The sequence below is a fragment of the Amphiprion ocellaris genome, chromosome 11 (genome assembly GCF_022539595.1).
Source record: "Amphiprion ocellaris isolate individual 3 ecotype Okinawa chromosome 11, ASM2253959v1, whole genome shotgun sequence".
Classification (NCBI taxonomy): Eukaryota; Metazoa; Chordata; class Actinopteri; family Pomacentridae; genus Amphiprion; species Amphiprion ocellaris.
This window is the reverse complement of record NC_072776.1, coordinates 26,129,191-26,251,086: the sequence shown is the minus strand read 5'-3', so window position 1 is coordinate 26,251,086 and position 121,896 is coordinate 26,129,191. Positions and strand designations below refer to the sequence as shown.

General features: G+C 40.2%; 2 protein-coding genes across 2 annotated transcripts; one reads left to right on the top strand and one right to left on the bottom strand.

Annotated features, from left to right (window-relative positions):
- The first annotated feature begins 740 nt into the window (after positions 1-740).
- gli2a (GLI family zinc finger 2a) lies at positions 741-94,100 on the top strand. Its single transcript, XM_035943224.2, has 14 exons — positions 741-1,222; positions 21,938-22,077; positions 57,610-57,715; positions 66,118-66,323; positions 71,103-71,306; positions 79,948-80,149; positions 80,397-80,592; positions 82,968-83,078; positions 83,575-83,715; positions 86,101-86,250; positions 87,486-87,650; positions 88,039-88,320; positions 89,381-89,747; positions 89,982-94,100. The coding sequence occupies exons 2-14, from the start codon at positions 21,963-21,965 to the stop codon at positions 92,300-92,302; spliced, it is 4,566 nt and encodes a 1,521-aa protein (XP_035799117.1). The 5' UTR covers positions 741-1,222; positions 21,938-21,962; the 3' UTR covers positions 92,303-94,100.
- A 15,097-nt stretch (positions 94,101-109,197) lies between these two features.
- On the bottom strand, positions 109,198-118,805 carry LOC111588657 (sterile alpha motif domain-containing protein 9-like). Its single transcript, XM_055015556.1, has 4 exons — positions 118,687-118,805; positions 114,515-114,576; positions 114,354-114,418; positions 109,198-114,107 (listed from the first exon to the last, which is right to left on the bottom strand). Exons 3-4 carry the CDS (start codon positions 114,375-114,377, stop codon positions 109,593-109,595), a joined length of 4,539 nt encoding a protein of 1,512 aa, XP_054871531.1. The 5' UTR covers positions 114,378-114,418; positions 114,515-114,576; positions 118,687-118,805; the 3' UTR covers positions 109,198-109,592.
- Between the last annotated feature and the right edge of the window lie 3,091 nt (positions 118,806-121,896).

Sequence of the window (121,896 nt, the reverse complement as noted above, 5' to 3'; positions counted from 1 at the left end):
CACCTTCACTTTTCTTTAAAAAAAATCTTATAAATGAAATCCCTCAAAATGATCCTTTACATTCTCTAGCATGTACAGGGTTATCTGAGGTGAAATCAACTGTACAGGCATCACATAATAAATGCTGTTTGTCCGCAAAGTATCACTGCTGCCCCCCGCTGCACCGCTGAATAAAAGGTTCCAGATGAAAAAGCCTGAACGGGAATAAACAAAGCATGAATTATGAAGATGGCTGTCTATTTTTTAAATCAACAAGCTCTGGCTTTAACTACAGGGTGTGGATGTGTTTGTTGTTGAATGTGCGTTTAGTTTGTTCAAGATAACAGAGTTCTTTGATTATTCTTCCACCCACTCAGAGAATCACGGCTCCTAAACAGAAAAAAGCCACTGGAACTCCAAGTGCTCTTTTCCCATCTGCAAGAAACCTGATGAAATAATGTCAACAAAAGCACCGACTTCTTTGTTGCAACTGCAACTGATGCGAATTTGTGTTTTTCAAGTGCGATGACTCGTGTGACTTGTAAATCCCGAGCAAAACTGGCTCCAGTGAAGATACTTAATCGTAAAGCCCGTGAAAAATTGAACAATAAATGAAACTTCACCTAACTTTTCTCCCGTCTACAACTTCTGGATTGAGTTAGCCCGGCCCATCTGGTGAAGCAAATGGCCCAACTCACCAGGGAGCAAGGGGAGTGAGAGAGGAGGAGATGGTGAAGGGGGAAAGAGAGAGAAGGGGGGTCGGATTGAAAACAGATCAGCAGCCTGAAGATCTCAACACCCACCGCTTGTCTCTGCAACTGCCGAGAGAGGCCGAACCGCTTTTACTTCCAAACTTTTACGCGCACTAGAGAGAAAAAACCAAGACCATTACGCATCATGTTAGTTTGTTGAAAAGCGCGCAAAGCACGCACAGCAGAGCGCACCTCTCGGAGAAGATGGATTGTAAGAAAAAGTTAGACACGACTTCTGCTCCGCACTGAATCGCTCTCCGGGACAGAGGGGTTGTAATGCCGTTCAAACTTTGCGTGTTTCCAAACTTTTCTTAACTCATTTCATGGAGTTTCGCGTAAAGTCCGGAGAGGCTTGTTTGCGCGTCTTGCGTTTAATGTCGATGCCAGCTCAGTTCTAGTTTACGGGAATCAGACTCCTGGCAAAGTTTTCCTCGGACAAAAAGACGGAGTGGAAGAGTCTCGGCTTCGAGGAGAAAAGAGACGCAGTGAAGGTAGGGAAACTTTGTGGGGATGCTGACAGTAACGGCTTCGGGAAACGTCGCGTTAATTTTGCCTTGATGTTGTGTTTGTATTTTTATCTGTTAATATCCGAACTGCAGGGTTGTTAAAAAGTGTTTTACTAGCGAGCTTCTCCTCCTCCTCTCCTCTTTTTCTGCTGCCTTGCGAGTCAGCGGCAGATGAAGCTTAGGGCAGCTTCACATCTCATTTGCACTTTGAACTTATTTGACACAGGAATCCAAAAAATTTTTGTCTTGCAACTTGATCCATATGGAATGAGATGTGATCAAAATACTCGGCGCCAATCCTTCTACATACCTTTTAATAGCTGAGCAAAAATAATCAAGGTGTTTTCTTACGTCTCCAAAGTGTGAAATGAAGTGATTTAAAAAAAAATTAAAACAAGCAAAAAAAGCCTTCAAATTTAACATTAAATGCATTATCCAACACCAAGAAATCACTTTTAATTGCTGTTTTCACACTGTTTCAGGTTTGTATGCCTACAATGAAAAACGCTCTCAATAAGTCCATTGTAATAACACACATTGCACTACAGCAGTCACCCCTATGCACTGTTTTCACTTTCGAGCACATCACTTTTTAAATCTTTTAGTACAACAAAGAAAAGAAACAAACATCTGGCGCAAAGTGTCAGGAATGCTGTAGCAGCATGGTCACATTAATGCCTGTGACAGGGCTGTGGAAGATGTGTACTTATTGTTGAAAGATTCAAAGTTTACTGTTTGCTCTCCAGACAGAGCAGTCAACAAACACTTCACGCCTTTGTGGGGCCCTTTAGCAGCTATATTTGCTGTTGGCTTTTACCCCTATCTAACAGGCACTGCTAATGATCTCCAAACTCATATGTGGACTTATGAGTCCCACTTTTTTGTTAGTTGTTTTGGCCTACATATTAGTGAAAAAGTAGCTGCATCTTTGGTTTTTGTAAAGCTTTTTTTTCCCCATATAAGTCCCATTTGAAAATCAAATGGGTGCTCGGATGGTTTTTTTGCATGTTAATGAGATACAGACCCAGAAAAGTTGGAAATTTGTTGGGCTTTAAAACCAAAATGAGATGCTTTCAAAAGGAAGATTTAAGGAATAATTCAAGGGAAGAAAGACTGAATGTGTAAAAGCTTCAGATAATAACAATATTTGTGAGCCTTTTTAAAATCTAGTATGTGCATGTGTGTTTTCCGCTTCGCATGATGACAACGCCAGCGAGGGCTGAAGTGATTTGCATGAGAAAAAAAGAAAAAGTTTTAGTGCATTTGCCTATTGTGAAGAATGAAGAGTTCCAACAGTTAGGGCCTACGGAGAGTGAAAGGAGTGAAGAATGGATGAGCCTATTCAGCTCATTCAGCTTCAGTTCGGGGGCTCCGCTCTGCAGCGTTCGGAGACCCTATAGTGGTCATGTCACTTTCATCTCCACAGCCCCAGCCCCTGTGTGCTGTTGTATGTATGCTGCTGTAGCCCCCGTTTTCACACATTTCCTCTGTGCACAGGCCCCACTTTATTGATCTGGGTCTCTTATTTGGGGCCTTTTTTTCTGGAGGTCCGCAGAAAATTTAATGAACCAAAAGGAGTGTCTCAGTTGTGTGTGTGTGTGTGTGTGTGTGTGTGTGTGTGTGTGTGTGTGTGTGTGTGTGTGTGTGTGTGTCAGGGGTATAGGCCAAGGAAAAGGAGGAGGGGGTACGACTTTTTTTTTAAAAGCAAATACCGATGAAGTCTAGCGTACAGGGACAGAGAGGAGGGTTGGAGGAGAGGGTGAAGAGGGTGAAGTCTGAGTGACTCCGAGGAGGGGGGGAGGAGCACCTCACCACCACCAACACCACACTCCTCCGCCTCCACCATAACCACCCACTCCTGCTGAGTAAACTCAAAAGTTGAGAGAAAGGAGAAAGAGAGAGAGAATGCCTTCACCCCAGCCCATCCCGCTCCCACCCTCATTTCACCGAGCTCAGACACTTCACTGTACCAATGAAGCCATTCAGCAGCCTGTCACTTCATGATGGCAGCCATAAGAAAATGCGGCCTGCGTGGTGATGCGGTCGCTGGGGTGTGTGTGGAGGAGAGGGGGGCTTCTGAGGCCTCGCTGAAAAATGTTTGCACTGGAATTTAGTGGCTGTGGATGAGGGGTAGCTGCTGCTCTTTCCTTTAAGCACTGTGTAAACCTCTGACCTGCTGCAGAACATACTGTAGTCACGAGCAGCAGTAAGCAACTCCTCTGCATTAGAAATGTTACTACACATAAGCATTTAGTGTTCTTCAATGTGCTTCTGGAGTTGTTTTTGTAATCTTTTTTTTATGTATGTAAACTTTCTTTTCATTTTCCTTCTAACTAACTTCTTACATTTTCTGTAACACAACAATGGACGTTTGGTTGTTTGGCTGTTGCTGATGGAGCAGCATGGTCACAGCAAGAGGTTCGCTGTAATGTGTCCTGAGGCTGCATTGCATTTTGGTCTCTTGAGAATGTAAAAATTAGTAATATATTGTGTTGACTAACTGATGAAAAAAAATATGTGCAGATAGATAGATAGATAGATAGATTTCAAATGGTAGTGCAGGGTTGCAAGCAATGATTAAATATATTGCCAATTTTTCTAATTTGTAAATTAATTATTGAAATATTTTAGAATGAACTCTTTGCACATAAAAAAAAAAATCCCTGAACCCATAGTAATGAATCTGAATTAGAAAAATAGTACCGGTAAATTAGAAATGATTAAATGCGTTCTCCAGATTTGAAGAGCTTAAAGCAGAGAATTAATGAATTCTCAAAAGTGGCTATTTTTGCAGCGGTTATATACAAAGGGATTTTTAAATTAGTTAATTTTGTCTGCCTAATAATCAACTATCCACATGGTATTGAGATTAGATTTTATATGATATTATTTGAAAAGTCACACACAAGTCACAAGTGTAAGCAGTAAATGTTAAGTTTGTTTACTTGATCATTTACTCAAGCAGTTAGTTTCAAATAAAGGTAATGAAAGTGATCTGAGCAGCGTGGCTCCGCTGTACTGGTGTCTGCATTGCTCAGGACTGAGGCCTGGAGCTCACAGAGGAGGGGTGTGTTGTGGACTGAACCTTACTCATGTGCAGGAATGAATTGATTAGACTTTAATGGCCATTTAAGGGGGCTGCAAAAGGCAGCTATGTGTTGAGCGATGCCACCACGATCTTTCACAGTCAGCCTGCACTTCAGATAGAGGGAAAAGTGGGAGAGCGAGAGAGAGATGGCCTGTTACATTCATCTATAGAGCCCTTCACTGAATCCCGTCTCCTTTGCTTTTGGCATGAGGGATGGCGCAGGACAATTCCCGCTTGTTTTAACGCCTGTTGTTCCATTCCCCTCGAGGCATCCTGTTCATTCTCCCTCAAGTGTGTGAGGTTAAGGAGGCTCACATCATATCCGGGTTGATGGTGGTGGTGGATTTGGGAGGTGGGGGTGTAGCACATTTCACCCTCTCCTGCCTCCCCCTCTTTACACTAGAGCAGCTATGAGTGGGCACTCGAATCCCGGCACAGAAACAGAGGTCACGCTTGATTGTAGCGCCGCCGTTAAAAGCACACACATGGTCTCCAAAAACACATGTTGAATGGAAAACATAACAAAGGCTGATGTACATTTAACAAGCCGTTTTAAGGGCTGTATGGTAAAATAACTGACATGCTCATTACATGCAATTAATCTCATTGATCACTGCACATATTCCCTTCATCTTAAGTAGGCAACAGCAACAGAAGTAAGTTGTCTCAGGGAAACAGTATTTCTATGCCAACAAGGTCTGTCGATCCGCTTCCTACGCATGTGCCTTGGTGCTGTAATTGTACTCTAGCCAGCTCCAGTATCTCCAAAAAGGGAGGAAAACAGATTTAGTCTTGTATACTGTGTGCTTCATGTGATGCATGATGTGTCATCACCGGCGGAGTATACAAAGATCTTCCCATCACGTTCTGGCCGAACTCTCCGCACACTCCTTAACTGACTCATCGGAAACCCAGTTTCCCAAAAGCATTTAAGCAGTAACATCATCATTGTCTATCGGCTTACAAAGGAACAATAGTGGTGGTAGCTCTGGGGTCTTGTGGAGAAACCCTGCCCAGGTCACAGAGGGTCAGTTCATTTGTAGGAGGGGGATGGTGAGACTGATTTCATTATCTCAACACAAGATAAACTCTGTGGACAATGGAAAGTGACAGGTTGGCTTTTTTTCACCCCAACAACTTTTTTGTCCCTACACTTTGAATATTTGTATTTGTCCTCATGTTTCACAGCAAAGTTCGTCTTGAGGAGTTGAGGGTTTTTTCATTTTTACTTTAAAGACGTTTGTATTAAATTTCTTGAAAATCGTGCAAAAATCAAAGTTTTAGGAAAAGCAAACAGAAAGATGTGATGCAAAACAAGTCCTTTTCCTACAGTATTGCAAGGCTTGACTTTACCCCAAGCACAATTTATTCACTGGCTTGTACAACCCAAATAAAACCAGTAATTTAAGAAGAAAGAGAAACATGAAAAAATAGATGTATTACACTGCATCGAAACAAAAACTAATTAGTGTTGAAGCAATTCATTAATTGACTTGTTAATCAATAGAAAAGTATGAGATGAGTTTTTGGTGTTTTTATCAAAGGGGAACCCCACTGACTGTATGCATCAAAGTCTGTTTCCAGGCTTCGTGGAATACTGCTGTATATGAGAAAAAATAGCTGTATGAAGCCTCTTGTGGTTCCAGAGGGAGCTATGTGAAGTCCCTTCTCTCAGTTGTGGCTGAACAGTACAGTGTTGAAAGTGAGGAGTTAGAATGAAATGAGCTTATGAGACCTCTGCAGCCCTCTGCTCATGAGGCTCGCAGCTCACGGCTGCACTAACAAATACTAGCTTGCCATCTACTCTCTGGACAAATTGTAGACATCCGAGTTATACTGTAGGTCAAGTAGGCAACCGGTTGTGTCGAATATAAAAGACATTGTCTTTGGTCCACAATGAGTCCAACAGTAGGTGGCTGTTGATTGCAGGTTTCGCCAAGGTGGTGCAAACATTTACACGAAAGGCCTTCAAATTAGCCTTTTCAACCTTTCTGTTTCTATTGGAGTGTAGGATTTAACAACTGCAACCACGACGTTAACTCTTTGAGTGGACCAAAAAGACAAATTTAAAAAAAAAAAAAAAAAGACAAATCTGAGTTACTCGACATAACTCCAGCTCTGTATCCAATAGAACAATGGATGTTTGTTATGTTGTAGGGAGGAGAAGACATTAATACTGAGAGAGCAAAACTTTGGTGTTTCTTGTTTTGTGTGAATTTAACCAGTGTTTATTGTCGCAGAGTTTTACCAATCAGCTTTGTACCTGGCATAGCAGTTTTTTAGGGCAGTTTAAAAGTACGTACCTTTGAGTAGGTAGGTTTCTCTGAAAAAGGTTCCACAGGGGCAGCTTGCAGATAGAATACAAACAAAGGTTAGTCTAAAACAGCCTGCAAGTGTAGTATTATAGGAGCCCAATGCAAAATCAGGATCTTTACTTATCACTGGACATCTCTCAGATCTTCACCATAGCAGACACTGTACAACCTATCACATGAGGGTTGTTGAAAATGCAAACTATATAGATACAAACATCGCTCTTCATTGTGACTTGCAGGAGACAAACAATCTGAGGCAGATATAAAATAAAATTAAGCGGAAACTACCCTGACCTAGAATGATGTGCTTTAATAACGTCAAAACAAACTCAACTCAAAATCAACTCAAAGACGGCACAAGATTTAGTCTTTGTTCACCTGTTGGAGATACACAGATAGCTGTCTTTAATTTTACATTGTAGTCACTTAAATGAAAGAACACTTAAAGTTGTCACAATTTGCATATTTTGCAGTTACTTAATTTACCTTGAATGTCCAATTGCCTAACTTTGTGTGACTTTATTCTCTTCCTTCTCAGAATAAATTTCTCACTCACGGAGTAAAATATAGGTTTCATGATATGGCCTTTCATCCTGGAGAAATATTGGTTGACAAAATAAGCAATTTTAAGTAACAAGTAGTAGTGAGAAAGTATTTTAAAAATATGGTAACTACTAAAGGTGTTGTAGATATGTGAGAGCTCACGCTTTCCTTTCTCAATGTTTCCTTGTGGCAGGCAGAGGAAAGAAAAAAGATGAACAGCTGTTGGTGCCATCAGAGAGAGGGATTATGATTTCTACTGTATCATTATCACTTCCTCATCAAACACCCGACAAGCTTTTCTGTGTGACTGCAAGCTGTTAAGATAGACTGACACAGGCTGACTGACAATGGTGTATTGTCTGCTCTGTTTGCTGCTGGCCTTAATCTGATACAGAGGCAGAGATTGGGGTCCAACAGAGGCCACTGACAACAAAATGCAGTCATCACAGAGAAAAAGAAAGAGGAGGGGGAGCAGGATCTGTTTGTGCTTCTAACTCTGGGGTTTGTGTTTGGAAGGGGAGAGGGCAAGGAGTCTGTAAGTTGTGATTTACACAAGGCCCTCCCGTAGCTACAAAGTTGACACAGCCTTAAGAGCAGGGTGGCTGGGCTCTTTTTCTTGCATTTCCATATGATGAGAGATATTAGATTCCAAATCGTGCTGATTTCGTGCCAGGCCACAGTCTCCTCTCAGATAGAAGCAGGAGACAAGAGACAGAGAGACAGAGTCAGAGCTGAGCTTGGATATAGAGACATGTGGTTGTCTTTAGCAACTTGCTCTGAAACCTTCCCCTCCTCCCTCACAACATGTCTGTTACTGCCATCATCTCCCCTCTCTTCTCTCTCTATCTCCCACTGTGGCTTTAGGCCAAAATGAGGTTTGCTCATGTTTTGTAATCAGCTCATTAGAGAGAAAGTAGGATGAAAACCGCACTGGTTATGTGCAGGGCCCATCTTTGTGTTCAGTTTGTTCACAAGACTTTGTAATGTCGTTCTGCTCTCGGGGTGAACTCAGTGATGTCAACAGGTGGTCAGAGTCTAGCAGCACATTCCAGGACAAAAAAAAAAGCTTGCGAAGACAGCAAAAAATCTTCATCATGTCAAGTTTTCTTAGCAGCAGAGTACACATTACTGTTGGTACAGAGTTGACGTTTAAAGGTTGTGTTGCATGCTAAAGATTGCAACAAATTTAAATAGACATAATCGGGTCCTTCTGACTAGACAGTCATAATGTGGCTCTTGATTTTCTGAATGTCATATTGAGCTGCATAATTCGCATTGTTATCCAAACTATAGCCAACCAAATCAAAACACACAATAAAGGAACACGCCACCAGTTTTATTTATAATGGTTAATGTTACTTAATAGGAAGAACAGCTCAGCTTGTAAGAACAGTGTAATTCCTTGTATGGCTCTATAAAGGAGCTTAGACATCGGACACAGTAACTCTGATAATGTCAGGAAGCCCTCAGTACAAACAGGGAGTGTGGAGTTTCAAAGATTCAAGCCTTTATTATTAGAATGTGTTTGCTAGTTTCATATGGGGATGTAGATTTCAGTTTTTTTTTTTTTCATCACATCCCTGGAACTAAATATAGGGATGTCTATGTCTCTGTTGCTTCAGTTGTTTTAGTCTTTTTTCAATCTTCCTCTTTTGAGACACAGCAGCATAGAAGTGCGATGTTAACCATCTTCAATGTGCAAAAATTATGTTTTCTAAAAGATCTTTTTTTCTGAGTTCTCTTTCAGTCTCAGCTTGTTGTGCACAGGTTGTTGTGTAAATACACCCAAATTCAGGATTTAGTTGCCTTCCTTTACAACTGAATTAGCATATTATAGCTATCTAGCTGCAGCTCACTAACTGCAGCCTGTTAACCAGACTAAGATGATTTACTATGCTGCTGCAGTGAGATCAAGTCCTTGTTTTATGCTGTCTGTCAAAATGATGATGATAGTATTTGGGTAGTGTAATCAATAATGTGTTTAAAATGAGTTATTGTGAGCAGGTTAAAGCTGGTGTTGGAGATGGGGGCAACAGAAAGCTAGTCCTAGTGGGATAGAGAGACAGGAACTTGTCTTTGTAGCTTTACCAACACATAGACCTTGATCTGTTTGACCAAGCTTATGACATTATCTTTCAATTCAGTTCAGTTCAATTCAAATAACTTTATTTGTCTCCAAGGGGCAATTTAAAAGGGCATACAAGCAGCTTAAAGAGGACAACCCAGCAAGACACATAATTACACATAAAAAGACAAAACAGCATTAAAAAGAACATTGTAATTTTAAAGTGCATTTTGTTCCTGATGTCTGGGACAGTAAGGTGCTCTTAATTACTATGTTAAAAGAATGTGTTTGTTAAAATACATTTTAAAAAGTCTACTGAGCTGCTAATATTGATCTGTTCAGGGTAAAAAAAAAAAGCTTAAGTTTTTGTATTAATAGAACTTGTTGGTATTGCAGACGGTGGCACTGACACATTTTGGACAGAGGGACATCTTTAGGATGAAAATTTAGCATTTTAGCTGCTAATAATTGCAGGTAATTCAGCAGTTGGTAATAGTTACAATTAACACAAGATCTCACCTAGTGATGTGCTTTGACAACTGCTATGAGTCGGTCCCCAGCCAACACAAACACACATACACTGAACCCCCGCCTGACTTCAAGGGGAGCCCCCTCCTGTCACTAATGGCCCGAGATCTGACTAGGAAGTAGTAGCAGTTGGCATGACTGTGCCAGAAATGCACGGTCACAGACTAAAACAGCAGTCCTATCACAAGCACTTCTACTGCAGTGCTGACTTCACCGCAACAATGTGGAATCTGCACCACAGTGAAACCTGAGTGCAGAAAATTCCAACAATGATTTGACCAATTCCTTATTCACTGGCTTGTAGGCTTATCCACTGTGGTTGTGCAAGGGAACACACACAGAGATCAACACACAAGCTAGTTTTACTTAAGTAGTTGCCGAGGTTATTGACAGCTGAAGTAGTCGAGAGTGAGTGCTAACAACACATTTAGGATGAATGACCCAGGCCAAATGCTTCAGAGAGGAAGCCAGCTCAACACAGCAGTGTGCAATGTGGCACCAGTGACAGCTGGGACTTTAACACATATACACACACGCCTCCATTACATTGTCAGTGGGCCAACATAGTATTAGCTGTGACGTGTAAGTACTGAAAACATTTTGCAGACAGTTATGTTTTTGTATTGATTGGTCAACATATAAAATATTTGGATGTAAAAAAAATTCACGTCTGAATTTATCGGAATTCAAGCTGACATCTGCACTATAAAAATCTTTTTGAGGTATGTGAGTTATGGCAACTTCTAAAGAAAATATGTTCAACCAACAAACAACATTGGGTGAAGGGAATTAGCTTTTCATCTACAATCAGAGGTATTTTTCATGAGCAGTTTTAATGTCTGAAATTGTCCAGGCATGTTAAGTTTGGGGTGGAGACTCGAAAACCTGAACTTACGATGAAGGAAAATTAGGCTATCAAGCAAATCTTATTAAATCCCTTTTACTTAAATTTTCAAGTACAGTCAGTTGATTTTTCATTCCACAGTTAAATAATTCAGAGAAACAGAGCAAATTCTCACATGCAGCATTTTAGCCAATTAGTTTTGGAGACAGTAATATTGGACAGAGTCCTGGATGAAATCTTCTGAAAACTATTTCATGTATCACCTTGAAATTTGATGTTCCCCTTAGGATGAACTGTTATAGTTTTGGCGATTCCCTGACTTTTCCTCAAAACACAATGATCAGGTGAATGTTTAACAGAATAGGTTCATGACAAGATCTTGCAAATCTAATAGTATCTCCTAATATCTAGTCTTTCCTTTGTGTTACAAGGTTGCAAGGAAGAAGAATGTGTGGAAATGATGTATCTTAGACTTTTTTTTTTTAAACTGCTCATTGTGCGAGTAACACAGTCATACGAGTTAAATCTACTATTCTTTACTCTTTGTTAATGTTGAAACAAGACGAAAACCCACATTGCATCCATGTAGATTCCTCCCTGCTGGGGACTGTGTACTGTATAGACCAAAAGCTCCACATCTGTTTTCTGTTGGTCGAGGGAGACAAAGAGATCAACCACAGGATATTGCCTTTACTAGCAGGAAAGGTCAGGTTCAGGGGTGGGGTAAGAACTCATCCACAGGGCTTTTCTCTGCTGTTTTAGATGCCTTTTATATTACATCAGTTGTTAGCTTCTCATTATTCTGTATCATCTGCAATCCACTGGATGGTTAGGGATTTGAGTCCCCAAGTGACTGTATCTGCAGATTGTAACGGTCTGGAACGGATAGGAGATTAATAAAAATGTGGACTGTGATTGAGAATACATTCTGAAAATACATATGAACAATCTTGCTGTATGCCAGTATAATGTATCGTTCAGAAATAGAATTTAAATCAGTTGCATGTTGATTTTACCTTAAAGCAAGATTTGGAGTAAGTGAGTCAAGTTTAAAGCCTAAGCACCCACCTATAGAAAATGTGCTCCCTGGTATGAGAACACATATTGTGGTAATACTCTCCTTTCCACTTGACTGATCTGAATCAATACATGTGTGACAGCCTGTAGTGATGTTTCAGCCTCTGAATCAGACTAATGGATAATGTGCTGCTGTCAGGCACCTCACTATCTACTTCATGACCTTTCAGACCCAAGTTTCAAATCCTCACAGGGAGACTTTTCTCCATAGACAAGTGATTCACCCACAGAGAATGCACCCTGTCCTAGTCTAAACTTGTCTTCTCTCTGAGGTCTCTGTAGCTCACCGTCCATTTCAGTGTAACATTTGTCAACAAAAGCATTCTTTTTCTGATACGGATTGCTTTGTACTGATAATGTAAGGATTTTACCAGAGCACAATAAAGCCACACTTGGTAATTTTGTGAACTTTTGGTTTTTGAAAGGTGCAAAGTAGAAATTACCAAGACATCTGCTGTATGCATACCACTGAATACTGCTGGTCTATACAGTTTTGCATTCTTAATTTTGGGGTTTTACAACTTAAAAGTATTGCCTTAAAATAGACGGTGCTAGATCATGACTGTCGCTATCCAGAGTATTGTAACCACTCCACAAATCAAGAAATTAGCTACTTTCCCAGGAGCTAAGGCTATGCTAATTGCTAGCAGCTAAGTTAGGAGCGAAATCACAGATTACCTCAAAACGGTGTCTGTAAAGCAAAAACAAATAGTGCTTTAAGATATGGGCAGTAAAAGAGATAGGACAAAAAAAAAGATTAACAGAAGAACAGGTCAAGTGCCTTCAGTGACTAGAGTCACAAAAACTGCCTGCTACTCAACGCCTCAAAGACAAAGGAAATGATCATAGATTTCCACAGATCCAAACCCCCTTTTCAGCCAGCGAACATTTGTGGTGTGGACATCGAGGTGGTGACATCGTATAAATATTTAGGTGTCCACCTTGATAATAAGTTGGAATGGTCTAAAAACATACACTTAATCTACAACAAGGGCCAGAGCCACCTTTTTTGCCTCAGAAGACTTCGATCGTTAGACATCTACAGTAAGATGCTGCAGATGTTTTATCAGTCTGTGGTAGCAAGTGTTGTGTTTTATTCTGCAGTCTGCTGGGGAGGCAGTATAAAAAACAAGGATGCAAGGCATCTGAATAAACTGATTAAAAAAGCTGGCTCTGTGGATGGAATCAAATTGAACTCATTGGAGGATGAGGTGGAGAGACGTGCACTGAACAAGACGGAGGCCATTCTGACGAACATGGATCATCCACTTCATATCTGCCTCAATGAGCAACGAAACGTCGGTGGTGGACGGCTCCTATCCCTGCGCTGCAGGACAGAAAGATTCACAAAATCTTTCTTACTATCAGCAATTAGACTATTTAATTCTAAAGTAACAGACTATTTAATTCTAAAGTAAACAGATGAGACCCCAGACAATTGAATTTCCCTTCGGGAATTAATAAAATTATTGTATTTCTCCATTTTCCAAAACTGATTTCGTCATCAGTCCTGGAGAAAACATATTGATCGATCCCTAATCAAGGTCTTCAACAAGTAAATGCATTAGGCCTTTTGGAAATTTCTCACTGAGAACAAGTGTCAACTGGTGGATGAAAACCATACTGAAGTGGACAGACTGAGCCAAAATGCTAAAGTTGTTTGATGTGAATAAGTAAAAGCTGAAAAACACCTAAACATTTTATAATGTTGGGTGATAACTAGCTGTCTGTCACTACAAATGATGCATTTCATGTTACACATAGGCACTTAAGAAAAAAATATTGATTGTTGCTGATTTAAACAGGTTCCACATTGATAAATTGTATTTCTTGGCCAAAGTCCAAAGATTTGGCATTTCTGCTCAGTTTGGGCAATTATATGGGAAAAAGCCCTGTGTATGGTACCTTTAAATTGCATGCACCTTATGAATGTGTTAAGAGCACAACACCATCATTTTCTGTTATTTTTGTTTGTTTTTTTTTGTTATATTTCTTTTCCTATCCATGCCCCAAAAAGTTCAAGCATTTTAATGATGGGTAATAGTCTCAAATGTGGTAAACCAAAGGTGAAAGTTTTAGAATGTGGTTTAAAAATGATTACTATTTGAATGTTAGGTGCTGTAGGAGCCAAGACTAAAACTGAGCTGAGTAGTCTAAGGAAGTAAGTGAAAAAGGCTGTCATGAAGAGAACATTTGGTAAGTTAAATTAAAGGTTCCTCTTGAAACTGTCGCAGAGCAGTGGAGAAAGTCCGGGCAAGGCGGTTAGGGCTGGCCATGCAAGGGGAAAAACATATGTTTTTTGTCTGAATTATGTGAGAAGCTCTCTGAATCCGGATATAGTGGCTGTACAAGTGAAGCACAGTGAAAGAAGAAGCCTGTGTGGAAGCCCTGACCTCCACCTCCACTGCTCATACACCTGTCCACCTGTAAAATAGATCTGACCATTTCAGCATTCCTCCTCAATGTTTAGCCTTTCACCAACTGGAGTGCAATGAGCAGAAGTTTTCTGTACATATCACAATTATTCCTACAATAAAGAGTTTTAAAGAATGTTACTTCACAACATAGTATGACAGATCATTTAAAACCTAGTACTACTCTCATTGTTGTACATGTCATAGTTAGGCAAGAGCCTATTTTTTAACCGTAATCTTTCCAGATGTCACCCAGAAGTCATCCTACACGTCTAAAACCACAGTGTTGAGATCATATATAAGCAGGAAGACATTGATGACTAATAATAATAATAAGACATTGCTTTTCCCATTTCTTTATATATTCAAACAGTCCATAGAAATTCAAGTAGCAGTGCTGAATGAAGCATTGGTATCGTTTATTAATTTGTTCAAATTTATTCATAATAGTCCTGCTTTTAAACTGTATCATAAGTAAAGCTAACTTCAATTTAAATTGTCCATACCAGACAATTGACAACATTGCTCTATACTGTAAACCTACATTCTATAATAAATGACTTCTTGTAACAATTTTTGACAGTCTTTTGTTAGAAAATATAACCTAAAGCACTAGTAGCACAATGTTTGATTTTGCAGCCCTGTCTCCCAAACATGAGCTGTATTCTCAATTTTGGATGGAGACTCACTTTTGCCAGATTACATTTGTTTGTGACATATCACAAATGCATTTCAAATTACATATGTGTGTGTATATATATATGTATGTATATATATATATATATATATATATATATATATATATATATATATATATATATATATATATATATATATATATATATTAGGGCCGGGACTTTGACGCATTAATTTCGATTAATTAATCAGCGAAAATAACATGTTAAAAATAATAATGCAATTAATTGCACCCTCCTCAGTTCCCTCATTTCTGGCACACCGGTAACTCTGATGAACACTCCAGCCCAGTAGGTGGCGGTAATGAACCTAAAGTCTGTTTGCAGCCATGAAGAAGAAGCACAGGAAGCACTGAGTGAAGTCAGGCACTGGTGAACAGTGAAGGAAGACGAGATTGAGCTTGTTGGGCAGAAAGTTTTCTTTTAAAAATCTTCCTGATGGCAGCTTGAATAAAAGCCTGGTTGTGTGCAAATTGTACAACAAATACTTTTCTGATCTCTGCTTCACTTCAAGCCGACGGTATCACCTCAATGTAAAACATGTTGCTGTTAGCACCAGAGCTAACGTTAGCTACGAGTCATGCTAACGGATAACGGTGTAGCCATCCCATAATAGACCATTTTTCTAGATAGTGCTTGAGTTTACAGAAAGTCTTAAAATGTTGAATAAAATCGCTATAATTGCACTTAGATTTGCAGTAATCTGTGAATGCAGCAGACAGACGAAAAATGAAGATAAATAGAAATGAAACATTTTTGTGGTTTAAGTTTTTACTCCATTGAGGCTCTGCCTTCTTGGAGGAAGAATAACCTAAACAACAAAAATATATCTTTTAATAACTTAATTATAAACTTTTTGTTTATTAAAAAAATTACATAAATAAAAATTGATATTTCTATAAAAAGAACCATCAAAATTACACCATTTATCAGACCCAGAAAAGATGAAAACAGAATGAATCTCTGGATTTTCGACTTTCTGAAGCTCCTTGAACTACTTATGCTGATTTTATGTGCCATACAGGGGAAAAAACAACTAAATTCAGGCTTTAAGTCATCAAAATCACTTTTTTCTATATGTCCCATTTTCCTTTTTTTAAAATAAATTTTAAATTATAAATGCGTATATGTCTATTCATTGATTCAACTGTCAACCACAATTTTATTTGAATTGAAAAACTTCACTTATTGTGTCAAATATTGCTATTTGGCAAAACTGCAATTAATTGTGATTAATTAATTACAAAGCCTGTAATTAATTAGATTAATTTTTTAAATCGCGTCCTGCCAATATATATATATATATATATATATATATATATATATACACACACACACACACACACACACACACACACACACACACACACACACACACACACACTGCCGTTCAAAAGTTTGGGGTCACCCAGGCAATTTAGGGTCACTCAGGCAATTTCACGTTTTCCATGAAAAGTCAGACTTTTATGCATGTGATAACATAATTGCACAAGCGTTTTCTAATCATCAATTACAGTTTCAACATGATTTAGCTAAAGCAATGTACTATTAGAACACAGGAGTGATGGTTGCTGAAAATGGTCCTCTGTACCTCTATGTAGATATTCCATTAAAAAGCAGCTGTTTCCAGCTAGAATAGTCATTTACCACATTAACAATGTCTAGATTGGATTTGTAATTCATTTAATGTTATCTTCATTTCTTTTTGACCCCAAACATTTTAGTGTTTTCCTATTGCTCCTTTTCAGCAAACCAATCATATATTAGATATGGTAGGACTCATCATTCTAATATTATAAAATAATGATAAAAATCTAGTATTAAATGTAAGAATAAAGCTCCCACATGGAACATAAACCCAGGCTTATGAGTGAAAGTCCTGTTATGCCTCTAACCACGTTTGTTTCAAAATGAAATAACTTTTATTTTAAAACGTAAATGAGAACACAGTTATATAGTATTGTAATTTTTGGGAGACAGGAATGGTTTTGCTTCCAGTGACCAACGTTTTTATCTTGTTGCATATATACAATTTATGCTTATCTTTCTAAAAGGTCACACCTGCTGTCACAATTTTTTTTTTTACCTCTTTGCTTACACCCAAACCAAGCAGTAGAGACAACACTGACTTGGAAGCTCTTCTTGTTGCTCTGTTATGGTCTCTACCGCCAAGTCCAGAGAAAAAAGCCCAGAAACTTTGCTGCTAAACTCTCCATCTTGCTCAGCACCTAACTGTCTAACTGCCGTTTTGGTTTTTGTTGCTGGGCAGTGGCCGTATAGAGTGCTTAGAGCTTTTTCACCACTCAGTTTTTCCATCTGTAACATAGTTGAGTTGAAGAGCATGAGAGCACTTCACTTAACAGTATGAGAGCACCAAGTAAGCCGATCTTATTTTTGTGACTACCTTACAACACAGCAAGACATCACCTACAGCAAACTGGCGAAATGCAAAACAAAAGACCTCGTTGCACGATCTTAACCAGGTCTCCAAAGAAATTTCACATCTGTGATGAGGATGCAAAAATATGTAAAACAAAACCATATTTTGGCTTTCGCTGGTTGTTATGTTAACCTACATGAATCTCGCCATCAGAAACCTGAGTAGAGGTCTGCAGGTGGCATAGGGGCAGGAGACCTCACTTATCCATCTCCCTTGCATTTGCCAAGTGAGCAGAGTGTGGGACAGCAGTTGGTGAGCCTCTCATTGAGTGTGTGCGAGCTGACTGTGTGCATCTGCGTGGGTGTGTGTGTGTGTGTGTGTGTGTGTGTTTGTGTGTGTGTTGCCAGGAAAGAGAGCCTACCAGCATACGGATCGCATTCACTGAAAGATAGGAAGGAAGAAAGTAAGAAGAGCAAAGCCTGGAAATCTTCAAAATGAGAGGGCCTCTTTTGATGTGTGTTTGCATTCCTTTCAGTGTTGGTGAAAGGGGAGCTGTTGAACGGTAGTGGAGAAGAGGAACACTTGAAACTGAACGAGGCGCTAAGAAAAACACACCAGGTCTCATAACAAAAATCCTGCAAATCTGAGATGAAGGGGGTAGAAGGTAAATTAACAGAGACAGGAAGACAACTTCAGAGAAAAGAAGACAAGATCTGAAAAAAAAATTCAATGGAGCAAGATAATTATTGATCTAAAAGTGTAAATTCATTACTGAAGTAATTTTTCTGACTTTCTCTTTTAAAGATAACTGCAGCATTTCTTGAAGATTTCTAAAAACAAGTGATTTTAGCTTGGGAAAGACATGGTTAGTAGTCTAATAGTTGATCTTCTGATGATTTTAAGACTGACCTTAGTAGCAGAAAACATGACAGTGCCTCTTGCCGTTACCTCAGTCTTTTTCCGGTGCCTCGTGTGGTCAAATGGTTTGTCTGGACAGTCCATCATCACAAGAGCTGGCGAAGGGAACTCAAAATGTACAATTTCTTCTATAAACTGTACTCTGTTAATGGCTGCCATCCTGCACATTAACCCAGCTTAAGGTTTTTTTCTGCTAACTCTTGTAATTTTGAATCCTCAAATATAGCAATTTGATATTTTACCAGAACTTGATCAAATTCTTTCGGGTGTGGGCGAACTGTTATTAGAAATAGTCCTGAAGAATTTGTTGCCTGTGTTAAAAACAAGATGTATTTTTAGCATCTGTGTTCACTTCTACCACAGTTAAGCCAGCAGTCTTGCACATTGCAGATTCTTCACCCAGAATGTTTTTAAGATAATTCACTAAAGGCAAAGACATTTCTCGGTGGAAAAAACATCCTGTTTTGTGGTTGGAAGGAACAAGAACAAAGCACCCTCAATGTAGAACTTTAAGGGTGAAAGTTTCGGATATGGTTAGTCCAGCCTTACCCACGAAAAAGCAGCTCTGCATTCAAATGAACTAAATAAATCATTTAAAGCAGTAATCTGCACAATTCTCATTTATGGATTTTTTGCTGCTGTACTGTCATTGCTGTGGTGTGTTTGCTCTGCTCTTCCCAGAAATCACTTGATAATCTAAAACCAATATAGGGCACCCATAGAATTTTTCTTCTCATGACAGGTCTTTAACATATCAGGTGTAAAGGTTTTCATGATATAGCTCATGTCAAGGTAAAAAAAAACAAAGTCATATCAGGTTTAACACAACACACAATTTAATCATATAACATTGATTTTTTAAATGACAACGCATCATTTGATTTGTCAGGAGTTAGGTGTTTGTTGTAAGTAGCAGTAATCCTGCTCTACTCTCTGAAGTCTCACAGCCTGTGGTCACATGGCACCAGAGGGTGGGGTAAGGAGACCCTTATCCTGTTCGTGCCGCAACGGGCTGCCCAGCCAACCAGAAGATGAGAAAAGAAGTGCACCCTTGTTGTTTGTTCGCCTTTGGCCCCTGCCATCTGTCCGCTTGGTTCCTGACACCTGTACTAGCCCGTCAGAGCTGGGCTTCCCTGTCAATGGGGGCAACACGGGTCTAGCCTGTAGGGAGACACTGGGTAAGGAGGAGGGGAGTAATGTAACAGCTCCACTGAATTAGGGAAGGAGGTGGGTAGGGGGTTGAGGGTGAAGTTGGGGCCACTTTTGAGAGAAATGTACTCAAATCTAGCTTTTAGCTATACTGTTTTTAGATCCGAGTCCACTGAACTGCACCTGCTATTCTTTTTCATTCTTATTCTGAGCTAAATGACCTTTACAGGTGCTTGTACCCAAAGCTCTCTTCATCAGAAAATTGGCTCAAGGTTCAAAGGCAAATGGAAAACAAATAGTTGGCATGCTGTAAAAGCATGGAAACAGCTATTAATGCAATGCCAGATGTTCATCAGATGGGGATGTTAAGGGGAGAAATTTTAAGGGGCAGGCTGCTTGAAAGGCAAACACTGTTGCTGTGAACACTGCTGTGTTCATGGGCACATCTTATCTCAGCCAAGAGGGTTTGCCACCAAAAAGAGCCGGCTTCCTGGCCAAGTCTGAATACGATAAAGGCTCTTGAAAGAGCAAATTAAATTCTATCACTAAGGTGATGTCAGAGTTCTTCAAGACAAGACAGCTCACTGGCTAGCTCTGGTACGTTTTGGCAGCAGAAAAAAAAGAAACAGATGCAGCCTAAACCTGTTAGTCGCCCACCTCTAATCGGCTTACATTGGCTTGGTGACAGGCGACTGGCACCTCCAAAGGGTCACAGACATGGTTGCTAGTATACACACCTCGCAATAAAGGATGACATGTTGGAAATCCACATGAAACCACAAACAGCACTTCACACATTCAGCTAGCAGTAACCACTGAACAATTACCTTTTCCTTTACTGACAGTATCGTTCTCAGCATTCCTGATAATGTATTTCTTCTCACACCATTCACTTTTGCAGTGTTTTTAATATGTTCTTTTGATCCTTTACCATTTTTTCCTCATCTTTGTTGCAGCCAAAAATCACATTTGTTTTCATGACTCAAGTCAAAAATTAATTTCCTGATTGCTGTTTCAAAATGTTATGTGCGTCCTTTGGGTACAAGTCAAGTCATAAACACATTTGGTTTATAAGACTAGAGCAAAATTATTTCTTTGCCACATTCATACAAAGTATCAGTCAAGTGGCTTCCCATAGCCGCAAACAGGTGTGAGGAGAGTACCCCTCAAAGCACTCACTGCTGTCGTAAAAAATAGTAATTTCTACATGGAAAGATTTACTTTTCCTTGCATCTGTGAAATATGAAGCCACCCTCTCTGAATTACTTCCATTTGTTCGGTCTTGCAGTATTGTCATCTCAGCATTCTGTCAAAGCACACACGTTTTCTCACCCGTGTCTGAAAGCAGGTGGAAAAGCAATGACCACAAGTTAACCAGAGAGTGTGGAATGACTTATTTGCTCACAGCAGAGGATGATCTTGTAGGTTCCACCAAGTCAAACAAGTGGCATGTTGCCAAGTCATCGAGCCTTTCACACAGACATGAGGAGGTATTGACACAGTGTGTGTGGCTAAAACCTCAGCGCTAAGGGCCACTCGCATTTACAATTGGAACAGACGGGGGACTATGAACTCATTACATCAAACTGAGAAACCTATGTCTTAAGGCCAGACCAGACATTAGTTACACTGACAGAATAAAAACATGCACACCTATGGAGAAACTGCAATACAAATATTGTAATTTGACTCAGTTTTTTTGTTAGTACATTTGCTTCTTAGATCTGTCAAGGTCTGTTATTTGACAAGAAAATATACTATTTAAAATTAGATTAACATATTTACATTTAATTAAAAGATTAGTGAGAAATGTATGAAGACAAACTTTGTATAATGCTAATACTACTACTAACTACTAATAATAATAATAATAATAACAATTCCTACCACAATGTTGGGGTTAGATTTAAATTGTTAAAGGCATGTATGCAGTTTTGTGTTAGTGTTTTTTTGTTTGTTTGTTTTCTCCATTTGTCTTTTGTAATTTTTTTCCAGAAAGAGCTTTAATTTCAATAATAGCTACAGTTCCACTTCTGTAAGGTCAAACATGCTTTGAGGGTTCACAATTCAAATTCTAAGATAAGTGACTACATACCACAGCACTTGTAAGTGGATGATTAAGCCTTCCTGAAATTAACAAGGGATTAACAGTTATTCTGGTGAACAAAAAACACGATATGGAGTTTTGTTGGCAAATTAGTGTACTTCTGCGTGCCACTGTAACATGATTTATTCCATACCCATAATAACCACTTAGGCTATGATTGCATTTTGTCACAAATCTCAACACTAACTAACATTGTGAATTAGCAACTGTACTAGGTTGTTATTATACAATTTTACCGTTGTAAGTGGTGTAAACTGCACAACACATTATTGACAAAGGTCATGTTTCAAGGCTGCTATTTCAGGAGTTTTGTTATTGCTAATCTCATTATTATTTTTGAATCAATATTTTTTGGCTTCTGGCAGAGAAGCACTTTGGCTCTCCATAAGTGCTGTTTCTTGTTAATTTATGTGATATTCATGTCATATCTCAGTTTTCTCAGTGCTTTCTCTGCTTGCTCCCAACAACCACTATTATTGCTGCTGTAAATGTAGTGTGATGTATTACATCCTTTACCATATGAGGTTTTCCTGCATCAGATATTGGACTCATATTAAGCTATCTTTTGCCTCCTCAGGTTGTGACAGAAATTGAAGGGCAGCATGGAAACTTCAGCTCCGACAGCCACTGACAAGAAGGAGTGTAAGGGTGCTGGTCTGGATGGAAGTAGCTTCTCAGAACTCCCGAAGAAGCCCTCACCCACCACACTGACCAGAGGTACAGCTGATTTCTTTGTGCTTTTTTCTCATTTGCTTTTTACACTAGACATTTAACTGATACATAATAGCAGAAGTATAACAGTTAACACAGTAATTTGATGAGAAACTCGCAGTACTTTAACTCTGTTCTTTTCACACATTAATATAATATAGCACACTTGTATCCTGATGTTTTTCTGTAGGACTGTGTACCCTGCAGTGCAACGAACTGAAACATTATGGCAACTCACATAAGTAGTTGGGTGGCGTATGAAAAAAGTTAGACCCAGAGATGGGGGCCACACGTTTCAGAGATGTCAGAGAATGGGTGATGAAAAAATGTTATAATGAGGTCGAAAGACCTTGTTCTCACCTCCCGAGTGTAAATTTCATGAATTACTAAAAACGGCTGGCATTACAGTGGACGACATGGTGAATCAGAGGCCTCAGATAAAGGCTGGGAGGAGGAAAGCACCTTTGAAATGCAAACAAGATGTCGTATGACATTGTGGCGTTAGCGCTATTTCTGCTTAATGATGGGCTTGGTGGCCTGCCACGAGAGGAGCCATGAGCATTAATTGTTTAGGGATGCGTGGTGAGAAACTAGGACGATTCAGTGTGCCCTCCCTGGCACCTCCACAAAGAGGGCCACAAGTTTTTCAAACCAGCTAAAGAAAATATTATGTTTGCTGTTGCATGAATTATTCAGTCATTTACACAGTTATGACCATTGTGTATCATGTAGGCTGTAAGGCTTGAATTCTCATAACCTTGCCACTCTGACAGTTGTCTGCACCTATCAGAGGTTATTTGTGCCTGTGAGGTAACACCAAGGGTGCAGGTGCACAAGAGTCCCTCAATAAAGGGGTCATAATTAAAAGATGAGAGCTCATGTTTTCATTAGTGAATGTGTGATGAAAACTCCTCACAACGAGGTTGGAGGACCATGGTGGGGTTTCTGAGGTACCGGTGTTATAAATTACTAACGCCTGCTGGTGGAGTCAGCTGGTGGACACTGAAACCCCTCAGGAAGACATACTGGCATCGAGTGAGGGGCCACTGCAGGAACATATCATTCAAGTTGTTTTACAGTTTAATGAAGGGCCTGGTGGCCTGCCATCACAAAGCTCACTTTGTCTCGCAAGGGACCAGTAAAAGTAGGACATTAGTATGTCATTAGATAATTTTACTGTTTTAATTCTTTTTATTTCTTAAATTAGTATGCATGTGTGAACCAAAATGTGGGGCAAATTTTAATAAAAGAAGTAGCTCTGTAAGATCTCACACACTTGTTTACTGAAAGGTCCTCATTTACTCTGCGTACTTGTATTTGAAATAGAATTGTAAAGTAATCTAAGCCGTCCAGACTACATTATGGGGTTTTAAGCTTGGAAAGATAACTGCACAATACAATAGTGTAACTTGAGTAGAAACATCATGAGAACATCTTGTTCACCATAATCCATTGTGTCAGCTGGTCACGAATCTCATAACTCGTTTCAGGAGAGTTCACTTTGCTTGTGTTTCATGGAGACATGCCTTGCCCTGTTGAACTTGTCTGTGTCTGTGAATGGAAACATAATGGAAGTGTGTCTGGTTTCTAATGAAGAGTGTGTGTCTGGGTCCAAGAGAGAAGAAGAGAACTGAGGATACAAGCAGGGATGCTGGCACAAAAGCCCAAGTCGGGTTCAGTCCATATGACAAGAATCAGGCTTGTTTCTCAAGGTCTTTTAAATGGTTTTAAATGGGCACCCACATTTAGTGTGACAGCCTGCATCTGTCTTGCTACAGGGCGTGCTTCCACAAGTTTGGCCCTTGCAACCTGACTCCCAGCCCCCGGGATTTACAAGTCTGTGTTGGCTTGTGCTTTACCATGTCAGAGTAACATGTGCTCAGATTAGGTGCCCGCTTCCAGGACTGTAAAACATCTCATGATTTCAAAGGAATACCTGTGATTGATGCACCCCCTCATCCCTACTTCACACCAATGACTAGTGAACAGGCGCTCAGATGTGCTGTTTTCCTGCTTTCCTCTAGCCTCAGCTCACAGATCTGCCAGATTTGTTTTACAGCCCTTATTATATTTTGCGAAAGTTTGCCAAAGAGAATTTTTCCATCATCGCTCACTTTGGTGTTGACTGTACGAGGCCAGTGGAGCAGACAAGCTCGGTAACAGTGATTATTTCTGCCTAACCAGTGTGTTATATTCATCTTTCTTGGAATTTGGTCATGGCTTGTGAAGTCTGGGCAAAGATCGATGTTCTTAAGCCTAAAAAACACATTGTCCACAGATAGTTATTTACAGCCTTGATGTATCTAAGGAGGGTGAAAAATGTCTTCACTTTTGTCAACACTTACGGTCTCTAAATAAGAATACAACATTAAATCACTTCCAGTCTTTCTTCATGAAAATAGACCATCTCTTATCAATCAGATTTGAAATGGTCATTGCAGCATAGATGGATGAAGAAGAGTAGTCTAGTATAATTAGTCTTTCTGGGAGGAGAGCACCGATTTGCGATAAGGAGCTGGATGTTAATCATGGTCATCATGGATAAGTCTGATTTGGAGCTGAAGGGTTTCCACCAGGGTCTCTCCACTGGCCACAGGGCTTTTCTCTGGAAGGTGCTCTGGTGTGGGTCACGGGCCTCACTGGCAAAGAAAAATGTCCCAAAGAAAAATAGACACCCCCCTCCCCCCATCCACCCCCATCCACAGGCCTACTCCAAAGGGACAGCCACTAATCTTCCTGAGAAAGAGATTTCTGCCTTTCTTTCTGTGCTCCTAAATGAGGCTCTTACGCTGCTGTGGTTCCACCGACCGGCTAAGAGGTGGAGGAGGGGGTGGGGGAGCTCAGTGGCTGGGGTTATGCAGGGATGACTGCATTCATGCCAGACCCCTGTGCCCCCTTTGGGTTTAACTCTTTGGCCCTCCACCTTAGTTAAAAGACTCAGAGAATTCATCTCCTGATGGCTCAAGTATTGTACTCAGCTAAAAAAGAAAAGTGGCCTTCTTTACAATGCTCCTGCTTCTATGCAACATCTGGATGAGTAAATTATTCTTTGACCAAGGCAAGTTAAGTGTGCAGAACAAAGCAACTTTATGTTATCCTCCCAATTTAAAAAAGCGTCGTAGATCAAGTTACATGACTGTACATACAAGAAACAACTCCCCTGGCTCCTAAAGCTAACATTCATTTTTACTGCACAGAGTATATATTCATATCCTCAGTGTTGAGAGAGAATCAGCTCGATCAGGTGTCATCTACAGTACCATTTTGGAAGAGCATATCAATAATGCTTTTTCTGATACTTGAGAAGACCTACAAGCAACAAGCTTACAGGAAGGCCTATTGACCAAGTCCCAATGTTGTTTATTTTCCTGTCAGGGTCTATAGCAGTGCACTATCAGGAACTCACTGCTGTCCTCAAAGAATGACTTCAAGAGAGACCGATATTGTTTCTGTCCCGGAATCACTTTCAGCTTATGGCTGTCTATTTGCCAACTTTTAGTTTCATTATCTTCAGAATCAGTTTACACCTGTTTATGTTTTGTGTTTGACATCTGCAGTATATCTCTGAAGCTAACATTGGAAACTTCAAATCCAACTTTGCATTCATTGATTTACATATTCACATCTTCCCACCAGCCAGTATTGTTTTAATGGATATCTGCATTACAGATATCGGTGCCTAAATTAATTAATGCATGTTTTTTTCATTAACAATTAACTTCCTTTCCAAATCACCTCTCTGCTTGCCTGTCCATGTTTCATCCTCACATCTCTCTTTCTTTGTCAATCTTTGTCTCTCTGTCTTATCCGGTGTTTCACTTTGGGGTACTGGCTGGCCAAGAATTTAAAGATTAGATATGCTAAGTGAAAGCAGAAGAGGGACATCTTGTTTTTCTTCAGATTTTTTTGTGCCTGCTGATTGCACAGGTTTTTGATCCTTGAGCACTTGCTGAAGTTGCTGCCTTTATCATCACTCATTACAGGCGGTTCTCATCACAACATTGCTGGCCTACATACTAGGAGGAGGAAATAGGAAGCAATGTGCCTCTCCTCTAGAGGTTGGTGGCAGTTGGTGACAAGGGTTTGCAGCTTAACATGCTATATATACATAAGTAATCATTATTTTTTACATTTTATGTAAAACTGAATTATGAATAAGTTCCCCAGATTTTTTGGGTGTACTTATAGCAGATAAGCAAAGAAAGCTCCAGCTGAATCCAACCAGAGAGTTCAGAAGAATTTTTAACAACTTGAAAGCATTACAGAGACTTGTCTTTCTTCTTTTGAAAAATATTTTAATGATTGCTTAGAAGATCATCATAAAGCCAAATAGTAAGCAGGCCAGTCTTCAAACTACGTATGTTTTCTGAGCCAGTTTCTATTGTATGTAAACTCAATGAGAACTGACAGCCTATGGCAGGTCTCTAATGTGGTTAGGAAACATAAATCAGGCTCAAATGAGAGGACAATTCTGATATTGGTTGTTTCTTTGGAATGCTCCGCCTCTGCTTCAAAGCCTCCAGAATTAAAAAAGCAACATGGTATGCTTTGGGCAATGTCTGAGAATATAAATCTCTCTGTACCAGAGGTGTCTACATGCACAGGGCCCAAAGACAACATGTTACATTCCTTGCCGTTTACAAGCAGTGGGAGAAGAGGTGGAGGCAATATATGGATGTTTTAGGGGATTAACCAACACCCCGTCAACCAGCTTTCTCTCCCTATCCCTCAAATCTCTCAGTTCTCCCTTACTTGTACTTCCCTTTTTCTTTTTGTGTTTCATCCTCTCTTAAACAGAAAGCTCTTTCCCAGCATGCAGAGTGTAATCCATGCCCCTGCCTCTGAGACACTTCCTGCCTGTTTTGTTTGTTGGACTGATAGAATAAGCCCAATAAGGTGCCTAACTCTCTCTTCTTCTCTAAGGTGTCGCCTTAGGCAACCACTTTCTTTTGACAGGAAGATGTTGAATGTTATCAAAGAACTTGTTGAAAGTCCATTTCTGTGTATTTGTATGTTGTGGATTCCTAGTCTCTTTGACCCATTGTAACCCTTGGTCTACATTAGATTAGAGCTCACAGTCTGCCACCCTCGGCTACTTTCATCTGTTAATGTAGCCCTAACACTCACAGTTCAAGTGAAGCAAAATAAACGTCCAAGAAGTTTAGACATGGTAAAACAAAAATGTGTGCTAGCTGTAAACATGGGTGGGAGGCGTTTATATAAACAGGCCCGGTTCCTATGACTGAGTTGGTCTAGAGGCGGACAGTCTGTGGTCAGGGTCTTCCGGTTTTTACCCCCTAACTCCCTCAGCCCCCTTCGCCTGCACACACAGCTGTGATCCACCCTTCTAGAAATGCTGCTGGAGAAAAGAATCTATCGCAGTGCTGCATGGAGTAAGGAAACCCACTCACCCATGATGAGACGTGTATGTCTGCATTTACTCAGGCATCGGCTGAGAATGCATAAGAGAATAATATACCTCAAAAGGGTGGCTTCAACATATCTTCAGGAAGAATGTCAGTGCATTTTAATAATGGTTCCTGACCACTGCTCTAAACACCCCTTACAGGTAGGGTGTGTGGAAGCCTGAGTAAGTCACTGGACAAAAGGTGTCCTTACAATTAATGCCTGGTATAACTGTTTTGTAGTCAGCCTGGAAAGCAAGAGGAGGAAATTGAATTCTGCCATCAGTGAAATTCCTCCTGAGGGAGTCGCTGCTTCTTGTAATTACAGATCTAAGGTTTCAGTGCTGATGCATTCCGCCTCTGGTAGCATTTAGCAATTAGCCTAATCACCCCAAGCTCGCGGCACAGTCACATAGAGCCAGGCTTATTGTACATATCACCTGCCAGCCTGTGGGTTTAAACTTTTAAATAAAAAGGTCACAGCCAGAAACAATACCGAATCATCCTGCCCAGTCAGCAGCTGGGTTTGCAGCGGAGGTGGAGGAATTCTATAAACATTTATGACAAACTAAACTTTTGCAATACTTTTTTCATGGTTACATCCCCAACAGGCTGAATTGTTTCCAGGAGGAGCGTGTGGCCATTTCACCAACCGTCCCCATTCCAGGGACAGGACACAGGCGAGCTGCAGTAAACCATGCAACCAGCAAAATAGTCAGACAAGGCTCTGAGGCAATAGTGGACACAGGTTTAACAAACAAAAGCTGTCCCTGACTCGTGCACCGACCTAGTATCAGAAAAAAAAAAAAACTGAAATGTTTCCAAACAAATGTCACATACCCAATTTCTGGAGGTTTAAACTGAAAATCTTTTTTTATCATTGTGGCTCAAATTTCAGAACAGTTAGAGGCTTATGTTAAGCCAATGACAAGGGATATTATGTGCGACAAAATGATCTCAAAATTGATTAAAATATTCATATTATTCTAATTTTTGCAGCATAAGCTATGAATTATTAGCTAAGCTTAGCATAGCACTTACAAATGGATCCATGTAAAGACAACTACCGTAGATGTGGTTTTGGCGATGCTGGTCTTGCAGAGTTCTTTATCGTTTCAATGAGATTATCAGGCACCCAGCTGGCACACTACAGAGAAGTAGACAATATAGATAGATGTAACTTCTGGGTAGCTATATGCTTTCTTTTTAAAGCCAGCAGGGGGCGACTCCTTTCATTGCATAAAGAAGTCCAATTGTTTAGAAATCTATGAGGAAATGACCCTACTTCCCCCACTTGTTACCTCAGTAAACATTTTCCTATTGAATTTATGATCTCCATTGATAGTTTAAACACTTACAACATGATGTTCATTTTGTAAATGAATGTCCCATTTAGAATAACTAAATGATAAGATGGGTTATGCCTTAGGGCATGGCTACCTTGAAATTCACAATTTGCTACTGTATAGGCATGTCCAGTGTCCCCAAGTTCTCAGTCAGAGCCACCCCTCCCTTCTCATGCCCAATTTAAAAAAAACAACAACATGACAATGGCGCAAGTGCCAAACTTGAAAATGACAGTCAAAAAAAGTAATGGGTGATGTCATAGTGGCTATGTTCATCTTTATGTACAGTCTATGTGTATAGTCTTGAAGCAATAATTGAATTACTGACCTTGGAGGTATAATTCTGGATTTTAAAACTGGGAAAAAGCTATATAGTATTTAGAATAGAATCAAAAACAGAAAAGTGGAAGAATTCCAGGCATAAGCTGCTTTTCCAACACAGTTCATTGCCTAATGTTCTTTAGTTTGGGATTTAAAAAAGCTATCATTTTGAGAGGTTTTCTGCCAGCCATGAGCATTCATTTGCCACAGTGTCATATTCTTTGTGAGAAAGTGCTTCAGGACTGCACTACTATTAGTTACACTGCTCTGTAATTATAGCAAAGGCTGTCAAAAAGCTCCTCACCCCCTCCCCCCTTTCCAAAAAAAAAAAGCATACAAAATGCTGCCATATGGTAAACTGATTTGTAATGTCATTCATCATACAGCTGCAGGAAACATGCAGGCATAAAGACAGTCGTACTGTAACAGCTGGGTAGCAACAGATGATTGAGTAGTATTTCTAGCTGGAGTGGACAGGGGAGGGTTTTCCCTCAGTTTCTAGAAACAGGATGTCTGAGATTTAAAGAGAGACTCTTAAATTCTGCTCATTTCAGAATACCCAAACATTACATTTGCCCTTTGGTCTGTTATCCAAAGTGCTCAACAGTTGTGCTGTGTGCTTACAAGGAGATTTTGCAAGATGATAAAACATAGTTAAACAAGCAGAGATGAAAGTTTTCCGGGTTTTCCCGGAAATCCGGGATTTCAAATTTTGTGAGTTCATTTCCGGGAATCTGGGAAAATTGATCGAAGTTTTCAGTGAAAATCAGAATTTGAGTGATAGTATTCTTTTTGAAAATCTTATTCTTATCGCTAATGCGTTGTTTGTTGTTTATATTAGTGTACGGAGGCAGCCATTTTGAATCTCGTTCATTGACGCGATTCCAATCTAATGCTGAGTACATTGCTGCGAGAATTTGCGAGAGCGGATGCACTGAATAGCGCCAGTTTTGAGTACAAAGGAGAGATTAATCATTGATAGCGCTCATTGAATAGACGACCTTTGCTTTTGTGTAAATGTAATGACCCGTACCTGTCAGGACAATGTTTAAACAGGTAGACAGGCACGCTGACGTGCGTGCTGTAGACGCGACAGTCAAGAACGCGTTCCGGTGGTCGTGGTTAGAAGAGAAAGATACGAACGGCGATTTCTTGTCTGAATATATCAGGAAATTAGACAAACCAGGTACGTTTTTTTAAATTTTACAAAAATAGATATCAATATATTGATAGTTTACTGTGTCTTAAGGTTCCTGTCTTAATGATATAATATAATCCTTATAATAGATTAGTGACACATCTAGACTAGAGTATGAAATGATTAATATATGAAATATGGGGTACTAAACTACTGAATAGTTTACATTACTGAACATGTTAACAGGAATGTTTCCGCATTTTTATGAACTTTTTCACAGTTTTGTGCTATTCTTTTAAGGAGGGAAGGGGGTTATGAAATTCTGGGCTTGGCCCTGAGGGGAAGTTCTGCCGAAATTTTTTTCAGGTCAGGACTTAGAATATTTTTTTCTTTTTTTTTGAATGAATATTATTTGTGCATGTTTTAGAAAAGAAAGATACGAACGACGATTTCTTGTCTGAATATATCAGGAAATTAGACAAACTAGGAACTTTTTTTTTATTTTACAAAAATAGATAGACCTCAATTTTTTCATTTTTTTTGAGTGAATAGATATCATTTGTGCATGCTTTTGATAAGATAGACTCCATTGAAGATCTATATTTGGTCATTTTTAAATTTTTATCTTCATTGAATATTGCGTGGTCATTTTAATTTTTTATATATGTTCTTATTGTTAATAAAGACTATAATGCTATGTTAATTTAATTGTAACAATGACACTATTATAATTTATTATTCGGCACTCGCATAAGGCTGCCTTCGGCAGCCTCTTGGAGCACCTTTGGCGCTCACTTGGCAAAGTTGCTTAGAAAAAAATTTTTCAGGGTTTTTTGCCAACAGCCACTTTCATCTCTAAACAAGAAAAGCACTCCGAGAGTGCAGTACTCCGCCAAAGCTGTTCATTCCTCCATATGGCATTGTCAGAAATGCAGTATATTTTTGTAGAATGCAGCATTTTATTATTATTATTATTATTATTACTGATGATGATCAGAAATCATGGCACTATAGAATGTGGCCATTAATATAGATGTACCCACAAACAAAATGACCTTGCGCTGAGCACAGGCGTGTGCATGCATACATTATGTAAGGATACTGAATCACGTGACCTACATATGTGTAAATTACTCTTACAAAGGTCTGTTGATCAGTTCATCACTTTTTGCAAGGCTTTGTTTAGCTGGAGTTAATCGTTCCCTTCATGCTTTTTATTTTGAAGGCATATTTTTTTAATGTTATGGGCTTTTATTTTTGGCACCATTCCTGCCGCACAGGAAGTGTTTATCTAAGAAGTGGTTTCTTGACATGAGGACGACTGCTGAAAAGTCCAAAAATCCATGTAAGGATGGCAGGCAAACTCAGAAACACACCCACAATTTAATCAATTGTTTCTTGTATAATTTCTGATGGATAAGTCAGTCGTAGGATTGCAATCATGTGATCATCAGTAGGCAGCTGATGTAGCGTTCACTTGTTGTCATGGTTACAGTGACGCCTTGACGCCATCTTACAATGGGAAATCCTGAACAAATCCGTGGAGCCAGACTATAAGCTGTCAAACTCTAATCACTTGGTCCTTATGTCATTTCTTACCTTCCCTGAAAATTTCATCCAGATCCTTTGGTCCGTTTTTGAGTAATGTTGCTACCAGAGGGAATAGGAATGATTTGTGTACGCCGATCGTTACATAAGTCCGGTGAGCTAAGGAGTGTGTTATGCATGTGTACATTATGTACGGATACCGAACTGCGTGACCGAAATATGTAGCAGACCAAGTGAATTTATGCAGGTAACTTATACAGCGTTCACTTATTGTCATGGATGCAGTGACGCCATGCCGGTCGCTATATCTTGCAATGGGAAATCCTTAACAAAGCCATGGATCCAGACTATAAGCCGCATCACTACCAAAAATTAATGAGGTGGTCCTTGTATCATTTATGACCTTCCCTGAAAGTTTCATCCAAATATGTTAGTCCGTTTTTGAGTAATGTTGCACACGGACAGACAGACAGATTCAAAGATTCACAGACAAATGTCACATAAGTCCGCTGCGTTCCTTGGCGGAGTAATAAAGTGTCATTATGACTGTTACTTTTTTTAATGCTCTACAAACTAATATGGGTATGCACAACATTTGCCCCTCAGGAAAAGGGTAAGGAAATCAGCGATGAACTGCAAAGTGTTGATGCTGTGATGGACTGGCGACCTGTCCAGAGTGTACTACACCTTCATTATACTGTACTTCAGCTGGAATAGGCTCCAGCCCCCCACCTTGCCCCAGAGGATAAAGCAGAGGATAAAGCAGTGTATAGGTGGTGAATGAATGAACATTGCAAAGAAAACACATGATCTGAACTAAAGATAAAAACATTTTTTACAAGAGTTGTGAACACAAGCAAGTGGAAATGAGAACCTTCATCTCCAGGCAACATAAGCCATGTGATATTTTGTTCCAGTTGCCAGATGAAAGGCGAATTAGACAAGTCCTACTTTCAAGCTTCTAGTGTTCAATGTTTCCTTCACAGATACTGCAATGATAATACACACAAATTCATTTCTAACAAATAAACATTAATAACTGCTGAATTAAAATTGTCTTATTGAAAGACATATTTACATTCCTCATTTTGTACAGGTTTAACTGCTGTGCTTTAGCTTCATTACGTAAGAGGAAGGAGGTCTAATAAACGGTCTACCAATGAAAATAGTTTGTTGAATGAAAGCCTGTGTGTGTGTGTAAGCCTGTTGTGTTTTGTTTGCCAGGTGATTTCCCCAATGTTAGCTAAGCCTGAGAATTCCTGGCTCAGGCTTCAAAGTAAAGCAGGGTCATTCCCTGACGGCAACGAATACAGACATGTTCATGGTAGACATGGATATGACGTGCATAGTACTGTGAACAAACTGTCTGCTTGACCACCTTCATCATACTACATATTTGTACAATGATTTGTAAAATTAGTTAGAGAAAGGAATTAGAATTTGAAAGGAAAACTATCCATTATTGCATACTTAGATATTATCTGGCTCTTGCTCAAATAGAAGAACTTGTTTTTTACATCATCTGTATCATTGTACGTTGAGTATGTTTTTGTTTTGTTTTAATACTGTTAGTCAGACAAAAAGCAGTATGAAAACATCTTGGCCGAATGAGGATTTTTAGGAACAGAGAACTTAATAATGAAATTCATAATTAGTTGCAGCACTATAAGATAATTCTCAGCAAGACCCTGTAGTAATACCTGCACTCTGCAGCTGCAACTGTATTCAATACAGGGGGGTAACTATGGTCCTGATTCAGATAAATGCAGAGTTTTGGTTTCAGTGCTGTTTATCTGACTGTCAGCAGGATAACACAACAACTACCAGGCCAGATTTCATGATACTTGGGGTGGATATGGAGCATGGACAGAGAAAGAAACAGAATTGGATCACTTTATTTTAAATTGTCAAACAGGGAATTGGCCTTGGTGGAGGATTGTACTCTTTGAGTGCCCTTGTGATTCATAATTAAGTGTAGAATTTTACCTGTGTTCATCTGTCATGGTTAATGGTTGTGCCGTGTTTTTGTGGCACAGAGCTTCTTCATTGGACATACTCAAGGAATTTCCTTTCCAGATGAACAGCATTCAACAAACTCCACTTTTACATGATCGTCAGTGCCATGCCATGTCTGCCTACTGTCAGTGGTGTGTGTGTGTGTGTGTAGTTGTGTGCATATATGTATATATGGAGATATGGAGGGAGGGAGGGATGGGTTCTCTTGTTTTTAATGTTTTTAAATGTTGTAAAGCACTTTGTGTTGCATTTTAATCATATGAAAAGTGCTATATAAATAAAATTTGATTTGATTTGATTTGATTTGATTTGATTTGATGAACACTTTGTAGGACCATGGCAATCATATATATTTGTAATAAATAATACCAACTTTAAGTTGTTATTAGTTGTTGCACAACTAGTTAAACTCAGATTGTCAAAAAATGGTGTACAAGCAAGAATGTGAGTATGTGTTTATGGTCTTTAGAGAGTGCAGTGAACATTCTCTGAGTGTTAGCTTTGTTAGGAAAATAGGTATGAGATGCTTAAGCAGTAAAGGTACTGTAAATCCTCTTTATTAAGCAGAGTTGTAGTCTTAGAGAGAATCTGGCCCATCTAAAATTCCCACGGAAGAAAGAGAGAGACGGGGAGGAGGTGGGGTGACAGAGAGAGAGACAGAGAGAGAGACAGAGAGTTCTCAGCTGAAGAGGGGGTATTGTTTACATATCAGGACGCTTCCTCTAACTCCCAGGAAAAGCTGTAATTTGCCTTGCAAGGTTTTACAGTTTAATTTCTCCATTGTGCTGGGAGATAACCCCTTAATTATAGAGGAGGAAGTAGCCCTAAGCCTCGGACAGAGGTTGAAGGCTCAGAAAGCTGCAGTGAGTATTGACTCCCATCTTACCTTGCTTCCAGTCTGGATTCCTCACTCTTTTTGCTGTGGCCCCTTCACTTGTTCATTTGCACTCATGGGGTATCTGGGTGTTTGCCAATTATTGCCCCATTACAGGTAATGTTTACTTCCATCAGATGAGTCCAGCTCTGCTGGTGGAGGCTTGCAGGCATCTCAGCCCAAAGAACGAGTGGTGAGAGGGGTTGGCACAGCTTACTAAACCCATGGGGAACCTTTGATCACTTACAGACTGGTAATCACCTCATAAAGTGATCCCAACTTTTGGTCATGCAAAAGCCATTTAATGACAAGCAATATAATTAACATCCAGACTGAGTAGTAATAATAATAATAATACCAATAATAATAATTTTTTTTGTAAGCGCCTTTCTTGACACCCAAGGTCGCTTTCTGAGTACTTACACAGTATGCCATAGTGACTATGAGAAAATATTGACATAAGTTACAAATGTTCCAAAAGGTGCACCGTGTAAAATATATGGATATGATAAAACTATCCATCATCACATCATTAAATTGTGTAGTTAGCTGGAAGAAATCTGTTGATGGTTTACTTTTTGCACAGATTTTAACCCCTTGATGCCTGAATTTATTTACAATTGTATAAAAAAAATTATTATTTGTGTTTTTGCTTTCCAGCCAATGCTAAATTAAGTGGGGATTGTTAATTTGTATGTTACACATAGAACAGATATATAGCGATAATAACAGATATATAATAATTTAGGTCGCACCCTGACCGGTCTTACGAGAAACCAGTGCTTGCAAAAGGTTCCTAGGTACTTATTGAATATGCACAAACCGGCATTGGGGGAATGCATACGCTATCTCGGCGGCAGTCTGAATGAAAGTAGCATGTCACGAATTTGCGACAATCGGCGTCAATGGGTTAAATGCAGCTTAACTTGAAGTGACAAGTGTAAAAGCTTTAATGGAAATTTATTAGGAGTAGAGTAGAACGGGGAATTAATCCATCAATGCACCTGTATTCTGAAGTGATCAGTACTTGCATGGTTTAGAAAACATTCTAGTCTGGTTTCATCATTATAAAGACCTGCAGTTTTCTTAGTTGTATGTGATCTTAATCTTAAACAACATTTTTTTGAGATTTCACATTATTCTTTGTCATCTTGGAGAAGATGTCACCTTTGACTCTATGACATTCTGATTACCATTTCTACTTTTGTTGACCACAGAATTAACTGACCAGCCAGGAAAGTAATTGACAGATTGGCTGATAATTGAAGTTATCTTCAGGTACAACCCTTAAACAAATATTGTTCTCGTTTAAAGCAGAGGAATTCAAAAAATTGTGGCATACTTTACATTTGCCAAGCTGCCCCTCACCCATTAAAGACATAGACACCGGTCCATCACAATTGACTTGACATTTTATGGAATCAGTGTGCCACAAAGTGAGAGGAAAATTTTTTGGAAAGCATTTCTTAGTGTATTATAAAGCATCTTGTGAGAATACACTGACTACCTCATGGAAGGAAACTGCAGTAAAGCTGTTTTTGCAGGTGTGCAGTAACTTAGCTCAATACTAGATTGCTAGTGATTTTGTGAAATGAGTCTTAAACATAAATCCATGTGTGTGTGTGTGTGTGTGTTATCCAGACTGTTTGGTTAATGTTTTACTCAGGCAGCCTGTCATAGCTGCAGTGACGGTGTAATTGCCCCAGAACTTGGCCGTGGGGCAGATCGAGTAATAGCAATAATAGAAGGCTTTCAGTTTGGGTGACTCACCTCTCTTCATACAAGGACAGGCAACAAAAAACGGCTTATAGATGTAGCTTGCTTATGAATATTTATTAATTATTTCTTGCTGTAAGTTATTTCGTTATGGTGAAGAGATGGCGAAAGAGTATGCTTGTATTCCTGCTTAACTTTTACCTTTCTTACACACTAGTAATTTAATACTTTTTACAATTTGCGTTTGCTTTGACTTGGCTCGTAAGAGTCTGTGCAAGAGGGAGCAGGGAGTTCTGTAGGCTAATGCATGACAAAATTCATCTGAAAAATATTTTTCTTCATAAAATTTTTGGTGAAAGTTAACCCCTATCGGAATTATACTGGCTTTTCAAAAATATGAATGTTTAGGTCTAAAAACCTCTGTCCTCCAATCTTAACTGTATTTTTAGATATTCGTATTCACGATATTCCAATTTTTGATAATATAAAAAATTCCTCTAAAATTTTCAAATTTTTTCTTCATAAGCTACTATTGAAAAACAACCATTTTGGTCCTATGTTCCAATTGTTGTTATTATAGACATTGCTGAAACTCTGACAAGCATTTGTGCGTCTTTTCCTTCCACTCTCTCACTTTCCTCCTCCTCCTCCCCCTTCCCTCACTCTCCTGCCACACAGTTACTAGCACCATTAGGCTGTCATAACACGGCACATATAACCTGAGGTGATCCCAGGACTGAATGAACCAAGCGTCCCTTGGGGCCAGGCGCTGCAGCAGCTAAACTGGATAGCTACCTCATGGTCTGGGGTGATGGGTACCACATGTAAGCAGAGGCAACCACTGGCTCTAATAGGAGCTGACAAGTAGCGGTCTGACAGGGGGAGATCAGATGGCTTGAGCTGGGCTGTCACTATAGAAACACGCCTCTGTTTCTATAGGCCCAGTTGCAGAGTGATTTGCTTTAAATAGTGCCTTTGTACAGTAAAACACTCAGTTCATGGTTTTCTTGGTGTTTCCATCATTCCATCATAGACCTACACATGTAGAACCCACATGGGTCCTCTACTCTTGCAACTGAAGAGTCTTTACAGTTCCAACAAAAATCTGAAGTATTTGGTTTTTCTTAAACACCATCAATTCAAGTTGTATGAATTCCTTTGAGGCTCCAGGGTGAGCTGTTTAAAATTTGAAAAACAGCCTCAAGAAATGTCACATGGCATCGGTGGTTGGGGCTGAAGACTGCAAATTTGAAAATGAAAAAAGCTGGAGTTGGAGTTGTGGAGTTTGTTTTGCCGTCTGCTCTTCATTTCTACTTTAAGCTACAGACTCAAAGCTACATTATCTGCCTCTAGCATAACACACCCAAATCTCTGAGTTGCACAGTGAGTGTTGTAGATGCCAAATTTTGATCACTGACTGCATAGAAATGATGGATATAACCTTTTCTTTCTAATAGCTAGCAGGCGGCAACTTCTTTGGTTGCAAAAAGTAGTTTCATTGTTTAAGAAGCTATGACTAAATGGCCCTACTTCAACCCTGTTCTGTCACCTCAGTAAACATTTTTTAATGTGTCTAGGGTCTCAGTCACTGGTTCAGAGACTTTTTGAATTTAGCTTGGTGTTTATTTTGTAAATTATAAAGCAAGGTATATATTAGGGTGGAGATCCCTTGTGAATGTAAGGGTGCTGCCTTATTGGTATGCAGCTTCTCAGCCATCAGATTTATAACCTGAGTCTTTAAAAATGGCAGTCTACAATCCAATCAGTGATGTCAAAGGAGCTACATTCATCCTCACATACAGTCTGTGGATTTAACAAGGAAGAAGAATGTGTGGAATGACAAAAGACAATCTGTGGCATTTCTACATTGACTGTTTTTCTTCAGCTGTCCATCACAGGTCCGACAATGTTCTAAATTTGCAGTCAAAATCAAGTGAGCACTTTACAAATTACAATTACAAAACATACCCAGACATGTGAGAGCTAAACAATGTAGTCAAAACACTACTTGTTTTACCCTAGATAGACTTGTGAGATTATTTTCTGATTTGGTTATATTGAGGTACAAAAGACTACTTGGTTAAGGCTCTGGAAAGATTGCAGTCATGGTTAAAAAGAACTAATATTGAATGTTGGAAAGAAATGGAAAACCAGTGTCTGGTGTTAAAGTAATGCTATACCAGATTCATGCTACATCTGCCTTTGTTCCAGAAAACATTCATAATTCACATGGCTTTCAGAGGTCCTTGTCTGGCAAACAGAGGTTGCACTTGTAATTTTAACCAGAGACTTTCCCTGGGAGGAGATTACACTTTTAATCTAATCTGTCTTTTAATGCTATCTCTCCTCTTTACCAGGATTTGTTTTACCATGAAAAATGATCTTTGTGTTGCTCCGTATAACTCTAATAAATGCTTCTGCTCATCCACTATGACATTTACAACACCACACAAGAAGCAGAGTGGTCACTTATCCATGGGGGAATATGAAAACTCACAGCTTTTTGAAGTGTCAAAAGGCATTGATGCTGGATGGTCATAAAAAAGACAGTAGTGTTTCGTGACATAGTACATCTCAAGAATGCATGCCTCAACGCCACTGGTGTGTTGGCTTACACTGAAAACAGCAATATGTACAGCAGTGTGTAGGGGTAGGTATGATGAATACTATGCCTCCTATGCAGCTGGGATAGTTTGCTCAACAGACCACCGACTGCAGTTTTTGCTATTAGTCTTCGGGAAGATAGTGAAAAAAATGCTATATGACGAGAAGAGCCTTTCTTGCCAACTGTATGTATGTATATGCAGGATACATAAAGTACTGCTTGATTTAGAGAGGTGGGTGTGGGCAAGTAGCTCCACACTGGTAATCCATTCTCTATAGTGAAAAAAAAAACACTGGAGTTTTTTTTATCTCCAGTGTTAGCTGCCAAAATCACCACTGTCTTTATAGCCTTCGCCAGAGTCATGATTCCTTCCCCACTCTCCCAAACCACAGCATACAGTGGAACTTCACATGGCGTTTGTTGTGAGACCTTAATGTGGTGCATGTAAAGAAAAGATTAAGAATAATACAGTGGCAACATGTGGCACCCTTTCCCCACAGAAAGAACAAGAGTTGGTTGATGAAGATCACGACTGTGCCACATGTGGATCATTATTATGTCCCAGGCAGGGATTGTTAAAACTTCAATGTGCTCTTAGATTGGGGCTTTGAAGCAGGGCAAAGAGAAAATGCTTTCTAATCAAGGCCTCGCAAAAACAAAAGCCACAATGGCCAAACTCTAGGAAGACAATCTCCAACATAAAGAGCCAGATGTTTTTTGTTTGTTCATTTCTGATGAAGAGAAAACCAAACTAAATAGTAAAAGAATTGTATAATATGTAAATCGATAGTTGTTTTGTTTGTTTGTATATAGAAGCTGAACAAGAATGCTGTAAGGTAAAAATGACAAGTTTGACTTAGTAAATGGAATTTAGATGTGGAAACAAAACTTTTTTTGTTATAATAGAGTCAAGATAAGCGTACAAGACTTTATCCTGGATTTGGTTTGGAGACTGGAGTTTGGCATGAGTCCACAATGTAATTGTTTCACCATGTCACTGCTCAGTTGCACTGTCACTAAGACTGGCATTCCATCAAAAACTCCTTTGCATTTAGGGATCTTTTGTTGCCCTTCAAAACATTGAAGTTTAATAAAATCCCACCATTTTCTCTCCAAATGTTTTGTTTTGTATGTTGCTAGAATCTCTCAGCCAGTGATTCAGTGTAGATGCTCAATGACACAGTGTGTAGATTACTGTGTAGTCCAGAAGTCTATGGTCCAAACTCCATAGTAAGAATACCGATAAGTAAGTGTGTTATTACCATGCAGTACTTATGGTATAGTTTTAAACAAAATGTTTTGGTAGAAATTTGAATGTTTTGCATTTCGGCACAGATTCAAAGTGTTTAACATTTACATTGCCATCCAAATGTTTGGGGTCACCCAGACAATTTCATGTTTTCCTTGAAAAATCACACTTTTATTCATGTGCTAACATAATTGTGCAAGGGTTTGCTAATCATCAATTCGCCTTTCAACACGATTAGCTAATACAATGTAGCATTAGAACACAGGAGTGATGGTTGCTGGAAATGTTCCTCTGTACCCCTATGGAGATATTCCATTAAAAATCAGCCATTTCCAGCTAGGATAGTCATTTACCACACAATTTTTGAAAAGTAGTGTATGTCTCAAATAATATCAGTATTGAACAGGGTATTTAGTGTTGTCTTTCCACACAGTTGAAGGACTTACAAAAAGAAAATGGTTGAATTCTAAAACATAGGATCCCACATTTCGTTAAATAAATACAGCTCAACATATTTTTAGTTACATTCACCGTGTGCATATACATGCACATGTCTTTTAATCTCTTTGTCCACAGTTGTTAACACAGAATTTTACTTGCAATTTTGTCAAGTCCAAGCCCAAGTTGAAATTACATTAAAATATAAATGTTACATTAAGTGGTTTATGCTATTATACAGGAGCTAACACTGGCTAAGTAGTTCTCACCACAACTGGAAAATACTGTTGTATCAGGAACCTTTAAGAAAAAAAAAACAGTATTGAATAGCATTTGAAACTAAGTGTATCTTTTGAATTTAGTGCTCTGTACTGAAAAGAAGACTTCAGTCATTCTGAGATGACTTCTCCATGAATGACAGCTTTGTCTCGCTTTTCTTTTTTTTTTCTTTTTTTGGGTGCTTTCAGTCATTTTACAAATGAGGCCTTTATCCCTGTAATCACAGCCTAGTCGCCTGCGTCTCTAGTAGTTTTAGGTTACATGGCAACAAGGGATATAGAGAGTTCAGGCCTTAATCAGAACCTGCATGCTTTAGCTACATTTTTAACTGCTTGACTGTATCACTGTCATCAGCGGCTCTCCCCCAAAGTAGCATTTAACTTTTTGATCGTATGCCTCAATGTGGAACTGGACTCTTATTTTAACATTTACATGGTTTGACATATTCACTCAAACATTGTAGGCTACATGTTTAGGCATACAATACAGTCCAGATGCTGGGTGAACATATACTATGAGCAAATAGGAATCCAATGGATCAATGAAAAAGGTAGGATTTTTACTTGTTCCATATGAACAGTGGAAGCTATGAAGGCAGACTTGACTTGAAGGTTTTACATTCTCATTGAGATCTTCAGAAGAGTAATGTCACCTGTCATTAATTGTTTTATCAGCAAATTAAAGTGTCTAGTGTGTCTAATGGGCCTTCCCTAGCTTTGACAGAGCCTACTGAACACTGTGAAAGACACAGGGCTCTTATGGGGCCATTCTTTTCCTGATGTGAGGCAGGAATGATCTATCTATCCTGTCAATGCCTCAATCATGTAATTATCATAAATTAGGGCATTTATAACAAAGCTCTATTGAGACACAGAAATCCACTGAGTTTTACAGTTGAATTGTGCTCTTTGAAATCTGTGCTGTCGGAAGAAAATGTAGCATCATTCAGTCAAAGACACTTGTATCAAAGAGTTTCCATTTCTAGCAAATTATTGTATGGTTGGCAAGAGAGGCTCTTCTCTTTAAGGCAAATAATTGAAGCAGCAAAATAGGAGTTCTGCTGCAAGGACCAATACCCTGTTAGCAAACACATACTTGAACACCAAATCTTTATTTTTTAGTTTACTATCCCAAAAATACACACATACTAAGACTGGTACACACCACCCCAGCATCCTCTTTAGGGCTGTTGCCACTGACATGAGCTTAGAAAAAGACAAAAGGTTATTAGTGCCATTTGTGTAAAGTTCCACATGATTAAATAAGAACTCATGAATGAACCACCAACCACAAAGCATGAATGAAGTGGCTCATGTCAGTCAAGTGATGTAAGTGCGTTGCCTGAACTAATGCAAGATCTTTTACTTAAATATAAAGTCACAAACCACAGTTTAAAACACCTCTGTACAAGTAAAATCCCTGCATTTGTAATCTTGCTGAAGTGAATGTCCAGGAAAATGTTCAGTAAAAATATCACCCAAGTACAGCTAACATTATAACACAGTATATCTTTAGACCGATTGATTTACATGTAAACATGATTTTATTGTAGTATGATCAAAACAGAAGGCTGAGTTATATTACATATCCGATTGGGTAGGTTAATCAATAAAAATACATCATATCATCATTCATCATTATAATCATGAATAATAATGAATTAATCTGCAGGACACGGGCTGCACAGTGGCTTGGTGGTTAGCACTTTTGCATTGTGTCTAGAAGATCCTCAGGTCGTGTCCCAGCCATCCCAGGCTCTTTCTGCAGCATGGAGTTTGCGTGTTCTTCCTGTGCATGTGTTGATTTTCTCTGGGTACTCCGGCTTCCTCCCACATTCCAAAAACATGTTCAGGTTTGTTGGTAACTCTAAATTGTCCGTAGGTGTGAATGTGAGTGTGATTGTTTGTCTCTGACAGAAAGCCACAGACCGAGCAGCAGGTGTACCATCACCTCCATGTCCTCCATTGTTGTGCTTCATTTGTGTCACACACAAATGATGTTAAGGGACTTTCGGGCCGCCGTGCTATGACGACTCCACCCACGATGAGGTGGTACTCAATGTAATGGAAAACCACCTAAACCGAATCAAGTCGAGTTGAGTACAGTAGAGTCGAGCCGAGTCGCACCGAGTAGGTTCTAAAGGAAAAGCACCATAAGTGTAGTCCTGTGATAGACTGGTGACCTGTCCAGGGTGTCCCCTGCCTTCACCCTAAATGAGCTGGGATAGACTCCCTGTGACCCTAATGAAGATTAAGCAGTGTGTAGATAATGGATGAATGGATAATCTGCAGGATAGTTAGCAAATATAGCTGTCAAATTAATGTAACAGGGTGACAAGTGCAGTTGTTCAGAAGTACGTAGTAACAAAACACAAAATGAGTTCCTGAGTTTGGAAAGTAGATACTTGGCTTTTTTCAAATGCAGATTACATTAAAATTCTGTGTGTGATGTGACTCAAATTTGTGTCATAACGGAGTCTTGCCAGTTCAGGAGTTCACAAAGTTGCGGAAGTTTTTTTGGTCACAAGCTTAGTTTTATTCATGGTGCTTGTCTGCCTAACTGACGAACCTGTCTTAAACCAATATTACCCTTTGCCACCATGGCAGTGGGTTTAAATGGGAGTAAAGATGCAGACACCAGAAGACCCTCCTTCGACCCGCTGACATGTTTACTATTTTGTTAAAATGCTTTGAGAATTGTTTGAACAAAACCTAGCGATGGAGTAGCTGATTCCTGGTAAGCAAGGACACTGATTGCACAGTGAGGACAGTGTGCAGTCCTATGAACTATTATAGCCGGGCTTTGGACACTGCTGCCTGCAGTACGCAGCAAACATATAACACAGTACTGGATTACACACAACAAAGGCTGCATTTTTGTATTGTAATTTTGGGAGAAATATCAATAAACATGTTTTTCTGTGCATTTATTCAATTTTTTTGGTGTTTTTTTTTCTTTGTTTGTTTGGGGGGTGGCCAATACAGATTACTAGTTTGAGTCCCCAGGCCTTCTAGGAAAATCTCCTGGAAAGTCACTTTTAATTCAGCAGCTTCTACAGAAGGGGTTTTGAGAAAGGCATCAACTGAAGATCAGTTGTTCCAGTAGGACTGCTGAGTGGTCACCTGTTGTGGTCTGTGGTTAAAACGATTCCCAGTGGAAATGTGTTGAACTACAAACTAGGAGATATGAAGGCCAGTTTTTACACACTTCAAACCGGACTAGGGGCAACACTGGTATTACAAAAATCCTGAAATGGCATGAATTGCATGAAAAGAAATTTATTAAAAAATAAGAACTAAATTTCTTTGTCATGTTTGCTATATTTTGACAATTATTTCCTCATAATATGATTTAATATTATTGATATTGAAAAATAGCATTGCAATGCCCCAGCATAAAACAAAACCCTTATGAATTAAAGCTGCGTTGCGAAATTGCAAAGCAGCTTCCTCATGATTGAGAGCCCTTCCTGACCGTATCTATAAAGTGTTTGTCAGATAAAGGAGATTCCCCCACAGACATACCCCAGGGTGACTCAACTCTTCTGGTGTCACACAAGGGAAGCAGCATGTTGGCTAATTTTATCACACAATGCATGCTGTTTGTCAGCTCGCCTCTGGTAACAAATGATTCCTTATCTTGAGGGCTGTTGTTTGTTGTTGCTGAGTAATGTCCTGGCCACTTGCTCTTGTCTCTGGAGCTTTCAGAGCCTCCATCTGCCCTGCTGTCAATTGTCAAAAACCATGTTCACATTGCAGTCACATGCACACACAAACACATGCAGCAAACTCAGTCAAAGTTGCTCAGGATTTCAAATATGGTTGTGGAGAAAAAGCAAACTTCCTTTGATTTGTACACAAACGCAAGTGCCATTTCCCTCATGGGGTAACTGTTTTCTGTCTTTGCTATTTCCTCTCTGAGTTAAGCTTTTCACGACTCTCCTCAATGGCCTTTACATTTGCCCGCATATGATGTAATGAAGACAGACATGTAGACTAACGCGGATCAGACTTCTTTTTTCAAAGTCGTAAACCCCTGTCCTTTATAAATGGTTTGACCCTACTGGCAGTAAGGGCCTGATGAAAGCGACGTGTTACTCATGGGGCCCCATGTTTGTTTGACTTCCAAGTAAACATATCATTGGCCCTCAAGGCTACAGAACAACCAGAAATATGCAAACGCTGCTTTGCTGTTTGATCACTTTCACAGCACCATCCTTACTGCCAAAGGTAGCCGCAGTGAGGAGAGAGATCTTCCTTGCAGTGAATGAGTCAAGGATTAATACCATCCAACACTGTAAATGTAAAGAATTCTGTGCATTTTCAAAATTCACGTGGACAAAAAACTTTCCAAAACACATGCAAGGCTCCACAAATGGTTATGTATAGGGGCTATTGTGCAAAAAAATGTTTTGATAAAAGCATTATTCCATTATTCATTGCATCAAGATCTAACTTGAGATGAGATCTTCAAGTATAAAGTAGCTTCTCTGGCCGCTGGTGCTTTAGTAATTCTGTCATCCCAAGGAGGAGAAGCATTCAAAACACATGTTTTGTGACCTGGCATATCCCACAGGTTGTGGCCCCAATAATTCATACCCTCCTTTACTTCCTCTTTCCTTTCCGCTTTCTCTATCACTGCATCAACCTAAACTCTTTACTCATACTCTTGTTTCTTTGCTTAACACCAGGGAGTTTTGTTTATTGTTTTTGAAATGAATCACAAGAGAAAATCAAAAATTGATTGTGGCTATATTTACTAGTAATCAGTAACACTGCCTGAGCATTCATTCAGACCTTATCTAACACAAATTTAAACTGCTCCAACAAACACATCAATTAAAGTATTTTATGTGAAAATTTTAGTTATTTTTATCTACTGCCTCTTCCCCTTTTCCACACCGCAGGGTATTCCATGCTGAGCCGTGAGACTCCGTCCTTTCATCAGTTCTGGATGAAAACTCAAGATGATTCACAGAAGAGCAATGAGCTAAAGGGAAAAGTTGCTGCTGTCTCAGGCTTTTAAATTAAGTGGGGTTGTACACCAGCCCCCTGTCCCTGTGTGTCAATGTAGGGACTGTCACTGTGACGAGTCAGGATTCGTCTATTTACTGAGCCCAGCTAGCGGATACATCCCAGATGGAAAAGAAGTCTGCAAGAATGCCTTAATTTGAAGCTCAGAAAAAAATTTGCATGGTAGACTATACACTGTAGGCTTTAACCACAAATTTCAATTACATTAATAACTAGAAAAGCACTCAGAGAGCGCAGTACTCCGCCAAGGCTGCTCAGTTGATGTATCATTTCCGACGGATGAAATCTTTAATAAAAATGACCTTGCACTGAGCACAGGCATGTGCTATGCATGTGCGTGTTATGTATGGATAGCGAATTGCACGTAAATTACTCTTATAAAGGTCTGTTAATCAGTTAATCATTTTTGGCAAGCCTTTGTTTTGCTGGTGTTAAAATCACCACTCCGTCCATGCTTTTATTTTGAATGCGTATTTTTAATGTTATGGGCTTTTATTTTGTCACCGTTCCAGCAGCACAGGAAGTGTTTATCTAAGAAGCAGTTTCTTGACATGATGAAGACGCTGCCGAAAGTTCGAAAATTCACGTTAAGATGAAGAGAAAACGGTTCCACCATGTTGCTGTCTAGCAAAGGATGTGTATAAACTTAGAAGCACCTAGCTGCAATGGGGACAAGCTCTTATGGTGAAGAAATGAGTGAAGGACAGAAAGGTGAATTTGTGTTCAAAATAAGGCTGGCGGCTGAACGTAAATAAAGGCTTTGTGAAACATCAGGAGCTTCACCATTGTCTGGCTGGGGTTTGCTACATTGCGTGACTGAAATATGTCGCGGGCGGCAGGAATTGATGGGACTCAGAAACACCCCACTGTTTAATCATAGTCATTTCCAACTGATAAATCACAGTCAATTTGTAGTAGGATTGCAATCATGTGATCGTCAGCAGGTAGCTGACACAGTGTTCACGTCATGGTTACAGCGACACCGTGCCAGCAGCTTTACCTTGCAATGGGAAATCCTTAACAAAGCCATGGATCCAGACTATAAGCTGCATCACTGTGAAAATTTAATGAGGTGGTCCTTGTGTCATTCATGACTTCCCCTGAAAATTTCATCCAAATCTTGGTTTGGTCCGTTTTTGAGTAATGTTTCACACAGACAGACATACGAATTCACAGATTCACAGACAAACGTACACCGATCGTCACATTTCATTGGCTGAGTAAAAATATATGTTATATTGATAGATGATTATATTATTAATATTCAGTTTAGTTCAGCTCAGATGATATTTTTACAAGGGAATCCCGTTCTAGTTTTCATTTTTGTTTGTTTGCCCTGATAAGTCAAAGTCATCCAAGTTGAATTTTTACTAGTTTATGAATACATCATTCAGTTCTCAGTAACTAAATGGCAAAAGAAGCATATATTTTAATCCACAACTGTCTGAATTCTAAGGCTAATTTTAAAAAGACCAAAAAAATGATGTATTTAAGAACAGATCTTTCTGTAGTGTCCATGAAGATCTTAATTTAAAGCATCTTTTGCTAATCATGCTATCTAGAATAATTTACAAATTTACAGAGAGTTAGTCAAGACCCATTTTTGGAAACTTTAGGCTTTGTAATGAAACTTTGATTAAAGAATGAAATACATGAATATATACCATATGTGACAACAATAGTCAACTTTTTTCCTTGTGAAATGTGGACCTTAAAATGAGGGTCACCTCACAAAAAGAGAAAGAGCAGGGCAGCAATATCAGACTGGAGAGGAGAAAAAAAATCACCTGAGAGCCAATCCATTTGGTTGGAGGCCCTCTGACCTGTTTCACAGCTGTTTCTTGTTAGTGCTTTAAAACCAATTCCCAGAGTTTCCAGGCTGAATCCTGCCCCGAAGAAAGAGGCCAGACAAAAAGGGGGTTTATGAGATCCTGCATGTCTCTGAATGTGTATATAAACAGCACAGTCTCGATGTTTTATCTTATCGGGATATGTGAACTGAGAGTGCAGGGGCCTGCACTTAAGAAGCTCTGCCCTGTGTTGTGAACACCACCAACCCTCGGCTGTGTTGGTCTCAGTTTCTTCAAAATCTTATTTCTTTATAATTATTTCACTCAAAGGAGTTTGAAGTTATTTAGTGGGAGTTAAGCTGTGATTTAAAGGTTGCAGAGAGTTAAGTATAGTAAAGTGTGTACTGCATACTTCCTAGTGTACATAACTTGGGGAAAAATCAATACAGTTATAAAATATAACAATAAAATGCAGTTACTGACAGATTCAAGTCTTAATGGAAAATATGTGGACACAGACTTTTAAAATACTGAGAGTTGATCAACATTGTAATGCTAGCACACATACAAAGTGTCCTACAGTTAAGGGTGAAATGGGCCACATGTTTTTAGAGCTGTTGTAAGCTTTGCTGCTGTTAATGTCACAATGAAACTAATGGATGTCAGCTGTTTATTTAATAAAGCCTGATGAGTTGAGAAGGCATAAATAGTCTTAAACCTGAATTATTTCTCCTCAAAGTTAAGCCTATGTCCATCTGTGTCTTAAACAACACTTGTGTCTTCACTGCTGAAAAGGGAAAATGTTGTGTATCACTCTGTGAGCCTCACAGACACATCTAACGGATTCAGTATGGCAGTTTGATGGAGACCAGACCAAGTCCGTCCAGGAGATACTCCCCAGTCTCTTGCTGAGGCCCAGAGAGCAGCCTCCCTGGGGGCACCTCACCTCAGGGTGACCTCCAGCTGAGACGTCTTTAGATTGATGTACTCTGCCTCCTTCTCCCACACATTGTGTGCCATTTTGGGTACTTCCTCTGCTATTCCCTTCTGTTCTTTAAAGGAAAAAAGCCCTGTTTACGACTCGGGGAGGGGGAGTGCTGAGCTTGCGCTAAGGATGCCGTCATAGGGCGCTGAGGATGCTCTTTGTGTGAACTGGCAGCTTCTCTGTCAGCTGTGCCTGAGAGGTTAAAGAGCTCACGGGAGACAGAGGAAAGCTCTGCGTTCCCGCCGTTTGAAGTGACTTTGCTTGATCAGTGCGTTTGCAGTTGCCAGAGCTGAGCAAGCACATGTTGCTCAGACCTGAGAGAAGGAGGAACAGAATGATGAAGTCATGGATGTGATTGTGACAACTCAGTACATCAAGTATCACTCCACTCAGTGGTCTACACATTTACAGCACAATGAACACTCTCCCAGCTGGACCTGTCTTGTTTTACCTTGCATCGTCTTGGCCGCCACTTTTCCTTACCACCACAAACCCGGTGCATTAATTATTCGATCAGCCTTACACCTGTGCTCTGCAGTGGCCAGGCAATAAATCAGACGTCTGCATGGGAAGCTGATTATCCTGACACCTCATCAGTCTTCACAGAGAGGCCCACTGCCTGCCACAGGGAGAGGTACACTAAGCCAAGCTACTTGCACATTAATATCACACAGGATACACCCACAACTGCTAAATGCACTCAGACCGGATGATGCACGTCAGTTGTTAGGCAGTGATTCTCCAACGTCCAGAGTGAAAACCTTGTCTAATTTTTGAGTTATTAGTTGAGTATGGGTCTCAGTGGCTGGGTGGCATAACATTTTGCTGGTGGTTTGTTTCTCAAAAGTTGAGGGTGAAAGGGTCTGACAAAAAAACAACTCTCCTTGGTGTGTTTCCCTTGGCACCTATTTTACACCAAACACCCACTAATGGCAACCCAGGTGAGATAAGGTCTCAGTACCACTCAGTCTTTAGAACAATTAGGGGAAGAAGTGCAGCACCTTGTAGCTCAGGTGATGGATCATAGCGGTGGTAGGTTTGTGGGGCTGATGCTGAGAGTAAGGAGTGATTGGCTAAGGCAAGCGGCAGATCTGACATAGACTAATCACAAAGGAGAAGAGCCAGCTGGGTCTGAGTGAATCTGTAAACATGCCGGGGCAGGAACGGAGGTAGCAGAGGCCTGGGCGGCTGCACAACTGCTCTGCAAGATGATACAACACATCTGGGGGGTAGGAGGGATGTGGGTGTCATGACAATGTGATATAAACATCAGCCCAAGGCCCTGATAGCAATTCAAAGATTTTAATCTTACAGTCACTCATATGAAAACAGCTCATTACAAACCAATGATTTCAAGCACTGCAGAAAAAGCTACACTAATCACATTTTCATATATATGTGTCTGTAGTGATCACCTGGTATTAATTTAGGACCAAACTCAACAGCTTTCCTTTTAAGCATTTTAGCATCTTACAGCTAATTGTTTTTGTTTTGACAGCACCGTAATTTTCCTGTTTTGGTTCAGTCTCTTTTGACCAAAACCTGTGATAAACCCATTACATACTAAACACAGCAGTGCAAATACAGTACCTGTAAAGTCCAGCTATATATCTCAGTAGTTGGTGGAGACAAAACAAAGCTAAAAGAGAATGAATATTGGACACAAGTCCAAAAGAATGCCAGTGTTGGTCAACGTCTGCTGGCAGTCACATTAAAAGTGTTTGTTGTTTAGCATGTTACAGAATGTTGTGTTCACCTTATTGTGAGGAGCACAAACTTCGAAAGAAGAATAAAACCTGAAAAATTACTAATGATTACAATCCTGAGTAGCATAACAGTCTGTATTTATTGGTAAAGACTAGCTAATCAAATTTTAAAAAAATATCTGCCTAAATCATTTCCTTTTTTGTTGGTACAGTTGTGGTCAAAAGTTTACATACACTTGTAAAGAACATAATGTCATGACTCTCTTGAGTTTCCAGTTATTTCTACAACTCTGTTTTTTCTTTGATAGAGTGATTGGAACAGATACTTCTTTGTCACAAAAAAAAACATTCATGAAGTTTGGTTCTTTTATGACTTTATTATGGGTTAACAGAAAAAGTGACCAAATCTGCTGGGTCAAAAATATACATACAGCAATGCTAATATTTGGTTACATATCCCTTGGCTATTTTCCCTTCAATTAGGCACTTTTGGCAGCCATCCACAAGCTTCTGGCAAGCTTCTGGTTGAATCTTTGACCACTCCTCTTGACAGAATTGGTGCAGTTCAGTTAAATTTGTTGACTTTCTGACATGGACTTGTTTCTTCAGCATTGTCCACATGTTCTCAATGGGGTTTAAATCAGGACTTTGGGAAGGCCATTCTAAAACCTTAATTGTACTCTGATTTAGCCATTCCATTACCACTTTTGATGTGTGTTTGGGGTCATTGTCCTGTTGGAACACCCAACTGCGCCCAAGACCCAACCTTCGGGCTGATGATTTTAGGTTATCTTGAAGAATTTGAAAGTAATCGTCCTTCTTCATTATCCCATTTACTCTCTGTAAAGCACCAGTAAAACAGCCCCACAGCATAATAGTACCACCACCGTGCTTGACCATAGGCATGGTGTTCTTGGGGTTAAAGGCCTCACCTTTTCTCCTCCAAACATATTGCTGGGCATTGTGGCCAAACAGCTTGATTTTTGTTTCGTCTGACCACAGAACTTTCGTCCAGAAGGTCTTATCTTTGTCCATGTGATCAGCAGCAAACTTCAGTCGAGCCTTAAGGTGCCACTTTTGGAGCAAGGGCTTCCTTCTTGCACAGCAGCCTCTCTGTCCATGGCGACACAAAACACGCTTGACTGTAGACACTGACACCTGTGTTCCAGCAGCTTCTAATTCTTGGTAGATCTGCTTTTTGGTGGTTCTCGGTTGACTCTTCACCTTCCTGACCAATTTTCTCTCAGCAGCAGGTGATAGCTTGCATTTTCTTTCTGATCGTGGCAGTGACAAAACAGTGCCATGCACTTTATACTTACAAACAATTGTTTGCACCATTGCTCTTGGGACCTGCAGCTACTTTGAAATGGCTCCAAGTGACTTTCCTGACTTGTTCAAGTCAATGATTCGCTTTTTCAGATCCGTGCTGAGCTCCTTTGACTTTCCCACTGTAGCGTTTGTGGGCATTTGTATCCAATGAGCCCTATTTAAATGGCCTCAGAGAAGTCACCAGCTGTAGTCACTCATAATCACTTGAAGAAGTTAAGAGGCCTTGCTATGAAGCTCATTTCATTGACACAACTTTCTAAGTCACCAAAATTGCTAATTCATGTTGCTGTATGTATATTTTTGACCCAGCAGATTTGGTCACTTTTTCTGTTAACCCATAATAAAGTCATAAAAGAACCAAACTTCATGAATGCTTTTTGTGACAAAGAAGTATCTGTTCCAATCACTCTATCAGAGAAAAATCGGAGTTGTAGAAATAACTGGAAACTCAAGAGAGCCATGACAGTATGTTCTTTACAAGTGTATGTAAACTTCTGACCACAACTGTATATGCTATGGACGCATCTCAGTCATTTCAGTTCAGAAATACAAACAGCTCATTCCTAATGTGCCATTAAAAAAGTTACAGGGTCTCATGTCATCTTTATAGTGCTGACTCCAACTGTTAGTCTTTCCAGGCAGTGAGTGTTTGATGTGTATATCATAACATATACAGACTTAGCAGGAGTTCACAGGGACTAATGAATTTCCGCTCAAACCATCTTGTGTCATTACGAAGACCATTGGCGTAATCCACCTTCTGCCCAAAATCCCCATATCAATAAAAAAGGTATCATTTTACCCTCCCTGAGGGCTGTTAAAAGTAAAGAGCCACCCTGTTAAGACTTCCTTTCATAGATGGCAGTGGTTCCGTGCTTTCCTGTAAGCCTCTAATCCCTCTGTCGCCATCACTCGCCCATGTACTGCCCTAGAGGAAGCAACGTCTTGCAAACTAAACCTGCAGGTTTCATGTTGTGTGTGTAGTGCAGGATTCCCGGATTAGGCTAAACACACACTTTTTATTAACCTTGGGCATAGCACTTGCTGCAGTGTGTTTTGTGTGTGTGTGTGTTTTTAAAAAAAGGCATTTCTGTTCAACCTCCAAGTAACACGTTTGTGTTTGTTTCAGTCTCAGTCTCAGATGATTGCTTACTGAGACTGAACTGTAGAACAAATCAGTGTCTGTCTGTGTAATTGTGAGTGTGAGTGTGTATGCTAGCACATGAGCATTTGTGTATAGCCGTTGGCACGGTGCTGTGTAGTTAGGACCAAGGCCAACTTTTTCTGGTGGAATTTCCTGTCTGAATCAAGCACCCCCACCTCTCCTACTCCTCTGCTCTTCGCTTCCTTCTTTCCCTCTGTGCTTCTCTCTCTCTCTCACTGCCCCTTTCTCTCAAAGCACAACAAATGCTTTTTTCCCCCTGAAAATTATTCCTGGCTCGGCCTGGCCTCTCAGGGTATTATTATTATCATTGAGTACTTCCTCAAAACCGTGAGCCCACTCCACTCTCCACTTGAGCACGGTCCTGATCTGGAGCTTCATTTGGACATAATGAGACTGTGCTTTTCCGTCTTCTTTCCCTGAGTCATGAGACTCCACAGGGCTTTTGTTAACAGCGAACACCTGGCATTGTCTTTAGTGAGAGATCAAAACAGGGCTTTAACATGCGAACTAAAAAGGAGGAGAAGATGCGGGGCTCCTCCTGTTGCTTGGCAGGACTTTTGGCAAGTTTAGAGCGTCATTATGGGGGATTGGAAGCAAAGAAATGTTCAGTCTGATAACAAACACCTTATGAGAGATTAGAGCAGATATGGTGCCTATAAACGACCAGTGGTTCAAAGCTTCTGTGAACAGGAATGATTCATGATATGAGATTCTACCAACAAAAACCTCTCAGTGCACTGCAGCACACTTACTGAAAAAGATCCAAAAGGCCTTCAGAAAACAGTACCTTCTCTCCCGTGTGTGCTGCATGCATTGGATACTGTGAGATACACTATGCTATATACACAAATCTACACTAAGACACAAAAGACATTATACTCATGATATCAAGCTCATCTTCTGGACAAATATGACTGTGCAGTCATTTTATCAGAAAAGACAATGCAATAAAATCAATGAACATGTCCTGTTTCCAGTGAACGGAATACTGTTCAGTCCCATTTGTGTATAGATCTGTGATGCTGACCAAAAAACACTGCTTAGTGGTGTGTAGTACTACAGAGTAAGGCAAGATTTTGCAACTCCAAAAAGTTGTCATGGTGACCATTTTATTCTTCGTCTCAATGGCACATTGCACTTGAAACAAGTTGTGCTAGTGTCTCCCACACTGTTTTGGATATATGAAGCCCAGGGTGGAGTGACCCCACATGCCAACACACCCAGAGGGGACAGACAGTAAATCAAGAAACTGAGGCTTGTGAATCCCAGTCTTGTATCCCAATCTTGTACCTGCCGGTAGTTGTCCCTGCAGCCCAGAAAACAATGCAGCTGTCTGGGTGATGGAAGGTGCTGCTCAGCCCTTATCACCCCACATCCAGCAGCACCAACCTGGAAGGATGCAGGGGAAGGGTTGAGTTTTTTGAGCTTCTGCTTGGTGTGCTGTCTAATTTAGGACATTTGTTTGCGTTTTACAAATGGACTGTCCATTATTCCTTTTAAAGAAAAATTTAAACCACTACCTGTGGAAAGTAAAACATTATAGAGCAGAATATAAGTAGAGTTTATTATCATCTCATCAGATTGGAAGACTTCCAGCACAACCTTGCTGTTTTTGCCATAGTGTAGTCTCCTTGTCTTGTGTCCTCCCCATCCTCTCCACCAGAGATGTGCCAGGCAGCACAAGCAGGGGGCACCTCTCAGACAAAGCCCCAACTTCTGGCTCCACTTGTGAAACAAAGCTCAAACTCCTTTTCCCAGCTCTCACTCCCTCTCACTCATTTACTGGGTGCCTCTTTTGGCTTTGTAACACACAAGTTGACTCGGAATTGGCCGTCTGTCTTGCGCATAAAAGCGAGGGAGGGTCACTGGCTGAGATCCAGCGGCATAGATCTTGATGCATACACAGAGCCCTTGGCCTTCTAAGCTCAAAGGCGAGAGGAGGCACCAGACAGCTTTTTACAACTCATTTTGTCTTCAGGGTCAATTCTCACTTCTCCTTGTGTGTCCAGTTCAATTTTGTGCTTGCTAATTGTATCTGCAGACATCCAGTGATTTTTGGTAAAATTTCCTGGTATGCATTATTTGCTATGCAAATCATTTCTGAAATGTATATTCCTACAAAAATCATTCCAGCATGTTTTAAAGAGAGCAGGCTTTTGGTAACACTAATGTTTTGAGCAAAATTTTAAAATGCAGGAATTTCATGGCTAGTGTATTCTTCTTTAACTTAACTAAACAGCAACCTTAGATGCAAAAAATGGAGGCAATATCTTCACACATTTTTGCACAAAAGTATAGCTGAACAATATCTGTTAACTTCAGCAAATGTTGTTCTGGCAGTATATCAGTAATTCCAGTCCCATCCGGAGACTGAGTTCTCAAAGGTAAAGCAATCATTGACAAGTAATGCTTGTTCTTAAACAAATTCCACACCAGTCAGATGTTTCGCAGTTCACAGCTGCCTTCAGGGAAACTCTCCCTGGAGTCGTATGTAATCCCACCAGAATTAACTTAGAACAAGATGGTACAACATCGTGATGATTGCCTCAGTCCCCGTAACAAAAGCTCAATCATGGTTAAGTAGCAGTAATGTCTGTCTTTGTTATTGGCATCACCTAAAAACAACATCCAGCAGTCTGCTGTAGCCTACAGGCACAGAGTCCTGTTACACCTTGTTTTAACATTGCTAGCTTGAGTGAATTAGGATACCTAAGGCACATCTCAAACATAAAGGTGTTTTTACCAATACAAGCATAAAAAGAAAATCCTCGTGATATTATCATTACTGTGTATTTTAATATGATGTATTGAAAGTCACACTTTCTTTTCCAAAAATGATCTTACATTCAACTGCATTTCCCCCGTCATATTTTGGCCTGATAAATTCAATATTATTTCCATTCTGCTGACAATGTACAATATTCAAAGCCAACACACTTTTGTTGTGAGTTTCCTTTTTTAACTGAAGTCATGTTTCAGCCACTATTTTTTTTGCAGTTGCTCATCAATGTCTCATCAAGATCCTTTCAATGGCCAAAAAGATATAATTAGTCCCTTTCTTGGCATGGGGGATATGGAGTTTGAAATACTCTGAAATATTTAGTGAATGAAACTAAGGAAGACGATGTTGTTGTTGCATCGAATATATTACTGTTTATACTTGAAATTATTGATGAACGTTATGTTAAATGACTGGCTAGAAGAACCCTATGGTTAAGTTTTTCACATTGTTAATGTGTCTATATTGTGGTTTTATATGCTGGAATACATATCGTGAGCAAAATGAGTAGTAAACATCATGGCTGAGTATTTCCACCTTTAAAGTGCAGTGTCCTGATGACAGTCGAAGAAACATAGATTTCAGACTTTCAGGGTTTCATACATAATTGGCCTAAAGAAACAATTTTGTCAGCTTGTGTATTCAGGTTTTCCATATCAGTATTCTTCTTATTCAGTTTCAGGCTCCAACAGCTGAGTTACTCCAATATTATAATTTGCCATTGTCCAGTGTAGGGTAGTTTTATAGTATTTTAGTATGAGTTGGTGTGCTGAGCTGCAGTGAGTGTAGATAGAGGTGAGGACTTCACAGATCTGCACATTCTAGGCAAAACAACGGTGCAGAGTCACATCTAAGACATTGTAAGGCATGATGCTATTATTTTAATTGGAAAACATATAGAAATGTACTTCTAATACACAATGGTGAGTTTGTAGGGGTTAAATCAACAACCATAGAGGGACTTAAAACCATTTCAGTATATTTGTTTATGGCACATAGGAATGAAATTGGTATAAAAACCTGCACCAATTTCCCCACACCCAAACTTAGTGTTCGTCTCAAAATAATGATCTGTCCACACTGAGCTTTGACCTTTAACCTTTGTGGTCCCAGGTTTACTGGACTATGTACAACCAGAGAATCCTAACAGAAACCATGGATTAACCCAAGGGAGCTGAACTGCTCTATCCTCTCTGTCTCTGTCCCCCTATAGTGAACACCTACACAACTGAATTTTCTATCAAGATACTTGCAAGGCCATTCTGAGTTGTGGTTTCTGGTTTAGTTTCCTGCATCAAACATCTGAAACTTAGACGTCAAACTTTTGAAGAACTAGTTAGGCCATTTCCTCACAATAAGAGCTTTCCTTTCTCAGTCAAGACAGTAATGTAGCCCACTCATCTGCTCTAATAACAGTAATTTATTAAGATCGGCTGTGTTGTTCTAATGAGACTTCCCTTAAGCCATCAGACCATTTATAGCAGGAAATGGTGGCTTTGTGCATTCCTTGTCTGACACATAAAAACAACATTCATGGTTGTGTAAATCCTGTGCAGGTCTTATTGGACAGAGTCATTAATGAACATACAGTTCTTGAGGCAAAAGCCACAGACAGTATAACAGGTTTCAATTACTGGAAGATTACAGGAACCTTAAAATGGTAGAGTTGCTTCTCATACTGGGTTGCAAGCAACTGTATTTCAGCTATGATATTTAATTGTCTGGCAACACTATTTTAGTACACTTCTCATTTGGCTAACTTCAACAAATGCTGTTCTCAATGCTACAACTTGTCTCTCTCTTTATTTACTTACAGGTGCCCACCACCTTTTTCCTACTTTCCACACACCTATCCCCATCGACGTGAGGCACCATGAGGGGAGGTACCATTATGAGCCACACCCCCTCCACACAATGCATGGGTAAGCATCCAGAGATGTCTCTAATTCTTTTGAAATAAATTATTCATGGTGACAATTTATGCTCCCCAACAAGCAGTGGCCCACCACAGATCTTCAATGTTGAGGTCAGATGAGATGCTCATGACATTTATATATATATATATATATATATATATATATATATATATATATATATATATATATATATATATATAAAAAAGGATGTACAAGACACCATGAATACAATGACATTTTTTATGTAAACTCTCAGTAACCCCCCCCCCAAAAAAAAAATAGTAAACACTGTCTAAAGCAGAAAAGCAGAAAGATGTCTCAGTGTTACTTGTCAATTGTTAATTTTCATAGTTTTATCTGAGAAACTGCTTCTGCTACATCATATTTGTCAGCACCTCAGCTGGAGAGTAGGATGTTATTTCTGAGCTTCACTGAGAAATCCAAGCTTAGGTATATTAAAGGCAGATACACAGACCAAGAGGGAGAACAAGATGAAGAGAAACAAGGGACATTGGTATGCATACAACAGACTGTCAGCATTTCTTTTCCTATCTCCTCTCCTAACATTCATGTTTTTGGACTTGGAGAGCTCTGTGGTGCTTGCATCACCCAAAAGTGAGTAACTCTGCCAAAATACTTGTCTGTAGTAGAACAGCTCTGCAGAGAGACAGCCTAGTAGAAGGCTGTGATGAAAGACGTACATAAATGATTTACTTAAGAATTAGTTGAAGCAATAAGTCTTATGGTCAAATCCTTTTATTTTCTCTATTCGGAAGGCAAAAAATACATTGACTATAAGGTTAAGAAAAATAGGTTAGAAGTCCAGTTATGTGCCTGGTTTTGCAACTTGTCTTCTAACCTGACCTAAAAAGAAACAATAATTTGTTTTCTGACTTATTATTGTAGCACTACCCTAAATGTCTGGCCTTCTTAACATTTCCAGGCCTTCCCGTGCTTATCTATAATATTAAAATCCAGGAAGGGAACACAGGAATAAGATCAATAGAGGTTTTGTGAGAACTGTGCTGTTACATTTAAATTCAGCAAGATCAGGTGATACACAGTGTGGGCAGAGCTATTCATCACCAACAAAGCGAGGGAAAGGAGGAGGGGAAAGTGTGGCTGTGCGCCTGCTTTGTTGTGATTAATGTGATGTGACTCTGACAGAGTGTTCCCACTAATTCATCAAGGCCTTGATCTAGCTGTCTTTTCCCCAGCGCGCACCAAATTCACCTAATTACCGTGTGTCATCCCGAAGAAATGGAGCAGGATGTCGGTGCAGGGCACTTGGTGGCAGCACTTCGTCAGTGGCTACTGAGTGTCGGGGTTGCACTTCCGTCTGAAGGATTGTGCTGACTCCATAGAGAGCACCATTCACTACTGTTTGCATGTAACATAATGAGGGATGCAGATCATTCTATCACATCATGCTTCCTGGCTGAAAATGCAGGGACACAGCATTTTTATGTGACATTAGTGGTGTATGTTAATGTAGCAGGAGGATCCAAAAGTTCCAAAACTGTCTGTAAAAATCGAAAAAACCGCACCTCCTTTGAATTTGGCCACTGTTGCTGTTGAAGTAGTCCTGCGGAGTGATACACCATTTTCATCACTCCTGCAATGCTTGTAATGCTCTTTGGTAGTTCCATTGAAGTACCCATGAAAGTTACTGCTCACACGTGACCAAGCAAAAACAGCATCTGAATGGTTTCATCAGCCCTCATATAGTGGAGGCTATGACTCTGTGGCTACAGTAAATAGTCAGATTACTTTAACACCATCCAAGACTCTTTTATGTATAAATCCGATACTGTCCTGGAAGGGCCACAGAAAAGCTCAGACAAGCGGCTACATGTTGCACTTTAATAGAGATGAGTGTAGTCAGATGAACATTTGGAAAATCTGGTGTTGCCCTAAATTCTAAATACACACATAGAAGAAATTGTGTAAAAAAAAAAAAAAGTTAAAAAAAAATAAAAATAAAATAAAAAAGGGATTTCAGAGAGAACTCCAATCCTGCCTTCCTTTCACACACTGGCCCATTTACAGAAATTGCCAGATGAGGCACCCGATTCCACAGTTGTAACGACAGGGAATTTCACATGCTGTTTGGTAATGGCGTTGTGAAAGGACATTCTGATGCTGATAGACAATAATCCGATGCCTTTAAAGAAGCCAAATATCTTTGGGAATGAATGATTAAGGTGAAACAATCTTTTTAGTGTGATATGTTAACTGACCACATCTACAGCATTTATACAAGTTTTTTTTGTTTGTTTTTTTTACAATCTGTTGACCGTGGAGAGGTGTGAGGGGTGAAGATTCTGCTTTAATTTCATTCAGAAGCTATGACACACACAGGTGGTTGGATGAAACAGTTTTCAGGCCAGTGTGAATCAGTTTTAAATGAATTGCTCAGGGTTGTAATGTCATAACATAGAGCAAATGTCTTTTCAGCACATTTCTAAATGCTTCATCCAGGACTTAAAAGTAGCAGCACTACTGTGGTCTCCCTGCCTTTCACAAACTTAGAATTCCACCGAGAAGAAACATGCCATATCTGAAGTGCCTCTGGAACACATTAAGAAGAGCTTCTCATGGGATGACAGTAGAACTTGGACTTAGATACAGCACTTATGTGCTGTTTGGTGCATATTGTGGAGTCGGGCATCTTCTGTGCAAACCCACAAGCCAGGAAAGCAAGCCACCGTGCCAGCATGTTTGACCGGGTAATTAGCATCCGAAATCCAGCCTTCCGTTCCCAGAACCTCAATGACAACGCAATGGATGAGAAAAACAGATCCCCCGCTCATTCCACAGCCCGTATTTATGCTTTTTGGGAAGCAGTTGGGGGGCAAATTGCAGCACTGAAAAGTTGAAATATGCCCAAGGTTTTTGTGTGGCAGAGCTGTGGCCTACGCCGCCCCTGTACACAAACAGATGTGGTCTCACTCACCAGGCAATCAGCCCGTTCAAGGCCCACAGTCCCACAGCACGGAATGTGTTGATTAAATACAGTTTACAGATCAGCCTTTTGGGTTGATGTTGTTTTTTCCCTTCATTGTTTTGGTTTGGTTAACATGGAGAGGGAATGGGCAGGGACACGAGTGGAGGCTGGGAGACAAGGGGGGGCTAATTTTCGTGTCTGCCGATTGGTTGTCGGTGGTTTTGACAGACATGTTGTTATCTTCTGTTGTTTCTTGCTGGCTCCAGCTCCTACTCATCGTCATGGCTAGTGTTTGAATTTGAAGGCTCCCCCTGAGTTACCGACAGGAATGTGCTGCTGAGAAGACAAGGGACCTATCAATCAACCAACCAGGACGTTGCAAATCAATAGCCAGAAATGTTCACGGTTTATCACATGGTCTCAATGTAATTTTCTTACACTCAAAAGAGACCAAATGGTATGTGACAGCAGCAAAGCCAAATAATGGATAATTACCCTCTGTATAATCCCATCTCATTTCAGTATATTATCACGTTGTCTGACACAGACCTCTCCTTTGTACACAGTCCCTTATTTTCAGGGAGTGCAGTATGAAATTGTGCCCAAATCCTCAGCATCCTGATGAAGGCCCCAAAAACAACTAAGGCAGGATCTTAGCATGTCCCCTGTGGAGTAGTGCGGTGATTTATCTTGATCGCCTTGGCTGCCCAGAAGTACAGAAGGGAGTGTGTCGCATCATAATTCATCCCACCTCGAGCCAGTAGGGAAAATGCCAGAGAGGCAAATACTAACTTGTTGGTCAGCTAGGAGGTGAGGCAGGCAGAAAGGGAGTTTGAAGTTGGAGCGTGGTTATGTGAGCTCGACTTGACAACATGTTAGATGGGCAGCATTTTGTGGAAAGGAAAGCGGATAACTTTCAAAGTCATCAAAAGACCTTGTAAAATGGCATTAAACCTAGGGAAAATAAAAGTATTTACAACCATATATTAAGCCAATTTCTTTTGAGAGATGCATTGGTTGAATGTTTATGCAGCAATATGTTTTTACTTTTAAGGTTCACTAAACTAGCTCATACATACAACGGCTCTGTGGAATACAGAGCACATTTTTAAACAGTTTCTTTTCAAAGAACACTCTTTTTCACTTCTGACCAATCACTACAAGATGTGCTTGTCACATATAGTCATGTTATTCTAAGCATTCTGACCCAGTTATTCTTTATAGACCAATACAATGGTCAGGTGAATATATTTGCATATTTGTGTGAGAGGTGAAACTGAACTTTGCACTCTGACGTTCAGCTTCGTTTGTCCCCGTTTTTGAAACAGCTAGTGTCAATTTCATAATTTTCACAATTTTGGTTCTTGGTTTGATATTAGATCAGCACTGCAGTCACAAGAACATAAAAAGAAACTTCAGTTTTACTCAATATCACCCAACCACTAATTGTACTGTAGTCTGCGCCACCAGCAGTCTGGTGTACATGCATTGTGGTATGCACTTACTCATAGAATTACTCAGATGCTCAACAAGCTGTGCCTTGTCCAAATCACTTTTTCTCACAACAGAGTTTTAACAATGGAACAACAGAGAGCATGTAATCACACAGTACAGAACAGAGAGACAAATAGCAATTACCTGGTTGAAAGTATGTCATCTACTGGCTCACACTGGTTTCCCATCCTTCTATCCATCATTATTTCTCCTCTAGCACCATCCTTACTAGGACAAATGGCAAGGCATCTGTATTTGTATGTCTTAGTCTATTTCCAATATTGCACCCACCCATACTGTTCAGGAATGGTGGAACTTTCTTTACATTGCAGCTACTGATTAAGAGACATGGCTCTCTCTGGGCTCTAAGCCCCTCCAAACGCTTTCTATTCCACCTCTGTGACTGGAGCCTCTGGAAAACACACAGATTTCAAGTAACATCTTGTCAGAAAAAGGGTGGACCAACAAGGTTTCAATAATGGTACCTGCCAGACAAAGCTATTATTTGCATCCTCCTGACAGGCAACGGTAATAAATTTCACCTTATTATCAAGGCTTCATATGCACTCTTGGTCGTTTGAGTGATTTACTGCAGCTAGAGCAGTGTGCATCGACTTGCTGGTTTGCTGTGGGCCAATATACAAATGATTGTTGATGGATTGAGGTTTAAAGTAAAATGTTGCAAAATGGTTTTGATAGGTGCAGCATGGAAAGAAAGATGCTTTCATTACGATTGAAATTAATACATTTCTTCTCAAAACAAGTTCACCCTTGAAGTTCTGATGACATTTTTACTTCAGTGAACATGTGAACATGGGATGCTCACAATGCTATTTGAAGTAGCTTGTATTACCTTTGGAGTACATGTAGATAACTGAATCAATATGAAAAATGTAAAAATCCTACAATCCTACTAACAGCTATTTTGTGTGACTGATAATGTATCTTACTTCTCTGTGTAACAGAGCCCAATACCTGTCAAGGAACTATTAAAAACACATCACTGAGCCACTGACTGACGCTTTGAAACACTGAAACTATATATCTTTAAAACAAATGGACTTTAGTTGGAGTGTGAAAAGCAGGAAAGCATGAAGAAATGATTGAGCTTATTGCTGGACTGGGGTCTTTAGTGGGATTTGCTGGAAATAGAATAAAATTTAACAGTAATACAAGTCCTATCCTTTTAAAACATGCCATTTTTTCTGACTCTACAAATTACTTGAGCCATATATGGTTTCTATGAAACCTACAGGCAATCTGGCACCCATTGTGATCCATTATTAAATCAGCATCAGTCTTGGATGGAGGTAATAATGAAACACGCTAGACAGATTTTTACATTAGGCAATGTCTCTTATGTTCTGTCCATCTGAGAAAACATTATAGACTGTATTGCAGTATATCTTAATGATTTAGCTACAGTAAATGCTGGGAATTCCACTGTGCAATTTCTTTGATGACTTTTGAGTCACCTAGTCTAATAAGAAGAGAGCCAGTATCGGTGCCAGCTTAACCAGGTAGTTCTTTAGTGAGGCTCCCTAGCACTAATCTGAAGAGGCAGTGCCAACCTCTCTGTATGCTGCTTTGCGGCACACTGAGCAAAGCATGTTTTTGTGTATGGAGCGTCTGTTTCTTCTCACTTCTTTCCTCCCACCCAGAACAGAGGGGTCTTTATGGTTGTTTGTAGGGGAAGAGTGGGCCTAACGGTAGAAAGTTGGCCCTCAGACAAGGTTGGTAGTCTGCATGCGCTTACTGGAAATGGAGCGAGGGTCTGGGCAGGGCTGGGCTGGGTGTAGGTTGGCGTCCGCTCAGAAACAGAGAAAGAGAGACTGAGCAGGAAAATTCTGAGGGGAGGATGGGGAGGGTGGAGGTAGGTTGGGGAATACATCTCAGCCCTGCTAGGTTTCTAGCCTACCTTTCATAGCCACAGAATCTAGCGACAACCTGGAGCTGCTACACTTAATCAAATGATTTGACCTCCCTGATTGATTTTTCTGTAGATGTATGTTACTTAATTCACAGACAGAGACAAATGTTGGGTATAAACCTGACCTTGGGAAAGTCCCATTTCCATATTTAACTAACGTAACTGTATTGTCTATATTAACCATTCTTTACACCCTTGTCTTACACACACACATGTTGTGTACCCCGCCTGCAGTTCATGCTGCCAAGAATCAAAACCACCCACTCATTTGTTCACAGCAACTATCGAGCTGCTAAGGTGCCAGCTTAAACAGTGTTTGCCTGAGTCACTCAAAAATAGAGCTTTTTATTACATTTTAGTGTAGTATAAGAATGTTGTTGATGGACAGATTGAAGTGAAGAAAACTGAGACAGAGAAAATGAATAGAACATTAAGTTCGCTGAATTGAGACAATGAGTCTCAAATCATTTAAAGATCATTTAAAGATTTTAACAAGGCAAGCATGAAGTCAGTTTGGTTTCTTAATTCAAAACATAATGTAAGAATAAATATGGAAGCAAAATGGCCAAAGAAAGGAATATTCCAAGTAAAAATGTTGAAGTGACCTGAAACTTGAATTTGATATTTAAAGGAGCTTACAGTGCCTACCATTTTAGTCATTTCTTACTCAGACTCATTGTGTGAGGCCCTCTTTTATGCGACTGACAGCGTTACAGTGAGTCATTAGTCAGGTCATCTCTTTTGAAGGGAGGCCTCCTTTGCCTTCATATAGCTGTCTCAAGGTTTATTACCCTCATCTTCCTCCTCCTCTTGTCTACCTCTACCCCTTCTTTAGAGAAAATGATTGATGACTTATGGTTAGAATACTTCATATGATTGCAGAAAATTTAAAATATATTATGTCTGTTGTCCAGTAGTCCACTTTCATGAAGACAGTGGATTGTATTGGTAGTTAATTGTTTTTTCGACATCAATTACTTCCCACTATTCACTTATAGAAATTTTTGAACCATTCCATCAGTGACAAAGTGTTGTTTTCTGGATATTTTACCTATCTCTCCAACCAGGATGCAGTTTTAAACACAAGACTGCTTAAATGTGATTCCTGTAATATTTTTATCTGACAGACTGCCATTATATTGCTAACTAATGAAATGTCATTCAACCTCCTCTCTAAGAGTCCTTACTTCTCCAGATTAGCTGTCTTTCTGAGAACTGAGTTTCTAACAGGTTTTCATACCACACACTGAGGGAATGACAGGCCGCTTATCAGAGCTAAAGCAAACTCGGTCGACATAAGTACTAGTGCCCCTTCAAAGGGTTGTGCCACTGCCAGCGGCCAGCAGACGTTTCTATCTAGAACTCAGCCCCTCAGGGCCAGCAGGACTTATAACACCCACTTGTCTGCGTTCTTGCAAGTAAAACCGTCAATTACCTGCCAGAGATGACAAATTTATTGTACAACCTGATTTGACCGGCAGGCTGACGGCAGCACTTCAGACAAACTTCTAGCCAAAGGTGGCTTTAGGCAGCTACATAAGCATCAGATTGTGTCCTCTTATCATGCAATATGTAATGCCTGATATGAGAGACCCTGTAGGTTTGCCCACCCAAATAGACAGAAAATACACTTTGTCATAGCATCACAGTTGAAAAGCCATGGTCTCGACTTGTCTGTAGCTTTAGGGATTAATAGAAAGTGAACACAAGAGTATTATTATGTATTAGCTGTGGGACTGGGGAGGGGAAAGGGAATAAGTGAACTGAGACTGCAGACACTTTAGTGTAATAACTGAAGTTAGGGATTGTCATTGAACATGCCACTGAAGATCACTCAGGATGATAATCAAGAACAATACATGTAATCAAATTAACTCAGGCTGTCTCCACTCCCTCAATCTCGTATTGTCTGTCTTCTCTTTCTCTTAATCTGTGGCCTTCCTCCTCCTCACCCTCTACTTCTCTCTCTGTCCCTTATAACTGTACAATTCAGTTCATCTCATTGAAATTTGCCTAATTCTAACCTCCTCTCCACAGACCTCCAGGACTAACAGGCAGTCCAGTCATCTCAGATATTTCTCTGATCCGTCTATCACCCCATGCGGCAGCTGGGACAGGGGAGTCACCATTCAGCCCTCCACATCCTTACGTCAGCCCTCACATGGAGCACTACCTGCGCTCAGTACACAGCAGTCCCACCCTCTCCATGATCTCAGCTGCCCGAGGACTGAGCCCTGCTGAAGGTAAGATTTTCCCCATGCAATGTCACTGCACAATCACTAAAATGTTAGCTATAGACTTAACATCTGCATATACAAATACAGCAGAAACTGAGGTGTGGACCTCAGACCATGGTGGCAGTTTTACACTTATGCTTAACTGTATATTACAGCATCCTACTGGGTTCCACTGGGGGTGATTTTTCTTACAATCTGGTGTAATCTACATATCAAGCCCATTCCATTTATCTATCTGAAGCGATAGACTTGTACAAGTTTCCTGACCATGGTGGAAAGCAATAATACTTGTAGGTGATGAAACAGACAAACTCAAAGGAAGCGAAAAGTCAGCCACCCTAGAAAGGTGAAAGACATTTTATGTAAATATGGGAGTTGTCTTTCGGGAAAACATTCCTAGTGTTGTACTTGGTAGCATAAGTGAAAGTGGCACGCATACAGTACCAGTCAAAAGTTTGGACACACCTTCTCATTCAGTGGCTTTTTATTCATTTACATTGTTTTCTACTTTACAGATAAATAGTGAAGACATCAAAACTACAAAAGAACACATATGTAGTTTAAAAAAAAGTGTTTAACAAATCTGAATATGTTTTATGTTTTAGATTCTTTAAAGTAGCCCCCTTTTGCTTTGATGATAGCTTTGCACATTCTCTCAATCAGCATCATGATGTAGTCTCCTGGAATGGTTTGGAAATAACAGGTGTTCTTTGTCAAGAGTCAGTATGTGGAATTACTTCCTTCTTAATGTGTTTGAAACCATCAGTTGTGTTGTGCAGAGGGGGGTTAGTACACAGTGGACAGCCCTGTTTGTCTACTGTTGTAATCCACAGTATGGCGAGAACCACTCAACTCAGTAAAGAGAAATGACAGTCCATCATTACTTTCAGACATGAAGATCAGTCAATCCAGAAAATTTAAAGAACTTTGAATCCTCAAGTGCATTCATGGTGGAATTGCTGCAAAGAAGCCACTACTGAAGATAAACAAGAGGAAGAAGAGAAACACCAGGAATGGACATTAGACCAGTGGAAATCTGTACTTTGGTCTGATGAGTCCAAATTTGAATATTTTGCTTCAAACCTGCCATGTCTTTGTTAGACACAGAAAAGGTGAACGGATGGTTTCTACATGCATGGTTCCCACCGTGAAGCATGAAGGAGGAGATGTGATGGTGTGAGGGATTTATTCAAAACTGAAGGCACACTGAACCAGCATGGCTACCACAGCATCCTGCAGGGACATGCCATCCCATCCTGTTTGGGCATAGTGGGACCATCATTTCTTTTTCAACTGGGCAATGAACCAAACACACCTCCAGGGCTGTGTAAGGAGTATTTTACCAAGAAGGAGAGCGATGGAGTGCTGCGTCAGATGACCTGGGCTCCACAGTCACCTGACCTAAACCTAAGTGAGATGGTTTGGGATGAGATGGACCGCAGAGTGAAGGCAAAAACAACCAACAAATACTCAGCATCTCTGGGAACTCCTTCAAGACTGTTGGATACCATTCCAGGTGACTACCTTATGCAGCTGATTGAGAGAATGCCAAGAGTGTGCAAAGCAGTAATCAAAGCAAAAGGGAGCTACTTTGGAGAATCTAAAATGTAAAACATGTTGTGGTTTAACATTTTTTTGTTTACAACATAACTCCATATGTGTTCTTTCATAGTTTTGATGTCCTCAGTATTAATATACAGGGTAGAAATTAATTATAATAGCTAAAAACCACTGAATGAGAAGGTGTGTCCAAACGTTTGACTGGTAATGTAGTTGTGTAAAAAAATGAGAAAAGAAAGCTAAAGAAAGAATTCAAATCTTCTTTCTCATCTCCACATATGGCCAATAACAGTGTGGCGGGATGTCAATGTTGTGTTGATTTTGTTAACATACAGAAATGGTTGGACACAGCCCACTAATCTGATGCCGTAAGCACTAGCCTGAAAATGTAATTTTGCTGTAGCGTGCAAATAGTTATATTCATTATTTTTTATCTATGTAAATCCCCAAAAGGTACTTTTACATGCTCATATACTGTAGATGCTTAACTTCTTAATAGATTATAATCACCGTCATGTATTCATCAAAGATGGAAACACTCAGCTTTACACTTCTTATGGTGTTTGTAATATATATAAACTGAAGAATAAACTGCCAGTGATGTGGAAAATCTTTAAAGTCGACTATTCTGCAGCTGCTGTGACCAGTTAACATTAAGGTGTGATTAGAGTTGAGTGGGTTTACAATTTGTATATCCTGCTCCCTGAAAGTCAACTATGTCCTGCCTGACTGTAGCTCACTGCATGAATATGCACTTCAGTTTGCCCAGATGATTATTTAGCCAACAGTGATAATTAGTGTTACACCTTATACATTCCCCTAAATAAGGTACTGAAGCACACATTTCATCAAGCATTTTATGGTGTTTTTGCATGTGTATATATGCTCATGATTTGCAGTTTTATTCGACATATGCTTTGCAGTGCAAGCAACTAGCCTGCTCATTTGTATATGCGTTTGGGCAGTGGGAACCATAGAAAGTAGTGCAGACACAAACACTTGGTGCGCCTTAACTATTGAGTCCACACGATGACAGACCTGTCCTCGCTACCCCTGTTCAAACAACAGGTCGGAGAAGAGAGACGAGCCACAGGCCTGCACCAGCACCAGCACCAATAAATCATCAAGCACATGCTGCTGGCACGTAATGCCTCCCCACCTTTTAAGAGAAGCAATGCGGAAGAGATGCTGTCACTGATAAAGTGGCAGGAAAGTATGGCACCAAATGGAGGGCACTCTGCTGCTCTACAGAACATAAATAAAGTCAGTGGAACCATAGTGCTCAGTGAAGCATGTGTAAACTTCAGATAGGGATACATGGGTGCCGGGCATGTGTTGAAGGCTGTTTGTGAAACCCTAACCTCTTTAGGTATACTATTTAAATTACCATAGCCTGTAGTGTAATTCCATATAGACAGTCTTTCATTTATTTCAATCACAGTTGTAACATCTGGCAGCAAGGTTGAACACAAAAGAGGCAAAAGCACAAGGAAAAGAAAGCTTTTGTTGTCAAGGCAAATAGTATTGTTAGACTGGAATCTATCCCACCAGTCACTGGGTGAGAAGTGGGGCACACTTTGGACAAATTATATCCAAGTTAGAGTCACCAGTTAACCTAACATGCATGTTTTTGAACTGGGGAAGGAGCACCCATTGAAAATACACACAGGCACAAGGAGAGAGGAGCTGTGCTTGGAAAGCATTTCTACTTTCTGCCAGTGTAACTTTATGTCTGATTGTACTGATTAATAGTCTAGCTGTTGCCTCTCCTCCCTTTGTGATCATAAGTGAGGTCACATACACAAAAATACCCAGACACAAAATTTTACTATGCAGAGGTGGAAATGTGATCTGGCAGCGATGAAGAAACCAAAGTAGTATGCCTGGGTTGCTGCTGCTGCAGCGCAGACACCCTGCCTGTGCACTTTTACAGCCATAGCGTAATAGTTTCTGATGGATCCAGACTTTTTGCTTTATGTGTGTGCGTCTATGTGTGCAGAGGGTAGAAGTGGGCTGTGGCTTTACTCCCCCACTATACCCCAGTGATCCCAACCCCCACTTCCCCCATGTTTCCATCAGCATGCATATTAATCCACCATCAGCCCACACCCCTGTCAGCTCCAAACACCCATACCCAGTGAGGGAAGGAGGGGGAGGAAGCAGGAAATGGTGAAAGGGGGACACAGGCCCAGTTAGATGTCGGAAAATCCATCTCTCACTCTTATAGTTCCTGACATTTTTAAATGTGGCTTTACTGGGTGCAGGTGTTAACACATTTTTACGTCAATATTACTTTTGCTCCCGCAGACTTTAAGGCTTCCTCAGTATTATGACTGTATGTGTGTTTGTGCATCCATGTGCACCTGCACCCTGTGTATGACTTCAACTTGTCAAACATAATGCATGCACAACACTAGAGTGTTGTAGGGATGTGGTATTCCCCATTCCTAAGTAGCCCCCCTCTGTTGCCCCTCTCAGTCTCTTGTTCTGCTTCTTTTACTCTCTAGAGAAATTTTCCCTTAACTCAGCAAGCCTCAAAGACATCAGACATCTTTTATCAAAAGCCACATGCCCTGGGGCCATGGAGGCAAGCACAAATCTTCAAACCTGTAATACAAGGCACTTGTCTCCTCTGTTGAGTCCTCCTTGTAGCCTTACTGTTCTTGCAAATGTTCTATGAATGTATTACTTAATCACAAGAAAACAAAATCAAAATGTATTTCGATCAGATCCTCTGACTTGTCAAGATTCCTTTAACATCATCCACAGGGATATAATGACCTTTCACACTGAAAGATGAGCAGGAATTGTAACAGTTTCTTGCTGTGGCTACAATATTACAATATGGCTGTCACTGACTTTTTTGTTCAGCCTGGCGTGCTGTATATGTGTACCAAATTTGGTAGCTGTAGGTAAAACATGCTGCCTGTAGGAAAATGTAGGGGGCGCTATGGAGCCATTTTGCCTCACACCTCCACAGTTCCTATAAAATATAAAAATTTTGCCAGTTCTGGTGTGTGTGCAAAATTTCATGACTTTTTGAGCATGTTTAGGCCCCCAAAAAGACCCTTGTTCCATCAGTAAACGAAAGAATAATAATTCCTTGCATTTCAATAGGGTCTTCGCACCATTCGGTGCTCGGACCCTAATTACAGGACAAGAATACCATGAGATGTGTTTTTATTTTTTACTTAAACCCATTGTCTCCTCATTTTTCTGATACAGTGACCCATGAACATTTGAAGGACCGGGCCCTCTTCAGTCTCCCCCCTCCACCACCAGGGGCCAACCCCACAGAATACTACCACCTGATGGCCAGTGCCAGCCAGAGAAGCCCATATGGTGACCTGCTGATGCAGAGCGGTGCAGCAGCAGCGGCGGCAGCCGCGGCTGCAGCTCATCTACCAGATTACATCAGCCCCGTGGATGGTGAGGAGAAGAATGCTTACTACATTTTCACCTGATAAAAATACATGTTTTCCAATGCCTAGAAATTTCTGAATGTATAGGCCGGTCAAACAGCACATTTACAATTAGAGTTTGGTATTCATAATGTGACAGTTGAAGCATCAGTAGCAAAAATTACCCTAAGACTGTGGGTTTGGGTGTCAATAGCAATTTATTCCACCTTCAGATTAATCAGAATCTGTTTAAATTGTTTATGAAACAGACTCAGGTTGATTTTTCAACACTTGTCTCCCAATAAATGCAGCATATTTAGGTTATTTTATTATTTGAACATTTAAAAGCCTACAGAACTACCAACATTAAATGTCAGTGTGATATAGACACATCATGCCACAAAGTTAAAACCACCTGCATAACATTCTACTTGTCCTCTCGTGCCAACAGCTTTGACCCACTGGGACATGGACACTCGACCTCTTGAGGTGTCCTGTCATTACTGGCACCGTGCCAGACATGACAGGAGATCCTATGAGTTCTGTGGGTTGCAGGGTGGGATCTCTGCAGATCCAGCATGGGATCTAGGGAGAAGCCGGGTTTAACACCCTGGTGTCTTAGACATGTTCCTCAAGTAATTCATGTGCAGTTTTGCAGTGTGGCAGGGTGCATAGTCCTGCTGGAGGAGGCTGCTGCTGTCTGGGAGTGTTCCTGTCATTATGAGGTGTTCTTGGTTTCCACCATTGTTGAGATGGGTGATACATCAACATGTGAACATCCACATGCATGCCAGGGCCAAAGGTTTTCCAGCAGAGCATTACATTGTAACACTTCACCTGTTAGTGGTTTTAATGTTGTGGATGATTCATGTACATGTTAAAATAATACCTACCATCATAGTAAAACAAAAGCACATACATGTCTTTCATCCCTGTTATAAGAGAAACGGGCAGACTTTACAACCACCTTGTCCTTTGTTCTCAGCACCAGGCATGTTGATGCCATCCTCTTATTCTTTCTCTTGAGGCCTTTTCATGCAAGGGTTCCCCACATCAAAGCAAGTGATTTTCAGCCTTACACGCATGGGGGCGTTAGTTGAGGGTGCATAAACACGAAAAGCCCCAAGGCCAGGAGCTCACAAAATCATGTTACGACAGTGTCTTATTCTGATGGTGTGTATGTAGTGTAAATGTTTGTATTATGGACAACGTCCTACAAAAGTTGAGAGTAATCATAAAAGTGGCGACATGGAGGGAGTTTGAGTGTTTGAGCTCTACACTCAAACTGATACTTTCATCTCTGCTCTGTATCTGCATCAGGATGTTAAGGCAGGGATTAACCTTGCGGGCTGAAGATGCTGTCCACTTAATAGCAGGGATGAGGCCAGTTAATGCTGGTACACATAACACACAGTGCCAGGCAAATTCTCACAAACTTGTACACGTGTTTGCACACAAACTCACAGAGACCAGCCTGTTCTTTCATACCAGTTAGAACCTCGGCACTATATCAAATTGACAGTCAGGCAACAGAACAGACACTTGATTTCAGCAGTGAAAAAGCATCCAAGAAACTTTAAACCTTTATGAATAGGAAATAGAAAGTGAACAGAGCGGAAAACTGTCCATGAAAGTTAGTCTTTTTGATGCCTGATAATCAAATACCCCACTTGGCACTGAGGCCTACTTCACTCCAGGAGCCCTCGCTCTTTCTTTCATCCCATCCAACCACCCAGCCAGAAAAAAAAAACTGCTTTTGCTGCTGCAATGTCACACTCTTCTAAGACACTTATGAGCACTGCTCACGCACAGGTAGGAAAACACAACAGAGAGAAAAAAGTAAATCAGATACAGGATAGCTTGGCCATTAATATTTTAAATTATATCAGTCACTTAGTAAAACACAGCAGTGCTGAAAAGGAAGGGTGAGGAATGGTTATGGACTATGCAGAAACTGTTGACCACCTCTTTTTCTTCCCTCCTTCGCCTATTTCTCTTCTACCTCCAACCACCTCAGTGACCGCCGCTGTGCTGCCTTGCCCACACTTGTTTGGGGTGGTTGTTTGCTCATGAAGCCACAACCCCCACATCCCCCACCCCCACTGCCTGCTTCAGTGCAGAGTCCACACTAGCTGCCACAATTCCAGCAGCTTTTATTTAGTCTTCTACCGTCCAAGTAGTGATGTGGTCAAGTTTGGGCCACTCTGCCAGTCTGGAGGCTCTTCCATCGCGGAATCCAGACACAGGGACCATATTGACCGAGGCGGCCAGCTAATGGTCATGGCAGGTAGCCTCAGTCTGAATCAAAGACTCTGTTTACTGCCAGAGTGAGGAGAAGGAGTCCCTCATCCGTTGTCGTTAGTTTTGGAAAGCAGCACAGATAAAATCCATATTAAAAATCAATTTATGCACTAATATTCAGCAGACCCACCGCAAGAACTGAGAGCCTTCAGTGAACCCATAGAATGTCTTCTCAACCATCTCCTCCTCCTAGCCGATTCCCTCTGGATAAGTGAATTGCACGGCTCTGGGTTGAACCATGAAACACTGAATGCTGCTGTTAAAAATGTGCTGGTAGAAAAGCTGTGAGGATTTTTGACAGGGCTACAGGTCTTTCTGGTCAACTTGAGAATTTCAGGTTTTGCTATTGGTCATACCTCAAGCCAAACACTTAAACACAGGAATTTCTCACTAGAAAATGATGATGACAACTTTTAAAGATGGTGTTGCGATCCTGGTGTCTATGGTGTCCTATTACACATCGGTCACTGCCATTATCTGGCTAGGGTAACACTGAGACTAAAAGGACCAGACTGGGCTAAAATAACAAAAACATATTTAACTCCATAAAGCTGTTGTTGAAAAACATCAATACCAACAAGTCAAGAAATCATGCTCTGTTTCTTGTTTTTCTTTAATTAGTACAACAGATCAGTGATATAAGTTCAGTATTTGCTTTCGAAAAGAAAAAGTTGTTTCTTTATTCATTTCTTTATTACAAACACATTCAGCCATGTTTTAAGCTGATTTGGGAGGTTTACTTTAAAAATATTTTCTGATTTGCCAGTTACTTGTTCAAAAATATGGCCAGCAGCCTAATTCCATAAAAATAAGAATACTCACCAAAATTTGCTGACAGTGTAGCAAAAAAAGATGTCTAAACATCTTTTTTATTATTATTTTTTATTACTTTCCTATTTCCAAAGCAACAAAAAAATCCCATATAATGATACTGTATTCATGGTACCCTAAATTGTGTTTTCATTGTTAATTTAAGTTAAGTTACCTGCAACTAGAATCTGGTGGTAACTTTAATGATTACAGAGATTGCATTCTGTATGTGAAACATCTATATGCACAATAACGTCACTACTGCAAATGTTGACATGACATAAAAATATTTCAGATTTTAGTAAACAGATCAAACTTTTACAAAAAAATAAAAAGATATCCTGACAAGGACAGAGTTAGGGTTAGGCTTAGTGGGGAGGGTTAGGGTTAGGGAGGACTCAACTTGAAGACAGGGTTAGGGTTAGGGGTTAACCGCTATGAAATAATTCACTTGCAGCTTCTATACTGTGACTGTGTGTGACAGTTCATCTGTCTGATGTGAAGAAAAGTGTACTCTGTCATTGACCTCTAAATACATTAGATTAAGTAAACAAATTACTATTGCTTCTGTGCCATGTGCAAAAATGTACACAACTTTGTCTCAGCACATATGGATTGTGCTACTTTATACTAGTATATGTATAGGGCTGTTACAATGAAGGAGTTTTGAGAGATGGAGAAAAGCTCATTCCAACATTAGTGAACAGACATTAAAATATGATGAGCATTAACACTGGTACAGCATGATTACTGTAAGTGTACATAAAGTCACACTATGGTATTTCACATTGGAAGGCATTCAGAAGACTGTGTATGAATGAACAGGTATGGAAGGGGTGGGTGGGCAGAGAAATATCAGAGTGGTTTGCGGGAAAACATTGAAGCTCCCACGACAAAAGCAGCAGCCAAAATAAATGTCTGCCATCCTGAAGAAAAAGAGACTTTAGTGTTGGTGCAGTGGTGGGACTGGGGGAGATAGATTTGTGTACTGAGTTGGTGGTGAGGAGAGAGGGGAATTTAGGAGGGACTGGTCCCCTCAGACTGCATACACAAACACTTAACTATATGTTGGTTCATGAGCACATGGGTGGAAGTGTGTGCATAAACACGCTGGCAAACACAACGGCGGCTTTGGGCTGGACACTAGGGGCTCATAGAGGATTCGGCTCAAGCCCCCTCACTAATAAAATTTACAGTGTTAGCATTAGTGAGATTTAGCAGGTAAAATAAACATTCTGGGCTGGCTGTAGATGTGGAGGCCTTGGGCCCTGTTGGCACTAACTCACTGCATAACATATATTCTAAGTTGCAGACTTAGCAATGCTAATTGAAGTCTTTTGAATTGTGATTTATATTTAAAATCAACAAAGTGTTCAGTCCTGATGTGCAAATAAACCTAAATTTACACTTGTCGACAAAATGCCCAGAAATGCACCCACCTCACAGTTCTTCTACCTCAAACAGTTATGTATTATTTTACAAAAAAGAATTACATTTCACTCTTCAAATTTAACAAATGAACATCAACAGAGCTTGAAACTGGTAAGAGAGGTCTGAGTAGCATCGATCAATGACTTGTGTCAGCTCTCAGACAGTTTTCTCATTCAGGCAAAGCTTAGAAACGTTGTTTTGTTTGCTTCAAGTTTGTAAATGTTTATACCCTGTTATGTGTTTAGTACTATTTAAAGATAGTACTTACATTGCCTGCAAATAGGCACTACCTTAAATCTTTCACCTTACCTTTTTAAATACGCCATGTGAAATAAATCAAATAACTTAGATGAAATGCTGTGATTTTAAACTTACACTACAAACAAAAGTTTGGGGCCACCCAGGCAATTTCATGTTTTCCATGAAAAGTCACACTTTTATTCATGTGTTCACATAATTGCACAAGGGTTTTCTAATCATCAATTAGCCTTTCAACACAATTAGCTAATACAATGTACCATTAGAACACAGGAGTGATGGTTGCTGAAAATGGCTCTCTGTACCCCTATGTAGATATTCCATAGAAAATCATCTGTTTCCATCTAGACTGTCATGTAGACTAGATTTCTGATGAATTTAATGTGATTTTCATTGAAAAATACTGCTTTTCTTTCAAAAATAAGGACATTTCTAAGTGACGCCAAACTTTTGAACAGAAGTGTACATTTGGTTTTCCTTACAGAATCATGTCACACATGATTAGTTTAAGTACTGTAGGAAAATTGAAAATGCAGTGATTCTAGCTGTTTGCCGTTTCTTCATTTGATAAATCACGTGATTTTGATGATTTTAAAAAAACCCACCAGTGAATTTGGATTTTAGAGTATAAGAACTGACAATACACAGCTGCAAGCAAACTTTCAAACAAACTCACAATAAAGTATCACACTATCAAATGCAGTAAGATCCAGTCAAATGTTATCCAATGCCGTGTCTTGGCTCTGCTGCCTGTGGTCAGTCAGAGCAGATGCTATTTTTTTCTGTGAGCAGAGACTACATGTTCACGCATTCAAGGATGTTGGAAAGTTTGTATTTTTCACTACATTTTTGAGAATTTTTTGGCACTGAGCTGAGCTCTTGGCACTGTTTTTGCATCCTACTCAGCTACACTCAGACAGCTCCTCACTCTGCTGTTGTATAACTCTATTAGCTTCACTGTCCCCCTTAACTTAGGAAGAGTATTCTGGAGAGATGTAGAAATTGCAATTGCTTTCATTCACAAAACAGCCATGAATACAAATTGGAACTTTCAGGTGCTCTTTTTCTTAACCCTAAAAAAGGCTTTATAAAAGGTAAATACATTATTTTATTTTTCACAGTGCTCATTGCCCTAGTTTTTTAATCACAGTTTTTGGATTAATGCTAGATCCAGTCTTTGCAGAGTCTTGCATGATCTCAGGCTGTGATGGCACTTAGTGCTAGCAGCTAGCTATTTCTAGGGATTAGCACACCCCTCCATATAAAGTGCTTTCATTCTCCACAAAGCCATTTCAGTAAAAACAGCACAAGCAAATGCTGAAAATAATAACACACAAATACACACATGCACATTCCTCACTCTGGTTCTTTTTTAATATTTTTTCTTTACTGTATCAGTGTGCACTGGAGCGCCTGTAATTATGCCTCTCTATATAAATCCAGATCCCACAATTACAACCATCCCATGGTTCAGTCCCACAGAGCAATGGTGCACACATAGACACGCACTTATATATATATACACACATGCCATATTACCACACACTGCTGCGTCGCCACGGCCTGTGCAACATCTGTTTTCTCACTCCCTGCCGGAACCTGCTCACCCTTTCAATTATAACCACCACCTATAAAACACTCCTTTACCAAGTGGTGAGAGTTGTGTGTGCGCTTGTGTGAAATTTGTTCCAGGTAAAATTAGGTTAGATCAAGGACATCCATTGGAACAACACTGAGCTAAAAAAAAAAAAAAAAAAAAAAAAAGCTTTTCTGTACTTTAGTGTTTGAAGGCTGAACAGTGTAGAAACTTTCAGCTTTGTTGCTGGAGGCATTACGAATTCTTTTGAGGTGAGCAAGATATATAGACTGAAGTGGTGGTTTAAAGGTGGAGGTAGAGGGTGGTGTTGTGGGCACCATGCCCAGAGGGGTGAGGCAGGCGCCAGCCTAACAGGCCACCAGATTGTGAGGCCTGTTTCCTGCTTTATGAAGGGGAATATTAATACAAATATCTCTTGTTAAATATATTACCAAGCTCACCTCATTATAAAAAAAATAACAAATTGTAATGGAAGGAGCTGTTTTTCTTATTAGAATGAACTCTTCATTCATGATGATCTACCAACATCTTTTTTGTTCCTTCTTTCTGCCTCCCTCCTTTACTTTACTCTCACCCCTTTGTGTGGTTAACAAAAGATGACACATTAATTATGCCTAAACAGACGAATTCCCAAAGTCTTTATATTTTCAGGCCACTAACTACTCTATTTGCCATCTGAAGTTCCCAGGGGCCTTTTAACTGAGTCCATATGCATGTGCTTTACAACTCGCCACCTCCAAACATAAGCTTTGGAAGTAGGACCCTGCTTTATGGCTGTAGGTCTGGCATGGTGATTATGGTGGTGCCTGCGTTCATTTGGCTTGAGGGGTTTGAGTTCTACCAGCAAAGAGTTGGGGATTGGCAACATATTGACAGCAGTGGAGTTGACATGCAGCAAATGTGTGTGTGTCGGGTCACAATACATGTGCACAGGTGAGCTGTGATGGGCCTATTATGAGTTTCCTGCTTCTCGCGCCTCTGATGATGTCTGCTGTAAGTCCTAATTAAACATGTGCACAAACATGTACAATCCCTGTCCCTCACACTGGGAAACAGCATCTGTTGGTCCCAACCACAGGTCTGTCCTTGTCTATATAGGAGTAGGTGGTACATGTCTCAGAAGTTTAAAAGAATGATAGACTATCATACGTATCTTTAAAAAACATAGTCTTCTCTTCAAATTCATGGGAAAGCAGTCAACATGTTATTTTCTTGTGCTCTTTTTAGTAGAATCTAAAAAATAGTGTAAGAACCAGGTTTAGTAGGAGGCCATGAACTCTACCTTTGTGAGTCAGCCTTGTTCTTTTTTAATGGTATTCTGAAATCAATTTGTTTAAATTGCCTCCATTTAACTTGCCCAAGTACAACAGTCCTAAAGAGATTGCTATCACAGTAATTACAGAGAATGATTGGGCCGATTCATTATGCACAAGAGGATGCGAATGTTAAATAGGGGTGCTGTGTGTGTGAGAAAGATGCAGGAGATAGAGTGTAGCCTGGCATGGCAGTGACCTCCATTAGAATGCTTGCAGCTGAACGTTTCTTCAAACATGGTTCAGAATAACCGCTGGTTCTTACTGAGGCCAGACTGACTTTTCAGAATCAGGACCAGATAACTTTTTTTAATTCCTGCAGGGCAGTTGTTTTATAACAATTGTTCAACGTTATGAAAGTTGTAAAATTATAGTATGTGGGCTACAGAAGTCACTAGGGTTTAACATGATGAACTGGGCCCTGGTGTAATTAATTCTAGTAATAAATTGCTGATCAGCATTTCGAAGAGCTTCAGTAAAAAAAATAAAAATTAAAAAGAATAATGCCCTTTTTGGTCCTTAAAGAAATTTAACTTCTCAATCAAAATTAAACAACTTCAAGAACCAAAGAAACGTCCAGTTTGTATTTACTGTAGCTCTTAAGATTACGATGACCTGGATGACTGAGAATCTACACAGCCTGCAGCTCCATTAAATAAGGGTTAGCAATGCGATGAAAAACAAGAGAACTAGTCTCTCATCCAGCCATCCAAGCAGAACATGAAAATAAGTTTAAAAATCTGAACGCAAATAGGAACAGTTTTGTCAGGCTGCATACGTCAATTTTACATCAGTTCTTCAATTTAGTTAACAGTGAGACAAGGCACAAGTTAAATAGCATATTCAGATATGTTTCTATGGAGCTGATTCCTTTTGAAATCACATGTCTACATTTGTGGAAAAAATGTCAAAGATCGAATTTCCGAATGGCTGACTTTGCTGTTATTGTTTGTGTCCAGTATCCCGTTTTTCCAGCCCAAGGCTGACGCCTCGACTGAGCAGGAAGCGGGCACTGTCCATCTCACCACTGTCAGATGCCAGCATTGACTTGCAGACCATGATCCGCACCTCACCCAACTCCTTAGTGGCCTACATCAACAACTCCCGCTCCAGCTCAGCTGCCAGCAGCTCCTATGGGCACCTTTCAGTTGGAGGGATCAGGTGTGTACTCATTGTGTATGCAGGTTATTTAACAAACACATAGACACTTGAGCATAGCAGTACATCTAACTGTCGATCAGCATATCTGTCAGTAGGACTATAAGAATACAAACTATTATGCTGGTGTTTTGCAACTGACAGTTGGGTCAAATTAACTGTAATTGATTTATAGTAATCCTACTGCAGGTTTAGTTAGTGCTATTAGACAAAAATCTCCATCTAACATTCCCTCTCTCTTCACACGCAGCCCCACATTCAGCTTTCCCCATCCCATCAACCCAGTGGCCTACCAGCAGCTACTGTCCCAGCAGAGGGGTCTCAATGCCTTCGGCCACACACCTCCTCTCATTCAACCGTCGGCGTCGTCTTTCTCTGCTCGTCAGCACCCCCTCACTGCTTCACCTATGTCCACCCACAACACGTCCAACTCTGAGCCAAACCAGGTAGGAATTTGAGTACACTTGTGTGTTACAGATTCAGGTTTCACCTCAGATCTCATTTCAATGAATGTGTCCAGCAATCTTCTGCGAAGTACATTTTTTGCAGAAGAGCAAATTAATTAATTAATAATTTGTAGTAACTGCCTTCTGCTGCTGCCTAGCAGTCTGACTGCAAGCGGTCGCAGGCCACTGCACCAATGCAGTTTTCTCATATGTGGTCATGATTTATTTAAATGAAACCAAGCTAACTTAGGATGTGTACCTATAGTCCACAAGAGAATTATACACAAAACTGTTAGCCTTAAGAATCAGTTTAAAAAATAAACTGATGTGTTTCTCAAATGTTCTTCCAAATTATTTTAAAACAAAGATCAGGTGAAAGTACAGTGAGCAATACTAATCTAACAGACTTTAGTCAAAATCAGTGAATCTCTCTTCATGGTCCACTGGCTATCTGTCCTGTGTGCGCTAAAGAAACATGCTGTCTTTGTACACAGCCATGGCCAAAGGCACAAAACACTGTTCTAGCATGTTCCTGTCCATATTCATGGTTTGCACTCTGAAAGTATTACGGGAGATAAATCTGGTACATTCTATCTATGTAAATATGCTATGTATCAACAGTCTTCCTCCAGAATCAGGTTCCACCTTTAATCAGCTTTATGAGCCAATTAGACTATAACTGCACCTAGTATGAGAAAAAGAATGACATATGGATTCAGACAATAATGAACAATGTGACATCCTATTATTTGTCAGATGTGAATTCAGGACCTACATTCCACTCAGGTTACACAAGGCCACTTTTCTAAAAAGAGAGGCTTGGTTGGTAACAATTCAGAATAAAGAAATCTATTTGTCTTGATAAAACATAGGGATTATTAATATTATTAAGAATTAATAATATAATTTAATTATTATTGAAGACAAAAACTTAATGGCCAATCAAGGAGCTGAAAATATTTATTGTATTTTACTTCTCTGTAGGCACTGTCAGATGTAACTTCCTACTTAGCATTATAACTATCATTAAGCAGCAGCTAGCGATGGCCAGGACTAATGATTCCAATTACTATTAAATGTATTATTTTTTTTAGGTTAAGCTAAAAGTGATTAAAAATTGGTCATGGCTTTTTCCAACAACTAATCCTAAACACACGATAGCAAAATGACAAACACATTTGACGAGCTGGAACCAGCAGGTGAATTTTGTCATGAATGAAATATTTTTGTAATGAAGTCTCAGATCAGAAATATGCAGAAGCCTGCTGTATACACTGCAGGTTGATAAAGAGAGTGAATCGGTGAAATATTTGCACCTTATTGTATTTGCTCCTTCACACACACAAACAGTGACACTCTCCCATCCACACACATAAGCAAACACACATTCAGCTTTATTTCAACAGTGATCAGAACCATATTTCCCTTTTGGTTCCCAGCCAACTGAATGAATCATCGAGGCCCCCAGAAATGTACCCTGAAGTATAGCGTCTGGGTGGGATTAGAAGATTCCTTTCCAATGTTGGACCCCCTTCAATGAACTTCAATACACACACACACACACACACACACACACACACACACACACACACACACACACACACACACACACTCATTTATTTCCTTTCTTTCCATCTCCATTAGCACTTTAACAGGCCTTCTGAGTCTTTGTCTCTCCTTTGTGTTCAGAATGAGTCGGCAGATCAAAGCCACATACACACACACACACGCACACACCCACACACACACACACACACACACACACACACACACACGCACACACACGCACACACACACACACACACACACACCCTCCCGAAAACCCCGACCCTGCCTCCTCCCCAATCCATAGTGACAGTAATAACTCCTCTTCTTTCATATTTCCTTGCGGCTTTGGCGATCATAAAGCAGTCTAAATTGTTTAGTCTCGGCAGCGGGTCCTAGTCTGACTTATGGACTGCGGTGCCTGGCGCAACCAAGACTCTTCACATCTCATTGCAATGAAGTTGAAAAAAAAAGCATGGTAGCTTTGTGACTTAGAGATCTGATTTCCTGTTGCTGCTCCTGTGGTGTGAAAAGCAGCAGTGCAACTGAGTGGAATTTGGTGGTTTAATTCATTGAATGATTGTTCAAATTAATAGGTGAGTGAGAGGGAGGACTAATGGATGTATGGATGGATGAATGGTGAGATTGTTGGGATTTATGACGTGATTGGATGATAAATTATGAATGAGTGGGTTGCTGGGTGGGGAAATGGGTACATGGTTGAGAACAGCAAGGTTATGCCTCCTTTTTACATTCAGCAACTTATATCCACTGCAGTAAAAACGCGTGTCCCTAAACTCTCCCTCTGGTCTGATGTTGGTGTCTTTAAGAATGCCAGTGGAGACCCAGCAGTGAGCAGCACAGTCAACCCATTGACTACCAAGAGGTCAAAGGTTAAGACTGAAGCAGAGGGTCCACTGCCTATTTCACCATCCTCTCAGGTGAGCGAAAATAGTTGACATAAGTAGACACTCAAAAATTCTGTTCAGCTCACCAGCAGTGGTTAAAGATTTTAGTTGTTTGATCTGCAACAACTTTCAAAAAACTCTGAACAATACCAGACATTTTTTCTTACTTAGCTATTTCTGTCTGCTCCAGCTGCTTACGGTGGGACAATAGCCCTGTTTTTAAGTGTAGTTGCTAATTTGGCTCTAATTGATTATAGGTACTGATTAAAAATGCAGCTTTAATCAGTGTGTCACACAATAAGATCAAGTAACAACTCTTATTGTCATTACAATTAAGAAGCAAATAAGATAAGAGAGAGAAAATAGTACAGAATGTGTCTTTCCATATTGATCACAGATTTGGGGAAAAGATTCTGTCTGTGTTTGCAAAGTTTTATTCCAGTCATTTATACACTTTAACGGTTACAAATAAAGTGTGCATACTGTTTGTTAGCCCCTTCTGACAAAGTGCTGTACTGTGTTCATCCAGGACCATGGCGGGGGGATCTTGGACCTGAGTGAAGATCTGGATAAAGATGATTGCAAACAGGAGCCCGAAGCCATATATGAGACCAACTGCCACTGGGAGGGCTGTTCCAAGGAGTATGACACCCAGGACCAGCTTGTCCATGTGAGTGCCAAGCTTGGTGACAATATGGCTGTCGTATGGATTTATCACAGGCTCAGTTGTATTTTAACTAATAGAAAGAGTATATAGACACTTACCTGAAGGTGACACTGGGAAAACGACCTAATGTCACTTTTGGGTTCAGTGTCAAGTCTTTCGCAGATATGACTGACCGTGACAGTCTGGATGCCAATCATGACACTAGAATTATTAATTTTCTTTGCTGTTGTGAAAGTAATTTCTAAATTATGCCAAAGGAGCTACTGTATTTTGTTGTGCAAAAAGTGAACAGTTCAAACAACTCTTCTGCTCCTCATTAAATCCATGTTGATTAAGTCTGGTCAGAAAGCCGTCCAATGACTGATCCTTTCCTGTTGGGTTGACACGCACGTTAATGAGCCTTCCAGCTCTCGCCAAATTCAAGCCAGAGCCCTCCAGCTGTGCCCCCTCCCCACAAACCCCTCAGCCCCGTGAACCCTAACCCCTACCCTCTCACTCCCAACAACACTCCCAACCCCTGAAGCCCAGAAGGCCGGCCATAAATCCATCGTCATGCCAACTACTCTGAAGTTATAGAGCCTTATGCTCCACCTTTTTCCAGGCCAACTTCTCTCCTTGCTTTCTGCTTTATGACTGGCTGTCATTCACCTCAGTGCAGTGGTAGGAAGGGCACATGTCAGGTCCACAAACACCGAGACCAATGGGAGGAGATGGAACGGTCGCTGTGGGCTGCTAGAAGTCAGGACCAGAGTTACCTTTCGGAACTATTGCCCCAGCTCCAGCTCCCTAGCCACAAACTCTGTGAGAGCTTGCCAGCATCATCAGTGAGGGGACTAACAAAGGTGGTTGTGGTTTGATTGTGGGTGTAGATGGACAATGTGAGGCCAGCAATTTTTTAAATCCTCACTGGACATGGTGTTTTTAAAGTTTCTCCTTGCTATAAACTTTATAAAATCCAACCAGAAATCCATGAGTTTAGTTTAATACTTTTTTTTCTTCAACGGTTCCTGACGACATCTCCCTTAGCACATGTTGGATTTTGCACAAGTCTCACAATATCAAAAAATAAAAACACACACACACACACACCTATGGGTTTTCCTGGTTTCTGTTGGACCAAAGTAATCCTGTTTCAATAGCCCCTAAATTATGGATTCACAGTAGTGTGTAACCTGAAAATAGACACCTGTGCTTGGGCCACACACTTGTTTCCATTTCTCCTCCTTCACCCAAAATAGATCTCAGCAGAATCGCCAACCACAGAGCTTTTTAGCTGGTGAAGAAGTGGTCACATAAGTGGAGCTTTGTGGGCTTGGATGTCCTCAGGAAATTAAGTGGTTGCTCCGGTTGTGTGGATATTTGCATGTGGTGCAAGTTTTGAAATGTGTCTGTTCAGAAACATTATGTGTGTACAGCAAGCATGTTTGCTATAGAAAAAGGTTTGAGTTTGCTTGATACGACATGTTGTGTCAGAGGACTGGATTGAAGTTTTCCAGGCACATCCTTAGAGGAAAAAATAATTTCATATTTTTTGGTTTCTTTTCATTTCTTACATAATTCATGCCAGTGCTGTCTAATTTGTCTCAAAGTCCTAGACAAACTGATGTAAAATTTTAGTGCACAATTAAACATCTCACAGGAAATCCAAAGTTGTTTAAATCAGTCCAATTGGACTTTAACAAGTGACAAAGGGGGTCACAACTTTGTCACTCCCTAGCTCCCAACGACCATCGTTGAGGAGCCAGGTGGGCCTTGGCAATGGTCGTCGGAATGTGAATAACACTGACCACACCTCACAGAGGTTATAAGCTGAGGCAACATCAACCACCACCAGAACTGAAGAAGCTTCTTGGATGAGAAGTGAAACGTCTTCAAGGAACCTTCTTAAAGTCCAGTTGGATTGATTTAAACAACTTTGGATAACCATGACCTGGATGAATGAGAAACTACACAGACATCTCACAGGAAACTTTTTCCCCACCAATTTCCTGATACATCAAACGTAAGGAGAATAGAAGATAAAGGTGGTCACAAAATCCTCTTCCTGATCACTTTTTATGAGAATCCAGAGAAGCTCATCTTCCTAGAAAGATGTTAACAAAAACACACACAGCCTGAAAAAGCAGTCATTTATAGGTTTTGTTTCCTGTTGACGGAGGCATAGTAACTGTCATTTATCATGGATAGCTCACAATGTGAGAGCATGATGGCACATGCATGGGCATATAAAAGAGGGAGCATCTTCTGGTGAGGAAAAAGTGCATGAATCTGCTGACTCGGACACACACTTGGTATAAAGTCACAGTGTTTTCACATGTATTGGTATCACAGACGGAAATGTGTTCAGATACATTGTGATGACTGACTAGAAGTGATATGTCTCCTCAGCACATCAACAATGACCACATCCACGGTGAGAAGAAGGAGTTTGTGTGTCGCTGGGAGGAGTGTTCACGGGAGCAGAAGCCCTTCAAGGCCCAGTACATGTTGGTGGTCCACATGAGGAGACATACAGGAGAGAAGCCGCATAAATGCACAGTAAGAACTTCGTATTCTAGTAAAATCCTGTGATAACTGCCTAGTTAACTGACCGACTAAACACAAGATTATCTGACTCACTGTCTAACTGAAAACTGTATTTCAGACAGCATTTCAGTAACTTAGTATTACTCTTCCTTAAAGTTAATAAAAACTACATTCACCACAATGCAGACAGCAGCGTGTCTTCTCATATTTGCCAACATTTCTGCAAGGCCACAGCAGACGATATACAATTGTACACATATACAGACTAAGCAGTACAGGACATGACTGACAAAAGGAACTTCATGTGAAAAATCTTTGGAGTGTCCCTTTAACTGACTGCTGAGCTGATTATTCAACTAATACAAATAGAAGTTAGATGTTACTTGGCCACATTAGCAGCTAAACAGTCTCAACCCTACACCCCTGCCCTTTACCTCTGAAAGAATATACTCACGAAAGTCCATGTGATTTTCTTGTGCATATACTTGCCACCAGTGATATTTTAGTGTTGATACAGTAAATCATGGGGTTTCACTGAAGCCTTTATTTTCTGTGTGAAGATCAAATTAGGGGGCTGTTTGCTTGGCTTCAAAGCTCAATCACAGGCTCTTGTGAATGCATTAAAACAGATGACTTGTGAAGGAGAGAGTTAAGAAAGTTGATTGACAGTGTGGGCATATAATTAAAATCTGCAGTCAAGCAGGGGGCCGTGGGTCCTTATTAAGACCAAGCTGTATATTCTGTGCACAAATCCCACATGCATCTTCTGATAACACTGACTCCCCTTTACTCTTGTCTTTAAAGGGAGAATCTTCTGACTTTTTCATCCCCTTTCTGAGCTTCTCTTGTTTGATTCTCTTTTAATTTCAAAGTCAATTACACTCACAATGACTGCTCAGAAGGAATACCAAATTATAGCTTGTACAGTACAAGTGAACACAAAGGCTAAACACAGACTTCTCTTTGTCTCAACAAAGCACACCAGACAAAGAGCTCTACCACACCTCACACTTAGTTTAGATATTTCACATAATAGCCCTTTTTACCAACGTGTAGCAGGGCTTTGCTTTTGTGTGGCACTCCACAGTAGGTGGGCAAGAGTCCAAAAGTAGAGTACATTTAAAAACTGAAACACACAGGGCTTTTTTGTTGTTGTTACCCGTTTCTTTCTCTGCCCAGCTGCAGACAAAATAACACGACACTCAAGCAGTCAGCCTCATGTTCCATTTGTCTGTCTGTCCTTTCAGTTTGAGGGCTGCTCCAAAGCTTACTCTCGCCTAGAGAACCTCAAGACCCACCTCAGGTCCCACACTGGGGAGAAGCCCTATGTGTGTGAGCATGAAGGCTGCAATAAGGCTTTCTCCAACGCCTCAGATCGGGCTAAGCACCAAAACCGCACACATTCAAATGAGGTATGTTCTCACACACACACACACACACACACACACACACACACACACACACACACACACACACACACACACACACACACACACACACACACACACGCAGATTGATTAGCTGGTAGGATTTCATGCATTTGATCTGATTTCATTCACCAGAATTATCAGTATTGAGGTCTTCACATTTGTTCTATTTTCTGTTCAAGAGTTGAATAATGGCATCACGAAAAAGCTGTCACTGCTATATTTCTGTGGTGATTTATGCAGGCCTCACATAGGACAATCTGAAAAGTCTGACGAACTTTTTTATTGCATGCGAATATTTTCCATCCACATCTGAAGAGAGTCAAAATTCCTTTCTTCCGCAATAAGAATCGTGTTAAATCCCTCTTGGCAGAAACCATATGTGTGTAAAATCCCGGGCTGTACCAAACGCTACACGGACCCAAGCTCTCTCAGGAAGCATGTAAAGACAGTCCATGGACCCGAAGCTCACGTCACCAAGAAACAGCGAAGTGACGCTCCTCCTCGACTACAGCCACCCAAAGGCAACGGGGAGAATGAGGCAAATTCCAAGCATGGTACAAGAGGCGTGGATGGCAAGATTGAAGCAAACAGCACCTCTAGAGGAGTGGAAGACTGCTTACAGGTCAAATCTATCAAGACGGAGAATTCAGTGGTGAGTCCAGCCACATAAAATAATCAGTTTCACCAGTTAATGTAACATGATCATGATTTTGAATTCATGGCATTGTATGTTGTTAAGAAGCCAACAATAAGCTGAACTTGAATTTTCTTACAGTTTTTCACTTTACTAACATTGCTTTGAAGCTAAATGTTTACTGCTGTTACTGCCTGCATCCCTTCTAACCCACTCTCTGGTTCTTGCTTGAACTTGCTTATCTCTTTCCCTTAAAACCTTCCTAATGGACAGACTTCATTGAGGTGAGCACCCAAACTGTCTCACTGTCTTTTTACAGCTCAGCATGGGAAATATGTCATGTTTCATGCTACATCACTGCATTCTTTCATAACAAAATTGGACTAGGAGTGTATAATTATCCATTTTAACATCTGTAAAATGTGCTCCATTATATAGGATACACACATTATTCTGCACACAGTCTTACGCTGCCATTAAACTGGATTTTTCTGTCCACGAGAACAGCAACACATGATAGAAGTCATTGTCACATTAATATTCAAAAGCTGGGACTGCTTAAGCATGGGTGCTGAACAAGTACTGCTAACATCGTGCTGTGATCAAGATTTTAGTTCATTTTGAATCAGAGTGAACTACTGTCGCTGCTGGACTGTTGCTCACAGAACTTGTTTCTTATTGTAAATAAATCAATCTATTCTATATTTAATGCAATTGTGGAATTATAGGCCTGCATTAGTTATTACAAAACACCATTACAATCTGAATTTTTTAACCGTGGTAATTATTTAATATTGAAGAATGCCTAAAGGCATTCTCTGAACTTGGCGTGAGACTTTAGTTTATATTTTTCCCTCATTTATATTCATTTTTAATTTTTAATTTCACTTACTTTTCATCTCCTTTTTGTTTTTCTTCACATCATATATTCAAAGAGCAAATTGATGTGAGTGTTAAGTTTGGCAGAATATTTATTCGCTACTAGAAAATTGAATGATGAACCCCTTTCATTTAGGATCAACCTGCTATAATTTGATTCATTACACTTATTGAATTCCTGATTGCTGTCCCCTTCCAGACATATCAGTCCAGTCCTGGCGGCCACTCATCATGTAGCAGTGAGCCATCACCTCTTAGCAGTGCCAACAACAACGACAGTGGGGTAGAGATGGCCATGCACAGCGGGGGCAGCTTCAGGGACATTAGTGCGCAGGATGAGTGCCCCATGGTTGACTCCACTGTTCCAACTGGGGGTCAGCAGGCTGGGGTGGGACTTCAGTTGAGGAAAGCTGCAGGTCATGGTGGCGCAGTAACCATCAAGCTGGAAAACATCAAGAGGGAAAAGCTAAAGACAGTGAGGGACTCCTGCTCCTGGGTTAACTCGGCACCACAGCCGCCGCAGGGCCAACGCAACAGCATGAAACTGCCTCCCATCCCTGCAGTCGGTAAGAAGAAATTGCTGAGGAAATCTTTTTGCTGTCATGTTTAAAAGGCTAAGTGCTCTACTGTACAATGAACGTTGAAGATGGCGAGTGTCATCTCCATAGTAGAGTAAGTGCAAATGGAGAAACAGCCATAATCAGTAATGCTCAGTCTGTAATTGAAAACTATTATGTATATATGCCATAAGTTGGTGTCCTTATGCAATAATGTTTCTTTTTATCATTCTTCTCTGACAGGTTCCCTGCTGGAAAGCTCCAACATAATGAGCAACTTGAGTGGTTCGTACCCTAGCCAACGCATGGGTGACCTAGCTTCATGTGAGGTAACACTGCTGAACCAGCTAAATGAGCGCCGTGACAGCACCACCAGCACCATCAGCTCAGCTTACACCTTGAGTCGACGTTCCTCCGGTATTTCACCCTGTTATTCCAGCCGTCGCTCCAGTGAGGCATCTCAGTTTGGTGCTAACCGCCACAACAATATCAGTTCAGCTGACTCCTATGACCCAATCTCCACTGATTTGTCTCGTCGCTCCAGTGAAGCCAGCCATTGTGGAGGTGGGGGTGTAAGTGGAGGTGGCGGAGGAGGCCTGCCAAGTCTCCTCAGTCTTACACCAGCTCAGCATTATCGGCTCAAAGCAAAGTACGCTGCTGCCATTGGTGGAGCTCCACCTACTCCTCTTCCCAATATGGATCGAATGAGCCTGAGGACACGCATGGCCCTCTACAGTGACTCCCAAGAAGTCTCTTCACACCCATTTCATCAGCCACCATGTGGAACTGTGCCCAGGCGATGCAGTGATATTGGATATGGCACGCAGAGCATGATGCCCCATGAAGTGCCCAACAACCTTCCACGTCGTGCCAGTGACCCAGTGCGCCGTCCCTCACTGGACCCTCTGGCCTTTCCCAGGGTGCAGCGCTATAACAGCATGAATAGTATGAACCCCATGAACACTGCATCAGCTGCAGAACGCCACCAGGCACTGGCTATGCAGGGTTATACTCGCTCTGATGGAAGCCTGCAACGCTACCCATTTGCTCCTAGACCACCTAGCATTTCTGAGAATGTTGCCATGGAGAACATGGCAGTTGATGGAATGATGGTTGGGGGTGAGCAAAGTGGAGAGGAGGATATGGTGCTTCCAGATGATGTGGTGCAATACCTCAGGGCACAGAATTCGGGCCCATCAGGTCACAACTTGGGGCAAGTCGACTATAATTCCAACAATCAGACTCAGGGCTACCAGATAGGCATGACTCCACCAGCATCATTATATGCACAGAGAAGGATGGCCATGGTGGATGCCACCATGTCTCACCCCAATCAGGACATGCAGTCCTGCCAGATTGGTCCCGATGGCTCACAGCAGCCCTTTTCACCCCCATCAGACAACATGAAAAAAAATAACATGCCAGTGCAGTGGAATGAGGTGAGCTCAGGTACAGTGGATGCCACAGCCAAACTCTCCAAACAACAACAGCATCCTCTTAGGGAGAACCTAGCTGTTGTTCAGCAGAGGCACAACTTTGGGTCCTTCCAGGCACAAGGTCAGAGTCTGAGCAGCAACCAGCAGGTAGTGCCTATGAGCCAGAATATATCTATGCAGGGGTATGCCAACCATAGCAGCCTGAGGCTGATGAACATCTCCCTTCAGCAGTATCAGCAACAGAGGCAGTGCAACAATATGAATTTTAATGAGCAAATGAGTCCTCAGCAAGGGTATGGCCAAGAGGCAATCCCAAATACTATATCTGGGAGCACTAGCATGAGACCTACCCACAACAGCATGGCAGATTCAGAATTGCAAAGTTACAGAGCGAGAACACAGACTGATGGGTTTTCTCATGTGAACCAAGTGGATCAGCAGCGGATCTACAATGTTCCCTCCCAGCAGCAGTACAGTATCCAAAATGGAGGGAGAGGAATGTTACAACCCAGACCCCCCACAGAGCCCAAGTCTGTTGCCAGACAACACACGGGGTCGAACATGACAGAACAGAGCCGCATCTCCAAGTCTTCTGATTTGAGCCCCAGTCATGGTAATGACACCTCTGAGGCTAGCCCAAAGAGGCCTAGTGGGTCAGTGGCCCACAACAGCAACTCAGAAAATCAGAACTCTGCTGTGTTTTATGCAGGTCAGATTCATATGTTTGAGTCAACCTCTGTTAGCTATGATGCCCCCATGTCCCCATGTGTCAGCCAGGCTCCTGCCAGCAACACCACTGCTGCAGCCAACATGGCTTCACCAGGAGTCAACCAGGTCTCCAGTAGTACAGTGGATTCTTCCACTGCTGGATCTGGGGGCACAGAGCATGCCCAGATTGACTTTGACACCATGCTCGATGATGGGGACCACTCCAGCCTAATGTCAGGCACCCTGAGTCCTGGTCTTCTGCAGAGCCTCTCTCAGAGTTCCTCACGCCTCACCACCCCCCGCAACTCTGTCACCCTTGCGTCTGTACCAGCAGGGATTGGCAACATGGCCATTGGTGATATGAACTCAATGCTCACAGCCTTGGCTGAAGAAAGCAAGTTTCTCAACATGATAAGCTGAGAGCAGTTAAACTTGTCAACCCTTCTTACCATTGTCTGTCAGGAATATGTGGACAAGACAAGAACGCACTGATTGTACAATGCAAACATGGCTATTTCATACACTTCGTCTTCATTGTCCATTGTAATATGCTTATCTTGTAATATTTGCTTCAGATTATAATATGTTACTTTAAAAAAGTTAATAGTAAATATAGCTAGGGTTAAGGACCATTTTCTATCATCATTTGTTAAAAAAGCCATACTTTTTAGCATACTATGATAGCCCAGGTTAATATAAATGCATCAAACACAATTGCCATTCAGTATTTGCTGGTGTAATAGACCTTTACAAAGTGGTGCACTGACAACAGTTCACATAGTGCCTTGCTAAGGACATCAAGGTTGAGTATCTGAGTACATCATGAACACACACTTACCAGGAAATGGACATGCCATGTAGATATCAGATAACATTTTCTCATGACGAGCATTATGTGTGTAGATTTTACTGTGTGGTACTTGCTTTAAGTTATACTATAGACTTTTTGTGTTGAAACTAGGGCTGTCAAAGTTACAGTGACATATGGACACTTCCTATTAGTTCCAAAAAGATAATGTGCTAACCTGGAACACACCCTGGAACACACTTGCATGCTATGAAAATTAATAAGAAATGTGCACTCTTTTGGAACAAGGTCTGAAACATCATCACTGAGCACAGATGGAAAAAGTGTACATTTTCTTCCAAACAAATTCTCAAAGAACTACAGTTTAAGCTAATCACTGAATGGTCAAAGACTCTCCAAGCACTGACATTATTGAACATAGTCCGAGCCAAACAACAAACTGTCATGCAGAAACTGATACATGACCATCTAAAAGAAAAACTGTCAGCTGCAGTTTATATATGCCCTTAATTCAGTGCTACTGTGGCAGCCTGTCTTGTGCAAAACTTGTTTTGCATTGCTGAGTTTTAACTACCCCTAGATTATGGAATAAACAATTGTTATGTTAAACATAGTGAATGTGTATGTTTTTTCTATTAAGTTCAATATGGAATTAATCCATTTGACAAGACATTTTTAACTATTTGCAATTTACAAAATTCAGTATGTGACAGCCCTAATTTAAACACATGGTTGTACAACATTATGATCCACAGATATTAAGTGCTTTTTGATCATGGCCAGAGCTCTTGGGGGTGGCGCTGTAAAGTCTGATTTCCTTTTTTGCCGTCTGGATCAGAGACATTAGGTCTCTATGGTCCCATCTCACAAGGGTAAATGATTGAAAAGGACAAGGATATGCCTCTGTGTTAGTCCATCAGGGCACACGAATCCATGTGTATCTGATGAGCAGCATTCGCTAAAAGAATATACAAGTACCTCTGTGTGTTCTCGGTAGAGATCCAGTCCCAATTAACACATTCATACCCCCCTTGCTGAATCCCACATCTCCACAGGGTTCCAGTTGAACTGCGGAGTCCGGGAAGGGACTCAGACTTTGATAATAAAAATCCTGTTACGGACAGGATCAGCAAAATAGGTCTGCAGATTCCTCAGTTTTATGTTTGTTGAATTTCTAAGTAGCCTTTCAAATGTTTGTGTGAATGGTACCATCCACTTTTACTATGCTCAGTGTATGTGGGTTTGTGTGTGTGTGTGTGTGTGTGTGTGTGTGTGTGTGTGTGTGTGTGTGTGTGTGTGTGTGTGTGTGTGTGTGTGTGTGTGTGTGTGTGTGTGTGTGTGTGTGTGTGTGTGTGTGTGTACATAGCTTTTGTACATTTCAAATAAACTATCTCCTTTTTTCTGTTTAAATTCCTTCGTTATGTCTTCTTTGAAATCACGTGGTCTATGGTCCATGGAGGGCACATTAAAGCAAGGCTAGTATGTTACAAGTGAAATCACATTTGCCATGTTCTGAGACTGCTGTGTTAAGGCTGAACTCTGATATACACACTCTCCAGTGACCATACTGTATGTATGAATGCATAAACCAAACTATGTATGAGATATAGCCGAGTGACAAACTAAAGGAAAAACTTGAATATATGAATGGAGAAACATGGTACATTTAGGTGCTCCCACACGGGTAAACTGCATGTGAGAATAAGACAATTAATAGACAGTTATATTCTATGAAATGTATAGAAATTCTGAGCAAGCTAAGCTGATTCAAATTTTATGTCAAGAGGGCAAGAGGAACAGATCTAAATGATTTTGAAAGAAGGTTCATTGGTGAGGAATGGATAGTAGGAATTTAAGTCACAAAGACTGCTCAGCTGGAAGCTAGTGTTTCAGTAGGAACAAGGATTCAAATGACAATCATATTTAGATCTAATGGGAAAGACATTAATAAATAGGGTTGGAGATTCCTCCTTTAGAGTTCTAGAGACTTGGAGAATAAATGTCAATAAGCCCTGAAGCTGTTCTGGCAGCACAAAGTGGCCCAACACCTATTTTTTTACATTGTTACCCATCTGTAAATATGATCTATATATATCTATATATGAAATATGATTTTAACTCTCTCTCTGTATATATATATATATATATATATATATATATATATATATAGAGAGAGAGAGAGAGAGAGAGAGATAAAATCATATTTCTGATATATATATATAGATATAACACTTGTTTCTTTAGATTGCTATGTTAGCTGTCGTGTTTATGTTTCAGTAATAGAGGAGCAACCTTTCTCTCTTCTGCATATATCAGCGTCTCCTTTGCAGCTCTGCTAATGAAAAGATAATGTATTACTTTCTGCAGTGGTGCTTTAGTCCATGATTCTCCACCCTGCATATTAGAGCAAAGGGAAAAATCTCCAGTCTGAAAATTCAGGGGTAAAATGATACTTTGTACACTCAAAATGCATACAGAGCAGTTTCTAAAGTTAGATGACATGCTATCCAAAATTAACAAAAGCAGGCTGGCCCCGAAGAAATGGGTCTTAAGGCAACATAAAGCAGGTAAAAGGAGAAAGACAAAAGATGTGGCACAGGAAAGGAGATGAAAAATCAGGGGGGAAAGAGTGAGCCACTGTAGAGAAGTATAGAACAAAGCTAGGCAGAAGTGGGCAGCATAAATGAGACTACATATTATGAGTTGGGAGTATAAGAAAATATGCTAGACTGTTAAAAGAGAGAGAAGAAATTACTTTTAATCTGACAGCGTATTCAGCTGGGGACTGGTTAGAAGTAGAGTCCACTGATTGCTTTTGCCACTGGAATTCCTTATTCTCTTAGAGAGAGGTTGGGAGAAAAATAGCCCCAGGGTAAGTGTCTCACCAGAGAGAAGAGCAAGAGGTTCGTGAAGTAGAAATGGATGATTAGACAAAGCTCACAAATGAGGAGGGATGGTGTCCTCTGAAGCATAGTTTCATACTGTAAACAGGGTAATAGTACATATAGTACAAGGGAAAAGTACAGGGGTCCCCTGTTTTATTCAAACAAAATGTGTTCTTTAAAACAGAGTAAGAACTTCATTGCCTCAGTTTGTAAAGTCACATTGAACATTCTTGACTACTTGTAGTACTCAAGAAGATCAATAAATGATATTCAAAACTAATATGCATTTGCGGCAAAAAATAATATCTTGGTGTCAAAATTTAGAATAACACAAATTCAAACAAAGACTGTGATGAAATGTCTTTATTTGTTTGTTTTATATACGTTAACCTCCGAAATTTAAATATATATCGTGTTCTTATTGATCTAATTCCAATATTAACTTTCTCTTTAGCTCAGTTTTGATTTCCACTAACTGCTAAAACAGATACCAGGCTCTGAAGCTGCTATATGCTTTACTATGTGTACTTACTAGTTGTTAATTTCGCCTCAGACAAAACCCAAACAGTGAGTGAGCAGATTCTGAGACACTCAAAATAGTTAAGGGCACCCCCAGCTGGCTGACAGTCAGGGATAGTTTAGGTTTAGTGGAGATCTGAGGCTTAGCCCTAGTGTCATATGCTAATATATGAATATTTCAGTATACATAAGCTGTATATAATTAAATAATTAGCATTATCAAAACTTTAGCTGAGACCCAATGGCCATTTTAATACATCACCTTAGTCACAAATTGTACAATTTAGGAAACTTAGAATGTTCAGTTCTTGTTTAGAGGTGTTATTTGAAATAATGTTTATTATTAAGGTCATAATAAAGGTATTGTTACTGTGTGTACTGCATTATACTGGAATGTGTCTCAAATGTATTGCTGCTCCTGTGTCTGTAGCATTAGCAACTTGTGGTGTTGCCTAGTATGTTATCCACCCCATTAACGTACGTGAAGGGAGTTAAATATTAGAAGCACTTTTAAATCTAATGCAGTTCAGTGCATCACCTCCGTTCGCTATATGACCTCAATAAGAAAATAGAATCATCACCTTTTTGACAACGTTCAAAAAAAGACTTAAAATGCAGAAGCTTTCTAAAAGTCAAACTTGTGGCAAATCTGTTGGATTGGATTGGATTGGATTAGATTTTACATGTGATAAAGTGACTGGTTATTGTATGTCATTTCAATAAAATTCTTCAGATAGCGATTTTGGAACAGCAGACCAAAATCATTTAAGTAATTAAAACAGCCACAAAGGCCAGTTAAAACACCCCAAACAACAAGCTCTGTAATTTTTACTGGGTTGTGTTTTAGATGCTGTTTGTTTGATGAAGTTTTATATTATATAGTGTGTTTTGGTTCAACTATCTCTTTGGGTCCACTAGCCCAGCTGTTAGTGTTGCCTTGTCGATGGACACTAATCATTTTGGAAGGTCGAACTTCTGAAGGAGCACAGAATGGAGGGCTGTATCTGTTTTCTTCTTCAGTAATGGTCTACTCCACCTTTAACTGGAGACCATAAAATATGTCAAGGCTGCCACAAGAGTTAAGAAAACATCTTTCAGTGACAAAGCCTAACGAAGTGTGTTTACAATGACCAGATCACTACGATGAAGAAATTACAAAATAAATCTTATTCAGAGTAAGCATTGCAACCCTATTGCATAGTTGTAGGGCCACACACGTGAGACAGTCACATCTGCTGTTTTAATTTCAACCTCTCTGTTAGTGAAACATTGTTGTCAACTATATCTGTCACTTGGAATCCAACTCACATTTAAAGTTACACAATCATGCCAGTTTAATTGTTATCCAAGATTTCCGAAGTGTAGAGAGGAAGGGAGAGGGAAGCATCCAATCTCTGTGGAATCACCTTCCGTCGGCTCAGCTGTTCCTAAGTTGGATAACGTCTCACTGCTGGGCTCTACAACACGACTGTCTATGAAGTAGAAGGCATTTGGGGGAATTCAGCTGTTGTTCAGAGACCTTTGCACTCTGCTCTACAACCACTTCCAGACAAAACAACAAGCATTAGAGGAGCAGAGGGTCAACTGGATGAAGCATTGCTATCCTTAGTTGAGCCACATAGAACAAATGCCATCTAACATCATCAGACATAATTGCACAAGGGTTTTCTAATCATCAATTAGCCTTTCAACACAATTAGCTAACACAATGTAGCATTAGAACACAGGAGGGATGGTTGCTGAAAATGGATCTCTGTACCTTTATGTAGATATTCCATTAAAACACACACACACACACAGACACACACACACACACACACACCTATATGTGTATGTGTGTGTGTGTGTGTGTGTATATATATATATATTTTTTTTTTTGTCGGAGTGTGTCACATTTTGCTCTTTGACCTTTTAGGCCAGGTCATCATAATAAACTGATTCACTGCTAGGGACTGAGGGACTGTTGTGCCTTTCTTTCTCCCCAGGCTTTGTTCAGTTTCTCATCAAAGGTTTCCTGCATTCAGCTCTGTGCCTACTGAGATCAGAGGGATGTGACCCATCTCTGAGTCAGGGTTACCTACTGCTCCAATAGAACTTTGGTCCATCCTGTTGCTGCTGGCCCAAGGGCAGAACGTGCCCTGCTAAACTCTGGAAGTCCAAGAATTATGATCGGCTCGCACAGAGCCTAGGGGATGTCTGTGAAAAAGGACGGCATTGTGGCCTTCTTCAGGGTGTAAGAGGCCAGGATCACTCCCTAACCCCGATCATGACCTCTGCTAGGTTATCCTCTATCACCAGCCAGACTTGAGGTCAGATACTCTGAGAAACTCCTTATGAGTAGGACGCAAAGGAATGCCATCATTTGACTGAAGTCAGGGGTTTTTCTGATTAAAGGGCTATGTAAGAGAGAGTGAGAGTAAGGAGCGGATGACCTTGTCTTAGCTCTTGCTCAGCAACATTTTCAGCTCCTCTTTTAAGCTTTGTACACTTTTTCTCTTCCGGTTGGAACTGGCACAAAGAATGTACACCCACTCATCTCCCTCATCCGCTGTTCTCTCCCTTTGAAATGAATGGTGTGTCATTACGTACAAGCCATTCTGAGTATTGAAGCATAATTGTGCATTTGTCTGCTGAGTACTATTGCATTTGAAAGAAAACTGTCTCTGTTATCCTTGTATGTATTATAAAGTTAAAGATAGATCTCATACTGTAGCAAATAAAAATGTACTAAGTAAATACTCCAGGAGAATGGGCCTTTCTGTTTATGCTAATGTTCCTTTAGTTTGGCTAACTCACATTTTATCCAGGCTGCACTGACCAAAGCAGTTTGAATACACTGCAAAAAGCTAATAGTTGGACCTTGTTTTTTTTGTTTTTTTTGTTTTTTTTTATCTTCAGGAGTAAATGCACCAATTGGCCAAAGGACATTTCCCACCCTAAAACTGAACTCTTAACCTTTTCAGGAATGGAGAGACCAGAGTTGTACTGATCTTGATGGACTAGTATTTTCACATCCACAGCACTGTAATTATGTAGTGGAAATGCCATCACTGTAGTTTGAATAGCTGAGCACAGCAGAGAGGCAGTGGAATGACTGGGCTTCAAAAGAAGCCCTTTACAGTAGAATTTAGCCTTAAAACCTTGTAAACAGATATTTTAACATATTTATTTTTTCTTAATCACATAGGCCTGGAACCACTTAAAAGAACTCTGCACTAAGATAATCTTCATACCATCATAATTCAGGGGAGAAAATGAGGGGCTTGGTGCCATAAGATATTTCAGAGAAATCAAACCTGGTATGTGAAGCTTTAGGGTCAGTTTCCATTAAGTTCCACCTGGTGACTTGCATTCAGCATACAGCCTGAGCATCTCATATCATACACTAACCCTTCATTCCACCAGAGATGGAGGCAGGAAAAGGGGGCCTTATGCAGCAAAAAAGAAAAAAAAAAAATCAGCCCAGACAAACCGTAGTTTGTTTCCTTTCTCACAATGCACAATGTGCCAATGACCAAATAAAGTTCCTCTTTTTAGGACACACATCAGGTTTGAATAGAACGCCAACACCCTGTGGGGCTCTTTAAAGGAAGAATCAAGTGTTTACTAGTATATATCCTAGACATAATGCCAACAAGCGAGATGCTGTCTGTTTCAGGGATTCCTTCTTTCATTCGGTATCATCTTCTTGCATCATTTTAAACCACTTAAATTTGGTTAAACTGCATCTAAAAATATACAGAAAGGTGCTCATCACTGTCTACTCAAAGGTCTTTAACTACTGCCTGATAGATGGTTCAGGCTGGTGTAATTTTGCTTACTTTTCTAAGCATCAAAGGTTCTCACACATTAAAAATTGACAAGAGCAAAGCCTCTTTAGCAGCATTATTTCATGTCAGCAATTTAAGAAAAGGCGCTCAGACATCAAGTCATTATCAGTGGGCTCTGACACATGTTCCCAGGTGATGTAAATGCCTTAAATATCCCATGTCAAAATCCTGTGAAAAGATCAAAACCAACAATGAAAGTGCCCTACTAACAAGTCTTGTGTGTGTATCCAAAGGCTGATATATTATTCCTTTGTACCAAAGAGCTCCATTGCTGCTCCAAAATATTAAAAAGACATGCATGGGCCTCACTGTTGGTCACATGGCAACCAACAAACACGCCCACTGGGTGACACGTTCCTTCATTACCACATTGTACACTGTAGTTTATTTTGACTCAATTCCATATATGCCATCCTGCTACTAGAAATACTGACTACAGCAAGACATGTAATGTGCAGCTGAAAATAGTCACCAGCAAATGCACTATTTATTGCTGTTTTGCTAAGAGAAAAGTAAAATTATTGGAAAAAAAGAAATGTCTATTTTATTGTATTTTGATTTTTAACATTTTTATGTAATTTGGGTTTGTTTTATTGTTTTTTATCCTTAATCATCCAAATTATCTGTCAAATATTTTGTGTTATTGCAGTTTCATGTGCATTATTCTGAAATTAGGTTTTTCACACCTTTCTAAAGGTAGTTTTGACATGCATGTGCATACAGCTGACAGCAGTTTGTTATTTTTTTACCACCTGTATGATCTAAAAGTGTTCAAACAGGTTTGTCTTTTTTTGCAACATAAAATATAAAATCCTTCATGAAAGCAAATAAGCAACCAAGTACATAAGTACATCATTTGCATTTTCTTTTTCATTTTTTTTTTTTTAGTTTCATCTTTGCCAAATGACTAAAGAAATCCACTTAGTACTTGGCTTTTAGGATAACTCAGATACATCGCTGTGGTCTTCACCGATATGTCTGCTTTTAGCACTTCGAAGTGTCAAAACATCCCATTATAGGCGTCAAAGTATTATCACACATCTAATATCTAGCTACATGGGTGGGGGTAACTAAGAGCATCATTTTGACATCCAACAGGATACCCTTGTTAAATACTTAAATATCCACCATAACCCACACAGCTGCACAGCTATTCTGAGCCATCTCCCACAGACTGACTTCACAGGCTTAAATGTGCATCAGATAACAGTAATCTACAATTCCAATATTGCAAAACCATTTAGCATTCTGACCATCCAGCACTTAACCATAATTATCCAAGCAAGATGACATTTTATTCTGTAGATATTTTATTTCCCAGTAGGCGGTTTTGTTCTGGACTCATATGAACCCATGGGAATGTTAGATGTGAATAAAAGCACATCAGTCTGCTGGAATAATTGTCCCACACACTTCTCTATTACATACTGTATGTTTATTGCCTCGGAACGTTCTTCTACTTAAGGTTTTCCAACACCAACAGCCATGTCAGAACTTAAATGGTCTATTCAATTCATTTGTTGGGAAAAAAAACATGAGGGCAAGATCAATTTTGAAAGTACAACATTTTGAGTAAACATTCTCCCACTCTGACCTCCTTTACGCAATTCATGTCAACACATACACACATACAGTATGTCGCTTTTCACATCTCACAAGTCTGAGAAGCTTTTACTGTTGTTAAAAATGTGGATTCAGACTTTAAATGAAATTTGGAGCCTTTACTTCAGGAGGTGACAGCAGACTACTTTAACAAAACACAGTTTCCATTTTCACTCATCCATCCACTCTTTTTGTAAGAGAAAGAAAAGGGCTGTGATACAACTACTGAAAGAATGGTGATGAAATTTTGCACAGACCATGATATCTTTCTCATGGTGATTTGGGATCACTCTGGTGACCCGTCAGCATGAGGTTAAAATTTGCCAGATATTTGCCAAACAAATCCCGTTCCTGCCGGTCTCCACTGTACTATGGGTTAATGGTTAGCATGATAAATAATATACCTGCTGAATATCATCAGGTCAACATTGTAAGGATGAACTCATCAGTAAGGAGGGATGATTTGAAAGTAAAGAGCAGAGGTTTATTTCAGGAATGAGCATACTAGACACAGTTTGCAGATGGGAGGAGAAAACGGGGAGGAGGAGGGAAGCACCACCAGGGGGCTGGAAGGAAAAACGTCAGAAGTGCAATGAATTTAAAGAACAGGGTCTATGGGCTGATTTGCTCAAATAGTGTGGGTTGATAGGTGGTTGGACGAGTGGAGTGATGCTGAGATCAAATGTGAAGTGGTTTTGATAGTGTGTGAAAACAGAACTGGCAAGAATAATAGTGCAGCAAGAAAATCCTTAGAGGAATGAGACAGAATACGAGTGAATGGGCTTTTCTTACTGAACTTGAGCTTCATGCTGATGTTAGTATTTAGCTCAGTACAGCCTCACTGAGCTGCTAGCATGGCCAGATGTGGCCTCTTATTGCTCTACAGCATGGGATGAGGGATGACAGGCTGATCTTAGTCTACTTTGCTCCACTGTTGGAGTAAAATCTCTTTAAAGTAATCAGTTATTCACTGCTAAAAAGAACTGAGGCATAATGAAATTGTTGGGTGCAAAAATCATATTCAGTTCGTTTTTAAAAGGATTGAATTTTCTATTAAACATGGAATTTCATGAGATTACCATCTGATTTTACATGGTGAACCAGACAACTTAGTTTCCTTATTGGCTGATGACGCCTAAAAACCACTTAGAGCTTGCATTCTTTCTGAACAATATTCTTTACCAAAAGTGAAACCAATCTAAGAAATAATCATAATAATAAGTGCATTCTCCTCTATGAGATTAGCATTGTTTATAATCCGTTCTGCCACCGGGGTATAAAAAGCCACTGACTGACAGTCTTGATGCAGACGTCATGTGAGCTGGCAGCAGTACAGGCCCCTGAGTGAAAAACCTGCTTTGTGTTGAATCAAAAAGCCCTTGCTGGTTTTGCTATTCTCCTCTGGCTGCATTTCTGTGTGACAGCGGTTCCAGGAGCCAGACCCTCACCACCACCACCACCTCACTTCCCAGCCCTGAAAACCCCCCTCTCATTTCTATCCATTAGCAATCCAGAGGGGGAGGTTTATCTGAAAACAAACAACAACAAACAAAAGACCAAAGTGGGGCGAGGAGTGTGGAAGGGGGGTGCAGAGGGAGAACTTCTGTGTGAAATAATTGCGAGGAGCAATTTCAAACAGATGTCTGTTTGGACTTGGCCCTAGACTCGTGTCCCCGTTAAATATAGTGATTTGATTGGAAAACAAGCAATGTGAGATGGGCTGGCGGCCAGCGGGACCATTCTGGGGCTCTCTAATGACCCCCGAGGGTCGAGGGGTCGCCAGAGTAAAAGCAGATCAGAGAGGATGTGGGGCCAGCGGCCAGGACAGGGCCCATAAATCTAGTCCACTCTCAGAGGAAGCTTTCTTTTTTCACTTCAGCATTAGAATTAAAATACAATCACAATCGTCACATTGTGCTCCCTCCAGTGTGCAAAGGGTATAATTCAATGCGAGCAGACAGAGATGGGAGGTTGGGATGGGTGGCAATAGACTTTGGAAACAAGGTCAACAAGGTCCTGTATTTTAGGCTGGATGAGAGCTGTTGAGGGGGGTTGTGGGAAACTGTTCTATAAATCCATATATTAAAGTCTGTGATTACTATAACTTGGGTGACATTATTTGTGGAGCAAGGGTGTTAGTTGAATCTGTTCACAGCTAACTGCTGTATGCTATTCTAAAGTTGAACCACAGAAATGTTTTTTTCCAATCCTCTAAATCCAGTTTATGATCACTCCAATAATATATTGAATGGGATGCATTATTGTATTGGGAAAAGTATTTGTGAGGGCAAAATCTGTGATAGCATGGCTGACTGTGAGTTTTTCTTCCAATTTTCAGCCGGCTCAGCCTTTCACAGATGTGTTAATGTAGGGCGAACAGCTGCATTTTATGGCAAAACGGCGCAAGATGATCAGGATTATTTTCATCCCTGCTGACCGCTGAAGGAACACACAAGCTTTTCAGTTCATCAAAAATAAAAACTTCATCAAGCTGCCAAAGACAGACAGATAGACAGACAGAGCACAAGAGATCCTCCCAACACACACACACACACACACACACACACACACACACACACACACACACACACACACACACACACACACACACACACACACACACACACACACACACACACACAAAGGCCTTAGTCACACTAAACAGTGAGCTGAGATCAGTGTTAAACAGCTCTGATACGCTCTCTACAGGGGACAATGTATTTTGTCGCTGACACACACACAGGCCAAATATTGTGCAGCATGTATTGAAAGTTTTACAGTGTAACTCAGTGTTATTCCATCCTTATGCCTAAATTCTAATTCCTCTCTAATAGTCACTTTACCACATGAATGACTAAAATCACTACTGTCGGGTTTGTCGATTAAACTGAGATGGATTGCCCCAAACATGTTGCATGTGTACACATTATCATAAGAGATGAGTAGAGTTTTACGAATAATACCTTAGCATGGAAAGCAGTTACATTCAAAATAATGTGTGACTGTTCTTTCATGTGCTGAAAATAGTTTATATTGTTGTTTGTCTCAGCAAATCTAATTAAGTCTCAAGTCTAGGTAACTTAATGGTCCATTTGGTAAGGACTATATTCTGTTGCAGAAGAATTTCCACTTGATGTGTTAGGGTAAGGGTTTATGGCACCTGGACTGTAAATGTGTGGTTATCTCAAAATAAACATGTGTGTGATCTAGGGGAAAAAAATGCCATCCACTCCAAAATAATGTTTGGGCTCAGAAAAAAAAAAAAAAAAAAAAAAGAAAGAAAGAAAAAAGAAAAAAAAATAATTGCATCAAGCTTCTTGAACAAACTACAGAGTTGTGGGATTATCACCTACTCTACAATCAAAAGTATTTGTATTTACCACTAGCTAAAGGATCGGTAGCATAAACACATTTTTAAAAGTTTAGTCATTACAATTAAATTGTTACGACTAGTAGTGTTATAAACTGAATTACCATAACTTTGAACACAGGTTTTTAAGGTTCTAAAATTAATATGCTCCTGTGTGAAGCAGAAAGGGTAGGAGACTTGAAGATCTGTCCTGAAGGGGAAGAAACATTAAGTTATAATGTCAGTTTCATTAAGCTACCTCAACCTGAATTTAGTTTTAAGTCAAATAAACTGAAAATTTTACTTTGTTACACACAGTCATAGGGTGATACCAGCATTATTTTGTCAACCCATAAAACTAATGTTTGCAGCTTAAAACGTATATAAATTAGACTTTTTATCTTTTAGCTGTACATTCAATTAAATCAGAGCAATACGTGGATTTCAGTGATTACTAAGAAATTTGGTTGAATAAGTCGATTTTTTTGCTGTCCATTCTCATCTGGGTTGCTTCACTGACCAACAGGCCTGTATTTCAATTGAAAAATATGAAAGATGTCAACCAGAAATATTACAGTTCACTATATATAATAAATATAATAATTAAACGGGGGAACTCCATGTTAGGTTCTCATTACATTTCCTTGCAGTGGCGCACATCATGGAAGTGTAGTTGTTAAGGCCAAATCATGATCTCTGCATCTCCATGCACTGACCGATGCAGATGTTGAAAGAGGACACGCACATGGTTTTATTCTTACTACACCAGGGAGCTGTTGTCTGCTGACACGAGGCTCCTTTGTGTGTTTCTGAAAGGCTGAACGTGACTTTGTATTTCTCATAGCAGGTAGCGTCTGTAGCACCATGTCGGTGACTATTCCTGAGGTGTGCTGACCGCAGTGGTCAGACATAGCATAGGAGATCTGGAGAATTTAAAATTTTCTACTGTCTGGGCTTTGTCTACAGAAAGCATCGTTGCAAACCAAACCATTGCACCTCAATCAAAATTCTTTCAATGATGAATTGTAAAGTTGTGGATGACAGGGGATCTCCTCATACTGGCTTTCTTCATAAGCATTTGCTTTGGGCACCATTTGCTTTCTTGGTGCATGTGTAGTTGGAGCGCTTGTGGTGTGGACAGTTCAAGTTCACAAAAATTTTTGGTTGAACAAAAGGGTTCACCAAGGGGTTTGCACAGACACTAATGGCCTTGAGTAGATGACAAAATTTACCGTACACGTACCCCTTGGGGTCATAGATGTACAAAGCATGGTTTGGCCTTGATTAAACTCCACACAGACAGCTGCTGACACCACAAACATGCAGTTATGGTTATTATACCACTTTCTATTCTACTAGGAGGACTCCTTTCTATACATGTGGAGTAGATTGGCACATACGTGTTTGAAGCATGTTCTGGCATACATTTTCCTTTTTGGGGAGATGACAAAACTTTTGACACAGATCCTTGTGAACACAGACACAGTATGCATGAATTTACTTATCAGTCCTTCAAAGTATCAGGTTGTGGTTTTGCTGCATGTGTGAAAAAAAAAGATCCCAGGTTGGTGGTTGAGATAAATGTTGCTTTATATAAGCCAGAGGTTTGAATAAGTGGAAAAACACTATATCTTTGGTTCTTCTGCACTGATTTTAGCTATGCATTAGTCTGACAAAATTAATAAATTACTGAGTGCCATGCTAAAGTAATTAGTGCCCTTCAAAGTACTTGGTAAATTTCACTGTAATTTAAACATGTTCTCTGATGGTAGTGCTTGCTTTTACTTTTCCAGACCATTCACTATGAAGATGTAATAGCTCTGCTCTCTCATAGGGATAAGCAGGAACAGAATGTTTCACAGTCACTTGGACCTTGCTGACCCTGTGTGCCAAAGGTTTCACTTTTGTGTGAGTGGCAGCAAATCACAGTGACACAGTACTATGTGCACAGCACTATTCTGCAAAATGACGCTCTGTGTTTCATTTGTTGGTCACCAAAGCCAACACATAACAGTAACGAAAAAGTTAAACCAAATATACTCACATTAATGTCAGGTGGCCATTCTTTATCAAGAAGTGAAAGGTATACTGTGTGTATCTCTGTCTTCTGAAATTACTTCTATGTGTGGCCACACAGCTCCCTTTCACTACAATATGCTATAGAAAGGACACGCTTAAAACCAGAAAGACCTTTTGACCCCAAAAGATGACCCTCTGAAGATTGTTTTCAGCCATGTGTTGCTGGGCCACTTAGGGCTGTCATCTGACTCACTCCATCTTGGCTGACAAGGCAGAAAGACAGAAACATTGCATACTACAGAGCAAAATTAGCTGGTTACAACCATTTTGTAAGACTTCAAATCTAGACATATTAGGGCCTTCAGTGAAGAAATGACAGAGTGGTACGTGATGTGTAGTGCTGCATTGTATTGAGGCATATGATCTCTCATGGATATTTGTCACTTGTTGAGCCATCTGCTGATTTGACATCACTGTGACACAGACTAGCCCTGACCTACACTCAGAGAGGCCAGGAACAAAAGCAGCATACATATTAAGAAACAGGCTCCACACCTCACTTATCATCATGACCCACATGGTAACACAGCATCTGCAGCATCCCTTCAGCGAGTGCGTGCAAATCTGTATAGAGGAGAAGTGGGTAAATGAGAAACAGCTAAAAGAGGGCAGCAGTGCCCTGTTGACAGTTCAAACCTATGGTGCCACTGCAAGTTAGACTGTCCATTGTCTAGCAACTAGGTACTTTATCTGTGTGGTGACCCTGCAACTGTTTATTGCTAGAACCATCCTCCTCTCTTACAACCATCCATCTTTTTATGAGCACAAGAAAGGAGGATATTCTAAAATGGATCGGAAACCGTGAAGACCTTTTTTACTCATTTACTCTCACAATGAGCATACATATTGATTTGCAGGACATAAAACTACAATGATCATACATGCTATGTTCAGATATGCTGTTCAAAAATTATTATTGCGTCAATGTTTAATGCTGTGGCTCCTTTCGTAGGATTAGTGTCAGGGACATGGAATCCAAAGCGACTTCCTCTTGTATGTAATCAACAACCCTTACCTGGTTATCCAAAGTTGTTTAAATCATTCCAACTGGACTTTAAGAAGGTTCCTTGAAGACGTTTCACTTCTCATCCAAGAGGCTTCTTCAGTTCTGGTGGTGGTTGATGTTGCCTCAGCTTAGAACCTCTGTGAGGTGTGGTCAGTGTTATTCACATTCCGACAACCATTGCCAAGGCCCACCTGGCTCCTCAACGATGGTCGCTGGGAGCCAGGGAGTGACAAAGGGGGTTGTTGAAATGCGAGTTTCACCGAGCCCTCGTATGCTAATGGTGGTCGTTAGCATGAGCCACCTCACCTGAGTCATTCTGCTGAGTAGTTCTTTTGGGGAGTTTGGAAAGGACCTGATTGTAAATTGGCGAAAGATGATGTCGCAGACCACCCCCCCTGTTCAGAGATGGCTTCTCCACTTTGACATGGATGGCTTCTTTCATGCCTCTCTCAAACCATCTGTCCTCCCTGTCCAAAATCTGAACATTGGTGTCCTGAAATGGAACCCCTACCTGGTTTATTGGTGTTGGACACTAGTGCACAACATACCACTAAAATGTTGTATCTCTTATTATCAGTCTGTTAAACACATCGGCCAATAGTTTATTCATTTCTGACCATATGGCGCCCTCTTGTGTGCAATACTGAAAAATGTATATTTTTTCATATATGTACCATATGTAATAACTTTTATGTTCATTTTATAACAAAATTTAAAAACCATGCAATATGCATGAATTATAAAGCTTGGTAAAGTGCTCTATTTACTAATTTTCGGCATACTGACGTGTATAGTGGTGTGCATGTGCAGTGAATTCAAAATAAATTCTTACAGATAATGTTACATTACATGTTTATTAGAAAGTGAAAGTATTGCAAAACTCAGTGTCCATTGGTACTTGTCATGCAAAAAAAAAAAAAAAAACACTATGAACAAAATCCCAATAGTAACATAATGTGTAATGAAGCATATTTCCAAGTTCAGACACAATCAGAAAATGCAAAAAATGCAAAAAAAAAAAAAAAATCTACTGACCTTAAAATAAAAATCAAAGAGAAAGATTTTCTAAATGAAACATTACTCAAAGGTTACTTAAACCGGATTAGTTGCATCAACAATGGAACATACAGGATCAAATACATTCCTGTATAATGTGAAACATTGAAACTACACCATGTTTATTCAAATGCAAATGTATTATAAAATGTACAGTGCAGATTATCTAAATACATACAGCTTCATTATGAAATTTGTCATAGATGACATTTATTCAGAGCATCCAGAAAACAGTTAATTTCAGTTCCAATTATTTATTATTTCACTTCCATTATTGCAACTTTTCAATTTTCATTTTTGTAAAAAATTATCAACATATTTACAGTGACTGATGAGCACCAGTACAAATGTTATTAGAAAATATGCTTAACAGGCTTGATTTTAAGGCTTTACTGACCTATTTTCCTGCTTTCTCCAAAAAAAAAAAAAAATGGTATCAACAAAGTTAAGTGCAATGACAAAGATAACCACAAAATATGTCAAACAACATTTCAAGTAGTTACTAGTAACTCAAGGCTGAATATGTCTGATGGAGCCATGATTAGCCGGAAGTATAGTATGTTGGCAGAGGTTTCTTTAAAGTTTTAGATCAATGTCAAGTGCTAGAGGGCCTTTCATTGAGAAACCAATGAAGAATGATACCTTTGACCCCTCTGCGAGCCCACTAATCTGACTTCGGTACATTGGAGCAACTTCAAGCTTTAGTTTTGGGAAACAAGTATCTGCCAGTATGAAGGTACTCTTCACCTCGCCTGTGACCCGGCAAAGGAGCTCTTCAACCTTCCTCTCTTTCCATATTTTGCCGTTTCCCCACATGGAAGCAAACTGCTCTTCCTCAGACATGATGCATTTTTTGAGCTCTCCACTGTGTACCAGCCGTTCATAGCCCTGCTTTTTCCCCAAGAGGAAATGGACAATGGGACTCTTGCCATTGTATACTTCCTTCATCACGACGTGATATAAGGTCTTCATCTCTGAGATGTAGCTTCCCAGATTTCTACAATCTGGACAGTCCAGGTGTGGCCAAAACAGCACAACTGCAATGAAGAACAGTGGCAATCTGTCACTTAGTGGAATTTGCTCACGCAGAAGTTTGCAGAGGAGGTCAATTAACTGCCGGTATGGCTGAAGTTGTTGTGATTCCAGTTTGATACAGCTCAGCACAACATTGGCATAGATGTAGTTGATTCTCTCTGCTGTAGTCGGATTATGCTCGGGTGCACAAACAAGAAAATACTGTCTGGCAATCTTCTCCATCATTTCAGTTGAGATGTCATTTGAAAGACAATTCAGAATCCCAGAATAGGTATCAGCTTTTTCCTTCTCCAGGAACTGTCTTGACTGGTGTAGTTTCAGCACATTATGCATCATTTTATTCCTCAACAGAGCGGCAGAATCTGTCTTGCAGAAAAGCTTTGCATACAGACTGAAACATCTGAGAAGCTCCTTTTGGGCTACTTGTTCACGGATGTCTTTCAATCCAAATCTGGAGCCCAGATTCACATAAAAGTTTTCAAGGTAGTCAAAGTTCACCCTCATTCTGTATTTGAGGTTGTAAAGTACATCCTCAAACTGTCTAAGAATGGCATAATAGGATCTGTTTTTGTTGTTCCGGGGATCGTTTCTTGCTACACTCTGAAGGTCAACATCTCCAGAGAGAACCTGGCTCATTATATCATGGCGGACGTTGTCAGAGGCAAATATGGGGGTCTTTGCCAGCACGTCAATGACCAGTACTCCGACCTGGATTTCTCCCAGGCACCCAGCTGTATTGAAAGGACAGTTGTCCGTTTTGATTTGCAATCGTTGAACTGACTCTTTTTTTGCGAGGCTCTGTGCTTCCTTGAATGCTTCTATCGCTGACTGAGCCAGCTTGAGAGACGTGTTCAGTTTTTCGGGACTGATAGGCTCATCCTTGTAGTTTGCAACGGCATTCTTCAGCTCATGCTTCATAACTTGGGCTAATGTATCTGCAATATAGGAGCTGTCTTTGGACAGAGCTTTTGCTTTATCGGCCCAAAATTTTGCTTCTGAGAAATCCTTCTTTGTGAGATAATAATACCTGGCCAGTAACTGAGAGACAATGGCATCTTTCTCAAATCTTATTGATGCATTTTTTAGCACCATCTCTTCCAGTCCAGGTGTTTCACTGGCAATGTCTTGAATAAGCGGAGAGAACTTGCTCTCCTCTTCTGCTGAATAATGTCTCTTCACCAAAATGTGGTGAACATCTTGCAGGAGATTGTCTTTTCCTTGTGTGCATTCATAAAGCTTATTTGTGGTCAGCAGAAGGTCAGCAATATCAGCTTTATTCACATTGTGTTTTTTTGTAAGCTCCTTCAAACAGTGGCTTGCAATACTTGAATGGATAATTTTCACAGCTTTGAATACTACCTTACCCTCTACTGAGCAGTTGGCAATGAAAGCGGAAAATTTCCCAAATCCATCTTCAACTTTGATGGTTCCACAAAATGGTTTTGGTTGAAGGCCAAGAAATTCCTCACAGAGAGAGATGGAGAGAGAAGCACCCTTACAGTAAACATGCAGCAGAACTAAGACAGCCAGGAGCTGTGCAGGTTTCTGGTTCATGCTGAAGCTCTTCAGAGTGTTGTGAACTACTCCTTGAATATACTCTGACTTAAAATTCTTCTTCATGATCATGAAACCATAAAATGTTTCAGCATTCTTGTGTGTTTTCTCTATTTCTACAAGTTTTTCCTCAAACATTCTCTGTTCCTTCTCTGAAAGATTGTTTCCTATGAATACAGTATCTGTTGGCTCGGGCAGTTCTGAGGACTCTGATCTCATGCAGTTCAGGAGAATTACCTGTGCTGACTTAGACTGAACTTTTTTCTGTGCACATTCTTTTTCAATGAGCTGCTGCAAGTCAAATACTTTCTCCATATCATCAAAGTCATCAATCATCAGCAACACAGGGACAGTTGGTATTTGCTCCTTGTGGTCATACATTAAAAGTCTGACCACTTGATGAGCTGCATCAGTAAAGTCAGCATTGCTGCTCCTGAGGACAGCACAGCGGAATCTGTCCCGGTGAGCCCACAGGGTGTGCATAGCCAAAGATGTCCCACCACATCCAGGTACATGCATGAGATTGAACAACACACAGGCTTTTCTCAGAGAGCACAAGTCTGGTATGACGGTATTCTTGATGTAGTCAAACTTGTCTCGTTTGATAAATGGTGTGCATCCAGGCTGCTCTGAGAAATAGAAATTCCACCATGACACTTTACCCCCTTTGTAGAAGTTCTCCTCAATGACAATTTTGTCCTCATTTCCTCCTTCACATTGGTTAACGCACAGGACCTCTAAGGTATTCAGGCTTTGCTCATCTTTCTTCTGTAAAAGCACTGTGCTTCCCCCACCACAGGGTAGGAAACGACTCGATCTGCGGTTCTTTGACCAAAGACTAAGGACGGTGCCATTGACTTCTGCAAAGCTAAGCTCATATATGCATCTACCTGAGATGTTGATTCCACATCGAGACTCAATTAGGTCCCTCCAGGAGTTAAAGGCGTTTTCATTGTCACATACACAAAGGATTTGATCTGTGCCTCTGAGTTCCTGCCAGAATGTACTGAAAGTCTCAACAAGGGGATCCATTTTCTCACTCACTGTTGACAAAAGTAAGAAAATGACAAGAAATCTCTTGTTTGGAAGCACATCTTTGCGACACAAGAAAGAAATCACATCTCTAATGGAAGCTCCTTTGTCCATAAGCCACTGGTCCATGTCTGAGGGCACTTCATTCTCAACCCCTCCATTGCAGCATACCCAGCTGGTGTTTCGAGTTAACTTCAATTTGTTTGCAATGTCTTCAATTCCTTCTGTGATTTTATACCGTTCAGGTAAATGGACACTGACTGTGCTTTGCTGGCTAAAGTGACACTGTAATCCATGTTTAGTTGATTCTGGGTCAAAGTCCAAGACAGCTGTCGGGTTGAGTTCTACGAGAAATCCCATTGATTCAAACTGGCTTGAATGTGATTTGTTAGTTACTATCAAATACTGCTCAAAGTGTGACTTATCTAAGGATGGAGAGCCACCAGTTATCATCTCACTTAATCTCGAGCCCTGAGTACTGCTTTTTATCACACTGAGGTGCTTCTCTTCAGCTTTTTTTCTGAGTTGTGATCGCTGAGCCATATTGTCAATAAAATGTTTGTACTCGGTCAAGGGTTTGGCAGATGTGGTTGGTGCCAGGAGATCCCTGCTGCAACCACCATCTCGCACCAGAAAACACTTTGAAGGTTGCAACTCCATTTCTTTAACTTTAGCTTTTTTCTTGGCTTTTCTTGTGTCTACAGTGTGAGTGTGGTAGAGATTTTCTTCACAGATTGTAGAATCTGGAACTACATCCACTTCTATCACAAATTTGTCAGATGATGTCATGTTCTTATTGAGAACTTGGACAAATCGGGGAGGTTTGATGCACTTTTGAGCAGCGTCTTTGTGTTTGTACTCAAAATGACCATCAATGGCATATTTTAGTTCTTTTGCATAAGCCTCTCTGTCCTGAACAAGCACTCCCAGTACTTGACCATGGATGAAGTCTGGCGTGTCACCTATTCCAAAGTGTATAGTGCCGTTGGTGCGGCTATTCATGCAGGCAGCTGCAAAGCGAATAACCTCCACAGTGAACTTGCTCATTTTAGTTTCATCAGTTGTATTGGTGAAACCTTTATATTCATGACAAGGTTCAATCAAGTCTGAGGCACCTGATTCTGTAATATCAAGAATGCTGCTCTCCAAGTATCTAAATGTATCATGGTATCTACAAAATGGATAAGGCTTGCAGGGTTTCCCTGGCTGGTTTGCAGAGCTTGTTGGTTCTTCTGTCATAATTTTCACTAATTCATCTCTGGCATGAATGAGAAGTTTTGCTGGTCCAAAAGTCACATTGATTTCATTCAAGTCTTCAATATCTAAAATCAAAAAAACACACCCACTAACGTCTTTCTGAAACAACTTTTCAGCAACTGCTTCATCCACACCATCCAACTTGCGAGCCCATTCTCTCACGTGATGTTTACTCCAATCCTTGATGTGAGGTGGCAGATCCTCCTCCGCACACTAAAATGAAAAGTGCTGGTAATTTTTCTATATTTTAACTTAATTTACTGCATGGTATATTATTTAACTATCACATTAAATGTTTCATTATTTAAGTGCAACATTACACAACTTAAGTTTAGATGTAAATCTCTAAAAAAAATAAGTTTTACAAATTTCTATTGGTTTGATCTTTAATTGTAGTTTAAGGATGATGGCATAGAAGCATCTTCTCCTAAAATGCTGAATATTTTAACTTTTACTTACCTTCGTTTCACTTTGCTCTGTCATAACAGCACTGGTTCCTTCTTTACAAATACAGATCACTGATGCTAAAAAAATCATTCAAAGAGAGAAGTTACCAATAGGGAATCGGGTGTGGTACTGACTGTGACATGATGTGATCTTAAAGCAATCTTCTGCTTTACCTCAAGTTTCTCTGTTTATCCATAGCAGCTGGCTCACTCTTCACAAATTTTGACAATTACTGCTGCAAAAGGAAGAAGAAATATTATTAAACTGATGTACCAGACAAATGTCAGAGCAGATTCAGATTCTGACCATATTTAGGAATAGGTACTGAACCTCATTACCTTAATCAGACAGCCTGACCTTTGTTGTTTGTCATTTTGATTTGACACAAACTTGTGTCTCAATCACAAATGTAGCACAAGAAAAGCACTCAGAGAGCGCAATACTTGACAAGGCTGCTCAGTCACTGTCTCATTTCCGATGGATGAAGTCTTTAATTAAAAAATGACCTTGCGATGAGTACAGGCGTGTGTTACGCATGTGCGGATACCGAATTGCGTGACCAAAATATGTCCTGAGTAGCAGGAATTGATGGGACTTGGAAACAACCCCACAATTTAATCAAGTGTTCCTTGTATAATTTCTGACGGATAGGTCCCAGTCGACTTGTAGTAGGATCGCAATCATATGATCATCAGCAGGCAGCTAATGTAGCATGCACTTGCTGTCATAGTTACAGTGACGCGCAGTGCCGCCATCTCGCAATGGGAAATCTTTAACAAATCCATGGATCCAGACTATAAGCCGCATCACTGCCAAAATCTGATCACTTGGTCCTTGTGTCATTTCTGACAGTCCCTGAAAATTTCATCCAAATCCGCTATTCCGTTTTTGAGTAATGTTGTGCACCAAAGGGTTCACAGATTAACAGATTCACAGGGCAAATGTATGCCGATCATCACATAACTCAGAATTTCAAATGGCTTGAAACGTATCAGTAATAGCATTACATTTAAGGTAAAAAGTTTAAACTTACTGTATTAAAAAAAAAAACAGGAGTACATAGTAGTAACTATGTCATTACTAATAGTAAAATCTTTAATATTTCAATACTTCCTATGTCCACATGTATTTTTGAAGATAGAAGAACTTTTGGAGAAATGTTCTGCCATTGGGCGGCATAATGAAGCAGTGGTTAGCATTGTTCCCTCACAGCTTGAAAGGCCTGGGTTCGAATCTCAGCATGGGATCTATCTCCATGCAGTTTGCATGTTCTCCCTGTGCATGCATGGGCTTTCTTCCACAGTCCAAAAATATGCTGAGGTTAGTTGGTAACTCTAAATTGCCCGTAGGTGTGAATGTGAGTGTGATTGTTTGTCTGTATATGTAGCCCTGTGATAGACTGGTGACCTGTCCTGGATGTCACCTGCCTTTATGCAGCCACATATCATCACACCCTCGCCTTTGTGCTTCACTTGCAGGACTATGCATTTGCTGTTGTAGTCCTGGCCAAATATGCTGGACCCCATTGGTACATAACAAAATTATCTCGGTTTCATCTCACAGAAGAATATGCTTCCAATATTCATATATATACATATATGTAAAACTAATGCTCTTTAGCAAAGTGTAGTTTTGCAGTTTTAAGCCTTACAGTCCATGAGTGTGTTGTTTTTTTCCTTGGAAACTGTCCATAGAGGCTGACATCATGCAGTGCACCAGGGCCGTGCAGAGGCCTTTGGAGGGGCAGGTGCTCAAAGTTAAAAGGAGGCACATGGAGCACGAATTTCAAACACCATACAGAAACTTGCCTGACAATATAACTGGCTGAATTGTAGCAACCCATATTCATGAAGAATGTAACATGGAAGCAGTGGTGCAATGGTTAAGTCTCAGGATTATTGATCGTAAGATCAGTGGCTCAAACCCTGATGTGGCCACCATTGGGCCCTTCAAATTATTATTATTTTGAAGTTGAATTTAGATCACCATTAGACACTGGACTGTTTAACTGTGGCTACTCTTTCTGGAGTCCTTGCTTTTAAATTTCATACCTTTTCCACACATATACTGTATAGTCACGGATTTGCTCCATGGTGCTGATTCATAATCTGCCCTTTATTATTCATAGTGCTAATAATAAAGTAAAAAAAATAAATAAATGATACAGAAATCATGTATTTAAATGTATTTGTGCTTTTATTCCATTTGACTATCCATTTTGCGCAAGACAGCAGTCATAAAAGTTATATATTTTATATTTATGCATATTATATTTAATTTGTCTACATATAAAAATGTTATAAATAAGTTACTGATATCTTTAAGTGAGAGGTTAAGAAAATCACAATTCAAATTCTTCTAATTATTATTGTTGTTGTATTTATACTGAAATAGTTCAAAATTAGGGCTGCACAGTGGCGTAGTGGTTAGCACTTTCGCCTTGCAGCAAGAAGGTCCCTGGTTCACGTCCCGGCTTTCCCGGGATCTTTCTGCATGGAGTTTGCATGTTCTCCCTGTGCATGCGTGGGTTTTCTCCGGGTACTCCGGCTTCCTCCCACAGTCCAAAAATATGCTGAGGTTAATTGATTATTCTAAATTGCCCGTAGGTGTGAATGTGAGAGTGATTGTTTGTCTTTGTATGTAGCCCTGCGACAGACTGGTGACCTGTCTAGGGTGTCCCCTGCCTTCACCCGAGTCAGCTGGGATAGGCTCCAGCCCCCCCACGACCCTAATGAGGATTAAGCGGTGTATAGATAATGGAATGGGAATGGAATAGTTCAAAATTATGTGAAAATGCATGTACATAATTTTAGTCAAATATCATAACCTATGCTTCATTGCCTCTAGAAACAGGAAACACACTGCAACTCACTGACAGTAAAATAATACATCTATCTGATGCACTTTGCCCATGACAACAGAAACATACAGAAACAAAAAGAAGCCTGGCAGACTTTATCCTCTCAGCACGTTGTGTTGTTAACTAGCGGCTATAACTGATGTGAGATCTGTGCAGAGTCAGACACACACACAGGATCCTCACTTCAAGTAGTCACTGATCTTGCAAAAATACACCGTGCACAAACAAATCCCGCTGCAGAACCTCCTCACCATCAGGACCATCAGTTGTTGATGTCCTCCCTCGGGTCTCCGGTTTCTAGACTAGCGGCGCTAGGGATGAGCTACAGGGCACATCTGAGCACCTCGGGCAGTGAGTGACGTCTACGTAGATCATGTGATTATTATTGTTTTTGTTTTATTTATTATTTTGGGCCTCAAATACTTTGACACACACACACGCACACACACACACACACACACACACACACACACACACACACACACACTTACAAATAAAAAACCAAAATTAAATAAAATTAAAAAAAAACAGCTTTGACAAAAGGGCACTTTGGGCATTAAGGGGCAAAGGGGCAGGTGCTTCAGCCCCCTCCACCCCTACGTGCCTGCAGTGCACTTCAGATCGTCTGAGCTGTCATAACAACTTTATTTTCCACTGATAACCCTTGTGCCAAGTCTGAAGCACTTATCCATTGGTTTTTCAGGAGTGCACTGCCACTACTGTCATTTGCAGAGGATGGCAACTGTAGCTCTGATTAGCAGTACTATGGCTATTCTATACCTCTTAAATACTGCTGCCACTGTGTTACCACTGATATTTAGATGGTCACAAATCTTCCTTCACCCTAATGTGACATTTATTGAACAAGGATGTACTTCGCTGGTTGTATACTGTATGTTTCCAGGTGAATGGGAGTACAGGTGACCTGCATGCTGTTGCAAACACTACTCCTCTCGTGGAGACAAATTATGTGAAATGACTGACAACATAAATCGCCAAAACATTTAGTTTCTATTGCCAACTACAACAAACTGAGGCCAACGTCAGCCACCGAAACGATTTTGCAACATGACAGAGTGAGAGTGGAGCAACAGCAGAAAACTAGCCAGCTCACCTTATTGTCAAGTAAGACCTACATTCATTCTTGTGGTCACAGCAAGAAAGTTTAGTCCATGTCATAGCTCGTCAGTATTCAGTACAGTCATAATACCTGGACCTTAAAACAAACCTATCTTAACAGGACTAGTTCTGCTAATACACCTATTTCCGTGTTGGCATAAATTATAAGGCAGCCAGTGGAGGCCCATTGCTTCTAACAAACCACCCAAATGTAACTAGAATTCTGTACCTCAGGAAACAGAAAGCTGAACTCTGAAAAACATTTAGCTGCATCATAAAACTGAAGATTTTTTGTTTTCCATTTCAGATTATTTGACTCTTTCACTCTGATCACCAACAAACCACATACAGACAATAAACACTTACCAAACAGTTCATTCAGGACTCTCGTTTTAGTGTGCTGTCGCCTCAGTTTAATGTTGAGGATCTAAAGAAGGACTGATATGACAGAGTTCAGGAGAAAATGGAACCAAAGTCCGTTTTGCATTCACAGAGAGGGGAGAAGAGCAGGAAGGAGGAGAGAATGGTGGGTGGGCAGTTACAGGAAATGAAACCTAAGCGAAACTCTCAGTGCTGCTGAATTCACAAAAGACACACCTTGTGAAAGAATCATTCCTGACGTAAACGTCACCTATTTTTTCCAGTGATCTCTAAACCGGTTTATGGGCGTATGTCTGCTCTCAGGATTTCACCACTGATACAACAGGACTGATACTGCTTCTTAAAGCGGTACCATCCAGTTGCAGCTGGACAGAAAACTGTATGTACACGGTCATAGCAAAGTATGTCTCTGGGAATCTGTCATGCTTCTGGAATGCAAATTATTAGGGTAGTGACTAAGAAGGATCTGCAGTTTATATAGTCCTACATGACCTTTATGTGGCAATACTAGTGGTGTTTACAATGTTTATGTGTTTGGGATGTCTGTTTTCCTTGTTTGCACTTGAAAACCACACTGTAATTAACATGATGATGGGTTACATGTAAAATAAGTCATTTCTGCTCACATCTCTGTATTATTTAATGTCTCTATGCCCTAAAGTTTTATCAATACAGTATTTGTGGGCAGTTATTACTCCGCCAAGGAACACGATGACGTTATGTAACAATCTGTGTTGTCTGTCTGTCTGTTCGCAACATTACTCAAAAACAGACAAACAGATTTGGATGAAATTTTCAGGGAAGGTCAGAAATGACACAACAACCAAGTGATTAAATTTTGGCAATTATGCGGCTTGCAGTCGTGTAAAAGATTTCTTTATCATTGGAGATAGCAGCACAGGGGCACTGTAACTATGACTATAAGTGAATACTACTACAAATCGACCGCTGCGGACCACTAATTGTTTAAAGATTTCATCTGTTGGAAATCATACAACAACGGAGCAGCATTGGCAGAGTACTGTGCTCTCTGATTCCTGTTCTGGTTCATGTATTGGAATGACTTGATTTAATTATTGAGTGTCCTATTTTGAAGACATTAACCCACTCAGAAGTTTGTGTCTGTTAAAAAAACTTTTAACCGCAGTTTTTCCCTTTCCTAAAAAGTGATTACGCCCCCTTCCTTCAGCCTGAAAGTTCTTTTAGACATCAAAAAAAAACTTGACTTCATTCATGGCTCACCTTATTGTCAGGTAAGACCTACATTCATTCTTGTTGTCACAGCAAGAAAGTTTAGTCCATGTCATAGCTCATCAGTATTCAGTACAGTCATAATACCTGGACCTTAAAACAAACCTATCTTAACAGGACTAGTTCTGCTAATACACCTATTTCCGTGTTGGCATAAATTATAAGGCAGCCAGTGGAGGCCCATTGCTTCTAACAAACCACCCAAATGTAACTAGAATTCTATACCTCAGGAAACAGTAAGCTGAACTCTGAAAAAACATTTAGCTGCATCATAAAACTGAAGAGTTTTTGTTTTCCATTTCAGATTATTTGACTCTCACTCTGATCACCAACAAACCACATACAGACAATAAACACTTACCAAACAGTTCATTCAGGACTCTCGTTTTAGTGTGCTGTCGCCTCAGTTTAATGTTGAGAATCTAAAGAAGGACTGATATGACAGAGTTCAGGAGAAAATGGAACCAAAGTCAGTTTTGCATTCACAGAGAGGGGAGAAGAGCAGGAAGGAGGAGAGAATGGTGGGTGGGCAGTTACAGGAAATGAAACCTAAGCGAAACTCTCAGTGCTGCTGAATTCACAAAAGACACACCTTGTGAAAGATTCATTTTAGTTGGTAAAATAACTACAAATGACCATTACAACTTGTATAGTGCAGTTTTCCACATGCCAAAAAGTTATTATATCTCCTACCTTTATTTTGAAATCTTTTTTTGTGGCATCAGAATGTCTAAATGGTTTCCACACATAATGAAGGATGTGTGGAGACCATTTAGTTTATGGCCAAGTCAATGCTATTGATTGAATATGATGAATACCAATAGAGTACTCTCTATCTCTGTCTTCTATCAGCTGCAGTACCAGCACTGTATATGGATTTTAGAGGATATCAGAACCAAGCAAAAAACATATTTATGCAATTTCTACATCACCAATTAACTGCATGTAGTTTCCCATGGCAACACAATACTTACAGTGTGTGATACTGTAACTGCATGACTTCATTCAGTGATATTAGTAACATGCAGCTCAACAGGCTTGCAGATATTGCATACAGTATCATCAGGAAAGGAACTGATGAAATAGATGTGCTTCTTATGGCTGATTTAAATCTGAAATTGGGAATGTAACCATTACCAGGCTAGCTCTGCCACATAAGTTACCATGGCGATCTAGCCAGGTTAAAAGACTTAATGCTCATCATTCCACACTACCCTACCTAGAGGGAAGGCCTAATGAGGGACTACCTGAGTCCAAGTAATACCTGCACCCTTTCTTGTTATTTGCGATCAGTGTATTCAGTGCATGCTGAAACCTGTTAGTATTTGTTACTGCCAGAGCCAGAGACATTCCTAAAACAAAGCAACTTATCATTTTACAACTTGTGCTCAGTGGTGCCTCTGGTAGGCCAAGTTCACTCACTGAAGCTCTGATTACCCATCTATAATCACCACAGAGTCAGCAAAAGAAACAGTTTGCACCTTGAGTTGACTGATGTGTACATATACATACCTCAAAGTGTAGCTGCTGAAGTTGCAGTTTAGTTTGTTGCTTCCAGCTGGTTGTAGCGTTTTTTTTTTCCCGAAAACAGCAGCACGATCTATATGAGCATCTCCATAGCGATAGAGTTGTGCACATTTACGTACAAGTAACAACATAATTAATGACTTATTAGTTCAGCTTTTTCCCAATATTCTTCTATTTCACACCGTTATGTTTGCAGCAGTATGATTAATGTGCTTATGGATGTAAATGTGATGTCTGGACTGTGTTATTTTGAACAGAGGTCCTTGAAGACATAAAACAAGATCAGCTTGTTATTGTATGTCTTTTTTGAGATTGAGTTTTTTCAACAGAGGCTGGATTATAGTGTGCTTAAAATGGGTAGGGATAGAGTCTGTGGAAACGGAGAGATTTATTATGTTGACAAAGGTGGGACCAACT

Coding starts and splice junctions, on each gene's coding strand:
- gli2a (XM_035943224.2), top strand. CDS start 21,963: ATGGAAACTTCAGCTCCGACAGCCACTGACAAGAAGGAGTGTAAGGGT. Junction 80,150..80,396: donor CTTTCAGTTGGAGGGATCAG/GTGTGTACTCAT, acceptor CTTCACACGCAG/CCCCACATTCAGCTTTCCCC. Junction 83,079..83,574: donor CTATTTCACCATCCTCTCAG/GTGAGCGAAAAT, acceptor GTGTTCATCCAG/GACCATGGCGGGGGGATCTT.
- LOC111588657 (XM_055015556.1), bottom strand. CDS start 114,377: ATGACAGAGCAAAGTGAAACGAAG. Junction 114,108..114,353: donor CAGAGCAAAGTGAAACGAAG/GTAAGTAAAAGT, acceptor TTTTCATTTTAG/TGTGCGGAGGAGGATCTGCC.